General features: G+C 38.5%; 1 protein-coding gene across 2 annotated transcripts; it reads left to right on the top strand.

The window, feature by feature from the left end:
* Positions 1 to 11,377: 11,377 nt before the first annotated feature.
* Positions 11,378 to 78,146, top strand: MSR1 (macrophage scavenger receptor 1). Of its 2 annotated transcripts, XM_079779637.1 has the most exons (10): positions 11,378 to 11,491; positions 19,949 to 20,055; positions 23,037 to 23,150; positions 28,166 to 28,578; positions 30,721 to 30,907; positions 40,769 to 40,849; positions 44,073 to 44,162; positions 49,654 to 49,707; positions 68,552 to 68,740; positions 76,950 to 78,146. In XM_079779637.1, the coding sequence occupies exons 1-10, from the start codon at positions 11,388 to 11,390 to the stop codon at positions 77,081 to 77,083; spliced, it is 1,473 nt and encodes a 490-aa protein (XP_079635763.1). In that variant the 5' UTR covers positions 11,378 to 11,387; the 3' UTR covers positions 77,084 to 78,146. The 2 variants fall into 2 exon arrangements, with proteins under 2 accessions (XP_079635763.1, XP_079635764.1); XM_079779638.1 differs by lacking the exons at positions 68,552 to 68,740; positions 76,950 to 78,146 and adding an exon at positions 52,074 to 53,426.
* Positions 78,147 to 144,179: the final 66,033 nt, after the last annotated feature.

The raw sequence follows: 144,179 nt of genomic DNA on the forward strand, positions 1-144,179 counted from the left end.
GGTGGGGGGGGGGTCAGTTAGGGGTGATCAGGCCGGCAGGCAGAGGTGGTTAGGAGTGATCAGGCTGGCAGGGGGGCCATTAAAGGCGATCAGGCAGGCAGGTGAGCAGTTAGGAGCCAGTGGTCTCAGATTGTGAGAGGGATATCCAACTGCTGATTTAGGCCTTGGATTCAGGCCTAAACCGGCAGTCAGACATCCCCCGAGGGGTCCCAGATTGAAGAGGGTGCAGGCTGGGCTGAGGGGACCCCACCCCGTGCACAAATTTCGTGCACTGGGTCTCTAGTCCATGTTTAAACCCTAAGCCCTAGTACCTAAGTGACCAAATTTGGAGACAGGGCCTTGAAAGAGGTGATTAAGGTAAAATGATTAAAGCCTTAATCCTACATGACTGGTGTGGAAAGTTGAATAAGAAGAGGAAAGTTGAATACATAGGAGGCAACAGGAAAGTGAGCACTGAGGGATGACCATGTGAAGAAGAAGCAAGGTGGCAGCTATCTGCAAGTCAAGGAGAGAACTCAGCAGAAATCAGACCTGCTGACACCTTGGTCTTGGACTTCAATCTCCAACTGTGAGAAATAAATTTCTATTGCTTAAACAACCCAGTGTAGTATTTTGAATGACAGCCCTAGGAAATGAATACAGTCCTGTATTAGTTTTTTTTTTCTACGGCTGTAATAACAAATTAACACAAACCTAGTGGCTTAAGAGAACACAAACTTGTTTTCTTATACTAGTAGTTCTGTGGCTCAGATGTCCAAAATGGATCTGACTGGGCTAAAAATCAAGTATTGGCAGGGCTGCACTACTTTGTGGATGCTCTAGGGGGAAATCTGTCCTTGCCTTTTCCAGCTTCTAGCAGGCACCACAGTTTTTAGAAGCCTTCTTCCTTCATTGCCAAGGCCAGCAACCTTACGTTTATTTGGCCATTCTTTGATCACATCACTTATTCTGACTCCCTTCTGCTTTCCTCTTCTATGTTAAAGGATCCTGATGATAACATTGGACCCACTAAGATACTCCAGAATAATGTCCCTATTTTAATTTCAGATGATTAGCAACCTTAATTTCATGAGTAACTTTAATTCTTCTTTGCTCTGCAACATAGCATTGTTCTTGGAATTAGGATGTAGATATCTTCCTGAGCAAGGGCATTATTCTGCTTACCATAAGTCCTATCACTTGTGTGTTGCTCAAGGGTCCCATAGCTCAAAAAGTAGTGGATTTTTTAAAAAACTATTACAGTTCTGGAACTGGGTAAGTTATTGAAATCATCATCATAATGAGAGTGAGGTTTCTGCCTACCAGACCCAGAAATGTTCTGCTTAATTAGGTCAAGTAGCTCCTTAAGAGGCCACCTAACATTCCCAGACAATAAATATCCATTTTATTTCTAGGCAATTAACATGAAGAACGAACCATCCTTCCTTTCACAAATCTGCTGGGCTGCCCATTTGCCAAACCTAATTAGAAGCCAGAGGTCAAGGGAGGCATTTATCTTAGTGCAAAAAGGTTAGCCTGTTGGGTAAAATAGAAGGGTGAAAAGAGGTATAGTTATTGAGTAGTAAATGAGAAAATACCAAGCCTACCATCTGTCACCATTTAACCCATTATCAAGTCCCATTAAAATTTCCATTTAATATCTATCCACTTCTCCCCATTGCCATGACACCACCCAAGTCAGTCAGCTTTCCTAACTTTCTAACTAGCCTACTTGCCCTTAATCTAACTTCCAACCTCTAATTTATTCTCCACATTGCATTGCATTGCAATCGAGTCAACTTTTCCCTTAATCCCACTTCAAAATCATAAAGTCTTGCCACTGCTCTTGAGTGGCAAGACTTTAAAAACGTCTCAATCCATTAGCCTCCTAGTAGCTCTCAGCTTTATCTGGAACCTTGCTTGCCATTTTCCGGGTTTTTGTTTTGTTTTGTTTTGTTTTGTTTTGTTTTTCTCCAGCCACATTGGCCTTCCTTCGGTCTTTGATGCTCTTCATGCTCTTGCCTTCTTCAGGCATTTGGATACACTGCTTCTTCCATCCAGAATTTTCTCTTCCTGTGCAGCAGTTCAACTTCCAGACCTTCTTCGGATAAGTGTCCCTTTCTGAGTTCCCAGACTACGTAAGTATGCAGTATTGCTTTTTGCCTCACTACACAGCACTGCTATTCTGTTTGTAGCATTTTTTTTTCTTTGCCCTCAAGGAGATGCTAGTAACTGCATTGTTCAGAATCACCTTCGCCATATGGTTCCTGGTGAGGGTTCATCAGTGAGTGGTTCACTCAAGAAAAGCAGAAGGCAAAAGAGAAAGATCCCTTTGTTCTCTGAAAGCCATTGCAGGCAGATCGAACAGCAGAAGACAGAGCTGAACTTTGGAAGCACTCCTGAAAATTATCAGCAGTGGCTTCTGAAGATTTTAGGAGAGAAAATGGAGAAGTATAGATAAATAATTATGTCTATTCATGAAAGCTAAGCATCCACGTGGCATGGAAGAGGAAAGGACACTATAGAATACAGACTTAGTTCATGCTCTGTCATTGGCCAAGTGACCCTAGATAGTTTTTTGAGGAGTCTTTAAGTTCCCTCATTTTAAAATGAAGAGGTTTTGCTGTAAGAAGAAAAGGGTAGGAAGTATATAAAATTGCTATAAAGTAAATGATATCCACTTAGCTACAATTCCCTTGGCTATCATACGGAGCTCCTAGGCTGACATCCCATAATGATTCCAGGAAACTTCTGGATAGGAATTTGCTTAATGAAGTTTGCTCAGACTTAAATTAAGTGACACTTTTATCACTTTTAAGCTTATTTAAACTACATGGGTCTGTCACTTTAATTCTGAAACTGCACTTTTCCATACCAAGTGCAATGTGCATTCATGTTTTTAAAAATATCTCTTAGAAATTAGTTCACATTCAATTTTTTCCTTAACTGGTATTTTTCTGTCTTTTTATTAAGACATGAATCACAAGGAAAGGGTAAGTTGTTAATATTGCTTTGGGGAGTCAGCTGAGCTTGCAAGGAAATTAGTCACTAGTATTTTGTGCATACTCTTACCCCATGTACTTCCCCAACTGTCCAAGGAGTGTGACTTTTAGGGGCTGGGATACACTTTCCTGCCATTTGACAAACCTTGTAATTTTGTGTGAAAGCTGGAAATGAGGGAGTGCTGGGCAGGTGGCAGCAGCAGATCCAGTGGAGCGGCCAGGGCTATGGGAGAGGGGGCAGGGGAGGTGCATGCATTTATATCTGGAGTCACTATTCTCTTCTATTGATCAACATATCTATTTTTATACCAATACCATACTATTATGATTACTATAGCCTTGTAGTATAGTTTGATATCAGGTAGAATGGTAATTTCAACTTTGTTCTTCTTTCTCAAGATGCCTGAGACTATTGGGATCTTTATGTAAAATATAAAATTTTGGAATATTTGTTCTAGTTCTGTGAAATGCATCATTGGTATTTTGATAGGAATTGAGTTGAATCTGTAGATTACTTTAGGTAGTATTGAAATTTTAATGATGTTAATTCTTCCTATCCATGAACACGGTATATGCTTTCACTTATTTGAATCTTTCTCAATTTATTTCTTCAGTATCATATACTAGTAATTTCTCAGTGTAAGTCTTTTACCTCCTTGGTTAAATTTATTCCTTATTTTTTATGCAATTATAAATGAGATTGTTTTCTTAGTTTCTTTTTCTGATAGTTCATTATTCATGTATAAAAATACCATCAATTTCTGAACATTAATTTTGTATCCTGCTACTTTACTAAATTTATTTATCAGTTCTTGTAGGTTATTTATTTATTTTTGTTTTTTAGAGAGAAGAAGGGAAAGGAAGAGAGAGATAGAAACATCAATGATGAGAGAGAATCATTGATCGGCTGTTTCCTGCATGCCCCACACTGGGGATCGAGCCTGCAACCTGGGCATTGAGCCTGAAACCTGGGCATGTGCCCTGACCAGGAATCGAACTGTGATGTCCTGGTTCTTTGGTTGACACTCAACCGCTGAGCCATGCCAGCTGGGCTCTAGTAAGTTTTTGGATTTTATATACAGTATCATGTAATCTTTAAATAATGACAATTTTTCTTTCTAATTTGGATGCCTTTTATTTATTTTTATTGACTGATAGCTATGGCTAGAACTTCCAGTACTCTGTTTAAATATGAGTGGTAAAAGTGGATGTCCCTGTCTTATTCCTGATCTTAAGGAAAATGCTTTTAGTGTTTGCCCATTGAGTATGATGTTGGTTGTGGATTTGTCATATATGGTCTTTATTATGTTGAGGTATGTTCCCTCTATTCCTACTTTGCGGAAAGTTTTTATTATAAATGAATATACACCATGCACAAGAATAAATTCAAAATGGGTTAAATACAAATTTAAAACTCAAAATCATAAAAATACTAGAAGAAAACATTAACAGTAAAATCTTGGACATTTCTCATAGCAGTATTTTTTTCTGAGCTATCTGCTCATGCAAGGAAAACAAAATAAACAATAAACAAATGGAACTATATCAAACTAAAAAGTTTTTGCACAGCAAAGGAAACCATCAACAAAATGAAAAGACAATCCACTCAGTGGGAAAACACATTTGCCAATGATACATCTGATAAGAGATTAATATTCAAAATTTATAAAGAACCCAAACAACTCAACACCCACCCCCCCAAGAAAAAGACAACCCAAACAATCCAATTAAAAAATGGGCAAAGGACCTCAATGGACACTTCTCAAAAAAAGAACATACAAATGGCCAATAGACATATGAAAAGATGCTCAACGTTACTAATGATCAGAGAAATGCAAATTAAAACCACAAAGAGATATCACTTCACACCTATCATCAGAATGGTTATCATCAATAAATATACAAATAACAAATGCTGGTGAAGATGTGGAGAAAGGGAACCCTGGTATATTGTTGGTGGAAAGCAAATTGGTGCAGCCACTGTGGAAAACAGTATGGACTTTCTTAAAAAAATTCAAAATGGAACTGCCTTATGATTCAACAATTCCACTTCTGGAAATATATTCATTGAAGCCTGAAACACTGATTTGAAAGAATATATACATGCCTATGTTCATTGCAGCACTGTTTACAATAGCCAAGATTTGGAAGCAGCCCAAGTGCTCCTAATAGATGACTGGATAAAAAAATATGTTGTACATTTACACCAGTGGTCGGCAAACTGTGGCTCGCGAGCCACATGCGGCTCTTTGGCCTCTTGAGTGTGGCTCTTCCACAAAATACCACGTGCGGGTGCGCACGTACAGTGCGATTGAAACTTTGTGGCCCATGCGCAGAAGTCGGTTTTCGGCCTGGGCGAGTCTATCTTGAAGTGGCGTTAGAACACTAAAGGGGCCAAAGAGCCGCATGTGGCTCGCGAGCCGCGGTTTGCCGACCACTGATTTACACAATGGAATACTACTCAACTGTAAAAAAAATTCTTACCTTTTTTGATAGCACGGATAGACCTACAGGATATTATGCTAAGTGAAATAAGCCAGGCAGAGGAACAAATATCATCTAAGCAAAATAGAAACAAACAAAATAGAAACAAACTCCTAAATATGGAGAACAGATTGACAGCTGTCAGAGGGGAGAGGGTTGTGGGACTGGGTGAAACAAGTGAAGGAATTAAGCAATAAAAACCCACAAAAAAACCTCATAGACATAGTATGAGGATTACCAAAGGGATAGGAGGGTAGGGAAGGTAGAAGGGGATAAATAGACAGATGATATAGTATAGAATTGTACACTTGAAATATATAAAAATGGTTACTTTTCTGCTCCCTATACCAGAGGCACTCAGTGATGTTTTTGTTTTGTTTTGTTTTGTTTTTTTGGCCCTTCACTGTAAAGACCTGGTGCGATTTTTAGAGATAAAGCCCATGAAAGTGTGCGGATGCCCCTAAGACTGCAGCCCTTAGGAGTCTCCCACTTCACACACTAGTCCTCACTCAGCCTCCAGCAATTCAACAAAGTGACCTTTCAAGTGTTCTCGCCAGTTTATGCTCCTGTCCAAGTCTTCTGCTCCAGGTAAGCTGACCTCAGCTCTGGGTCTCTAGCCACCTTTCTGAAATTTGGGTGGCACTTTGCCCTGGGGCCTCAGTTCTCTCTAATGGCTCCAAGAAAAATGATTGATTTTCAGTTTGTTCAGCTAATTTTTCTTGATAGAGACATGAGTGGTGACTTCCAAGCTCTTTAGATGTTGGGGCTGGAACTAGAAGTCCTCCATGCCCTTTCTTCTAAAAGCTGACAACCTGCTTGAAGTGCTTTGATTCTCAAAGAAAAGTAAACAAGTACATTGGTCCTTCCACTACACTGAGTGTTGATATTTTAATGTAATTTTACATTGCAACATAGAAACATAAATTTCGACCTAGATTTTATAGGTCTATAGTTTTTAACCAACTTTTGAAGTACAATGTATGTATAAAGTAAATTTTAAAATCCTATAAGAATACTAAACCCTTAATATCAATTTATGATTTTGTGGGTGAACCAAAGCATTTTTGATAGGCTTAGTGGACGATACTGCTTAGTGCTGATGCTAAGTCTCTTCTGTATTTTAACTTGAATAATATTTGTGTAGAAAACTTCTATTCATAAAAGGTTATGCAAAATGTTATGGATAACATCAAGATTTTTCTCTTTTTCTATTTAGGAGCATCAAACAAAAGCTCTGTTAGGATGCAATTTTTCAATATAAATTTCAATGAGGTATGTTTTGAGAGTTATATAAGTGCTTTATATTCATATAGAGATGTGTCTGTTGCAACATTATTAAAATGTTTCAATCTCTAATTATTGATTTGAGTTCAGAATATGAAAAAATATTATCTTTGCAAATGTATCACATAAATATGTGGTATCATATACCTTACTAGAGTCCTGGTGCACGATGCACCAGTGGGGTCCCTCATCCTGGCCTGCGGGATCAGACTGAAACTGGCTCTCCGACATCCCCTGTGGGGTCCCAGATTGAGAGAGGGTTCAGGGAAGGCCAAGGTTATCCCACTGGTGCACCATCAGGGCTGGGGAGGGACACGGGAGGTTGGCCAGCTGGGGAGGGGCCTCGGGAGGCATCCAGGGCATGTCTGGCCCGTCTCACTCAGTTCTGATTGGCTGAACCCCAGCAGCAAGCTAACCTACAGGTTGGAGCTTCTGTCCCCTGGTGGTCAGTGCACATCATAGGGAGTGGTTGAGCGGCCTTAGCATATCATTAGCATATTATGCTTTGATTGGTTGAACGGATGGCCAGATACACAGCATATTAGGCTTTTATTATATAGGTTAACTATATAATGACCTGTTGCATTTTGGGGCATACAAAAGTATCTCTTAATGAGTGTAAAATATATCTTCCTTTGAGTTCAGCACGCATGCATTTACCACAATGAGCTTTATGAGACCCTAGTCAGTTCTTCCAATCCATTTCTCTCTTTGATTGTAAAACTTTATCTGAACACCAGGGATAATGTTATATAGCCTCCACTCTAGACACATATGTCCACAGGCAACAAAAACAAAGTCATTGGAATCCCATGGCAGTAACTGATTGTAAAGCCACTATCCCAATGATCTGGAATATGTCCATGTTTGTAGTTTGTTTTCAATATAACATTTCTGATAGAGACCCTCTAAAAATGCATACACTGATCTTAGATTGAGAAAAATGTATATTTTGCCAAGATTTGAAATCCAACTTAACTGGGTTTGAATACTATGTCCGATGACTCATAACTCTATTCTTGCCAAGTTTGCTTAGTATCTCTAAGCCTCAATATCTTAATCAGATAAATGACCTGGCAAAGTTTATGTGAAATCAAATGAAACCATGAATATAAACTTCCAACTCCTTAGACATTCCCTCTGTTCTTTCAATTAATCATTAGGTTGACTTGAATATATTTTCTACATGGTTCCCTTGTAAGGTATGTTACATATAGAAAAACCTAATGGAAAATAGCATGTAATGTAATACATTATGTATTACTTTTACACATACACACACACACACACACACACACACACACACACACACAAACACACACACACACAAAGAGAGACGGGGCTTTCTAAATGCATAATTTCATTTTTGAAGAATGTGGAAGTAATCAAACAGAAGTGGTTAGCATTGTGAAAAGAAAGATATACACATAACAACATTACGGAGACATGCTAGAAATATAGCCTACTCTGACAAAATTAAACCTCATTAGGCTAGAAGTTTGGAAAGTTGGTGCCTTAGCTTATTATTCCCAATCTGACTTTTCTAATAATGAAGTGTTGACTGGGGTATTCAAATTTAAGGTTTTTCAAATTCCAGATTTTTCAAAGACCACTAAAGGATCATATTTTATATGTACATCTAAAATAAGATTTATACACAAACAATTCTAAAGGAAATAGAGTGAGTTTGATGTTAGTGTAAATTCCTCCTCACTAATAATTTCGTGATAAACTTAGTGTGGTTAAGGAATAGCCCAATAGCCTTCTGCAGGTCTGTCTTGATCCACCTCAGTGACCCTACTTCTTGTCTGAAGCTACCTGGCTAGACCACTCACAGCTTACCTCAGTGTCTCTGTTACTATTAGCCTTTCACTTGAAACCTGTATAATTTTATTAACCAATGTCACCCCATAAATTTAACTTTAAAAAAGAAGAAATAAGTGTATGGGACCTGAAGTCAAATGTTTGGATTTGAATTCTGGCCCAACAATTTACAAGGGCAAACCATTTAAACTCTGAGCCTCATTTTCCTTATTAATAAAATGAGGACGCTAATAGTACCTATCTCAAAAAATTGTTGTAGCGCAGCTGGCATGGCTCAGTGGTTGAGCATTGACCTATTAACCAGAAGGTCACAGTTTAATTTCTGGTCAGGGCACATGCCCAGGTTGTGGCCTCCATCCCTAGTGTGGGGCTTGCAGGAGGCAGGCAATCAGTGATTCTCTCTCATCATTGATGTTTCTCTCTCCCTCTCTGTTCCTCTCTGAAATCAACAAAAATATATTTTTAAAAAATTGTTGTAAATATAAATGAAACTACAGACAAACTTACTATGTGGTTCATGGAAATTTGGCAAATATTTTTTAAAAGAATTAACTATTAAAATGCCAGGTGGATTTGAAAAAAATAAACAAGAGACATGGATACAGGGAACAGACTGACAGCTGTCAGAGGGAAGAGGGTTTGGGGGCTTGGATGAAAGAAGTTTAAGGATTAAGCAAAAAACATATATACATAACACATAATCACACCAGTTTGATGATAGCCAGAGGAAAATGAAGGGTGGGAGTAGGTGGAGGTGGGCAAAGTGAGGGAAATGGGATAAAAAAGAGACTTTGCTTGGGGGGTGCATGATGCAGTATGCAGATGATATTTTATCAAGTTGTGCACTTGAAACCTGTATGGTTTTGTAAACCGATATCACCACAATAAATTCAATTAAAAAAGGCCCTAGCCAGTTTTGCTCAGTGGATAGAGCGTCAGCCTGTGGATGGCAGGTTCCCGCGTTCAATTCCAATCAAAGGCATGTACCTTGGTTGCAGGCTCCTCCCTGGCCTGGGCCTGGCTGGAGTGCATGCAGGAGGCAACCAATCAATGTGTTTCTCTCACATTGATGTTTCTCTCTGTCTTTCCCTCTCTCTTCTCTCTCTCTAAAAGATCAATGGAAAAATATCCTCGGGTAGGGATTAACCAAAAAAATACATAATAAAAAAGGAAGCAATTGAAATATTATCTAATCTTAGAAAAATAAGAATGATTGTGTGATACTGTTACTTTCTCAAGCACAGTGCACTGTTCTTGCATTCTTTCTCGCAGGCATACTGTCTTTGGAGAAGATAGTGTTCTGTGGTACTCGAGGGCATGGCAAGATTATTTTGGCCATTTATGGTAGAAAATATGATCTCTCCTGTTAGAGCACTAAGAAGTGCCTAATATAAACTGAAAACCTTTCCCCAGAAGAATTAGGTCTAAAAATTAGATTCATTAATGTAATGTATGCCTTTTATATTTGTCACACTGGAACTTGTTGAATGTGATCAAGCAAATGAGACGAAAACTGCAAACTTGGACAGGGTGGTAGAAGGTGAAGGACATTTCTTTCCTCTGACTCAATGCTTGAGACCCCCTGTCCTGCTCTCTTCTTCTGGGGAAATAAATAATTGGTTAAGTGCTCAAAAGAGATCTGTAGATAATGCTAACATCAGTATAGACAGAGCTGAAGTGAGCATTGTTATATTATTACTTTTACTTAGTATTTGTTTCCTTTCCTCATGTGTTTTGTATTTGAAGCAAGAGATAAGAATGTAGGGGGAGAAAAGGTTAAGAAAAACAAATCACTTGCCCAGCCGGCATGGCTCAGTGGTTGAGCATCTACCTATGAACCAGGAGTTCATGGTTCGATTCCTGGTCAGGGCACATGCCTGGGTTGTGGGCTCGATCCCCAGTGTGGATGGTGCAGAAGACAGCCAATCAATGACTCTCTCTCTCACTGATATTTCTGTTTTTCTCTCCCTCTCCCTTCCTCTCTGAAATTAATAAAAATACGTAAAATACGTATATTTAAAAAAAAAGAAAAACAAATTACTTAAACATGGAATTTCTCATCAAACTTACATCGTATGAAAAAGGATATGATGAGAACCCTATATAATAAAAGCCTAATATGCTAAGTGTCTGGTGGTCTGGTTGTCCATTCAACCAATCAAAGTGTAATATGCTAATGATATGCTAAGGCCCCTCAACTGCTCACTATGACATACACTGACCACCAGGGGGCAGACAGTCTACCAGTTGCTATGATGTGCACTGACCACTAGGAGACAGACGCTCCGACTGGTAGGTTAGCTTGCTGCTGGGGTCCGGCCAATCGGGACTGAGGGAGATGGGCCGGACACGCCCTGAAGCCCTCCTGTGGTCCCTCCCCAAATGGCCAACCTCCTGTGACCTCCCCAGCCTAGATCATGCACCGGTGGGTCCCTCAGCCTGGCCTGTGCCATCTCGCAATCCAGGACCCTTTGGGGGATGTCAGAGAGCCGGTTTCAGCCCAATCTCACAGGTCAGGCTGAGGGGCCCCACTGGTGCATGAATTTGTGCACCTGGCCTCTAGTAGAAGATAATAGAGAATAGAAATTTATAGAAGGCATACACATCATACAAAGGGAGAATTAACCTGCCATATATTCTGTTCCCTATTATAATAACCCCTGTTTCTTTTTCATCTTACTTCTCTTTTTATTTTGTAATGTCCTAGATGGGAAGACAGATTTAGATTTTGCAAACTTGTGCTTTGGTGAGAGTATGATTGAATTGCATTGTTAAGAAAGATTTTCAACACTCAGTGTGTCATTTCCTTTCTTCATGTATCAGATGCTGAAATACTATGTGATAAAGATTTTACATTTCAATTGTAAAAAGTGGGAAGTGGATAAATCAGTTCAGCCGTCTTTAGGACAAACAGTAAAGTAAGTTTATTTTAATATTTTTCTAAAATTCTATTAATTATATGTGTCTTCTCTGTGTCTGGGTGTGTGTATAGGATATGTGAGATATAGGTGTATATACACAAAATCAATCATTTCTAGATTTTTTATTGTAGCACTAATAATTTGGTTTAGTTGTTTCAAGAATAAAAAAATAGAAATTTGTGCTAGGTGTTCCATGAATGGAAACTATATGTGTGTACATAGATATATACATAAAATATACTAAATACTTTGCAGGTTAAACTGGTAAGAAATTTTGAGCATATAACTGTATATTTTATTGAAAAATATTGGCTTTATTAAAAATATGATTAAACACTTTAATTGGACACATTTCCTTAATTTTCACATTATACTTGTGGCTTTAATATCTTTAATTAGCTTTACATGCTCATGTAGGAACTATTGGTTGTGTATCTATATATGCACTTCACTGGACTAGTCGTAGGAAAATATACATTCCAAATGTAAAATACAGTTACCATCTTCAGGAAGTTTATGATTTAACTTGAGTAATATAATATAATATGATGTGATGTGATGTGATATAATATAATATAATATAATATAATATAATATAATATAATATAATATAACATAACATAATATAATATAATTTGGGTACCTTGACTAGTGTGAAAGTGTACAGACAACTACTATGGGAATATAGGAGAGGCCAAAATTACTTCAAAGAGAGAAAGGACTATTAAAAAATGTTCATGAATTTGTTAGAATTTAGATTCATCTTAAAGAATGGGTAAGATTTGCACAGCATAAAATGGGGATTAGTGTTCTCAGATAAAAAAAGATATAGAACTCAGATTACTAATGTTTTATGCAATAGTTAGAAAGCTGATTTTATGGAAGTACACACAAATCTAAGCTTCCTCACTCCTTAGTTCTACAACATTAACTAGTTATTCAAAACTTTTAGGTCTTGGTTTTCTAGCCTTGTAAAATGGAGACAATACTACTCTATACCTCATGGAGCTGCTGTGAGGATAAAATAGAAAAGATAAAATAAAAAGAAATTGTTATTTTAAAATAAAGGTGATTTATTTTTTGATGGTTGTCTATGTACCAGGCAATTTACAAAAATTATTTTAAATCCCCATAATAAATCTTTAAATTATAATCATATTTTACATATATACAGAAACTGCAATAAAATAAAGTATTTGTCAAAGGTCACATAGTTAAGAAATTGCACAACCAATATTGAATCCTAGACTTTATATTTTTTTAAAATGATGCTATTTTTCCTTCACTACCAAGGATGAGCATCAGTAGTACCAGGCACAATATAGTTGTTTCCATTTCTTACCTTAATCCCTTTTATGGACACATTTCTTAGGTATAGAGCTATTGGTTTCTCAAATATGTTAGTTATTTTCATTTTATACACATTTTTTAAACTTTTCATGCAAAATCAAAGTTTTTTATTAATAATAAAAGTTACAAAGTTATTATTTACCCCAAATCTTAGGGATAAAGTTAACCTTAAGCATTTGATGACAAATCTGAATAGAGAACAGTCTTAGAAGGAAGCCTGCATAAAATATATATTGCATATAAAGAGTTTATTCATATCTATATAAAGATCTCCTGAGGATGTATAAGCAATTGATATGAATACACAAAACCCAAGAAGAAAAATAGTTACATGCAAATATCTCCTACAGACTAATAATAAAAAATACAAGTAAAAGCCACTATGAGGTATTAACTCTTATCAAAGTCAAAATGATTCTAAAGTAAATATTATTACTGAATAGTGGTGAATTTGTTTTAATACTGCTATACTTATATTTGACTGTAATCTTTGTAAATTTGTATGATCTTTATAAAGAACAGTTAGGCAGTAGATACCAAGAAGTTTAAAATAGTTTTTCTGCTAACTGGTAGTTTTAACATACAGTGAATTATCCTAAAATAACATTTCTTTTTTTTTTTAATTTCTTTATTGATTAAGGTGTCACATATTTGTCCTCATCCCCCCATTCCCCTCCCACACCCCTCCCCATGGATGCCCCAACCCCCTGTTGAACTTAACCATTGGTTAGGTTCATATGCGTGCACACAAGACCTTTGGTTGATCTCTCCCCCCTCCCCCCACCCTCCCCTATCCTCCCTCTGAGGCCCGATAGTCCGATCGATGCCTCCTTGTTTCTGGTTCTGTTCTTGTTCATCAGTCTATGTTGTTCATCATTTCCCCTAGATGAGCGAAATCATGTGTCACTAGAGATATACTTATAGGAATTGAATGTGCGACGAGCAATAATAGTTATGCTGACAGGCAAATGAATCAGTCTGTAGTGAGTTTCTTTCTGGACCAACAGTTCTTTTGAGACCCAATATCAATGTCCACCAGTTCCTTATGAGTACATGTCGGTACTGACCCCTCAGCTCTGGATGGTGGACAAATGGTGGTAATGCAGGTCCGACTCCCTCTGGTTTGGTCTCGGCCGGACCCAGGGGCACGGCTTCACCCGGACCCAGGGGCATGTGGCCTCACCCGGACCCAGGGGCGCGTGGCCTCTCCCGGGCCCGGGATCCAGCCTCACCCGGATCCAGGGGCACACGGCCTCGCCCGGACCCGGGATCTAGTTTCCCCCGGACCCAGGGGCACGTGGCCTCACCCGGACCCAGGGGCGCGTGGCCTCACCCGGATCCAGGGTCGCGTGGCCTCACCTAAAATAACATTTCAAAAGAAGACAGATATTATGAAAATATTTACATTATCTATATTAGTAAATATTGTCCTCCAAAGGAGAAGGGAAAAATAAAAAATAATCACATTATAGAAAAATAACTATATGAATAAGATTCATGTATTTAATGAGTTATTATGTAGCCCATAATTATAAATTAAAAATAATTTGAAATATAAAATATTGATACGATTTTAAGGGAAATATATAAGACCAAATGATAATGTCATTATGAATCAACTAAGTAACATGGATATTTAGGTACAAAGACTCAAATTTTATGTAAAAGTATGAAAGTATATTTTTCTTATATTAGGACAAAGGATGATAGAAACTTTCCTTTAGTTTACTTCAAACATTGTTATCATGTTTTTATAATAAATAAACAACAGGAAAAACGTAAAAGGCATGTTTTCAAACAAGTTAACATTGAAATTCTTTCACATGGGTTTTCTGTGGTAGCTTCTGTAAACTTTTCACGCACTTTACTAAAAGCTGATATTGCAGAGATGTGTTTCACTTCCCATGAGAACATGCTTTTAATAGATTATACAAACTCAGAAAATTTCACAGTCCTTTGTCAGTGCGTTGACATTTGGTTGGAATTATAACTTTATGTGAAGTTACTTTTTCTCTTAATCTTGGAAATAACATTTAAAGGCACATTTGGATTGCATAAATTGTAAACTGGCTGCTAACTTCATATGTATATGTTCTTTAAAATTATTTAAAAATCGCAATAATAATGCAGTAAAGAACTGAAGTAATCTAGTAAATCTAATTAATGCGTTTGAGGCAAAGTGGGAACTTTGAGGGTGAAATGTTTTGTTTCAGTTTCCTATTTACACACAATTCAGAGAAAACCTTTTCATTTTCCAATGTATAAAACAACTTTAAAAATTTTCACAATCGTGAAATACAAACTTTGCTTGAGGCATAACCCTATATATGAAACCTAGTCATCTTGCAAAAAATACTGTCTTTCATTTATTTATGAAATTTTTTATAATGTATTTATGTATGTAATTGGAATCTAACAAGTGCAAGGAACTTTCTGGTCATTGAACTAAAGAGATAAACACTCCTGAATCATAGATCTAACTTGTGTGAAAGGAGACAGACAGTAGACATGATGAATAAGAAAAATGTATTTCACATCAGTTAGATAGTGAAACACTTTTTTGAAAAACACACAAAAAATTAAGCCAGGGAGGACTTGAGGAAGTGAAAGAGATATGTTGTAATTTTACACATGAGGCTCAAGAAATGTCAGTCTAAGAGAGTAAGGTTTTAATGGGGAACTGAGTGAGATGGGAAGGTGTTCACAGGTTTTGAGCAGTGGAGTGACATGATCTGACTTGCTTTGTCAGAGGAACACTCTACAGGAGGTATGGAGAATAAATAAGTATATAAATGGAAAGAGTAAGAGTGAAGCTGAGAGACAAGTTGAGAAAGATGATGGGGCTCCAACCAGGATGGCAGAAGGGAAGGTGACAACAGATTGGATGTGGAGTATGAGATAAGGAAGACCCCTAGGTTTGGGCCATAAGGAAATCCAAGTTGTGATGCTGTAAGACCGTTGCATATACTAGTAAGGTCTGGAGTTAAGAGGAGAGTTCTGGGCAACAGACATCGATGTAAGAGTCATCAACCAGCCTTCAAGTTTGTATTTAAAGCAGTGAGGCTAGTGAGAACACCGAGGAGATGAATAATACAGAAAGAGAACAAGAACTGAGACCTGGCACAATCCAATGTTAATAAGTTGGGAGATGAGGAGGAATAAGGAAGGAAAAATAAAACTTCCCTCGATGTACTATCTCAGTGCAATCTTCAATATTTCTTCTCAATATAAGAGCATGAACATGACCAAATTTCTGGTTTACATAATCAAGGCCTATCATTTTTACACATTTACTGTTTCTTGATTTCTCAAGAATCTGCTTCTCTACCATAGAAGCAAAACAGCTCAAATTCCATGTAGCAAGCAGCTTATGGATGTTCTTACATGCCTTGGAATTCTTTGTCCTATTTCATGACCCGGCCTTCTTCTAGTATAGTGTCAAAGGTTCTTCCTTACCTTTAATGCTGATTCTTCTTCCTTTACTTGCTCATTAAATGTATTTGTTCTCAAGTTTATGTTCTCCATATTTTTTTCCTGAAACATATTTTCTGTTTGATATTTTTCTCCTAGTATTTGTTAAAGTGTTATATTTTGATGCTTGCTCATCAAGTTTTTTCATTTCCTTCTCTTTTTAAATATCTCTTGGATTCTCCCCTTTCATTGTCAACTCCATTTCTACTACCCAAGGAGCCTAGCTGGGGTAGAGAAAACTGAGCTGAAATTAAAAAAAAAATTGGAATAGAGTGGAAGGAAGGAATGGAGGAGGAAGTCAGGAGTTGCTATGCAATCAGATATGGATCTCGTGGATGAGAGTGAACTAGAATAGACCCTGGCCTTTGGTTGAAGTGACTATGCTTGGCTAGCATCTCTATTTATCTTTACATCTGACTTTATCATGTGTGTCTCCCTGCATAAAAAATAGAATTAAAGGATTATAATAAACAGATGATATAAATAGACATATGCCAACACCAATAAACCTGGGAAAAATAAAAATTAGGTTGATGTGGAAAACACACCGTTTAGCTAGTTGTATTATTTAAAGAAATGATTCTGAGCTGGATCAGAAATAAGATCACAAGATCACAGCTGGACATATGTATATGTATAAGTATGTATGTGTATCTGTATATATATATATATATATATATATATATATATATATATATATATGTAATTTATCTGGTGATAATTTATATATTTTAGCCTTTTATATTGGTGCATAAGATTTTTGGTGCTTGAAAATGTTCTAAACACATTGATCTTGGCTGTCTAGTGACTTGCACAGTATATGAAGTGATGGTACATAATAGGAATTTGTTGAACTAGCCTACATGAAGGAATAGGTATTTCCATCTTAAAGTTATTGATTGAAAAATATCCCAATACTTACCATCCTATATAATAAAAGTCTAATATTATGCTAAGTGTCCAGTCTACTGGTTGGCTCTTCAACCAATCAAAGCATAATATGCTAATGATATGCTAAGGCAGCTCAACCTCTTGCTATGACATGCACTGACCACCAGGGGGCAGATGCTCTGACCGGTAGGTTAGCTTGCTGCTGGGGTCCTGCTGATCGGGACTGAACGAGAGGGGCTGGACACACCCAGGAGCCCTCCTGCAGTCCCTCCCCGGCTGGCCAACCTCCTGTGTCTCTCCCCGTCCTCGATTGTGCACCTGTGAGGTCCCTTGGCCTGGCCTGCACCCTGTCGCAATCTGGCACTCCTCGGGGGGATATTGGAGAGCTGGTTTTGGCCCGATCCCACAGGATAAGCGCTGCTCAACCAGAAGCTGGGCTCAGGGCTGGCAAGCACAGCGGCGGTGGCAGGAGCCTCTCCCACCTCTGAGGCAGCACTAAGGATGTCCTATTGATGGCTCCCGGACTACGAGAGGGCACAGGCTGGGCTGAGGGACCCTGGACCTCTAGTATATATATATATATATATTTTAAGATGGAGCATCTGGCATTCTAGATCCACCTTTTAAAAAAAAGGAGAAAAAATGGAATTCTTTCTTTCTCCCAAGAAAAGTCCTTTAAACCAAAACAGACCTGTAGGTTCTAAATTGCAAATTTGTGAAAACATACATGTGGGAATTCTGAGCACATATATGGATAAAAAATAACATTCATTTTAACTTATTGAGGCCAAAATCAGATCATTGTATTATCTTTCTGGATTTGCTACTTTCTTTTCCTCTTTAAAATACAACTAAGACTGTTGTTTGCAAAAAAAAAAAAAAAAATTGTCCCAACCAAAATGTTCTCTTGAGAGCTACAGTGGGATATAGCCATTGCAAGATGCCAGGTGGGCCTGACAAGAAGAAAATGATGCTTATTGGGAACAGGTGAGTGGCAGTACCTTAATAGTGCACTACAGTCACCCAGCCCCAACATTTGGTCCATGTTTAAGGAAGCTATACAAAGAATAAGAATGTAAAATAGGAAAAAAATCTGAATTAAGGTCAAAACCTACTTACCAAGAAATTCTCTATCAGCAGAAGCACACTTTTTTGGTCCCCTATCTCCAAACTTCTATCTTGTCCTATCTAATAAAGAGGGAATATGCTAATTGACCCTCATGCTATTGCAAAGATGGTGGTGCCCACAGCTAACAAGGAGGGAATATGCTAATTGACTGCCTCGCCCTCAAAGATGGCAGCACCCACAGCCACAAGATGGCCGTGCCCAGTCCCCTCAGCCCCACCGGGGTGGCAGGCATGTGGCAAGGCTGGGCCCACCCACCTCTAGAGTCTCCCTGTACTCTCAGTCCCCCAGCCGCCCAGGGCTGGCCCGAGGTTCAGGCAAGCCTCGAGGCTTGCGCTGCTGGATGTGGCAGCAGCAGAGGTGTGATGGGGTGTCACCTTCCCCTGATCGCCAGGTTGCCTCCCGCCCCTGAGAGCTCCCAGACTGTGAGAGGCGGCAGGCTGGGCTGAGGGACCCCCCCCCTCCAATGCATGAATTTTCATGCACTGGGCCTCTAGTTTAAAAAATAAAAAAACAAAACAAAACTAATATATGTGACTTGATTTTGGCTGTCTAGTGACTTGCACAGTATATGAGGTGATGGTACATAATAGGAATTTGTCCCAACCAACTGTCCCAACAGTTCAGTTCATTCGATGGATAAATTTACAAAATAAAATATTCTTAATAAATACTTGTTGAATAAATGATCTGATTTGTAATACCTGACCAAACACAAATCAGATCATTTATTCAACAAATATTTATTAAGAATATTTTATTTTATAAATTTATCCATCGAATGAACTGAACTGTTTCCAAGAAAAAGTAGTATAATTTATTTTCATGGAAAATGTTTTTAAAATGTGATCCTCAGATTTCAAGCTGCAGCATTACTAGAGAATTAGTTGGATTTGCAAATTCTTGACTCTTCCACCACAAACATTGGAAACTGAGGGTAAAGCCCATCAATCTGTTTTTAATCAAGCCTTTCAAATGATTCTGATGCATTTTCAAGACACATAGGTATAGATTGTGTCTTAGAATATGGATTGTGCTTTAAAAGGTATAAGGATAGCCCAGCCAGTGTGGCTCAGTAGTTGAGCATAGGCCCATGAACCAGGAGGTCATGGCATCAATGTTTCTGTCTCTCTATCCCTCTCCCTTCCTCTCTCTCTGAAATCAGTAATTTTAGAAAAAAGGTACAAAAACATATTTATGATGCTGCCAGTGTATAATGAGGAGTCCTGAAAAATAAGTAAATAAATACAAGTAAGAAAAAGAAAAACCAAAACTAACTTTTTTCTGTAATTCCTAATCTAGTGATTAGATTTTTTTCTGCCCAAAATGATAAACAGATGCCTTGGCAAAAGAAAAACTGGCTCATAAAGTTCTGATAAAAGACCACAGGAAATATGTACATGTGTATGTAGAAAGATACATGAGTAGGTCCTATGTAAGTCTGTCTTACTGTTAAAATTAAAACTTACTGATATATATATGGTAGATATGTAAATTTAGTTAATTATGTTTTCTTGCTCAAATTGAATTTTAATTCCAAAATTCAGTTGGAAACATTATGCCAAAGGGTCCTAACCATTTTATGTGTAATTAATGTTTTTCCATGTGTTTGATAGAGGTATGGCACAGTGGGATAGCTTTCCTGATCAAGAGGGGGACACTGACAGCTGTTCAGAATCTGTGAAGTTTGATGCTCGATCAGTGACAGCTTTGTTACCTCTGAGTAAGTAGAGGAAGGGTGGGACGCCCGGGGAGGTTGTCCTTAGAGTTATTGACGATAAGTCAAATCAGTCTTGTAGCCTACCCTAAATGTGTATGGATGTTAAAATAAGACTTATTGGATAAGCAGGTCTTTCCTTATCTTGAGAGAGAATACAAAATAAACTGAAATTGAAGTAAGGAAACATTATAATACATTAAATTAATCCATGAGATTGAGTTATCTGATTTCCCAGCCACTGGACTAGGTCCTGGAGATGTCTGTGATTGTAGCACCAGGAGGGAAGGCAGGGTGGGTGGGAAGAGATTAACCAAAGAATTTATATCCCATATGTGCATAACCCATGGACACAGACAATAGGGTGGTGAAGGCCTAGGGGGAGGAGATGGGCTAGAAGGGCCAATGGGGAAAAAAAAGGGTACATCTGTATAACTTTCAACAATAAAGATAAATTAAAAAAGAAACATCTAGGTGGTTGGTGCTTGTATTAGTTTCCTGTGGCTACTGTAACAGATTACCACAAAGTAGGCGCCTTAAAACAACAGACCTTTATTCTCTGACACCTCCAAAGGCCAGAAGTCTAAGTCAAGGTCTCAGCAAGGCCTTACGCCCTTGGAAGGCTCTAGGCTCAGAATAATTTCTTGCCTCTTTCTAGCTTCTAGTGGCTCCAGGTAATATTTAGTACTGCCCCTTTGCTTGTAACTTCATCACTGCAATCTCTGCCTCCATCTGCACATGGTCTTCTCCGAGGGTGTCTCCAAGCCCTCTTATCCTAAAGACATCAATCAGTGGATTAGGCCCCACCCTAATGCAGTATGGCCTCGCTTGAATTTGATCATATCTACAAACACCCTTTTTCCAAATAAGTTCACATTAGTTTTCAACAAATATCTTTTTGGGAAACACAATTCGGCACATAACAGTCCTGAAACAGATGTTTGTGCAGGGTACCAGAAGACTTCAAAATAAGCAGTATTTGATTGTATCTGGATAGGTCCATTTAGTGTGAGGACAGAGGTGCTTTAATTCTGCTAAGCCCTAAGTGCATTTACCAGGTGTTGAGGTGGGTGGGGAAGGAGCCATAGAGATATTTCAGTTAGAGGAAGCAGCAAATGCAAAGTTACAGGATCGTATATGAATTCATACATAGAAAAACCTGAAATACAGATCACAACTGCAAGACATGGATCTTATATGCTGTGTTAACAACAGATGGTGGATGAGGCACCAGTGAGACAAGGAAAAAAGATAACAGTAAAAGCTTTTAAAGGTGGAGATGTTGAGAGATTGAGGAAGGAGCACAGAGTCAATGGGAACAGAAAAAAGGCAAAATAACCAAAACAAAAACAAACACAAAACAAACACACACATTTGAGGGTTTTTAAATGGCAGCCTACAGATAATTTGTGATTATAAATTGGAGGTAAAGGAGATGATGACTCCTGGGTTTCAGGCTTAGTCAATCTGGCGGATGGAATACCCCATCCTGCTTGTATTGTGGGTTGTTCTTTTTCCTTAGATCCCTCCTTATTGTTTCCCTTTATTTTATTTTTCGTATATTTCTTTTGTTTTGTTTTGTTAGTCCTCACTTAAGGAAAATTTTCCATTGATTGTTTTTTTGTTTGTTTGTTTTCATTTAAGTTTATGTTTAAGGTATTACAAATAGTAGTATATTTGTCTCCTTTTTTTCTTTTTCCCCATTGACCCTCCTCCTCCCCTATCCCCTGGCACTTGCCCTCATCCTCCTCCTCTTCCCCCCCCCCCCCCTGCTCCCCAGTGTCTTGTGTCTGTTGGTTGTGCTTATATGCATGCATACAAGTCCTTCAGTTGATCTCCATTGATTGTTTTTTAGAGAGAGTAGAAGAGAGGGGGAAAGACAGAAATATTGATGTGAGAGAAACACATGGATTGGTTGCCTCCTGCACAAGCCCCGACCAGGGCCCAGACCTGGAGGAGCCTGCAGTCAATGTACATGCTCTGACTGGAAGCGAACCTGGGACCCTTTGGTTCACAAGCCGATGCTCCCTCTGCTGAGCCAAACCAGCCAGGGCTTATCTTTACTTCTTAAAATTTTTCTCCTTTTCCTTTCATTTCCTCATAGAACATTATTGAGCACTGTCTGAACTTTTGTTTTTAATTTTGGAGTTTACAACCCGAAAACAAAATTTACTTTTTTTTAAAAAAAAAGAGCAACAAGAGCAATGGCCATAGGAAAAATATTTTAATAAGTGGTTTTATTAACTTAATCTGAGAAATGTCTTCCTCTTCTATTGAGATTCCTTCTACATCAAGTTATCTTTTCCATAATTAGTACCCATTATGTGAATCACTGCTTATTATAAATTAATAATACTGAAATGTTAATATTTTCTAGTATATACAGAGGATGAACTTCATTGATTTATTTCAAAATTTAGTCAAAATGTGAATTTTTTTATTTCTTATTTTACATTTTATTCACATCATAAGAGGTATCCAAATACAAAGTTACAGAGATTGGATTATAAAAAGAAAATTGTACTAGTATAATCATCATAGAAAATAAATGTTTCTCTTATCTGACTTAATATAAGAAAATAAATCATAATTACATAGTTACTTGGGGTTTTTTATTTTCACCCAGAATATATTTTCATATGAAACAATAATAAAATTGTTTGCATATGTTGGTATGAATATTAAAATGTATCAACCAGTGGCCCCAAATGAAACAAGTAGAAACTGTAGAAGATACTCACTTTTTCATGCATGCTTAGTTCATGGGTAAGTAAATCAAATGTCCACAGTGATGCCAATATTGGCTTAGGCTGTGATTGTCCCTTTTTCTTCCTACTGAATAAACAAGGACCTATCTCCCGCCCCGCCACCCCCCCCACCCTTTTTATTTTAGTAGGCTTCGTAGTTACAATATAACTGCAGATCATAAAGATTGTAATTAAGTAAGATTAAGTTTTCTAACAACAGTTTGGGCTTTTGTTTTTTAGATTTTAAAAATGGCCCTGCCTTTCCAAAGAAACTGAAGTCCGTCAAAGCTGCCCTGATTGCCCTTTATCTCCTTGTGTTTATAGTTCTCATACCTATCCTTGGGATAGTGGCAGGTACAGTATTCTAGAGTTCTGAAACCCAGCAGCTCAGCATGTGAATTAGTTACTGTAGAAGCAAAAAAGAAGCACTCAATCTTTTGTATTTGGGAGATTCATAAGGTAAACTTCATATCACAAAGTGTTCCTCAAATTTATTAAATGAAAAAATAGATTCTTCAAAGTTACTAAGTTAAATAGAAACAATGAAATAAAATAGAAAATGAAATATTAAGATAAGAATAGAGCTGTGAAAAGGATTATTTCAAAAATATATTATCCTCTGAAGTCCTATAGACGTCTAGTGGTGGGTCACAAATTTCAAGGTAAGTATTCTAGTTGCCAATGTGAAAATATGAACATGATCATTTACATTAACAAAGCCTAAAATATAAAAGCAAGCCAGTTGTTCAGGTAAAGATCTACTCCTAGTATTGAGAGCAGAAAGAAATATTCCTGTAAGTCTTAAAAAAATAATGGCCTACACTTCAATAATATCTTTACAGTTTATTTGGCCACATATTTCATAAGGTCATTATTTAAAACATCTCTAAAAATTAGAACACTTTACTTGGGCTCAACATAATGTTTTCCAGGTACATAATTCTTTGGAGAGTCTGACTTAAATTGGGGATAAATCTGAGGGTTTCTACAGGGGTGGCTTGCATATAACTCAGTGAAATCTGTAAGTATTATTCCCCTCAGAAGCATTTATTATGTATTTGATTTACATTTGCATTTATATACCCTGTAGCTCTCCTTTCTCTATGACTGAAAACATGTCTGGGTGTATGATCTACTAAGAGATAGGCTGGGAGATTTTTTGTGCACACACTAATCAGCTCAATGAGAAAATGCTCCTAAATACAAGGCCAAACCTCTGCTAAGAAGCAATGTAAAGGAATATTCCAAGACAGAGCCAAAATTATGCTAAGAAAGAAATGATAATAAAACAACAATTGTAACTGTAGCTATCGATTTTAGGCACTCACTATTTTCAGGAACTGGGCTATAAATTTTCCACAGATTGTCTAAATACACCTTCCCAGTTACCCCTGAGTAGACATAAACTCACCCTCATTACCCACAAAAGGAATTTGAGAGTGTTCAGGAGTGGAGCTGCAGTTCCCACCCACAACACTTGACGCCTAACCTCTGTGTCCTACTGTCTTCCAGGGTAATTGGGTTTTTAGCACAAAATATGATTGACCAATAAAAAAACAAAAAAGAGTTGCTGTAATTTTAGCCAGGAAAATATTTTCCCAGATAAAGATCAACTCCCATTTTGGCCATTAGAAACAAAAACCAACAAGAAACGAAACCAATCAGTCACTCAAACCAACCACAACCATCTAAGTAAAAGAACCTGATTATCTCTCATGAAACTAACTTCCTGATGAACTCAGGTTATCTGTATGCTGTTTATGTACATGCTTATCTGAAGTTTGAAAGACATAACTGAAAGGTACTTTATTGTTTGGGATTATTAACAATAAGCCAGTTATGATTAGGTTAATTTAATTGCCTTTATATAAACCATGGTCTGTAGCGCCAACCCAAGAGTGCAACTACTTTCTAATAGGCCAATGCAGAATGTGGACTGAAGTCTGAAAAGAACTCAGGGTTCTCAGCAAGTTCAGGATCTCTGGGCTATTAGAAAATACTATCCAGTCAACACATTTAATTTAGGGTTGACAATGAATGATCTGAAGTGGTTTTGTTTACTAAAACTATAATAGTACCTATTAAGATTGATGAGAAGTTTAAAATGTTCAAATCAAATAAGCTCATGTTAGCACCCAAATTCATAAGAATAGGGAGATCTTGCCATGTCTATCACTCTTGAATAATAAACAATTGATCATCCATTTACAATTTTAATTAAGTTGTAGATCAGAATATATTCCAAAAAAAGGAACTAAAATGCAATACATATCTCTATTGATAACCAAAAATTACAATTATAGATCAAATATATCCCTACTAAAATAATAGTAATCACTTTGTTTTGGCAAATACGAGTTGGTGGGTGAAGTAAAATGTTGTACATAAAAACTCTGCTTAAATTTAAAGTGTCATATTCATGAAAAGATATTCCTTAACTTTAAAATCTATTCTATATGCTATCTTTTCTTAAAGAACCTACTGGATCACTGGCTTAATAGAACAGCATAGTATCTCTGGATAATCAAATATAATTCAGTATTAATGTATATAAATTGTCACTGAAATATTGCATACTCTTTAGCTCAGAATAATATAGGTTTTTGGTAGGAAAAGGTATTACCAACACGAAAGAGTAAATGTGATCCATGGAATCAAATATAATTCTCTCCCTAGGACTTCACACAAGTCCTAAAAGCTTGTTTCCTTTAAATGTGAAATAGAAAAGTAAAAAAAAATGCCATCTCTCCAATGATAGTGAGATAAATGAAGATCTGAAAATAGGAACTCTTGCGTTCTTTACCTAGATTTATGATACAGAATTAAACATTCTTAAAAAACGTAGGGATCAAATTAGTTCTCATTCAGAATTTGGGGAAATAAAAACGGTTTTGTTTTTAAATATATTAGTAAAATGTAACCTTTATTATCAGTCCATGTTGAACTTGATGTCAAATAAAAACATTTGGTCATATGACGTTTTGTTCAATCAGGTGTCTCTCTTATATTGTGAACAAGAGTTGCTTTACCCATATAATATAGAAATTGTTTCCAGTATAAGTAAAATTACATGGTTGAATAATTATGTCCATATGCCTAGTAAAATAAAGCACAGAGATTACTGTACTCATTGCAATATGGAACTTCCTCCAATTTTGTATTACACAATATATATTGCCCCTAATTATCAATGATGTGCATATAGATGCACAAGTCACAAACAGAGAATCCAAAATATTAACAATAACAAAAAAGCTGAAACTTGCCAAAAGCTTATTATGTGCCAGGTTGTATTCTAAAGACTTCACATAAAATAGCTCATTTAATTATTTGAACACTGACTAGTAGTACCCCATTTATATAGAAGTGAAATAAAAGCATTGACACCTTAATTTGCCCAAGGTCACAATTTGTAAAGGAAAGAGCAAGAATTGCTAACCCAGTTCTAATCCAGAACCTGAATTCTTAACTGCTAACTAAAAAAAAAAAAAAAAAAAAAAAAAAAAAAAAAAAAAAAAATACCATAAAGGGAAAATTTTAAGGGACAACTTTGAATTTCAGTCTATCTTATTCCTAGTGTTTTATACTTAGTAGGTGCTTAATAAATAAAGCATAGCATTGACGAATTCATTAATGAGGCTGTCAATCCAAAAATTACTCCCCACACTTAATTTAATAAATGGGATAAAATCTTAGTAAGAAATATACTTTTTTTTTGTCCAACTTGTTGATAAATTAAGAATTATAAAATTATGCACACTTAAAATGGCCTTTGTTGTGGATCAGATAAAAATGTAGTGACATTTACCTTAATTGTAAAGAGAATGTAACTAGGAAAATAGGATATAATGTGTGTTTCTAAAAATTGGGATTTAAGTGCATATACTATATGCCTTATCTCATTCATCCTTAGCACCACTGTTGAGATAGTTACTATTTCTAGATCTTTGTGAGGACTTAAGCAAGGAGAAAATAAGTAACTTGCCCAGAGTAATCCAGCTAATAATGAGGAGTAGAGCTAGATTCCAGAATAAGGCAACTTGACCCTGTGTAAACAACAATGTCTTATTTATATAACAGGTACCCTAAGCTAAGGGTGGAAACTAAATGTTTTTTCATGTGTTATTTCATTTAATTCTCAAAAACCTATAAAGATGATACTATTGCTATATCATCTTTACTCAGAAAACTGACAGATCAGGTATAGCTGATTATGTAGATATATTTTAAACTATGTGAAGTTATTATTTTTATTGCTTAATAATGGTCAGATATGGAAAAATTTATATAATAAAACAAATATAAATAAAGGACATATATATGTAGATAAAAGGTATAAATGATGGAGAAAAATATATAGAGATATGGAAAAACAAGAAAATCTTAACCATCACTGGTTAGTGGTAAAATAATATTTAATGTTTTCTTTATTTTGTATAAATATATATTATTTTATCTGCAAAGTTAATGCTTTTCATTTTTTGAAACTGTAAACATATTATATTGCTTTAGATCATTTCAGAAGGATAATTAGCTTGTTTAGAGAATATATGTCTATTTGGAAGTACATATTCTCAGCTCTGTATGTCCCCAAAATATAATCTTGCTTTTGTAATAATAATATGATAATGAAAACAGAGAGTCATATTTGATATACATACACCAAAATGTTATCATTTAACTTGGAAGAGATTAATGGTAAATAGTTTTTTCTTATTATTCATCTTCTCTAAATTTTTGCTGTGGATATATATTTCATAGTAGACAAAGACTAATCTTAGAAAAATAATACCTTTTAAAGTAAGAATATTATTTGCCCAATTTTTTGTTCTACCAACTATAAATTAGGCCTGTGTAAACTGAAAATGACAATTCTTTGCCAGCTTAATGATAGGATGAGGAAGATGAAACAACAATTTATTATACAGTAAATAACACCAATACTTCTACTTTAGAAACTTTATTGTTATCATCATCATTTATCTTGATAAGAACTAATATATTCAACATGCTAACTTCAGTTACTCTATTATCTCATTTTATCTTAATGACAGACCCAAGGAGTAGGGTACAATGCACTTTATAATCTGTGGAATCTCTCTTACTGGGAAAGCCAAATGCAATGGTTCAGGAGATTTTTATAAGCAGCAATTCAAAAAGAATGGCTTAATCCTGGAATAAATTCTAAAGTAAATTGGGAATAGGAGACTATCACCTTCTCAGCAATATACCTACTGTGGTTCATACAAGCCTATTTAAAATAAATACCTGATTTGGGATAGCATTCAGAATGTTAGAATGGGATGATATACTGGTATGCATCTAAGGAGCCAGGCCATGACTCTGCTTATTTTTACTTAAATACGTAGCTCAACTCCTAAAATGGGAAAGGAAGAATTGCACAGTTGGTTCAATTAATGGCAATGATTCATCTCAGAGTCTCATGGGAAAAGGAAATGACCGAGAAGAGGATATAAAATTTCGAGAAGTTGTCACAGGAAACCTGAGCAGCATGGAGAAAAGAATCCAGTATATTTCAGATACACAAGCCAATCTCATAGATTCAGAGCGTTTCCAAAATGTCAGTGCAATGACTGATGAAAGATTTGATGATGTTCTTCTCCAACTGAGAACCGTGGCTTCCTCAGTCCAGGAACATGGAAGTGAAATAGATGAAATCTCCAAGGCATTAATAAGTCTGAACACCACATTACTTGCTTTGCAGCTCAGTATTGAAACACTGAATGGCAAAGTCCAACAGAATACAGTTAAACAACAAGAGGTAAGAACTTTCCTATTGGAAGGCCACATGCTGACACTGAATTCATTTAGCTCCTATCTCCTCAGAGGAACAGGAGATCATTATAAACATTATAAACCCTGATTGAACATCATCCTACCTACCTAGATTCCATTCAGAATCTTACCAGGTCTCAATCTAGTTCCTTTTCCAGATTCCCAGCAAAAAAGAAAATATTTTTCCATTGGATATAGCCTCTCAAGGTATTTTAGTATAATAAAACCTGGTATAGTATCTCTTGTGGCTGCCTAAACCAATTATGATTTTTAGATTACCTTAGCAGATCTGGAGAGGTGGGCACTCTGTAAATTTTACAATAGACCCCCCATTTTTTTAATCCTCATTCTTTACATGGATAACCTAAAAAATCTAGTTTAAAATAGTTACTTTGTCACTCCCAGGAAGTATACATAACTTTTATGTGTAAATTAACTATAATTTAAAAATGAAAATTTGAATAATATATTACATGTATTATAATAGCATCAAATATACAGGACAAAAGAGCAAGATATATTCTAGACCAATTGTCATCAAAAGTTTCTTTTTAAAGGGTCAGATAAATATTTAGCTTTGGGACTACATGGTCTATGTCAAAACTGCTCAACTCTGTGATAAAAGTAGAACAGAGAAACAAAACATTATCAAAATAGATTAAAAGGTTTGGTACATCAGCAAGAGAAAAGGCCAATGCACAACGGAAAACCAAGAAAATACTTGAAAGGAAAAGTAATAAAGAAAAATATAAAAAAATTTATGATTTGGTATTTAACCTTATCATAGTTTGAAAAGCAAATTAAGTATCAAGAATTTATTGTGTCTACTTTTACTCTGCCAAGTTAAATATATTGATAATGCCAATAATTTAGGTGCAAAAAGTAGGCACTAATGTACAATTAATAAGATTTTTAAATGATATCAAGTGTTTGGATGACAGTGTGAGAGTATTGAACAAAAAATTTAATATTTACACACTTGGATCAGATTCACTTTCAGGAAGCTGTCCTATAGAAACACACACACACACACATATATATAATGATGTTCAGCCCAGACAGTGTGGTGCACTGGTTGAACGTTGACCTATTGACCTATGAACCAGGAAGTCATGGTTCCAATCCCAGTCAGGGCACATGCCCAGGATGCGGGCTTGATCCCCAATAAGGGTCATGCAGGGAGCAGCCGATCAATGATTCTTTCTCATCATTGATGTTTTTATCTCTCCTTCTCCCTCTCTGAAATCAATAAAAAATTTTTAAAAGATGTTCATTATAGCATTATTTAAAGTTGTAAAATATGTACAGCTCAAAACTCTAATAGGAATCAAATAAACTATGAAAAATACATACAGTATACTTACACTAAATTATTAAATATAAGGCAGCCTCTAAGTATTATAATAAGTAAATATATCATTGAGTAAAAAATTAAATATATTATTGAGTAAAAAATTAAAGCATGTCCCAGATCAAACAAGTACTATCTCACTTGTTCACAATCTCTCTATACTAGTATATGCATATATGCATGCAGGTATATAAATGCCATTAAAATAAAAATAATAATGAAATCTCAAATACAGAGGCAATGAAAATTAAAAAGATATTGTTAATATGCTAGTTGAGATTGTATTGAATATGAAAAGCGATCCTGAATTTTCATTTCCACTGGGAAATATGGCATTAAACTCTGTTACTGATATAAAACGATTATATATTCAAATCTGTCAAATTCACAGAATTGGAATACTAAATTTTACTATAAGTACAGTATAAAAAAGCTTTACTTCAGATAAATTAAAAATCATATCACAAGTGTTTTAAAATTATTTGTGTTTTGACATCTATATATTTGGAAATAGAAGAATACCTTAGATATATTCAACTAAGGTGGGAGCAGGGCAGAGGGTGTGAATATTCAGCTGTTCAGTCAAAAGAGGAAATGCTTCAAAACCAAAGAATTAATCTTTTAAAATAGTTCTCTAATTTTTGTAGTGTTATTCCATAATATTCTTGTAATATTATATGTATTTTTTAAAAACCTGGCTTCCAGGGTTTCTTAAGCTTACATATTTTATCAATAATGGTGTAACAAAAATTGTGGATGCTTGCTTATGCTTCACAGGAGATGAGTAAATTAGAGGAGCGTGTGCACAATGCATCAGCAGAAATTATGTCTATGAATGAAAAACAAGCACTTTTGGAACAGGAAATAAAAGGAGAAGTGAAACTATTGAACAACATCACTAATGATCTTAGACTGAAAGATTGGGAACATTCTCAGACACTGAAAAATATCACTTTAATTCAAGGTAAAATAACTTCTCTTTCTTTCAGAAAATTATGTATTGAAATGTAATGATACACATGAGATTTGATCTCCAAAATCCTATGACTTAAAATAGTTTTTGAGCATACATTTACTACAAATATCTATAGAAAGAAATCTTCAGATCATATTAGGACATGGTAAGGTAACAGTATCCTGGTATCCTTTAAATAGAAAGGGATACGTTCTAATGAGTCATTATCCCAAGTTTTCTGTAAGGCACAAAGTTCTCTATCTGTCTATAAATCAAGCTTGTTAATTCTCTTTTTCAAAACTTCCAGATTCTTTCTTATGTTTTACCCTATTGTATTATTAATTAGAAAAGTCTTTGAACTCTCCAAAATAAGTGAATTTGTCCATTTATTTTTAATTGGTTTGTAAAGCAAGGTGAATTTGCAAATTAATATTTTTACACTAGTTGCTAATTAATTAATTGTTAGTATTTTTTATATTTACTTTCAACCTCTTGGTAGTCTTTTGTTTAGGTTCGTCTCTCACAAAGAACAAGTCCCAGAAGACTATATAAAGTACATTTTTGCTTCCAATGCTCACAATTCGGAAAAAGTAAATAATGTATATTTATAGATATATACATATGCAGTAAGAAAGCTTATTTTTAAATGCAGGTTAATGTGACACACGAAGTTCATATTATCTTTTTAAATATTTATCTTTGAAATGGAAGTAGATGAATGAGTCAGGTAGAATGTAGATTAGATACCTATTTCTTGGATTGCAGGGATGTTCTCTTTATTACTCTGCAGTATAGCTTACTTATAGAAAACACGTATGTATTCTTTATTACATTAAAATAGATAATAAAAAATTTCAATTAATCAGCTTTCTAACAATTAGACAACTACACTTTAGATTTCAAATAAAGATCCTAAACTTTACAAATCCAAATCTAAATCATTGATTCTTGAGCACCCCACTCTATCCACCCCCAAATCTGTTGCTTTCCCAGTCTTATCTGTTTGTTGTATCATTGTTCAATTTGTTACTCTCTCAGACATCTTGGAAACTATCTTTGACATTTTCCTCTCACTCCCTACATCCAATCCATCTATGTCCTGTTAACTCACAATATTTCAAATAAAATTCATTTTTACTATCTCCTTTGCTACTATTCTAATTCAAGCAACTATACTCCAGTTTGATGTACTCCATCAGCTTCCCAATTGTTTGGCCTAACTGTGCTCTTAATTCATTCTACATAATTTAGAGCAAAATAGTGCTATCAAAAAATGTCATTATCCTGGCTGGGGTGCTCAGTGGTTGAGAGTTGGCCCATGTACCAGGAAGTCATGGTTTGATTCCAGGTCAGGGCACATTCCAGGTTGCTGGATCAATCCCCAGTAGGGGGAATTGCAGAGGGCAGCTGATCAGTATTTCTCTCATTGATATTTATATCTCTCTATCCCTCTCCCTTCCTTTCTCTCTAAAATTAATAAAAACATATCCTATATAATAAAAGGCTAAGATGCAAATTGACCTAATGGTGGAACGACCAGTTGCTATGATGCGCACTGACCACCAGGGGGCAGATGCTCAATGCAGGAGCTGCCACCTGGTGGTCAGTGCGCTCCCACAGCATCACTCAGCCAGAAGCTGGGCTCAATACTGGTGAGCACAGTGGTGGTGGTGGGAGCCTCTCCTGCCTTTGGGGCAGTGCTATGGATGTCCACCTGCTGGCTTAGGCCCGCTGTCTGAGAGTGCAGGCCGGGCTGAGGGCCCCCCCCCACCCCAAGTGCATGAATTTTGTGCACCAGGCCTCTAGTCTATAATAATAAAAGTGTGATATGCTAATTAGATCAGACCCCCTTCTGGACGACCTTCTGGATGAAGCCAGGGCTGTGAGGGAAGCCCCGGTCCTGGGTGACTGCCTGTGGCTGGAGGGAAGCCCAGGTCCCAGATGCCAGAGGCAACCTGGTGCTGGCAACCGGGGGAAGGAAGGCCTACTCTTGCACAGATTTCGTGCATCAGGCCTCTAGTTTAAAAATATTGCTAGACCTTTCCTCTCTCAAGCTAAGATGCTCCAAAGAAAATCTAAATTTCTACTTGGTCTGGCACCCATCTCCTTATCTGCCCTTATTTTCTAATTTTCCCTCTGTCTAGCTTAGAAATCTGGAAGAATGAAAATGCCATTAAAAGGTGTGAGTTAAGCCCTGACCCAGTGGCTCAGTTGGTTGGAGAGTCCTCCCATACACCAAAAAGGATTCCTAGTCAGGGTACATACTTTAGGTTGCAGATTCGGTCCCCAGTCAGAGTGTGTGTGGGAGGAAATCAATCAATGTTTCTCTCTCACATCCATGTCTGTCTGTCTGTCTGTCTGTCTCTCTCTCTCTCTCTCACACACACACACACACAGCAATAAAAACATATTCTCATGTGAGCATTTTTTAAAAAGTGTAAGTTAGCTGAAACCGGTTTGGCTCAGTGGATAGAGCGTCAGCCTGTGGACTCAAGGGTCCCGGGTTCGATTCCGGTCAAGGGCATGTACTTTGGTTGTGGGCACATCCCCAGTACGGGGTGTGCAGGAGGCAGCTGATCGATGTTTCTCTCTCATCGATGTTTCTGACTCTCTGTCCTTCTCCCTTCCTCTGTGAAAAATCAATAAAATATATGTTTAAAAAAAGTGTAAGTTAATAAGGAGGAAGTGCTAGTTTCACTTGTTGCTATCTAGAATGAGCACTAGACTCTCTCTGTCTTGAAATGTCCTTCTCTTACCTCTCCACTTTTTCTTGGATCCACTCAAAATCACCTTTTTAGAGATAAGTTCCCCCTCATTCTCATGCTTCTCTCCATTTCTATATCTTTACTTACTTTAAGTTGCTCATAGTACTTATTGCTATATGAAATTGTTTTCCACTTTCATTTGCTATTTGTTTATTATATATCTTTCAATAGAATGTGAGCTCCAGGAAGTTGAATCTTGTCTTAACTGTCTTTTCTAGCACGTGTTAGAGCACCTGATATATAGTAGGTGAGCAACTATATATGTATTGAATGAATAAGTGAAACTAGTACTTTTATTTCTTTTCATTTTTAGTACTATCTTGTCAAGTTACACTTTATAATGGCAATAGCATTCTTCCAAGTTTCCAAGATAGAATATTTAATTGTTTTTTATTCTTTCTCCCAAGGCTATTAGTTCTTATGTTCTATCCTTTATATGCTTGTGTAAACTGTTTTTATCACTGCTCTGCCAGACTATTGAAATAGTCTCCCAATTATTTCCTGCCTCAATCTTTCACACTATAATCCTTTCTGCATTCTTGTTAGAATGCAGTGTTCTTGAAGGGAACCTAGATTACAAAAAGCCTTTCACGGCCTCCTCATTAGACATATATGTCTCTTTTTAGCATTGAAGGTATTCTGTAATGTGTTTCTTAACTATTTCTTAATGTCTCATGATCTCCTTTTCTCTTTTTAATCCCAAATATTTCAATTGCTTTTACTGTAATTATAACATACCCAATACTTTCATACATCCTGCCTTGGGTCTTTTCTTTCACTTGAAATAATATCTTTCCTCTTCTATTAGTATCTGAAAATATCTACCATTCCATGTCCATCTAATATGTGAGCTCTTACATGAAGCCTTCTCTAGTTCCACCATAGTAATACTATTGCTGAAATTTATATTTTGCTTAATATTGAACAATAAGTATTTTTTCACAGGAGTGTTCTTAATATGATCCAATATAATAAAGATGTAATATTCAAATGGTTGTTATGCCATGAAGTGTAACAACCGACCGCGTATCGACCAGATCACGGATCAGCAGGAGGGTGGGGCAGCAAGCTACAAGTGGGCGGTGGAGAGCTACAGGAGGGGGCAGGGCAGAAAGCTATGAGGGGAGCTGGGGGCAGAGGGAGCTACAGGAGGGCGGGGCAGCAAGCTAAGAGGGGGTGCGGGGGAGCTACAGGAGGGCAGGGCAGTGGGCAGAGAGCTACTGGAGGGTGGCCACAAGCTACTGGTGCACGGATTCATGCGCAGGGCTACTAGTTGTCATATATAAAAGTATCTCATATTACCTTATAGTGAAATGTTAGGTCTTCTTGGAAACAACAAGTTCCTTAAAATGAAGGACTATTTCTATATCCTTTATAGCATCTAGCCATAAAATACATTTATAAATACATATTTATTAAACTACAACCCAGAGATATATATTGTATCAATTAATGAGTTCTTTATCATTTGTGGGTTGTATCATTACTTTCTGTCCTTTTCTTTATATTAACAATTGCTAAATAATTATATAAAGATAAAAGAAATAAAGATGTTTTAATACATTTCTCAGCTAATTATAGTAAGTAGAGTTTAAAGGACTAAATTATTAAAATGGTAAACAGAGTTTGGTAGAGAGTGGGGGACAACATGACTTAAAGTTGGTGAACACTGAGGCAGGAAGCTAAGAGAAATAAAATATGTCCCAGTATTGAAAAAAGATAACATAATGTTCACTTAGGAAAATTTTAATGTATTTTTCCAGCATCTAAAAGCACCAAATAAATATATTTAATGGTAAGGAAGAAGAATAAGCAATTGATTGCATTTAAATTTGGAGATTTGTGTGCAATTAATAATTGGAATTTAAAAATAGATTGACGTGTCTTTAGCCACTATAAAGGAAAAACTAATCTCAGGAATAATGGAAGAACAGATGTAAAAAATGAAGTCAATTAAATTTGGAATACTCTATCCTAGGTTGTCAGGAAAGAAGGGTTCTAGCTCTGGTTTTACCCAATTAGCTTTAAGATCTTGAATAACTCACTCTCTCTGACCCTCTATAAGTATGTTTGACTAAACAATCTTTAAGGCTTTTCCAGATTAAATATATCTAAGTCAGTGAGTATGAACACTGGAAGAATACAAAAAAGGGGGCAGGTGTAAGTAGTTAGAGCCTACTTAAGATTTGAACTCAATATGAGGCAAGATTGAGAACAAAGTAAATAATTTATTATCATAATAATTAGGACATGAAACATAACTGGAAATTTCGGCAGATATTAGTGCTATATTATCATCTGAGGATTTAAAATAATGATATGCCTGGGTTTGCTCTGCCAATAAACTGCATAATGTTGATCTATAATATTTATGATTACTAAGTGTTCTAAATCAGTGCATTTCTTGGGCTTATGTAGAAATCTCAGTTTTCCTTTTTTTTTTAATTATGGAGAAGGAGCTAAATAGTGGATTTTTATGTGTGTTCTATAAAGGGAATTGTTCATGAAACATTTTTTTCTATAGCATTTAATAATTATTCCTGTAACTTTGCAGTTAGGAGGTATAAAATGAAGAAAAAATAATGTGAATGCTTATGGCTTTTTGAACTAGAGCAAATAATATATTTTGACCTATACCAATCTAGTTTTCTTTGACATATGCTAGCAAGGGAGTTGACAGGTAGCATTATTTCCATTTATATATGCACATATGTGGTTATTGATGTGATTATGGAACAGAATTTTGAGAGACTAAATAGTAACTCAGAACAAAGAAAGTGACTACGATAGACTAAGTCTCCTAACTTGAAGTTCTTCATTCTTTTTTTTCCATAACATGGCAGAGTAGATTGCTACATTTCTTTATGGTTGAGTTGGAGATATATAATAGATAGATAGATAGATAGATAGATAGATAGATAGATAGATAGATAGATATAGAGATACACAGTTTTTAAACTGACTGAAGGAAATCTGAGGGTGAAATATACAAAATACTTTCAGACCAGATTACAAAATATCTAGAATCGTCAGCTGAGGGATGATGGGCATGTGAACTACTAGAGATGGAAAGGAGAGCAGTTTTGGAAAGTAGCATGATACCATTATGTTGACAACGTTTTCAAAAGTTCTATGCACGCCGAAACCGGTTTGGCTCAGTGGATAGAGCGTCGGTCTGTGGACTGGAAGGTCCCAGGTTCGATTCCGGTCAAGGGCATGTACATTGGTTGCGGGCACATCCCCCAGTGGGGGGTGTGCAGGAGGCAGCTGGTCGATGTCTCTCTCTCATCGATGTTTCTAGCTCTCTATCCCTCTCCCTTCCTCTCTGTGAAAAATCAATAACATATATTAAAAAAATAAGTTCTATGCAAGAAGCTAAGAGAAAAGTGGTTTATGATCTGTGTACTTTTATTTGTTCAAACTATTTAAGACACAAAACATTTATTTAAATATTACCTAATATTTAAATGCATGGTGGGAAGTTAAACTCCCTTTGTTGGGAAGAACTGTACACAGGTATTACAATATTACTGACTGTAGTCCCTCTGCTGTACTTTACATATTCATAACTATTTTGTAACTGCCAATTATTATCAGTATTATTACATTAAAATAGAAAGAGGGGGATTTTAACTCAAAATTTTATAAAATAACATGTTTTTTCCAGTATACTTATTTAAGTGTATATGTATATTTTTTCCCCATCACCTTTTATTCCCCCATCCCCCATTTACCTTCACCCACATCCTTCCCCCCATGCAACACTGCACTGTTGTCTGTGTCCATTGAGTTCTTTCTCGTTTTTTCTCTTCTGCTCAATCCCTCCACCCCTCAACCCCCATCTTCCCTGCCAAGCTGTCAGCCTGCTTTCTGTCTATGCGTCTGTCTCTATTTTTCTTGTTAGTTCATGTGAGTGAAATCATATGGAATTTGTGCTTGGCTTATTTCACTTAGCATAATGTTCCTTATGATTGAACTAATGCTCCAACCTTAGAGCTGTATGCAGTTACTATACATAGTTACATGCAAAATAACTGAAAGGATAATTAGTGATTATGAAGTTCATTTCTTACTTACCACAGAAATGGTGAAAACTCTTCATTTCAGAGGCTAAGAGCCTAGATCTAGTCTGTATGTCCTTCGTTTCGTGTCTCACACATTCTAGTTTTCCCTGAAATGTCTGTGTCTTGCTTTAGAGGCTGAATCACTAAATCAAAGTTTTTGCTTGTCCACTTTTTTAAAAACAACAACACCATCCTTGGGTACCATGGATTTCTTCCTTTCAGTTTGATCAGCGAAACTCAGGCTGCAAATTGAGTCTTTCTGTCCTGCTTGCCCCTCCATCATCACGGTGTGGAGAGTGACCTGCTGCTGTGTGCATGGTGGGAAGTTAAACTCCCTTTGTTGGGAAGAACTGCATTTCACATAGATTAGGAGATGCACACAGGTCCCCACTGATATACTAGTAGAATCACATTTCTTGTGGAACATCTAAATATATGTTTCCACCAATAAGCTTAGGAGAATTTGCTAGTTAATTACTTAATGCCCAGTAATATGTAGTTTGCATGACGATTATGTGAAAAAATGTGCAAAAATGGACAACACCTACACAAATACAAGAAAAATGTACAGGGCTGTTCTCTTAAGATGATAGAATTATAAATTATATTTTCTCTCATATCTTTTATAGGCTTTTATATTTTCTAGAATAAATAGAGTTGCTTTTGTAATGAAAATAAAATAAAACATTACTGTTCAATGTTGCATATGAAAAAAAAGGACAATGTACAATTGAGAAGAACAATGATATATGAAAACTGAGTAATCAGGAAAGGAAGGTTCCAAAACACAAGTTATACCTTAAAAAAAATGGAACAGACCAGAAAAATAGAAACAGAAACAAGGACTTCAAAAGAAACAAAGGAAATGGATGAATATACTTACTCATGAAATAATCTGTGGCCACCTCTTAGAATTCTTCCATTGTTACATCTCCAAACCTAATTAGAATTTGTAAACAAACCACTCTAACCAATGATGCTAAATGTAGTTGTGTGTTGTCCTTGGGCTTTGTATGTGGCTGAACCATAGCAATTGAAAATGCCTCTTTTAAAACATCATTTTGTTATTCTACTAGTGGCCTGGTGCAGGGATTCATGCACATTGAAAGAAAATTAATTAGAAGAAATATTTTAAAAATATATATATTTTTTATTGATTTTTTACAGAGAGGAAGGCAGAGGAATAGAGAGTTAGAAACATCAATGAGAGAAACATCGATCAGCTGCCTCCTGCACACCTCCTACTGGAGATGTGCCTGCAACCAAGGTACATACCCTTGACCAGAAGTGAACCTGGGACCTTTTAGTCCGCAGGCCGACGCTCTATCCACTGAGCCAAACTGGTTAGGGCTAGAAGAAATATTTTAATATCGCTATTCGCCCTTTATAATAGAAGTGTCAACCAAATTCACGATCGACAATGACAGATCGAAACACACACATGCAATTGTTGCCAGCGAGAGCTTTATATGTATTGCGCATGCACAAGTCAACGTTTATTTTTAAATTGCCAGTGCCTGTCGTCTGTACTGGCGGTTGGTCGGACAGATGGACAGTCAGGTCACTTAGCCTTTTATATATATATAGACTAGAGGCCCAGTGCATGAAAATTCGTGCACTTGGAGGGGAGGTTGCCCCTCAGCCCAGCCTGTGCCCTCTTGCAGTCTGGGACCCCTTGGGGGATGTCCACCTGCTAGCTTAGGCCTCCCAGGGTGGGGGAGGGATCAGGCCTAAGCTGGCAGTTAGACATCCCTCTGGCAGCCTAGAAGCCCTGGGCCTAAGCCATTAATCCGACATCCTTAGCGCTGCCGCGAAGGCAGGAGAGGGTCCTGCCACCGCCACTGAGCTGGCCAGCCATGAGCCGGCTTCTGGCTGAGCGGTGCTCCCCCTGTGGAAGTGCACTGAATGCCAGGGGGCAGCGCCTGCATTGAGTGTATGCCCCTTGGTGGTCAGTGTGCATCATAGTGACCAGTCGTTCCTGGTCGGTCCACCTTTAGGGTCAATTTGCATATTACCCTTTTATTATATAGGATAAGATGATGCATCTGGTTTGTTTCTTCCTCTTGGAGCTGAAAAGAAAATTGCTAAGTGTTTTGCTTTACAGGTAGGGAATAGTATTTTTGCCCTGTGCACTCTGTATGGAAGAGCGAATACTAGTAGGATACCTTTAGGTTCTAAAGACATGCTCAGTACCATCATTCTAAAGAAGTGATCACCACATATCTTATATCTGTTTTACTGGGCACAGAAAATTCAAATGACTGTATTAGACTTGCTCTAACTCAGTACTCAGGGACATCTTGAAAATTGTGAGGCCAAGTAGTCATTAATATTCCCTGCAACCCCTCCAATTAGATAGATAGATAGATCTATTTCTACCTAAGGATTCTACTTAATATTTTACTTGAAAAACTATTCATTTTCACCTGCCTGCCATTCCCCACATCTCTCCCACTTACCCAGAATTTTCTTTCGTGTCATTCTACTCAGTGTTGAAAATATCCTACAAATCCCACTCCCTCAATAAAGCCTTTTCAAATATTGCTACCCATGCTGATCTGAACCTATCAGATACCGGAGTTTGTCACTTTCAACATTGTTTAGTTTGTCTAGTATGTGTGGTTTTGTTTCCCTTGAGGGTATCTGTCATGAGTTATAAGTCCTTACTTATACATTTCCTACACAATATGGAACGCAATACAGTGAAATATGCCAAGCATGTGCACAATACTACTATGGGTTTGTGCCATCATTGACTCATTGTCTCTTCTCTGCTCCCAGCTTCTGAGAACCTGGAAAAGTTCTAGGCACTCATAAATATTTATAGACAATTAGGTTGTCTAATTTAGGGCTGGCTCATTCTCACCAGTATAGGGCATTGCATGACACAATATGGGTATGCTTCAGTCTTATTTATTCTGCATTATTGTGTAACAAATAACAAACTCTGGATTTACTTATACAATTATCTTAACAAACAACAAGTTCATTTTGCCTATGTTTTAAAACTGCAATCAGTAATTATAATTTATTTTTTAAAGGGCCTCCTGGACCCCCAGGTGAAAAAGGAGATAGAGGCTTCGTTGGAGAACCTGGTCCACCAGGCATTCCAGGTCTAATGGGTATGATAATAGAAACCTCTTAGTCATCTACACGTCAATGTATGTGCGCAGTGTGTGTATGCATTGAAGGGCACATTACCTGTTCCAGCAGCCTAATCACTATAACGTACTGAATGGAAAACACTGATTTGGAAGAAAGTTAAATGCTTTAGCCAGAGCAACCACATGGAGTGGTTCATAACCTCATGAATGCAGAGAGGCTCTCTGTTCCACGGGCTGCAGACAGTATATGGCAGTGATCTAGCTTTAGATCACATGTGAAGGAGAACATGAAATTCATCTTCACTTTGAATATATTTGCAAGTTACCTGGTTTTTAGGATTCAAAAATATTCATTAATGTAAGTCAAAAGCAAGTTCGCTTATATTCCTTTTATAGCCCTTAAGTGGAATACATCTGCATAAACCTACGAAATCCAAATGTAAATATTGACTAGAATGCAGGTGATTTTTTCTGTGCTGTCAGACATTCTCTGTATTTTAGTTAGAGCAAAACTGTTTCAAATGATTTTTCTCTGTCTATGTTGTAATTTTGAAAGCAATATTTTGAAAGAAGATAGTAGACGACAGAAGGCGAAAGAGCATAAACTTTCTTTGCTCTCAAGAAAATAAAGAAGACAGTAACAATAACATGATTGTCATGTTATTCTTGGCTAGAAATCAAATACCCACATGCTTTTTGAAAGTGGGGAGTATATTGTATGGTCTAATTATAACTAGATAGTTTGTGCAGACAAAAGTGTCTAAGTATCATGTATTTCATCTTATTTTCTGTCTTCTGATTATGTGAAATACTCTTTTTTTTTCAATCAATGTATTGACCACCCCAGGTGACATCAGAAAAATAATTTTAAAAAATGAAAAGCATGGATTTTACACCTGCCTGACCTTTACATCACTGTGTTTAAAAAGCCACTATATGAGGTTTATGTGGGAAAAGTTTAAAAAATCATTTAAAAAAATATCTATTATATATCTAATGGGTTGTTTGTGTGCCTTTGAAAGTACTGTCAGGTAAGATTCTTTATTCAGAAAAGTCTTTCTACTTGACTAGCATTAAGCAGATCTTAATAATGGTGCACTAATGGCATAAGCAGGTGAAGTAACCAGTAGTAGTAAGCTGCCAGAGCTGCTATTGTCAGAGGCCTGTCAGCTCCTCCATCACAGAGTACAATTGTCACAGCTTTATAATTCAGCCAGAAAAGTGGAGAATGGGTTACAACTTGCCCTGCAATGCCTCATCGGGGAGCATCTTCTGCAGCTCTTTCTGAACTATGGATGCATGAAACACAAAGAAGGATTTACAAGCCTCAGCTCTAGTTAATACCATAAACAGATGCCATGGCAAAGCTGCTTTGATTCTTGTAGTGAGGGCTTAGTCTATTGCTGTTGGTTCTGCTCATTTACACAAATAGGCATTATCCAGGCCCTCATAACAGAAAGATTTCATTTGTTGGGGTGGACTCTTTTAATATATTTTATTTGTTTTTCACAGAGAGGAAGGGAGAGGGATAGAGAGCTAGAAACATCGATGAGAGAGAAACATCGACCAGCTGCCTCCTGCACGCCCCCTACCGGGGATGTGCCCGCAACCAATGTACATGCCCTCGACCGGAATCGAACCCGGGACCTTCCAGTCCGCAGACCGACGCTCTATCCACTGAGCCAAACCTGTTTCGGCGGGGTGGACTCTTTTAGATGGTTAGGTCACCACTTGGTTTGGTGTACTGTAGCAGAAGTACCCAAGTCATCAGGCATCTATCTCTCTTAATGAATTCCTCCTTCCTTAATTGCTGCATTCTGTTTTGTCCTCTGCCAAATTGCCTAACTGGCCATACTTGGTACTGGAATAAAGAAGTTAAGATTATATAATGGACTGTCAGGATAATTCTACTTCCTGATTTGAGCAAGTTTATTAAAATTCCACCTATACATCTAATGAAACCACTAAACTCAGCTTGACAAAGTCAAAGTCACTTAAACTCACACCAATAATATGAAAATCTGAGAAACTTAAGTGGTTATGTTAGTGGTCTTAAATAATACCATCACAATTTTACTCATGCACAGGGTGGATATTATGCTAAAATATGCTTTACCTCAAAATAATACGATAGAAATTTATTTCAGAGTGTCATTTCCTTGGAGTTATGCCAGGGAGAATGACCTATTATTGCCTTTTACTCGAGATACTATTCTTTCCCTGTGCTGGTGCTTTATAAGCCTTTGTGAATCTCGTGCACAGAAATACAGTTTCTGCCTTCACAGAACTTACAGTATGATAAGTAATTATATAATGGTGATGAATTTCATGACCAGGGATTCCTGATCTCACATGAGATTTTTGGGGGCCACTTTTAGGGAAATTTCACCATGTCGGGAATGCTTGGAAGAACACCTCCGAGTTCCTAAAGAAACCTCTTGGTAGCCATTTAATGGACCGTTTCTTCCCATTGTGGGACCACAAGGGTGCCTGACCTGTATGCACAGGAGGTACGACCTTCATAAGATGCCTTGAGAGGGAACCAAAGATTCCTCGGCTGCAAAATTCTCATCCACTGGGGCTGTTAACTTGTCTTATGTGGTCTGTATTTTCCACCATGGATTATGCCTCTGGAAGAGAAATGAACACTATCCTCATGTTGGATATTGGAGTCCAGGAAGCATATTGTATCAAACTTTATTTCCAGGCATGTCTTTATTCCAGCCCACTCCTACTGCCAGACTGACCTAGAGAGGCCCCGCCTCAGGCTTCCTTAGGACAGTGCTTGCTAAAATATACATGTTGTGCCAATGAATTTAAAAAATGGCACTGCTAACTATGTACATACATTAAATAAAACTAAATTTAGCAACCTAAATAAATTTTATCCTATCTAATAAAGAGTGAATATGCAAATTGACTGTCACACCATCACAAAGATCGTGGCTCCCACGATTAGATAACATAAGCCTTCTGGTTAAAATGCCAAAGACTTTTTCCCCCTGATATGTTTTTATTTGTAATAACAATGTTATTTATTGAAAACCTACAATGTACTAAGTACACTAATGTTACTACCTACTGTTTAGATGTAAAATGGATGTTTATACTTACTGTTTAGATATAGTATATGGAATTTTAGGAAATATACTATTATTTGGAGATTCACCTATATCATATTCATTAATGAAACTATATTGTTTCATTATACTCATTTTCTTTTTATTCATTAACCATGCAGGTCCTCCAGGTCTTAAAGGTGATCGGGGATCGATTGGCTTTCCTGGAAGTCGAGGATTCATAGGACCAGCAGGGAAGACTGGGAGGCCAGGTATTATGATAATTGTATTTTCTTCATAGAATATATAAAATAAATACTGGATCATAGGTATTTTTTCAGATTCTTACATAACAATGGTCATCACAGTATGAATAGTAGCACTCAAATGCAATACATTTAGTGGTCTGAAACATTTTGAAACTGATTATTATTCTCCTGAGGAAAGTTTCTATGTCCCTAAGGGAAATAGTTAAAAAACAACAACAACAGAGGATTTATAAACTCCACACAACCATAAATCACCATGAAGAATGGTATCTATTTTAGAACAAAGAGAGTGGAAAGACTGGCAAAGACAAACAAGCAAAGTACAAATACTGCTTTAACCAAAACCAGCCAAACCCTCTTAAGGTATAGTTAGCAAAATACAAATGAGCCTGAAATTCTATCCTATGCAAGATAAACTGCCTGCTATTACATAGTACTACTTAATAACCAACATTACTCATGTCCTTTAAGATTTACATATATGATGATATTTATTCTATTCCTTACACTAGCCAGTAGCTTAAACTTGAATTATTAACTTTGCACAGACATTTAGACTTGAGCAGGTTTATTTTTTTCTAATTTAAATTATGACTAAGAGAATATGATCTTTATTATTTTAAAAAAATAGTGTGTTTTTTAGAATAGTTTTAGGTTTGTAGAAAAATGTACAGAAAATATATACTTTCCATATACCACCTATCCACGTATTGTTACCATTATTATTTTTATTTTTTAAATATATTTTTGTTCATTTCAGAGAGGAAGGAAAGGGGGAGAGGTAGAAACAAAAATATCACTGATGAGAGAATCATTGATGGGCTGCCTCCTGCACACCAGCTACTGGGGATCGATCCCGCAACCTGGGTATGTGTCCTGACTGGGAATCTAACTGTGACCTCCTGGTTCATAGGTCAAAGCTCAAAAACTGGCCGGGCCAGTTACCACTATTATTCATAATTTGCCTTAGAGTGGTGCATTTGTTACAAATGGTAAACCAATATTGATACATTATTACTAATTAAAGTTCACAGTCTACATTAGGGTTCACTCTTGGTGATGCTCATCCTATGAGTTTAGACAACTGAATAATGGCATGCACCCACCATTAAATATCATACAGAGGAGTTTTACTGTCCTAAACATCCACTATTCCACCTACTCATCTTCACCCAGTTCCTCCTGAACCACTGATCCTTTTGCTACCTCCATACTTTTACCTTTTCCAGAATGCCATATAATTGGAGTCAAACTATATGTAATCTTTTCAGAGTGGCTTATTTCACTTAGCAATTTAAGTGAATGCATTTAAAGTTCTGCATATCTTTTTTGTGGCCTGATAGCTCTTTTTAACGCTCAGTATATTCTATTGTATGCATGTACTATAGTTTATTTATCCACTCACCTATTGAAGGATATCTTACTTTCTGCCCAATCTTGGCAATCATGAAAAAAGATACGTTAAGCACACATATGCACATTTTTGTGTGAACCTAGAAGTGCAATTGCTGGATTGCATGGTAAACTTGTGTGTAGCTTTGTAAAAACTGACAAACTGTCTTCCAAAGTGACTGCACCATTTTGCATTCCCACCAAGTGAATGAGAATTTCTATTACTCCAGATCCTCAGGCATTTGGTGGTGTTAGTGTTTTGGATTTTAGCAATTCTAACAGGTACATTGAGGTATTTTTGTCACTGTCAGTGTTTATGGACTGTCAATGGCATGAGGCTTAGAGGAAAATCAGCGGGCCACAAATAAGCAACCTACACTGTCCCCACCAGAGACCTGAGTACCTGAACTGAATGGTGTATTTAGGTACCAACCATCTCTAAAACCATCCAGCTTTAATCAGGCCTTTTTGTCATCCTGGGAAGAAGTGTTTGTTCATTTGTTCATTTGTTGGAAATTATCTGCATCACTCAGGGATTGTGAATATCCTATATGTCAATTTGGGTTCAGTAGAAAAGTTTTTAAAAATCTTAAATTTGAAAAAAATTCAAAGCTATTTATAGATTCCAAGACAATTCAAAATAATTCTGTGAAGTGAGAAAACATTTTATCTGTGAAACGGAATTTTTGGACTGGAACACGCAGTATTCCCCCTGGGCAGAATGGTTCCGGGTTCTTTGTCTGTGGGAATCGAAGAATGAAAACCATGGACGGAAGGTGGTATAGCAAAGGTGGAAATTTATTGAAGAACAAGTGCAGATTCCCACGTGGGGAAGGGGAAAGATTCTCACAGCACAGACTCCAACATGGGGAGGGGGAAGGAGTCCCACTGAGTTCCTTTTCCTAAAGGCTTATAAAGGCTGCAGATCTTGGTGCCTTGATATCCCCTCTGATTGGTCACTATTTCCTTGGACTGGTTACTATAGTAACTTCTGAGCTCAAAGGTCAACCTCACAGGGGACCTGTGAGGTTCTCTCCCTGCCTCCTTCCTTATTGTTTTCCTATTCCCTTTCAGGTTTCTTCTTCTCCTTCTGGATGAAGGGCTTCCTTCCCTTTATTTTGTAAATATAGACCTTTTGCTGTTCCCAGCTCCCTCATTCTATGGAAATGTACCTGTTGCAGCTTTTCAGCTCCCCTATTCTATGGAAATATGCCTTCTGCTGCTCTGCAGCCCTGTGCTTCTTCCATGGTCCCCTTAATTTCTAAAATCTCCCCAAACCTGTCTTTTTTTACCCCTAAAAATTCCTGTTTCATCTGTATTCTAAGTTTAAAATGAAAATGGTGTATTAGTCTGCGATGTATCTCAAATAGCTGGTCATTTACTATCCTTGGAAAATCATGGTAAGATTTTGTTTGGGACTCTTTCTGGTGCAGTTTATAATGATTAACTTTATGATGAACTAATTTGTCTTTCTAGAAAGCTACACAAAAAGAGGAAATGAGAGAGAAATTTTAGGAATGTTAAGAGAGCTAGACTGTTCTCCCAGCAGTCTGTCAACTTTGCACAACTTTGCTCTGTAAGTGGCCAGGGAAGAAGTTAGGAATAAACCCCAGAATAACTGTAGCACAATTTGCCGGATTTAAGGAGAAATAGCTTACCTCATTAGCTGAGTGCCTACATCGCCTCATATACTGTGCTTGCAGGCAAGGACACAAGACAAGCTAGTTCCCCACACTTGAGGAGTTATCTCCCAGAAATTTCCTCACAATAACTGCTCTTTTAAAGTTTAATCAGCCCTGGCTGATTTGGTTCAGTGGATAGAGTGTCGGCCTGTGGATTAAGAGGTCCCGAGTTTGATTCTAGTCAAGGGCACATGCCCAGGTTGTGGGCTCAATCCCCAGTAGGGGACATGCAGGAGGCAGCCAATCAATGATTCTCTGTCATCATTGATGTTTCTATCTCTCTCCATCTCCCTTTCTCTCTGAAATAAATAAAATAAATATATATATTTTTTAATTAAAATGATAATTCTGTAAAGTTTATGTGAAGTATCTAATCTTAGATTGTTCATTTGGGGGGGTTAAACATTTGTCAAAGTGGCTTGACCTTGAATTTCATGGGGGCACATACTTATTCCATGTATAATATTTTCTTTGCCCTTTTAGAAAAAACAGGGGTAGTATAGTATATATTTGTATCTTACAGAGATAGTACATATTTCAATCCTATATCTGAATCCTACCTCTCCACACAGCCTCTCTGTGCCTCAGTTTTCTTATCTACAAAACAGTGCTAATAAGAGGACCCATGTTTTAGAATTTCTATAAAAAACAAATCATGGTAAGATTTTGTTTGGTTCTCTTTCTAGAACAGTTTATTTGTTACTTCCTATTGACATTAAATCATAATGTTTAATTTTAGAAATGAATATATACTATGAACTATAAGTAATCAATAGATTCCTTAAAGTGCTTCAAACAATTTTTATCATAAAGCAAGCTGTGTATACATGTTGGTTATTAGCTACAGCTTTTACAAGTTTTAGGCATTTTTCTACTTTCAGTGCCCTAGAGTTCAACAAATGCCCACTAGCCAAAGTACTTGGGAGGGCATTCATTCACTCATGCACCCAGTCAGCACAATTTTGTGAGAGTTTACTGTGTGTTGGGGATAAATATAGCATAGTCGCTTCCGTCAAGGATTAGGCCACAGGGAAATGCAGAAGCAGTTAGCTCTGATGCAATGTGCTAAGTCATAAGCCTGTAGGAAGCAGGACAAAATGCTATGGGAGTAGAGAGTAGAGAATGATTGATTCTGTACAGCAAAACATGTTAGGGTTAGCGCAAACCTGAAAGATGCATGGAATTTCTTTGGATTTGTGGTTCTCAAACTTGAGCAGACCCCAGAATCATCTGTAGGGCCTGTTAAAACAACTTGCCGGGCTTGATCTCCAGCATTTCTGATTCAATAGGTCAGGGATTGCACTCCCAGAAATTCATTCACATCCAGTCTTTGGGATGCACCACTCTTAAGGAAATGGAAAAGAAGACAGATAAATTGTAATGGGAATAGAACAACACAGCTTAGATTGAGGTGGAAGACACCAGGATTCCTGGGGTAGGGAGGAAGGCAAAGTCAAGAGAACAACTAAGATGAATAATGACCAGCCAGCGTGGCTCAATGGTTGAGTGTGGACCTATGAACCAGGAGGTCACGGTTCGATTCCCAGTCAGTGCATGTGCCCGGGTTACAGACTCGATTCCCAGTAAGGGGCGTGCAGGAGGTAGCCAATCCATGATTTTCTCTCATCAGTGATGTTTCTGTCTCTCTCTACCTCTTCCTTCCTCTCTGAAATCAATCCTATATAATAAAGGCCTAATATGCAAATCGACCAAATGGCAGAACGACCGGTGGAACGACTGGTCGATATGATGTGCACTGACCACCAGGGGGCAGACGCTCAACACAGGAGCTGCCCCCAGCCTGCAGGCCCCAGGCCAGCCAAGGAGGGTGCCAGTAGCTCCCCTCCCCCCCGAATTGCCCTGCTGGTCGCCCCACAGAGGGAGGCAACCGCGGCAGAGGGGCGATCAGGGAGTGGGGATGGCCCATGAGTGTGCCAGTGCCAACCCCTGATCGCCCCACCGGTAGCCCCACAGATGGGCCCTGATCACCGGCCAGGCCTAGGGACCCTACATATGCATGAATTTTGTGCACTGGGCCTCTAGTAAAAATATATTTTAAAAAAAGAAACAGGAATATTTATTTTACAAAAAGGTGAATAAACCCAAACCCAGTTGATTAACACCTTAGTTTTGCCTACTTTTAGGAAAATGGATATTTAATGCCCTTGTACATTATTTAAGATAATGTGTGTAAAGGATCTACCCAGAACAGTGCCAGGTTTGTAATAGGGCTTCTAGAATAACATAATAATAATTATCATCATCAACATTAGCATTATATTTGAATTCTGTAGGTTGTTATAAAGTGATATTCTAGATTACTCTGGGATGTTCTGTCTCCATTTAAAGCAAGCATTGTGAATTGTCAGAATTTTAAAAAGTGTTTCTTTGTTTGTTTTCTTTTTCTATTTCCCCCCAAGGAAATCCTGGACAAAAAGGCCAGAAAGGGGAAAAAGGGAGTAGAAGCCTGGCATGTAAGTTTATAGTTTCTTGTTTTTTTTGTTTTTTCTGTGCACCTCTGTAATAAACAAGCTTTGATAGTAGAGGTCTGGGCTTGAGGCAACGGCTGAGAAAGAACTTCAGCATTGATCCATAGAGTCTGTGGAAGTCAGCCCCATTTTCCACACACACAGTGTGCTAATTGGAGTAAAACAAATAGATTGAAATTGTACAACACTTTGAATCTCATTACCCACTTGTGTTTTGGTTTTGTGATGAGCACAATTTTCTAAAAATTCCATGTAGAAAATTGTTCAATTTTTAAGCCAATTTCTATCTGTTGAAGGAACAATTACAGCCACCTTACCTGTTACCTGAGCTAACAGAAATATTAATATAGGAATCTGGACAATGTAAGAACCCTGACAGACTAATTCTCAGATGGCTGGGGGTTTTGTGTTTTGTTTTATTTAACTAAAAATGTGAAAAGTGGTATTCTATGTCAGAGACCTTCAAAACTGCAAAAGAAGAGATTTCACAAAAGGAATCTCTGTTCAGCGGAGGCTAATCTCATATTGCAATGTAGAGAATCTGTAAATTGGGCCTTCCAAACTAAATATTAGATGAGATGTCTTCAATATGCCATAGGCAATCACTGTCTTGGCCAAATTTACACAGATATAATGAAAGGATTGTGAAAAGGAATAAGGAACCCCTACTTCTCAGAATTCAAGGGTTGCTCCCCTGTATTCCCAACAGGAGCTACCTGTGATGTGTGTGTGTGTGTCTGTGGGAATAGCTGATACACATACACACAGATCATAATCGTTACCCGTGTCAGTATATATGACTCTACCTTTTTGCTCTCAATGGCTATACATTATTCCATTGTACAGCTATACAATAATTACCATAATATATCATTCAATCCACTAGTCATGAGCACTTGAAGATTTTTGCTTGCTTCGATTTGGGTTTACTAAACTATGCTACATATAGCATTCTCATACATGATCTTGTGGGAATATTTTTAATAGAGAATTTTCCAGAAGTAGAATCAATACAGAAATTATGGCAAATTCTTTAACATACAAACAAATCTAGCAGTTTTCCATAATAATTATCATTTAAAAATACAGTACCAATTTCTCTGCATTAACAAAAGTAATTATTTTGACCTAATGCTGTGTGTGGATGCCACCTTTAGACAATTTACCGTCACCATTGTGAATGCCAGGCATTAAAGTATGTGTAACCACATGACCTTTCCATCAATGTTGCATTGTTGATCTCTTTGCCCTTGAATGAAGTAACACTAGCATTGTGTTTCTCCTCAGAGTGCTTTAGTGTTATTCAATGATTATTAGTGTTGTTATTATATTAAGATAGTAGAATCATTAGTGTATCTTTTTTCCTTTGATCACTTTGATCTACTGTATACTTTTTTCCCCACTTTTTCCCCTTTCTCCTTGTCATCCATTTATTTTCAGTTGAGCCCCTGGCATAACTCACTCTTCCCTATCTTTATGTTTTTCTCTATCATTATCTCTACCTTTGTCTTTGCTTCTTCTTTATCTCCTTTTCTCCTTTTCTTGAGACTTTCTCTGAGCTTCTTAACTATGACTGGTTAATCTTGGCAAATGCAGAACTTCTTTATTTTATAGTCTGTAAGTCAAACATATTCACACACTGTTCTGTTGCCTGAGGTTATAAAATGCTTTTTAGATGTGTTCAGAAATGTTTTCAATTTCAGATACTTTCATGGATGTTTGAAGTTCATGTGCATTCTTTCTTTGACAAAGCATTAAGAGAGATATTTCTGTGTATAAACACATATAGCCTCCAGACTCCAGGGAGAATATATAACTCTATAATGTTTCAAAAACATCTATACAATATGTTCTGCTTTTCACTTAAAGTTAATATGCCAGTCATCTGCCCATGTCAGTACACATGGCTCTACCTTTTTGTTCTCAATGGCTATACATCATTCCAGTGTACAACTATACCATAATTATCATAATATATCATTCAATCCACTAGCCATGAACACTTGAAGATTTTTTTTGCTTTGAATTAGCTTTAATAAACAATGCTACATACAGCATTCTTATACATGATCTTGTGGGAATATTTTTTAGTAGAGAGAATTTTCCAGAAGTAGAATCGATAATTCAAAAATGACATGCATTTTGCAACTTGATGGATTCCTGCAAATGGCTCCTAAAAGATTGTGCCAATTTATTCTATATGAAAGTGCCTGATTCCCCACATCTTCATTTGATTCTGATATATGAAAATTTATATTAAATTATTTTAATATACAGTCTTTTATATTTTTCAGGCATGATTTAAATATAATACAAATAATAATTGATTTCCTCTTTTATATACGTGTCAGGACCGGTATCACTCCCTGATCATATTAGGGCAGGACCCTTTTAAGATCAGGTGGGTTGACGGGACACCTTCTGCTACCATCTCATTAAAAGGCCCTTCACCTCTGGACAAGTCACCAGTACAACTGACTCCGAGATCCCTTTGTGGCTCCTCCAAACAACTTTGGTTCCCGCGTGGTGCCCAGCTTCCTCATGGCTTCCTCTACTGGTCCTGGGTACTGTTTGGGCCTCTGTTCTTATGCTCATACCTCTCCCTACTCTAGTATCCCACCATCCCTAGCATCCCTAACCGGTGTCCTTCCATTGTACTGACTGGCATGTTTTTCCAACCAGCCCTCAGCGCCAAGCAAGGTATCCTCTGCCACCCACTCATCTAGTGCTCGCCAAACCAATTTAGCCCATTGGGTTGTAAGAGAAATCCCATGGGTGCTGACTAAATGTGAGTTCTTTATTTTCAAAAACATGCCTCAACCAGCAATAGGGATAACCTAAAAGAAAATCCATTCATTCATTCATTCAACATATGTTTATCTTATACCTCCTGGAGCTGAACTTCACAGCTAATAAGATTGCTGTTGTATCTGGCCTTACTGAGCTAATTATCCCTGAAAGACATAGACATGTAAATAGGCAATTATAAAATATAGTGGAACTGTATTGGAGGAAGAACAGGGCTCTATAGGTGTTTAGAGGATATCAAAATATTTAATTCCTTAGGATATTAAAAAGATAAATTGATTTTGATTTGCTTAGTTTACCTTCTTGTCTTCTTACCAAATTACAGCATTTTTTCTAAGTTTTATAGTGAGGTAACAGTTCATTCAACACATTTGAATAAAAAACAAAACTTGTTTTCTTAAATTACCTGGCCATTTCAAGTAAGAATTTTTTTTTGTCATTAAAAAGTAATGCTGATAATTTTTTTTAATTCTAAAAAGCTCTTTATATCTTGTGCTATAAATATCGAATATAGATCTTAGAGAAAATAAATATTTTAGTAGAACTGGAAATATTTTGTGTAGGTGAAGAAAGGGCTAAAAATGAGAAAGGATGAAAGATTAGAAAAGGAAGATCACAAAAAAAGAATAGGAAATATGTGGGATTCCATGTCATTCTTGACTATCTCTCTATTAATAGATCACATTTTCACAACTCCTCCTTCCTTCAAGGTTTAACACATAATCCCAGGATTCACAGCATTAGGATCTAGTAGAACTCTGAGTAGTGTGCCTGTATGTATCTCACCACTTCCACTCCTTTTCCTATGAAATGGACGTCTTAACACCTACCTCACAGGGTTGTTGTGAGGATCACATGAGATACTGTGTGTGTGTAGGTGCTCTATATAATCATAAAGTGCTTTAAATACATAAGGTATGGTTCATAGTGTTCTCTTCTGAACTGATTGCTATTCCTCATTGGTATAATGTAGATATTTCAAATCTGTAATACTAAGGAGTGAAAGCAAAATGAAAATTCAAGAAGCCAAAGAAATGTCATGGACAAAAAGAGAGATGCTAGAAAATAAGATAAGATTTCACATTAGATACAGCAATGCAGGTGTGACCAGATCACAAATCAAGGAGTCTGAGCCAAGCAGAAGAGCATAAATTATAAATAAAAACAGCAACTAACCTGAGTGCATGCAAGGGGCCAGAAGCTGTCAGCAGAGGTCAGAAAAAAAAAAATGTCAGGCTCATAAAACAATAGTCCTGGCTCCGAAAGACAAAGCATGAGCCCAAGACACTGCCGATGAGAAAGCTGCTGAAGTGTTGAAATAAATCAGGGTTGTCAGTGGTACTCTGGGTCTGAGCCTGCATGACACCACAGTCTCAGGGGTTAGGAGGGGGAAAAGGAAGATGAGGGGAGAAATTAGCCCATTGTCAGATAGTCCCAAATATTAGCAAGCTGGCAACATTGACTAGCCAGTTAGTACAAACATCGGAAACGAGTTGGATCTCTTTGTCCATGGTTGAATTGGACAGGACCTCCTCCCCTGCTCGGCACTGGGGAGCAGGTGTAAGCCGAGCAGCCCATTCACTAGCCAGCAGGCCTTGGCCCATGTTGGCCACAGGATGGCTCAGATCCCAGAGATCCCTGGAGACAATCCCAGGGGGTTCCATTCATAAGGTATCTGACACCTCAGACTACAAATAGATTCTTAGTGTGTGGAATACTCACCTGAATTTTCCAAGTTAGGGGAGAAGGGCTTCTCTTTTTCAGACAAAAATAGATGCTAAATGCCCAGGTCAAATGCACAAATTATACCAACTTTAACAATGTCTAATGAAAAGAAAGCAAATCTGGACCAAGCTCTAATGCTAGTCACATGGTTTGTCTGCTGTGTTGTCACCGTAACTTGGAAGGCTATGTGTTTCAGGCAACAAAAGAATTACTGCCATAAAATTAAACACTGCATGAGGCTCTGTCCTAAACATCCCTATTACTAATATATGGGCTGTTAGTACCGTATTTTCCGGTGTATAAGACGACTGGGCGTATAAGATTTTCCTGGGTTAAAAAGTCGTTTTATACGCCGGAAAATACAGTCCAATATCTAATCCATTATATCTAATCCCATCAATATAGTCCAATATACTGTATTTTCCGGCGTATAAAATGACTTTTTAACCCAGGAAAATCTTATACGCCCAGTCGTCTTATACGCCAGAAAGTACGGTATGTGTTGCTGTGCTTCACTCATGTCCATGAGACTATAACTAGAATGTGACTTTGGATCATCTTATTTTGAAACCCATACAATGGTATGAATCATCAACTTGTCTTTCACTAGACGTCTACTGAGGACTCAACTCAAACATAAATGAATTCTGGTCTTTCTCAAAGCATTCAACTGACCAAAGTAAACCTTCTTCTCCAATCACTAAATAATTACAATACTGAGCATTTAGAGAACATGTGCTGTGCACCAGGGGCTTTTGTTGTTGTTGTTTTTTAATTTCTTTATTGATTAAGGTATCACATATTTGTCCTAATCCTCCCATTCCCATCCCAAACCCCTTCCCACGCATGCCCCCACCCCCCTGTTGTCCGTGACCACTGGTTAGGCTTATATACATGCATACGAGTCCTTTGGTTGATCTCTCCTCTTACCCCCCCCCCCCCACCTTCCCTTTGAGGTTTGACAGTCTGATCGATGCTTCCCTGTCTCCCAGTCTGTTTTTGTTCATCAGTTTATGTTGTTCATTATTTACCCTAGATGAGTGAGATCATGTGATACTAGAAATACACTTATAAGAACTAAAAATGAGACAAGCAATAATGGTTATTCTGAGAGGCAAATGAATCAGTCTGTAGTGAGTTTCTTTCTGGGCCAACAGCTCTTTTGAGTCCAATTTCAATGTCAAACAGTTCCTTATGTGTACATGTCAGCAACGATATTTCAGTTCTGGATGGTGGACAAATGGTGGTAATACAGGTCCGACCCTCTCTGGTTTGGTCCCCAGGGGCTTTTGATGCATTATATCACTTAACTCTCAGAAGAGTGTTTGAGGTAAGTACTACTATTATTCCCATTTATAGATTAGAAACTGAAGCTTCCACTGCTAATAAGTGGAAGGGCAGAAACTCAAAGCCACGTCTATCCATCTTCAAAGTCCCTGTTTGTAACTACGACTCCATTCAACACTCCCATACCAGTTTTATGTATTCTTTAATGTCAATACCACACATGCGTATTATGGAGGCTATGAAGAGAGGAAGGAGGAAGAGAGACAGGTTTGTCATGAGTGTAGTTTTCCAGAATGGGCTTACTAGTTTGAAGACCTGAAGGAGATACAAATTCATACAGCACGACTTCCATTAGGTCAAATTCCAAAAAGCACTCTCAGAGAATCTTTATTTGTGTATGTTTCCATCTTCAGCTACCCCTCCACCTATTGTCTGCAGTTTCTCCCCCAAGAATATTACTGAGAAATAATAGTCTCCCCGGGATGCGCACAAAGCTTCCATTATCAGCAGTGAGAGTTACCTATGTGCAGGGGAAGGAGCCACCTGTTACTATTCTATCTTTATTTCAGTTACTGGCTCAAATTTAACATTTTTCAATATAGTTTGGCTGCGTTGATGTCCCTGTTTTATTGAGTCTCCTTTTCATCTCCTCACTTTCCTCCATAGCCCCGGTTATGACTTAGCACAGCAGAGTGTACCTGAGTAGCAATGGCTCCAGGTAACTCAGGTGCTGTCTATTCTCCACAGTTATGTAATGTTTAAAGCTTTATATGATTCCACAGATTGTTGCTAAATACACAGAGTGTTCCATTAACACAGTAGACGTGTTCCCGGATGGTGTGTGTAAGTACTATGTTTTGTAAGGTGAAATAGAGATTTCAATCAGTAATGGATCCAGCAGTTAGCACTTGTCCTTAGCCCAGCTAATTCTCACAGCAGCTCTCAACAGAGCCACTTAGAAGGGGGAAATTCATTCCAGCTCCAGCCAGGTCTTCTACACCAGCAAAATCTGAAATTCATCCAGTTATGTGCCAGAATGCAATTGGAGCAGAGAGACCCAGTATGCCACTTCGCATTCCTCCACAACCTCAGAGGACAAGCGGGTTTCCTGCCCTTCAGAGAACTGGGTCCTGCTTCCGGTTCTGCATAAACATGTCTCAGACTAGCACAGGGTCGTTTAGTTCATTCCAAGTAAAGCACAATCTGAATAGAGGTTCACAACCTATCACTTGCCCCCTCAACCTGGCCTGTGGAAACACACTGCCCTACAACGTGAATCTTAAGACCAAATTCCCTAGAGCAGTGGTTCTCAACCTTTCTAATGCCGCGACCCTTTAATACAGTTCCTCGTGTTGTGGTGACCCCCAACCATAAAATTATTTTCGTTGCTACTTCATAACTGTAATTTTGCTACTGTTATGAATTGTAATGTAAATATCTGTGTTTTCCGATGGTCTTAGGCAACCCACAGGTTGAGAACCGCTAGCAGGGTCGCCTAAGACCATCGGAAAACACAGATATTTACATTATGATTCATAACTAGTAAAATTACAGTTATGAAGTAGCAACGAAAATAATTTTATGGTTGGGGTCACCACAACATGAGGAACTGTATTAAAGGGTCACGGCAGTAGAAAGGTTGAGAACCACTGGTCTGGAACAACACGGTTACTTCTTTGCACATGAAGTGTCCAATAAACATCACCCACCTGCAGACTCCTGACCCTTTCCTGGGGTGCTACAGTTATTCCCACTTCCTGGTTCCCCAAAATTCGTAACTTCCGGCTTTATCCCTTGCAAAGTAAAATATGAGCATCCCAGCGACCTTTCAGATGCTCATTCCAGGGAACTATTTAAAGGAATCCTCATCTGAATCTGTAGCAAAAGGAAAAACACCGGCCTTTTTAATGACGTTTTACGTAATTTAAAAAATTTATTTAAAAATAAAAATTGCAATGCTTCTTGCTATGCTTCTTTATTTACACACCTAGCATTGTCTGAGAAATAATGCCACCTCTTTTCCTTCCAAAGGAAATAATGCCACCTCTTTTCCTTCTTGTCTCTGCTTGGATCCTGAGTTTTTCCTACAATTTTAGTGTCTAAAGAATGGCACACTCGTTGTCTTATCAGATGAGGTAAATGCCAAGTGGTAGGTTAGACAGGATCTCCTCTTCTGAATCTCAGGGTGCAGGCAGAAGGGCCCTGAAAACATGGATTAACCTCGTTGTGCTGTCCAATAATATCTAGTAATACTCTTGCTAATTGCTATTGGACAGCAGTAGACGAGGTGAATTTTTCCATAATGTGGAAGACTTAGAACTGAGTAACCATACTATGTTCTAGTATTGTTCTACCAGCTATTCGCAGGCTATGGAGATCATCTACATGGCCTCTACAGCTTTTGTCATATGCAGATGGCTGGAATTACTAGTAACATTCAGAAATTCCGATTTCAAAGATTTAGGTTGTGGTCAGATATACTTAATTTCCAAAAACTCTCCTTAGGATTCTGAAGGGCAAAGTCATTGAAAAACTGTTTTTAATGTATGATTCTTTTGTGCTGCCATCACCCATCCCAATCATTAGGCCAGAAATCTAAATTATGTTATTAATAACAATAATGCTTATAATACAGAGGGTAACCCCTGTGTGCCAGGTACTTTGTACACCTCCTTCACTTAAACTTCACAGAAAATGATCACTTAGTTTCACCCATGAGGATTTAGTCAGTTGAGCAACCTGTGCAAAATCACACAGCCAATATGTATGTGGCGGGTCGGCAGTTTGAATCTTGGTTAATCTGATTTTAAATTATATCACTTGGTTCAATATTATATTTCACCACAACCTAACTTTCCCTCTTAAGGCTCTTCAGAGTACATTTGTGAACTAAAGCAGTTCTCACAAAAGTCCTGAGAGGGAATTATAGGAAATATCATAAGAATGAAAGAAAGAAAGTGAAAAAAGGCAAAATAGTATGTCCAGAGTCATACGGGAAGTTTGTCGATCCGCCGGGACTTGGGCCCTGGCCTCCTGAGTCTAGTCTAGAGAAGCATACCGTTTTCCGATAAGGAGCCTGCCCCTTCTCTGAAGAATAAGCCCTGAGACCCTCCCTTTTGAAATAAAATATATAGTTAGTAGTTCAACCTCACCAAGAACCCACAGGTTGAGAAATACCATATTTTACAGGGTTTTTTTCCCTTCTGTTATTACCCAAACAAGATATGTCATCCATGTTTTCTTTTGTGTTTCCAAGAGTATTTTAAAAAAAAAGTAGTCAAGAGTTAAGCTGAGCAAATGGAAGCAATGTTTGCTGGAGCATTCTTTGCTGAATTTTTGTTGAGTTTTCTAGTGATCTGTCCTTAAATACCTCTGGGCACAGCTGTTAGACACAAGTTATGGCCTTTCCTGTCGAGTGCAGAGTAATAAAGACCACGCACACTTATTGTCTTCTCACAATTCCAATAAGTCAACCTGGTAACAGCTTGCAGAGCTCTGGACAGTTACGAGCATAAACAAAATATAGCATACAGTGCCGAGGAGAACGGATACTGTCTTTTCATTTACTTCCCAATCCAATTCAAGATGCAAACACTCAGTTACTTTGGAAAATTATTTTATCTTCATAAAAAGTCAGAAAATCTGACTGAGTGGTCAGCCCTGCCAAGAACCGGACAGATTAAATGTTAGTGGGCCAAATTTGGGACATTTTCCTCCACAAGCTCCACAGCTCAAATCTTCTACAGTCTATGTTTTCACAGGTTCCTACAATAACTTTCAGAATTAAGCATAATAATTCTATCACTACCATTTTTATAGTACTTTAAAAGTTAAAATATCAGTTTTTTACATATTGTCATATTTGAAACCTCAATCCTAGGAAGTAGGCGTTATGTTTATTTTTATAAATGAGTAAATGAAGCCACAAAGAGTTAGGTCACTTACATCTCAACAGCTTATAAAGAGGGACATGAAAACTTCCATGAGGTCTAGCTGAGGCCTGCATTTTCAGAAATCAGAAAGAATAATAATGTAATTTATGCTTTTTTATGATGTGAGTTTTCTAAATTAGCTTTGTTTCATATATTTATGGATGACTTGATTATTTTTATGCCTTAGAGTTTTAAGTGAAGAGCAAAAATTTAAATATCCTACAAATAAGCGAATAAAATTCCCCTTTATAAAGTTTTAAATATTCTCCTACATAACTCTAGAAACTAAGACTCATTTAGAAATGACATATTAAAAATAGCAAGATTGCTTTAAAATTATGACAAATATCCCAGTAAATGAACTCTATCCCTTGAAGAAAGCAATGTGCTTTTTGAAATGCAGACCTTTTGATTCAATTGGTATTTTGAAAATCCAGTGGTAGGAGCAGTTTATAGCTAATGACACTCTGAGGAGAACTTACACCAAGGACCATGCTCTGCTTTTCTGGACTCCCTCGATTTTTCAGTTTTGTTTGTTTTCCACACATATGCTTATTCTTAAACATCACATTCCTATGAGAATCTGTCCAACTAGAGAGGTCTTCTTAAATACCAAGTTCTTTCATCTTAAATATTTACCACTTTTTTAGTAATATTTTAAGTCCTGTCTGATGATTCCATTCAAAAACTGACAAATTAATATTTAAAATAATAGCCTTCTGCTATTTTTGAACTTGCATACATTGAAGTAATACACTCTTATTCATGATTAAGTTTGATTTACTCGGGATCATGAGTTTAGTACAGTTAATTTGAAGCAACAAGTTCTCAACCTTTAGTTATTCAGCATTTGAACTATGGGTGTTCCGTATAATCATGGCTGACTTTGCTAACTAATTTGCAGTGTCACCAAAATACGTACTACCCAGCTATTCTGCAGTCTCGACTCTTAGGGGTCAGTTTGTGCTTTAATATTGAAATGAAATTATTTGAGCACCAGCCTCATGCTCTAAAGCAATGCGAATGATTCCTGTCTAAAATAGTTTGATGAAAACATAGAAAGCTTATATTCCTCTATATATCCTCATTCAAATCCCTGCCACCTCTGTGGTAATTGGTGTAATCGTGCTTCCAAAAACTCATGGGCACCTAAAACCTCAGAATGTGACCTCCTTTGGAAATAGGGTTTTGCAGATATAATTAAGTTCATATGAAGTCATTTGGATCCAGGTGGGCCCTAAATCTAATGACTGACACCTTTATAAGAGGAGGACACACAGAGACACAGTGATGATCCTGTGAAGACAGGGGCAGAGATTGGAGAGATGCAGTTGCAAGCCGAGAAGCCACTAGAAGCTGGGAAAAGGCAAGGAAGGATATGATTTCAGACTCTGGCCTCCAGAGCTGTGAGAGAATGCATTTCTGTTGTTTTAAGCTGCACAACTGTGACCATTTGTTACCACAGCCCTAGTTTCTCCGCTTTATTCTTTCCTGGGATTTCCAGAATGTTTGTCTCTCTTAACATCCAGAGTCAGATTCAAAATCTGTTACATTCCTTGCTGGAAGCCAATTCCAGCATTTCATAATTGCAAGAGTTTCATCAAAAGGTTGATGGAACTTGGGGACTCAACAAGGGCTGAGTCACATATGTAATCACCTGTTGGAATGGCTAAAGGCATTTCCCCAAACCTGAAAAGGATGATTGTTTGCTGCCAGACAGCTCAGGGCATCTTAATCCACATGTTATTGCCTCCTACTGGCCAAACACCTGAACAGCCATAGGCTATTCTCCAATCTGACAATGCTTCTGTAGAAACACTACCCTTTGAAGTGTATATCTCCACCTTGCCTTAGGACAAATTGTGTTAATAAAAAGCAAGGGGTCCTGAGACAAGGAGAACTTAGCTCCTTTAGCTAGGCTCCTCTGACCCTCCAATGCCTTTCAAAATTATCTTTTGTCTCTGGATTCCTATTTAATCTATGCACAGCCCTTTCTCCAGATTCCAGAACCCTTCTAGATGCAGGATCAAGACCACCGGCGTTAAATGATGCCCAACGTCCGGCATTAATTCCTTTTCCAAGGAAATTTGTTTCTCCAAACATCTGATATCTGGGTTGTGGCTTTCATAGCTAAGTACCTCATTCAGATAATGATCTTAAAAAGAAAAATCAGTTCCCTTCCTGGAGGAATCTTGCCATATTGCAAGAACATCCAGGTTAACCTGCAGCCATTGTTTTAAATGTATGTTACGTTTGGAGCTCAAATATAACAATTACCATTGTAATATATTTAACTCTAAATCCCAATTTAAATAAATTATACAAAAAGGACCACAAGGTTAACAATATCATAATTGAAAATGAATTCCACTCATCAAGTCGTTTTTAACCTCAGTTCTTCACCCAAGCAGCAGTGATAGACACATGCAAAAAGCCCCAGAGTTCACATTCTTACCAACTTCTCTTTTCAAATTAGAATGTTGTCTGTCTAATAGAGAATAGCAGATCCATAATATCCTTTTCCTAACTTTTGAGGAGAGACCGACTTTTATAAATTATTTAGGGTTCATGTATGATATCAACATCTCTGTGAATGTGTTGTTTTCTTTAAATAAAATATATTTCACACATAAAGGAAAGACGGAGGAGCATTCATAACAAATAGCTAATAAATAGTCATGTACCTTGGTTTTAGAGATATTAAAATTTTACCACACAAACTGCAGGTATTTGTTTTTAAAGATATATAATTTTAACTCATATAGTTGAAGCTCTAGTTATGCCTGCCTCCCTTGCTTTTCCAAGATAAACTATTATTTTGGAGTTCATATGTTTCTTTCCATTCAGGTTTTCATACATTTACTGCATATGTAAGTATGCATAAACAATAGATGGTATTGTGTTGTGCGTTATCTTACATAAATAGAATTACCTATCATTTTGGCATTGTTCTTTCTACTCAATTTTATGAATTTCAGCTGTGAGTCATAGACCTGTTACAACAGTAAGCTTGAGTGAATATCCAGCCACTACTTATGTTATTAAATTAATCTTAGTTTTTAAAATAATATTATATACAATTATGAAAAAATTAGATATTCAATTTCTGTCCCAGAATTACTGTCAATATGCTTAGATACTTTCTTCCAGTCTTTTTATATGTAAACTAGAGGGCTGGTGCATGAATTCATGCACAGGTGGGGTCCAGCCAGCCTGCCCCGATGGGGGCAGATCAGGCCAGGCTGGCTGGGGGGGCACTGTGGGAGGCCAGCCGGCCCCACCCCCGATCAGGGTGGGGGGGGGGCGATTGGGGGCGGGGCCAGCAGGGGGGAGAGGCCATGGGCGGTTGGCTGGCCCTGCCCCTAATCGGGGTGGGGAGGCTGGTCGGGGGCAGGGCTGGCTGGAGGCAGGGGCCATTGGAGGGGCCGATTGGCGCCCTGATCGCGCCTGTTGGCCTCCGCAGTACGCATCATAGTGACTGGTTGTTCCAATCACTGCGCTTTTATATATACAGATATTTTGCATAATTGAAATAAATTTTAAATATTAATATAGTCATTTAATATTATATTATCATCTTTCCCCCCATTCTATACGATCTTTTTGACAATTGGGCTTAATGTCTCAAAAACTATCCATCTACTGTATAACTATCTCTCTATTTTGACGTATTTAATATATTTCTGTTTTACTTCCCCCTTTAAAAATAAATCTGCAATAAAAAAATAAAAATAGCCTCTGAACTTGTTAACTTTTATTATATTTGGTGTAATCTCCTCAGATTAAGTTATAAACCATTTTATAGAATACCTGCTCTATTACATATTTTTATTTGGTATCATATGGTCATAGAAATATGAGTGTACTATTTAAATAAATATTTTATATATTGTTTTTATTTTCCATACACACTTTAGAAATTATCATACTACATTCTTCCCTCCAGAACTAGGAAGTAGGAATAATAAGATTGCCTTTAAAAAGTTAAATTGCAATGAATCAGAGCAGAGATAAATGTCAAATCAACTCACCTGATTGAATGTATTAACATATATAAAGAAAAATGTGTTAACCAAAGAGCTTGCTGTCCAGTCCCAGAGGCAAAATCTCACTGCTATGTTTCATTGTAAATTAATAAATTAATTAAATGAAGAATTCACTTACTGTAATTTGACTTCCTATAAAGATTGCCCACGGGGAGAAAATGGCCTTGTCAAGCAGATACAAATATTTCGGTTTTTGAGGCAATCACATTTCTCCTTCTAAATTGAATTGACATTTAGTCCCAAGATTCTGTTTAACATTAGTCTGCCACTAAGAGATAAATCCTCTAACCCTACAAAATCAGGTTTTGGAATATGTAAGGCTTTTGATCAGACATTCCCACCAGACCCTACTGCCTTGGGGACTTTCAGTAGATAGCCATGTCGTTTTTTTCCATAAAAAAACTCATGATTAATTCAGTTAAATCAATCTTTTCCTTCACAATTTCCCTTACTGCTTCTACATATAGAGACTATATTCCCTCTAGAGACTTGTAAAATACTAAATTTTATTACTTCTATTGTTTGATATTTTAAGCATTTACCAATTTAATTCATTCAGTTAATGCAGTTTGCATATCAAGAAGAGCTCACCATTCATTCATTCATTCATTCATTCGTATCACAACTCTTCATCAAGTAACTACTAAGTGAAAATCTAGACTTTGTCAGGTGCTAAAAAGATAACAGCAAGGATTTCTGTCTAGTGGAGAAAATAAACTAGTTTACAGTGTTTTGATAGTTCAGCTGTGCTGTGGGAGTTGGAAGTGGGAATCCTGTCCAAACTGGGGCGGGAGGGAGAGAATTGAGGGTGAAGAAATGGGAGATTTGTGTGTGGGGGAGGGGAAGGTGCAGGGAGGTGGTGAGGGGGAATAGAAGAAACATACCAGAAAGGGACCAAAGCTCCAGAAATTAAGGTTTGTAAGGCTTATTTGGGCACATTGAATAATCTATATATAAAAGCCTAATATGCAAATTATCCCCATGGGAGTTCGACCAGGAGACCGATCACTCGCTATGACATGCACTGACCACCAGGGGGTGGCACGGAATGAAGGAAGGCCCCGGCCAGCAGCTGGCAGCCGGGGAAGGGAGGTCCTGGCTGGCAGCCAGAAGGCCTCAATTGACCCTGATCACCAGCCAGGCCTAAGGACCTTACCACTGTTCAAATTTTGTGCACCGAGCCTCTAGTTATATTATAAAATAAAATAAAAATGCAGGAGTGAGGAGTGTAGAGGTTCTCAAAGGGTTCGATTAGAGAGGGAAGCAGAGATAAATCACGACCTCTGTTATTTCAGAGATCACTTGGCAGGAGTATCCCTACTGAAATCCTTGTCTTTTGTGTTTTTAACTATAAGAGGGATTGCCAAGCTTTTTTATAAAGGGCCAGGTAGCAAATAAGCCAGAAGGTCTCTGTCACAGCTATTCAACTTGCTGTTTCAATCTGAAAGAAGTCCTAAACAACATACAAATGGGTATGGCTGCATTCCAATAAAACTTCATTAGTATAATAGACAACAGGCTGAAATTTGCCCATGGGCCATAATTTATTCTTCACTGGTATAGCAGACTTTCCTCAAAATAATAGATAATCATGTTTTTAAATAACAAAGGTCAAATAAACTTACATCTGAAACCATGGGGTAGGTTTTGTCTCTGTACAGAAGCTTATCCGAGTTGATTAAGAACCCCCCTTTGAGGAGCATAAGCATTAAACAGGGAATTAGTAAAAAAGAAAAATTAATGAATAAGGTGATTAATATCACATATAACATATTTATTCCAATGCTTTCACTAGAAAATGACAACCTCAAAATTTTCAAAACTTGTAAAAATAAAAACTTTGTACTTGTATACCATTTTAAAGAATGCACTATTTCTTCTAACTTTCAAAAATGATCTCAAAAATACATAAATCTTGAAGGCAGGATTCGTATATTATGCAAATTTTTCCAGGAACCCATTAAAATGCCTGGTACAGAAAAGTTATGTGAAGATACATTTAAGAGCAAATATCATTTTCCCTTTTTAGCAGCTGAAAAACTTGGTCTTAGGTTAAATGTTCCAATAAGGCCCATAAACCAACAATGTCAGAGGCAGAACAAGTGCCCAGTAACCTGCCTCCTGGATTTTAATTTCAGTTATACTCTACAGTCACAGATGTGAAAAGGAACACAGGGCTAACCATGTAGGATAATTAATATTTCATAAATACACAAAGATTATTAAAATGACTTTTATGGAATGAGCTATTGTCTTTGCTCAAAACTCCCCTTCAACTAGGAAATGCCTCTGACCCTCACTCCAGAAAATACCATGTAAATGCAAGTGACACTGTCTTTGGCCCAAGCTATTAAGACCGTAGATGGGCAATCTAACTCAAACAAAATCAGAGGAGGACTTCCCTGGATATTTAGAACTGTCACTGAGAAGGAGACTATAAAATAGAAACCCGGGCATTGTTAACACACATGTTTTGTCATGTGGATTGGAAAACAGAGATATCTATATTGCAACAAAAGAAAAGAATGCAGCAATTTACAGAGAGGCTTTTGTGTAAATCTTGGAGAGAGATTACTAAGCAGATTTGAGTTAGTCCAGCTGTTCTAGATGCCTACATATATTCTTACCCCTGGGATCATAGGAAATCCTGTGGTTCTTACATGCATCATCATTTCCATTTTGGTTTGTGTTTCTGTTTTTAGCCAATTACAAAGTAATGACTAATACAAAGAGTCATTAAAGGGACACATGGTCAATGTTTATCTGTGTTTATCTGATTTGAATCTGGAGAAAGTCTACATTGATAAAGTTAAGAGGAGAATTAAGACAGCTACCCAGAAAAACAAACAAGCATTACTCTTTTCTGAAATCTTTAGGTACAAGGTAAATATTCCCCAATGGAGAAAATCTGTCTGACTAAATATGTTAGCTTGATAGCAAAGAAACCATAGCCATTATTCACATCCATATAATGAGCTGGCTAAATTCAGAGGAAATTCTGACCTGCAGTCTGACAGAGAAAATGCTGATTGTGGATGTTCAGAATGGCAAAATGGACTTTTCTCCACCAGCAAAGCAGAGTAGTTGAAAGAGACTGTTGGCCTGCCACTTTTCTCTGTATTAGTGCACAGATGATCAAGGATTGGCAAAATATGGTCACACTTCTGTAATTGATTTATAATTGAAAAATATTTAGTTGACAGATAGGCATAGACATCCCAAACATATTTAGCCCTAAAAAATTCATTAGAAGACTTACTCACCTTCAAAATCACACAAGCATAGGGAATTTGGAAAAAAATATGCAGCCATTCTATTTGGAATAAATACACATTCTAAAGGATTCTATAGAGCTTCAGCAGGTATGTCTGATTAACATGTCTCCTCATTTAAATATATAATGTGATCTTGTAGGTTAGTGGTTCTCAAAGTATGGTCCCAGGAATAACAGCATCAGCATACTCTGGGAACTTGTCCCACTCAAGACCTACTGAATCAGAAACTCTGGCTGTGGGGCCAGCCATCTGTGAATGTAATGCATACTGCTATGGACTGAATTATGTTCATTCATCCTTCTCTCCCTATTAAATTTATATGTTGAAGCCAAAAACACCATTGTGATGGTATTTGGAGGTGGAGTTTTTAGGAGATAATTAGGTTTAGATGCTATTATGAGGATAGGGTCCTCATGATGGAATTAGAGATCAAAGAGCTTATTCTCTCCTTTCAAAAATTGTCTGCTTTGTATCTCATTCAAAGAAAGAAAAACATGTTGGGACACAAAATCCAGTAGCCTTACTAGTATAATAAGAAATATCTTTGCTATCCTATATAATAAAGAGGTAATATGCAAATTGACCATCACTCCAACACATAAGATGACCACCCCCATGTGGTCAAAGATGGCTGCCCCCATGTGGACACAAGATGGCTGCCACAAGATGGCCAGAAGGGGAGAGCAGTTGTGGCCAATCAGGCCTGCAGGGGAGGGAAGTTAGGGGTGACTGGGCCAGGAGAGGAGGACAGTTGGGGGGGACCAGGCCTGCAGGGGAGGACAGTTGGGGGGAACCAGGCCTGCAGGGGAGGGCAGTTGTGGGGGGAACAGGCCTGCAGGGGAGGACAGTTAGGGGCAACCAGAATGGCAAGGGAGGGAAGTTAGGGGTTACCGGGTCAGCAGGGGAAGGTAGCTGGGGACGACCACGCCTACAGGGAAGGACAGTTAGGGGTGACCAGGCCTGCAGGGGAGGGCAGTTGGGGGCGACCAGGCCAGCAAGGGAGTGGAGTTAGGGGCAATCAGGCCAGCTGGGAAGCAGTTAGGTGTTGATCAGGCTGGCAGGGGAGTGGTTAGGGGGTGATCAGGCTGGCAGGCAGAAGTGGTTAGGGGCAATCAGGCAGGCAGGCAGGCGAGCGGTTGGCAGCCAGCAGTCCTGGATTGTGAGAGGGATGTCCCAGATTGGAGAGGGTTCAGGCTGGGCTGAGGAGCACCCCCCACCCCATGCACAAATTTCATGCACCAGGCCTCTAGTTTCTAAATAAATGCCACTATAGTTATCTTGTATCTCTTACTAGAAGATAGGATGTTTGGTCATCTATTTTTGTGTTTATGATATTATAAAATATCTTCTCCTCCACCTCCTATATCATTGAAAGTCACTGTATTGTGTTTTCCAATTTGTGTGTTAACGTGTCAAGAATATAATTAATCATTTTGTTATAAAATTTTCTAAATAGTATGCAAAATCTATATAACATTTAAAAACTTGTAGCTGTTGAGTTTGTAGTCATTGAAATATAATCTTTGAAGTGTTCTCATATACATCACTTACATAAATGTTAAAACAGAGAGAATGGTTTCTAATCTTCAGCTTTGACTAATGCCATGCTTGTAACTAAACTCTTCAGTGGGTGATGCTAGAAAGTTTAAAATATATTCCAATAGTTGACCTTACTGAGAAAAAGTGATAAAATGATTTTTAAAGCATTATGAAACAGTGTTAATATGTAACTAACACCTGCTGACTTTGGTTACAGCTCCACCTCGGACAGTACGACTGGTCGACGGTAGTGGCCCTCATGAAGGCAGAGTGGAGGTTTTCCATGATGACCAGTGGGGCACAGTCTGTGATGACCACTGGGAACTGCGCAGTGGACTGGTCATCTGCAGGAGTCTGGGATTCCGCGGTGTTCTAAATGTGCACAAGGGAGCTAGTTTTGGACAAGGTAATCTTTTAAAAAAATATGTTTTATTGATTTCATAGAGGAAGGGACAGAAAGAGATAGACACATCTATGATGAGAGAAAATCATTGATAGGCTGCCTCCTGCACGCCCCCTACTGTAGATGGAGCCACACCCAGGGACGTGCCCTGACCAGGAATCTAACCCTGACCTCCTGGTTCATAGGTCAATGTTCAACTACTGAACCACACAGGCTGGGCAGACAAGGTATTTTTTTTTTTTAATTTATCATTGTTGAGAATATTACAGATTTTTAAAATGTTTTTTTTTTAAAAAAATGAAGCATAGGCATTCTCTAATATGCAGAAGCAAGTAGAGATAGAAACGTATAGCATAGGAAGAAAAATTGTGTGTAGGATTTTTTAAAATGGCCTTTCCTAGAAAGTAGAAATGAAGAGAAAGGGACATTAAAATCAAGTGACATATGCTCTCAGATAAACTTTAATATGTAAATTTTATTTAGATTCAATTGGTCAGTTGCAGGGCACTAACATAGAGGAAAATAGAGTGATTGGCAAAGCAGGACAAGTGAATTAATAAGGTGACTTAGATTCTATAAAGTGGACAGCTCATTTCTAATAGAAGGCATACAGCTGTCATCCATGCTGATTACTCACCTGGTAGGTGATGACTAAAAACTCGTCAGTTTTGGAAATAACAGCATGTGATGATGATCTGAATTCTTAGGATGTGTCTTTGTTGACAAAATGAAATATAGTTTGCCAGTTGTCCAGATAATTCAATCAATATGGACTAACTGAATAGCTCAACCCAAAAAGAGAAAAATACTCTAAAATAGCTTTTATCAAGATGACTTACACTTTACATTATCCAAAGAGTTGACAACTCTGCATTTAGCTTTGTATCTCTAAGGAACAAGCCTGGTGGTACAATTTATCAATTTCTTATATCCCAGATGGTAAAATCGCCACTGTTTCAACATTGCATTCACCTTAAGGCCTAGTCTCACAAGTAAAATATTCTTTGTCCCACAACTTTTATTCATTCCTGCTTGTATCTCGAGGGAGTTCTGGTCTAATGCACTGGCAAAAAAAAAAAAAAAAAAAAAAAAGTATTATAGAATCCTGGCAAGAAAATATTTTCTATTTAAATAAGTAATGAAACAATAGAGTTTAGTCTCATGTGAAATTAGTTTATTTATTTATTTCTTTGGCTACACGGAGGCAATTTTCTTCAGATAACTGGCCACTTCTCTAAGATGAATATCCATTTTTACTGAGGCTGTGCATTAGGGTAGTCGGTGATGCTATACATTATACTAGAGTTTTATTGATAAAACAGCAAGGTATGCCAGAATTTTGTTTTCTGTTTACATTTTTAAGCACCTGCTGAAATGAATCAGAAAGAACAGGCGTTTGATAACGAAGGAGCTATGAGTTGAAACTTTAGTGCTGATACTTTTGTTTCAGATTTCAATCTCTTATTTCAATAAAATGAGAATAATAATAATAATACCAAGCCAGATTTATTTTGAATCTTAAAAGAGTTGGCGTATAAGAAGTGTCAAGCCCTAGCCGGTTTCGCTCAGTGGATAGAGCATGAGCCCGTGGACTGGAGGGTCCTGGGTTCAATTCCAGTCAAGGGCACACACCTCTGTTGCAGACTTAATCCCTCGCCCTGGTCGGGGCGCAGGAAGCAACCAATCGTTGTTTCTCTCTCTCTGTCTCTTCCCCTCCCTACCACTCTTTCTAAAAGTCAATGGAAAAATATCCTCAGGTGAGGATTAACAACAACAAAAACGTGTCCAGTATAAAGCCTGCCAGGTGGCATTGCACAATAGAGGCAGAGAGCACCATCAACAGGTTACTTTCCATCCTCTGAAGGTTAGGAGAGCCAGATCTGTGTTGCATGGTACAGTGACAGAGTGAAGTCCCAAGGTTCACAGAGTTGAAAGTGACTTCGTACTGAACAGAGAGGAGTGTGACTGCATGTACTAGGAACTCGGATCATCTCCCCTCTCCACCCAAGGAGACCCAGCTCTAGTCTCTGCTCACTGCGTGGAATCCAGTACCAAACAAGTGAGGAATGAATGATTATGAGAAATTTAAAATCGCAAAGCAAGATGAGCTGGAAAAGGTAATAAAACTCAGGTTATTCGTTCTGAAGAAAAAGAGTCTGAGAAATAAATTTCACGATCTGCTTCATTGTGTTTTATTTTAAGAAACAGGCTTACTTTGTAAGCTGATTTGGGATTAGACACAGCAAACAACCTTTTTATGTAAAGCTGCTTATGCTCCCCCTTACGTTTCCACTCCACCTTAAATTTACAGTGTAACTGGGGTGGAGGGGGAGGCGCAGGAAAAGCCATTTTGAACGCAGCATAGAGAGACAGAAAACAGAAATATGAGTGGAAGGGTTGGGGAGAGAAAAGGATGCATTAGAATTTGAATTATTTGTAATTTCTTAGTAAAGCAAGAATAATCAGATTAATACTCTATGTATATATTCATTATACCAAAATTCAAACAAGAAGAGAAAACATTTGCATTTATTTTCTTTGTATAAGTCCCTATTAAAGAAAGAATACCATTTTCTCCGTGCAGTTTCTCTCTCTCTCTCTCTCTCTCTCTCTCTCTCTCTCTCTCTTTCTCTCTCTCTCATCTTTTTCTCTCAGTTTTGAAATAGCAAACCGAGCTTACCAGAGAGAAACCTTGTAGCTTTAAGAAGAATTAGTTTTGCAGCCGCAAGGACAGTGACTGATAGGAATAAAGCTTAAAGCATGCTCCTTTACATAGGTTCCTCCATTTGGATGTGTCTTTTGCTAAAGTGGAATGTTCTTTTTTCCTCCCCCTCAGTAGACCAAAAGGTTAACTTAAGGAAGCACTGAGAAGCCTTTTGCCTGTCACTGCATGGGGCAGGGAAGGGGGGGTGAGTCACTTCTCTCCCTGTGCAGGCTCTCCCATCCCTGTCCCAGTGGTCTCCCTGCAGCAAGCCTGGATGAGCTTGGCCAATGGTGGTACTCCTGGAATGTGTTCCAGCCCGTCTGAGCCCCTGTGCTAATGCAGGAAGCATAAGCTGGGCCAGGAGCAGCTAGCTCTCTCCTCTTCGCCTCGGTTTACAGAAGTTTGTGCTGAAGCCCCAAACCTGAGAGCAGAAACAAAAGACAATTCTAGATATACTAGTAAATGTCATATTCTATTCATCCCTCCTTTCCCGTTTCATAATCAAATTTCTAAGTGGAATTCAAAATAAATACAAGAATAAACCGAAGGAGACCATAGATATAGCTAACTATACCTCTGAATTAAGCTTCAGTAAATGGGAGTAAAAATAATATCAAAGATAAATAAAATATCTCAATGGATAGGAGCTCAAATTCTTGCATACTGTACCTTGCATAGTGGCAGCTTTACAAGATGTCTACATGTTGGATCTTATGGAACCTGATATGGAGCCTATAGAGTTCTCAGCACATCTGTTTTGTTACTATGGTAACAAAGACAGTATGAAGTAGGAATAATATTGTTTAGCAAGTGCTGATTACATGATCTCATTTAATGCACATTGTGCCTGTGAAAAATAGATATTGTAGCCCCAATTTTTCACAGAGAAAGTAAGTAAAGCTGTCACAAAATTTGCCCAAGTTTACATGGCTATTATGATGCGTTTTTGTGTGTTTTTTTTTTGGGGGGGAGGTGTGTTATAGATTATTGTCATAACCTGTCTCTTCACTAGACAGAATGTTCTAAGTTATTTATGCTTAAGAACTTCATGTTGGAAGAGCTTGCTTCTTCAAAATCATAGATTTTAAGAGGTAAATGAAATTTTAGAGGTACTTCAGCCATGTCCCTTTATTTTGCTTGTATAAATACAGTAGGGAAAATGAGTGGCTTCTTTAAAAACCACAAAGCTAGAATCCAGAACTTTAGTCTGTTTCATCATTCTCTATTCTGATTCCCATCCCATTTCAACTTTGATCTGAAAACACAATTATTTTCTTTGAGAGGCTGTTGACAAAGTACTTCCCTACTATAAGTCTTAAAAGGGATGCAAATCCATGTCACTCAGCCATAACTGGATTTAATTCACATTCATGCAGAGAATGTTAACCATGTGGTTTTTACTTCCACAGATATCAACTCAGCAGCTAGTCGAAAAATCTCATCACTTTGCTATATATCTGGCTAATGTATAAAATCTGATTCCCTTTTTCCCCATAAAAGTTTGGGTTAGTGATGATTAGATTAAATAAACTCAGAGTCCCTCAAAGAACACTATCTGCATTCTTTTAAAAGAAGAGATGAAGGGAAAATGGCAGAGTCTGTCAAACATGCTCTCAATCATCACAAACCAAGCTCTTGAACCCCCAGAAGCCACGGACAGCGCCTTCAGTATGTCTGCTTTTGGAACACCAAGTCAGTTTGTCCCGACACAGCCACAAAATGTTAAAGGAATTGAAGCTGTGTAGATGATTAGGTAGATGACAGATAGGCAGATAGATAGATGATAGATAGGATTAGAGAATGAAAACATCGAAACCATACTCATCAATTTTGCATAAGTTCCCACTAAGAAGAAAGAATAGTTTGGAGGCAAAAAATAAAAATGACACCAGCAGCAACAAAATCCTCAAGTAACAGTTACTACCTGAGGAAATAAAAACAAATTTGCTTTTTTATCTTTGAGGTACAGATGAAGATAAAATTGTATTAATTTTATGCCACCTTAGCATTAATTTTTAATGCAGAAACCAATTTGGAAGGATATGGGAAATGTGTATTAAGTAAAATTTTCCCTTAGGCTCAATAGTCCTGAATATATTAATATAAAAATAAAATGACAAATCTTTGAACATTACTTTTATAACTCTTATTTGGGCTCCTGTGTAGTCAATAAATATCACCAAGCTATAAAGGGCATTATGTTCTATTGCTGGCTCTGTTCTCCTTGAGAAAGCCAAACATCCTTTCTGAGTCTGTTTATCTACCCATGAAATGGAGATAATTGCCATTATTTTACAAGATTATTAGAAGAGTAAATTTTTTAAATCATATGTGAAAAGGCTTAGTATGTTCACTGTGTCTGAGTCTTTTCCACATAGAAAAGACCAGATTACCCGATAGCACAATCTGCTTTTCATATTAGTGGGGTCAGAGTTAGTTCTAGATGCAAGGGTCAGCCCTGCCACTAATTACGTGTGTAAGCTCAGTTGCTCCATTTGCCTAAAGCAGAGGTCCTCCCTAGGAAGTCAGTGCAAGAGAAAATGGATTTTGATTTTGTTCACTCGTGTAGATGCTCAAAACATCTGCTGAACCACCCAATGAATAATGGAGAGCATTGCAGTAAATCACTGATTGAAACCTGGCTCTAGGCGGATGCAGGGGAATGCTCCACCATGCATTAGCTTTGTGACCTTATTGTCTCCTATTTTTACTTTCCTCTCCAGTAAAATGGCATATAGAAGCACTTAACTTTTTAAGGTTATTTGAGGATTCAATGAGATAACAGATCAAAAGTACTTTGAGTGTTTCTGCCTACATTGTAAATTCTTCAAAGAGTGGGCTGAGATATTCATTATTATGACCCCAGAATGGTATTCTAACATTCATGGATTCCTCTACTGTGGTTTCTAAAAACAGACAATCCCGGTATGAACATTTCAAGCTCACATGAGCTCTCCAGGTCCTCCTCTTACAATTGACCAGTCCAGGATAGCCTTTGCTTTTCCAATAGATTGTTTGAATCCTAATGATTTAATTTCTGTTATATTAAATGAAAAATACAATGTTCCTAGTTCCCTTGGTAATGTAAACCAAAATATAATTTTGTCTTATATTTGGATCTTTCTAATGAAGGCACAAATTATACAAAAATTAAGCGATTGTACCAATTTATTTTACATGTGGAAATCAAAATTTCTTGTCTAATTCAACAAGTAAATAAAAACATGAGTCATCACAGAAAATGTTTACATCAACATCCTATTAACTTATAGACTCTTCAATTTAACTTGCACATTTCTGCTAGGCACAATTCTAAAATGTAGTTCTGATGATGTCATTTCTTGTTGTGACTCAGTATAAAATTCAAAATATTTTATGGTGTGGTCCCAGCTTCCTATCAGCCTTCCTTCTTCCTCATTAATATACTTTGTGTTTGGATGCCAGGAGACTACTCACTATCCTAATACCTCCAGCATGGTCATGCTGTCCCCACTATATGGAATGACTTCTATTTTATGCATGGAAACCTCTATCTCCACTTTTTAAGATTGGGTCAAATTTTATCTACATTGTGATTACAAAATTCCCAATATCTGCTAATTTATTCTTATATTATACATACATATGACTATATATTATACACATTAATAATCATGCACATATTGTTAACTTATGAAGCTAACAGAATATTTGAAAAATCAAGAAGAATAATGCCATTGTATGTGCTTTACATATGCCTCTGGAAAACAAGGTTTTATTTAACTGTTTTATAGTGACCCAAAAATCTGTTTGCAAGTTGATTTAGTATTTCTAAGTACATTTCATATAGCTCTTGTGACTGAAAGAGGACCTTTTAACATTGATCCGAATGAAAAAGCCCTCCACCAGTTTTGCAAAGGTGCTTGCTGAAATTTAGCTGCTAAATCAACAGTTTCCTGATGGCATGAAATGTTCTTGAAAATTCATTAGGAGGTTTGCCATGTTGTATGTTTAACAAAACCCAATGAGATCATTCATTTAGACGTTTTCAAAGGTTCTGTTTCTAGATGTCATAAGCCTAAAAGAAAGAACTTTAATAAATGAAACACTTAGAAAATTTTTTAGAAAACATTTCCAAACCTTCTTTTTTAAAGTTATTTTTTCTTGCAATGAATTCATTTCAAAAAAGCAGTTTTCTTCTTCATGATTAAAATAACATCCTTATCTTAAAAGTGGCAGTTAAGTGTGTTTATTTAGATGAATATCTTCAAGGCAGCCTACTGCTGACATCCATTGTTTTTTCTTCTAACTTGGCTGAGGAAGAATCAGAAAAGGGTGTGAGCTTTGCCATTTTCTTGTTATTTGCCTGCCCTTGCAAAGAATGCAGACTGGTGCAGCCACTGTGGCGAACAGTATGGCGTTTCCTCAAAAAACTAAAAATGGAACTCCCATTTGACCCAGTGATCCCACTTCTAGGAATACATCCCAAGAAACTAGAAACACCAATCAGAAAGGATATATGCACCCCTATGTTCATAGCAGCACAATTTACCATAGCTAAGATTTGGAAACAGCCTAATTGCCCATCAGTAGATGAGTGGATTAAACAACTGTAGTACATCTACACAATGGAATACTATGCTGTGTAAAAAGGAAGGAACTCCTACCATTTGCAACAGCATGGATGGAACTGCAGAGCATTATGTTAAGCTAAATAAGTCAGTCGGAGAAAGATAACTATCACATGACCTCACTCATTTGTGGAATATAATGAACAACATAAACTGATGAACAAAAACAGATCCAGCGACAGAGAAGCATCGATCAGACTGTCAAACCTCGGAGGGAACATACTAGTCCTTTGGTTGATCTCTTCCCCTTAGGGTGGGGGTAAGGGGAAGAGATCAACCAAAGGACTAGTATGCATGCATATAAGCCTAAACACAGACACCAGAGGGTTATGAATGGGGGAGTTGGGGGGTATGGGAGGGATACTGACACATATATAATACCTTAATCAATCAAAAAAAATAATCCATGGTCTTCTTACAGGACAGTTTGTAAGACCTCCGCTAGTTGTAGTGGTTTTAGGTTAATTAAAAATAGGAAACAAGTCCATGTAAACTAAAATACTAGAGGCTAAGAACTCCAGGATACCTCATGATCCAGGTCTACCCCATACCCATACACTTGAATTGTCAGGTCATTGCATATACCCATTACTACTGAATCTTATTTTTTTCTTATTTTTAAAAATAAAAATAATATGCTAAATGCTTTAATCTGTGACTTTGTAGAACTGTGTACCTTTATTACAGCTCTTACACTTTGGATTTTAGTATTTTACACAATGACAAAATATAAAGTTTTCTGGGGCAGGGGATTGATTTTTGAATCCTAATAAAGAGCACAGATTCAAATGATCAACACATTCTGTTAAATTAGTGAGTAAATAAATGGCTTTGTTCCATTCAAATATAAAAACTAAACTATACTTCCTAATAATGCAATTGTATCTGATTTCTGTAGGTACTGGTCCAATATGGCTGAATGAAGTATTTTGCTTTGGGAGAGAATCATCTATCGAGGACTGTAAAATCCGACAGTGGGGTGTGAGAGCCTGTTCGCATGCCGAAGATGCTGGAGTCACTTGTGCTTTATAACGTATTACATTTCATTCACATTTATGAAATCGCTGCAAAATGGTTTTATTACTTTTCTCCATTAAAATCAGTTTAATGAATATTTAAGAGATTAAGAATATTGCCCCAAAATACGGAATATTTAAAAGTCATTGGATAAACATATTAACAACCTTCATACTTACTATATGTTTGTTTTTGAACCATTTTAACATCTAAGTTGTCAAATGGAATTCTATGATGATTTATACATTGAATTGAATATACTGAAGTTTAAGGCTTCTAGATTACAAATGTCAGTAATATGGAAACAATTTCAATCAATGGTTCTAATTCATATCTTCACCAGGAGATTACAATTTTAATCATTTTTGTCTTCTTTGTAATCTATTTTGTTGATTTTAATTGAATTACTTTCTGAATAATGAGAAGGTTGAGAAAATTTCTTTGGTGCCAAGTTCAAAAAATCTTTAATTCATGCATATTTTTAAAGAAAAAATCTTATCCAACTGTCGAGATGTCTAATGAGCAATAACTTGGCTGTAAATGATAAGTTTCTGTCATGTAAAACTTTTATCAGAAGGTTTTGCAAGATCATGTATTAACATGGTAAACAATAACATGCTTAATAGCATATTTATTAACAATAACGTAGTTGTTTTAATGGTAATGTATTGACAGTTTTTTAAAAAAAGTATATTTTTATTGATTTCAGGGAGAAAAGTAGAGGGAGAGAGAAACAAACATCGATGATGAAAGAGAATCATTGATCTGCTGCCTCCTGCACACCCCCAACTGGGGATAGACCCCCTCCCCCTCAACCCTGGCATGTGTCCTGACCTGGAATTGAACTGTGACCCCATGATTCAAAGGTCGACGCTCAACTACTGAGCCACGCGGGCCGGGCCGTATTGACAGTTTTTACCGAATCATAAAGTTAGTTGAAAGCAAGACTCAGGAGAAAAGGCACAGGCCCACCTTTGCCAGATTGTGTATAAATAATGGATGGATCAAAAGTGTTGTTTTTAACATGCAGCTCAGATTGTTATGCACTTACGTTGAATAATTACCTGTTGCCATTCTAATACACTGTGTTTAAAATGTAAATGCACCTCCTTACTCCATCTGAACTAACAGCATGCTAATGTCTTGAGTGCAGAAAGAAGTGTCAACTATCCTGTGTTTTTCCATGAAGTCCCTGCCTCCCATCACTACGCTAGGTTTATATTGCATCCACATAGCTATGCTAGAGCTAAATTTTCCAAAATTCTCTTTCCTGCATTGTTCTTGTCATGGACCACAGAAGGCATTTTGCATGGGGTTGGGAAAGAGTGTGTAGAAGCAGCCACGGGTATCTTGAGGCTCAGAATGTCAGGCAGGGGCCGCAGAGCACCGAGAGCACACACAGGTTGTCCCCGCTCTGCTGGCTGACCTGGTTCACAGGACAGAAGTGCCTGTAGCTCCCCAAGTCCCCCAGCCATCCCAGTCGGTCGGAGTGTTCCTGACAAGTAGGAGACCAGAAAGAAAGAGAAGAATCCTGGGCCCTTCTTGGGAAGTGGTTATGATCCAAAGAGAAAGAACGCGGTTTGGCACAGAGCGGATTTTTATGTCAGTGCCACAGAAGGATAGTGTCCCATACTCCTAGGCCAGGTGCATATTAGCTCCCTGGTAAATTCACTGCCTTCTCCTGAGGCTACCGGAACCAGCAAAGCTGGAGGCAGTGAGAAACTAATACAGGTTCCAGCGCATCCTCCTGGCTTCCACTTTGTCCTTGCTGTCTCCACGTTCATGTCCATCTTCCTTGCTAAACTGCCACCCTGCTGAACTCAGACGACCCAGCACCAGGCATAAAAACAGCAAACATTTCTTAGAGGCTTAGTCACAATTGCACAAGACATGATATGTTAAAAGGAATAAAGGAAGAGCTGCTCCGGACCGGGAGACAGTGACTGGCCGCAGACAGCAAAGTGGACAAGAGAACATGGGGCATTCAATAACTGCATGAGCCTGACATTTAGAATCTTCTAGTTTGTAAAGAAATGAGATTATTTTTAATTATTTTGGTTGTTTAACTGTGCTTTCTGAGATTGAAACACAGGTTTTTAGAATTACATCAAGTATCAAACTCTTCCACTGTAGGTTTTTCTACAAAAATGTCAAGTACACAAGTGATTTTTAAAAAGGGAATATACTATATTATTGTTAATAACTCTAGAATTGAATGAGACCGTTAAAGCTCTTTGAGGTTCCCTGAATGAAAAACTCTATTACACTCCTAGCTAGAGTAATTTTAGGTAACGGGAGGAAAAGCAAACTGAAATACATGTGTTAATCACCCATTAAGAATCTCCCTAGGGCCAAGTAAGTTCAATCAAACCTGTGAAACATTCCAATTACTTTCAGAAACGTCTTTGATGCTTCATACTTACAGTATTTCCCTAAAAAGACTGATGCAATTAATGACATAAATTGCTCTTATATTTTCTGTTGTTAAATTCATAAAACAGTCCTGTTCTAAAGGTTCAATGAGAATAAAGTGAAAACAGCAACTATTCTGAATTAGGGCTTATAAGGGCAGGCAAGCTGGCTTTCAGAGAACCAGTTTGTCTGATATCCAGATCAGCTGCCAGAGTGATCAGAGGGTGAAAAGGAATAACCTGAGAGAGTTCAGATAAATTAAAAAACGAACAAACCAAAAAACAGGAAGGAGGAGAGAAGGGAGAAGAGGAAGGTGGCAGGAAGGAGGAGAGGAAGAAAGAAGGACTAGAAAACGGAAGAAAGGAGATTCAAGGAATAACAAATTTGCTAATTGTCACTTCATCATGCGTCAAAGTTCTGAATTAAAAGGTAGGCCAGTTTGTGATATTTTTAAACATCTTATACTGAGGAAGTGAGATAGCAAATTAATTGGGGGAAAGTGACTCTTGGGATTGTAGTAGAGTTAGACAATTCTTTCTATGTTAATAATCCAAATTCCAAAGTTGACTTCCTACTCAAAGCCGAGTTTTATTTTGTATCACAGGTAGTAAGGGAATCAAGACATTTAAGAGAAGCAATTTGTCGTTGAGTTCTGACCGGTGGCTCTGTACTCGGATTATAACTGAAGGAGATCACTGCTTGTAGACTTGACTTATGTTTACTTAGAGACAACAGACCAAACACTGCCTATGCTAGAACACCGTCTGCTCTGTTTTTCATTTTCAAATAGAATCACAATATTATCAGCTAATCATTTACATTGAGAAAAGTTATATTAAGATAAAGCAAATGCATAACCTTCTGTCTGTGGATTATGCTTTTCCTGTAGAGATAAAAAAACACACAAAAAAACTTAAGTAATTCATTCTTATTTTCTGAGTTATCTTCTCCGTGAACAGGAGAGCAGCATCATTTCACAAAACGGCTAATATTTGTCAGAGAGCCCTGGGAGTTGGTCAGTGTGCTGCGCAGGCAGCGGGAGACCCGGATTTCTCTCCTGGGTGCGCCTCTTGCTTGCTGCGTGTCCTTTAGGGAAGTCATTTTACCTCGAATCCTCAAACCCTGGCAAACAAAAGAGGAGTGTGTCTTAGTAACTCAGTGTGATGGCGAGGACCAGAGGTGGATGTAAAGAACCAAACAGAAATCATTCGTTTTCTCTTACCCGTAATATTTACTGGCCACCCCCACATTTGATAGTGTTAATCCAAGTCAAGAAACTGAATTATGTTGAAGTTACTTTTGTTTTCTAGACGATGTTCTTTTCATTTTGATGTGACTTTGAGACCCTCACACATTATAGCTTTATTGGGGCTAAAAATGGGATAGTGTTCTCTAAATTACAAGGGAAAGTTAATTGTGTATCTAGAACTTTTGATTGACTCGGGTCCTTAGGCAGGGAGAATGCTGTGCCAATCAGCATAGTCTACGTCAGTGAAGAGATGATTACCTTGTAAGCAAAATACGTTTAAAAAAAAGCCAGTAAGGGGGACATTCCCAAGGCTGTCTGGGGTATGTGGCTTGTCCAGTGCGAACAGCCAGCTCTCGGCCTCCATGGGCATTCGGAGAAAGGAGAGAGGCGGGAGGGAAAGAGGAATGTTCACAGGCAGATCCTAAATGGAGCCGCAGCAGAAATCTCAGGTCAAGAAGCAGAGGCCGCCCCGGTGAATCCGCTTCCCTCGGCCTTCCAAAGCTCCAGTCCTTTCCCGGGTGCTTTCTCTCTCTCTCTCTCTCTCTCTCTCTCTCTCTCTCTCTCTCTCTCTCTCTCTCTCTCTGCATCAGTGCTGTCCTGTCTCCACTGATTTTTGTTTTGTTTTACTTTCCCCTCTCACTTCCCAAAAGGCCTGGGGTTTCATTTAGACACTGTTAGGTAAAACCTGTTAGGTAAAACCTGTTCGGTAAAACCGGCTGGTCCTGGAGAACGCCAGCCAAGACCCCCATCCAAGCCACTTGCTGGTGCAGCCGGTCAGCCATACCTGACACAGCAGCCATCCCAGTCGGTCGGAGTGTTCCTGACAAGCAGGAGACCAGAAAGAAAGAGAAGAATCCTGGGCCCTTCCTGGGAAGTGGTTCTGATCCAAAGAGAAAGAACGCGGTTTGGCACAGAGGGGATTTTTATGTCAGTGCCACAGAAGGATAAAACTTGAGCAGCCTGAGTAGAACACTAAGCTGAGAACACACCAACAGTTTGCTAGAAGAACAGAAACTCCAATTTAGGAGGTTTTAATTGGATTTAAGAGGCACCCTAACACCACAGAAGGGAAAGTAGTATCTAGCAAGGAGGGCGGCTAGAGAAAAGGGGTGATCTGCAGGCTTGAGGGACTGGCGATGCCTAATACCAGGCAGCCATTTAGCTGGATCAAGAGCCTCTTTCAGCCTTCGCTGGTTTGGCTCAATGTATAGAGTGTCGGCCTGTGGACTCAAGGGTCCTGAGTTCGATTCCGGTCAAGGGCACATGCCCAGGTTGCGGGCTTGGTTCCCAGTGGGGGGCGTGCAGGAGGCAGCCAATCAATGATTCTCTCTCATCATTGATGTTTCTATCTCTCCCTTCCTCTCTGAAATCAATAAATATATATGTATATTTTTTAAAAAGAGCCTCTTTCAGCTGAAAGAGATACTTTTCTTGCTCTACAGCAACTTGGAGCAGGTCACAGAATGTGGATTGAAGGTTCAGGATGCCCTTAATGAAACTGAGCAAGCCAAGGACACTTTCTATGCTTAACCATGTCATCTTTAAAAGAAGATATTTACATCTCGACTCTCTTAGTTCTCAGTGTCACTGTTATGATAAAATTAGATTGATCTGAAAATCTGTGTAAACTGCATAATCTAATGTTTAAATTAGCCTTGCTATTATTGCTACCTAGGAAGAAAAGGTGAGAGAGAGGCTGGGGAAATGTTTCTAGCTTATACTCAAGGAATGAGTCTGGCTTAGTATAATTTTGAGTATGGAATTAGACATGTGTAGGATGAATTTTAATATATGATAATATAAGATTCTTAGTAGTTTTGATTAATCATTTTGCCGTAATTGCCTTGCTTTATTGTATAATTCATGTTATGACATTGCCAGGTGCCAGCATAGTTAGTAATGAGTCTTCTGCTTTACTTTCCATGTTTTTCTTAAAAGGTTTATGCAAGGGGCACCTTGGCGTATAAGAGGCACAGTGTTCTGAGGAACATTTTAGGGAAAGAATTTGGGGCACAGGCTTCACTTACCAGTCACTCCTGTTCTCATGGTCAGGTGTGAGTTTGGTGCTGGAAGTTTAAACTCCATAAGCATCAATCGATGAACATCAATTTTCTCATCTGTGTATGTGGGAATAATAAAAGTACTTACAGGTTTGTTACTAAAATTAGTAAAATAATTTAAGGACCATTGGAGGTATGCTGGTGTTATGTAAGATTCATTCGGAAGGGAGGTTTTCTCAACATTGAATGCTAATACCTAGGGGAGCTTTATTATAAGTTTTAGTGATGAGGACAATGGGCAGAGTTCTGTATGTCCACTTTAACTCTTGGGTGTTGAGATTCTAGCTCCCCACCCCTAAAGTCTTAAACATATACTTTTAGCCCTGGCTGGTGTGGTTCAGTGCTTAGAGCATGCCCCCATGCACCGAAGGATCTCGGTTTAATTCCTGGTCAATTCTGGGTTGGAGCACGTGGGGGAAGCAACCAGTAAATGTGTCTCTCTCACATCAATGTTTCTCTCTCTCCTCTCTCTCCCTCCACTCCCTTCCACACTCTCTTAAAAAAAAAAAAAAAAGCAATGGAGAAAATATCCTCTGGTGAGGATTAACAATAAAAACAAACAAAAAACTACTTTTATAACACAGCAGAAGGCTAATTTAAGAAGTTCATCACTTTGAAGGATTATAAATGTATCTTTGTGGTAATCAGAAGTTTTTAAAGATCCAGATATATTTAATGCCAGATCCATACTAAATGGAAAGAGAAGCTGTGTAGAAAATTAGAGAATTGTTTTCCCTTATGGTCTAGAACAGGGAAGTCTTGTAAAATTAACAGATTCCTTAAATTTGCATTAAACAGATTGCTTTCTGTCTCCCCTCCAGCAAAGGAGGCCTAAGTCCCTTTCAGTCTGTCCAGGAACTTCACTGGAGTGAACAGTCAGAACAGAGGGTTTAACGTGTTCAATCTGAAACTCCCGTTCCTCCTCCTCTAAGTTAGTTACATTTAGGGTTCGTACTTGTGTCCCAAGTACGGACCCTAAATGTAAGTTTCTTTTCCTGCACTGCCTCATGGGCACTGCTTAAATTCCATTATGCCCAAAATATCACAGACACAAACCCTGAGAATTCAGAGAATCATGAGATGCCCAATAACATGAGCATCTCAGGACCAAATATTAAATATCTTGTTGTCCACCAATGGAACAATCTCATTGGTTGATTTTACTTCCCCTTTGCTTCTCAGTTCCCTACCTCCCCTCAACCACTTTCCTATCCTCTCAGTCTGTCAATTAGCCACCCAATGCCTAGTAATTGCTTGAGCATCACAGGTCTTCATTTTATGCTTTTCACTATGTCCATGATTAAGGAGTCTCCCTTTCCTCCTCCAAATCTACCAACAGACCTTGACCTAATAGTTATCATTCTCTTTAAGAAGATCTGTTATGAACAACTAAAACACTATTTCCCCCCCCCCCCCATCTTATGGGCTGGATTCAAAAGGAGAGCATTATCATACATTCACTAAGAAGTCATAACAGGCAGGCATATAGCTACATACTGTGGGAAAAACAAAAGCGAATAAGATATAACTGGTAAATAAGACATGAACAGGAAGAATCACCATGGATAAAGAGCTATTGAGTTTATGATTCATAATCTGCAGAAGGCTCTGGCAAATAAATAGTTTCTGTTACTTAAGGACTCATTCTGGCCAGTTCTTGAAATAAGAGTGAACACATGTAAGAGACCCAATCCCACCAAGTGGGTATGATCTCAAATCATGAGCACAGCTGTAGTCCTGGTTATCCATCCTGTTTCATGAGAATGCCATGTCCCTGCGCCTTACAAAGCTGTCTTCTTTACTCCTGCTGCATAGGTAGCCAAAGCACTGGATGTTTGCCTCAGTGACGATCGTCACAGGGCTTCCTGCCTGCCTGGAGGGTTTCCTGGGACTCTGCCCAGCTTGCCCCCAGCAGCTAGGGTCTTATGGTCCCAAGTAGTCCAAGCTAACTGGGTTCTTGGGTCCAGTAAACCCCAATATATCTCTGCTCATATCAAGAGAGACCAGGAAAAACTATGCCCCCTTCTGGTGTTGTGACTTATTATTTTACCCAATGAAAGTAGCAGCCCTGCTTATGTGCCCTAGTCAGCAATCAGAAGGGGTGGAGCTCTCTTTACCGGGTACCTGTCTCTCTTACGCAGCCAACTCATCGATCCCATAGCATCTCTCCAGCTATCATTCCAAAATAGTTCAATTCCTTTATCACTTTATTCCACTGGTAATGTGAGGCATAATATTACAGCCCAGCGCTTCTGAACAATGCTCCGTTTAGAAGGTAATGCGAATAACTACTAGTTCATGCACAGAATTGTCAATAGACCATAAAAAGGTATTTGTTCATATAAAGTATCACTCATTGCTTTCCTATTGTACCTGTTAAGTACCATGTTGATATCCCTGTGCAGTAATAATTACATTTTTGAACTTTAAAATAAGTCTTTAAATGACTTGCGTATCTGCTTAGCTGAGGAGGCATAACCTTCCCTGAGTCTTGATGCCAGGGCACGTCAACCAAGCTCTCTGGACATTTTCTGACTTTTCAAGGCACATTTTAAAAATTAAAGCTAATGGAAAAGAATTTCCAACTTAAATAGTTGAGAGAAAAATATAATAACATAATTATAAAACATTTTCTATAGCTAAGTATTCTCTTAAATAAGAATGATGGCATCCCTGAATCAGTCGCTTTTATAGACTGCAAGTAAAAGAAATTAGAAATTTAAAAAAAAGTTGTAAAATAGAGAAAACTGTTGATTTTCCATCGTTTGTAATATTCGAGGATTTATCAAGAAGGCAGAGTAGGAGAAGGTGAAGGACACCCCTCTCCCCACTCTGGACAGGGCGCAAGGGACATAAAATGGGGCTGGCTGAGAGATTTGTCAATATTTAGTTACACACTGTGCTGAGGCATCTGCAATAATGCAGTAAGGTGACCCAGCTTGCAGACTGAACATAGAAATGAGAATTTAAGTGCGTGCCGTGCCGGGTGAAAAGGCACAATGGAAGGGACACTGCATCTGGGTTCAAATCCTGCCTCTGCATTCAATGAGTTTACTACTTGTAATCTTAGGCAACTCCGTAACCTTCCTTGGACTCATTGGTCTTATCTATCATATTAATGTAATAATTATCAGGAAGAAACATGGCAGTCTTCTAACTCATTGGCCGCCTCGCTACGTGTTGTGCGGAGCAGAACAGTGATCAGCATATGTGCTCATCCATAATAGGGCTGAGGCCTCCAGACCAAAGGGAAAGCAGAGAGGGGACCAGCAAGAGGACAGAGCTGTTGAAACTGATGTTAGCCATGGACTAAAACAGATGACTCTGAGCCACCTTGGATTTGGGCAGAATCCAAGTAGAGTGAGCTAAATCACCCCAAGTGTGGGGAGCCCCCTGGGGTGCTAACCTTTAGCCTTGGGACAGGATGAGTTTACTGGGCTCTGCAGTAAGGGGGACTGGAAGCACAGTGCCCCACAGGAGCCAGGAGCTGGAGCTGCTGCCGTGTCCCAGCTTACCTAACAGAGGCAGCAATCCAATTTTAAGAGATTTTTCTATTCTTCTGCCTGGAGGTTAGACTGGTGCTCAAACTAAAAACTGTTTTGTCAGCAGGAAGAGGAGATTCCCCTCATAGATCGATGAACAAACTCATCCGATAGTTCACCGCATCCTCAGAAAAGGGTCTCCATGCTTAGGGGCCAGTTGTGAGGAGGTGTCTCCTAGACTTACCTGCAGTGGTTTCCTGTTCAGGCAGCTAGGTTTTGCTGAAACTCCACCTCCCGAATTTCAGAGGTGTGATTCAAAGGCTCCGTCTCACTATGAAAACACTCAAAACAAGGGCTAATATGTTGAGAAGCTGAAAGACTAGCTCTCGAACTGTAGTTTTTTAATTCCAGGTTTACTAGATTCATATGCCACCGCTGAGCTCAGTGGTTCTATCCAATTCCTTCCCGAGTCTAGAGTCCTGCTATTTTCCATTTATTATCTCTCCCACCTAAACCTTAGCAATGGAGGGTGATGGAAGGTGTCCAGTGTGGTTCCATATATCCACAGGGAGTCTAACCCAGCATGACCATGATACTTACTCTTTCTGCTGCTTTTCTATGTATACATTACATAGGAAATAGCATGAACAATTAGATCCTGGAGTAGTCCAACACATATATGAAAGCGTGATATATGATAGAAAGTTAGAAAAGATATTCTCTGTTATACTGAGAAAACAGTTTATCCACATGTGGTAAAAAATGAAATCAGTTCCTGGTGTATGCCAAGCACAAAAATCAATTCCTAGTCAATTAAAGGTCCAATGTTTAATGCCAACCTGTAAAACTAGGAGAAAAAAATAACACAGAAGGATATCCTTCTCACTTCCTTATAAGGAAATATTTCTTGAATGGGACAAAATATATAAACTACAATGAAAATATTGATGAATTGGCTACATTAAAAAACTTTATAGGAATCTAAATACATAAAACAGAGAAAATAAGACAAGGCAAAAATTGAGAAAGGATATTTGCAATATATATAATAAAATAATTGGTTTTCATAAAACAGAAGATCAAAATAAAGTAAAAATAGGAAAAATAGACTTAGAAAAATGGGCAAAATATATGACTTAGCAACTGATAGAAAGCAAACCAAGTAGTAACTAAGAAAAGAAAGCTAACCCACAGTAAGGTATTATTTAACTGTTTCCTGGCTTGTAAAGGCTCACCTTAAAATCACCCAGCCCCAGGTAGGAGAGGCGCAGGGGAGGTAAGTGGGGGAAGGAAAAAAAAAAAGGAGCGAGACATATGTACTACCATTTGTAATACCTTAAACAATAAAATTAAAAAACAATTAAAAAATCACACAGCCCCATTTCTACAACTCCATAAATATCCATCCTTGCTTTCTACCTTCTAAAACACTTTGAAACTATGTCAGTGTTGTGTTCTTTTTTACTGCAGTAAGTTAATGACTTGATTATCAAGTTATTCAGGTCATCTATTATGCAGTCAACTAAAGTATATTTCATTTATTTTTTTATATATTTATTTTTCTCTCAAAGTTGACATTTTATTGGTTGTTTTGAGGATAAGTACAGATATTTCAATTTGTACACAATTCTTAAAAAATGAATATACTATATGTAGACTAAAAAGAAATACCTTGTTGCTATACATACCAATATAAAGAAATCTCACAAAAATATTGACTTAAAAACAGTAATACTAAACAAAAACTGCTATAGAGAAATACTGTTTATCTCCATTTATTTAAAATTTAAAGAATGCAAATCAATAGTAGAAGTTATTTAAGAATTTGAAAAATGCAGATTGGGAGAAATGGGGTTGCAATCAGAAAACATAAAGGAAGCTGGAACCATGTTTTTAATGTTTTAATTCGCAAGATAGATGGTGGCCTCATAGGTGTTCATCACATTATTATTTAAACCTTTTTGTAATTTATTTTCTCTGTTTTAAAGATAAAAGTAATACAGGTGTGCACTATTTGAAGACAGTTGTTTCCAGAAAGAGGAGATAATAGTGTCAAATGGTGCAGAGTGTTCAAAATTTAAAAAGTAAAATGTGTCCTTTGCATTTTAGGACCTAGTAAATTTTTGTAGACTTGGAAACAGGAGAGTGGAGTGGTAGGAATGGAGGTTGAGAATAGACCGGAAATCATGGAGGTAGAGACAGGGAATATAGACAATGTTTATGAAAGATATGTTTATGCCAACTGTACACTGTTAAACTGTGCCCAGTTCAAAAGCAACACACCATGAAGAGGTTTATCTTGTACTACAGGCCCGGTGCACGAAATTTATGCACAGTTAGGGTCCCTAGGCCTGGTCGGAGATCAGGGCCAATCAGGTTCCCTGACTTCCCATCTCCCTGCCTCCTCCTTCCCTTGCTCCCTCAGAGCCCCACCGCCACCACTGATCGCTTGCCATGTTCCGCCCCGCCCCCTGGTGGTCAGTGCACGTCATAGTGAGTGATCGAACTCCCAGTCTCCTGGTCAAACTCCTGAGGGGACACTTTACATATTAGCCTTTTATATAAATATAAATATAAATATAAATATAAATATAAATATAAATATAAATATAAATATGCTTTTCTCTGTGTATTCTCCTGTCACACTTTAAGCAACAGACACTGTAATCAGTTCCTCTGCTGAGAAGCAGCAAAAGCACAGGAATCTGTACTCATGCAGTTTGCATTTTTAGAGACTTTAATTGCCTTGACAACAGACCACTTTACATAACTACCAAACAGCCAGAAGGTCAACCGGGAGGGGTACAGTGGAATACATTTACCAAAGAGTTTCCATTTGTTGACTCAGCTTTAGGGATAAGAGGCAAAGGAGACCTGGAGAGAGAAAGATCTAGGAATCAGAAAGAGACAAGAGAAAAACAGGAAATAAAACAGTATGAGAAGAGAGGATTAGGGAAAGCCTTCCTCAATTTGCAAATACTGACTCATGAGAACACATTTTATACTTCCATTGCCTTTAATAAGTACATTCACAATTAAAAATGCTTTATCTGTGAAAAACCCATTGTAAAACTACATGCTCTTCTTGAAGCAGCCAAGCTCTAGTATATAACTAAATGCTGATGTTACTGGCCATGTTGGCTCTCAGTTCTTGAGTTCCTTATATATTTTGGATATCAGTGACAGGTGATTAATAGAATTAGTGGGATGATTGCATTTTAAGGTATAAAAATTTGGCCCTGACTGGTTTGGCTCAGTGGATAGAGGATTGGCCTGCGGACTGAAAGGTCCCAGGTTCGATTCCAGTCAAGGTCATGTACCTTGGTTTCCTGCACATCCCCATTAGGGGGTGTGCAGGAGACAGATGATCAATGTTTCTCTCTCATCGATGTTTCTAACTCTCTATCCCTCTCCCTTCCTCTCTGTAAAAAAACCAATAAAATGTATTAAAAAAAATTGGAACCACTCTATTGTACACCTGAAACTAATGTAACTAATATGATATTCTATACCAATTATACTTAAACTAGAGGCCTGGTGCACGAAATTCATGCACGGGGGGGAAAGGGGCGTCCTCAGCCGGGCAAGCACCTTCTGGCAATCTTGGACCCTCGGGGGATGTCCGACTGCTGGACATCTCTCGTGCAATCCAGGACTTGCTGGCTGCTAACCATTCGCCTGCCTGCCTGATGCCTCTACTGCTCCCCTGCCTGCCTGATCACCCCAGACTGCTCACCTGCCTGCCTTATTGCCCCTACCCACTCACCTGCCTGCCTGATCACCCCTAACTGCCTCTGGCTGCCTGCCTGGTGGTCCCTAACCCCTCTGCCTGCCTGCCTGATGGTCCCTAACCCCTCTGCATGCCTGCCTGATTGCCCCAAAACACTCTGCCTGCCTGATCGCTCCTAACTGCTCGCCTGCCTGCCTGATCACCCCTAACTGCCTCTCCCTTGGCCCCTGCCACGGTGACTTTGTCCAGAAGGACGTCTGGAAGGTCGTTTGTCTGTCCGATCTAATTAGCATAATATGCTTTTATTATAGTTTAAAAAACTAGAAAAAAAAGGAGGAGATAAGATTGAGTGTTCTTCATGAATTTGGCTCATGAGTACTCTATATGAGTTTTATGGAATAACAAATGAAATGTTAGGTATGACATAGGTAATCTATATCCACCACCCCATAAAGACAATAAGAGATCCCTTTTGGCCAGATTCCCTTGGGTGTAAATCTGTATCAAAGGCTGTGTTCTATTTATGTGTGCACTAAGGGAGGATGAGAATCCATATCAGCCAAACCTCCCACCTGCACTCCCAACAGCCCAGGACTAAAGAGTTTCTATACTACTATCTCTCAGGACAATATAAACAACACATCCTCAGTACTTGGGAAGAATATTAAAGTCTGCAGGCTCAATGAAATCTTAAAGCATCACCTTGATATACTCTTCGGATGTCTGATTTGATTAGTGCCAATATTGGCTGCTGCCCCAGATGCAAAAACAATGGTAGGGTCCAATGTCTTATTTCCAGGGAGTCTTGTCAACTTATAAATCTTTGTATACTGGTTGGTTCATGGGAAGAATGCAATCAATGTTTGTCAATTAAATGAAAACCATGAGTGAGAATTAGTTCTGGAATTCAACTTTTAACACAATGTCAATTTATATGAGCGTATAATTTTGGATGCGAATTAGTATCTTTGCTGGCAGTTTCTTAAATTTTAGTAGCCTATTGCTCCCCTAAACTCTATTTTATTCTTTAAGAAAATCAATTTCCCTCCCTTTAGTTATGCTAATATTTTAGCTGGAAATAAGGTCCAGAATAATGGACCATGTTCTGCAAATTTTATAAAGTGTGAGAATACTAGCTATTGAAAGAGCTAAAATTTACCTGACTGGTTTGTATAATATTGAATCACTTCCTTGTTCTTCTGTAACTTGGAAAGCATGTTTTCAACTTTTTACAGTTGAAAATATAGACATTATTTAGAAGAAAATTTTAAAGGTATTTCTCTCAAATAATACCAGTTCCTTTTCAATATATATTCTTAAATATGTTTTTATTGATTTCAGAGGGAGGAGAAAGAGACAGAAACATCAATGAAAGAGAATCATTGATCAGCTGCCTCTTGCACACCCCCTACTGGGGATCAAGCCCACAACCCTGGCTGCTTGTGCGCTGACTGGGAATTCAACCATGACCTCCTGGTTCACGGGTCAATGCTCAACCACTGAGCCATGCAGCCGGGCTCAATATATATTTTTGTCTTACCTATATGCCTTATTTCTCTAGTATCCCTGATTGATTTATAAGATTTTATTTATAATTTATAAGTACTATTTTTTAGTTCTAGAGTTGAGGTAAATTTTTTGTTCTTTAGGAAGAACATATTTGTTGATTTCTATCTCTGCATGATCAAAGCTCACTTTTAGATTTCCTCTAATTTGTTTCTGAACTTACTCCTTTCCTATAAGAGTCAATCCTTGAATTTTTTTAAACTTCTCATCAGAATGGATTGTTTTCCTTTCTCTCCTTCTTCCTTTCTTTGCTCCTTTGCTCCATTTTAATAGCATTCATATCTTCTCTCACCTATGTTTCTGTGTATTTTCCTATATTGCATTATAATGACTATTTGAAATATAGCCCTCTTTGGGGCAGATCACCATTTACATGCTGGAAAATATGATTTATGTTTTAATTTACTTTCCCATTGTTTCAGGGAGCTATTTAGCTCCTCCTATCACACAAAAGTGAAAAGTTTCATAGCAAATGAGAATAGAAATTACAAGAGAAATAAGGAAATAAGATAGGTAAGTTTATAAGAAAATCCACTTTTCTGGGTTATATATTAAAGGAGTAGAAACAAATTTCTTTTCAAAATACTTAGTCTTGAAGGGAAATTTTTAATAAAGAATATGCCAAGTAATATCTGAGGGCTTGGGGAACTAGAAAAGAACAGCATACATTTCATGCTTCCTGAGTGCTTACAGTTTACTTGTGAGAAAACTTACAACACAAATAATTGCACAAGAATATAAGATATAATGCAAGGTCATATTTTATTAAGAGGTAAATAAGTAGAATAAATTATCACAATTCTAAGTCCAGAGGGGAGAATGGAGTTTTATTACAAAGATTAGAGCCTTGATACTATTGCATTCATATATTTTAAAAACTCTCTTAACATAATAGTGCCAACTGACCTATAAGTTAAAAAATTTTATGTAATTTTGGAGCCAATAGCTCTTATTGATTTTTAAAAACAAGTCATCTGATACAAAGGGAGATTGGAATGTTTGCAATAGAAGTTTGAAATGTTTGCAATTTAATCAAAGACAAAATAATCACAAAATATGTGTGTAAAATGGCAGTCTTTTTTTAATTTAAATTTTTTATTGTTGAAAGTATTACATAAGTCTCCTTTTTTCCCCATCAATCTCTCCCTGTCTGCTCCCACCCCCACCCCCAGCACATGTCCCCACTCTCTTACTGTCTGTGTCCTTTGGTTATGCCTATATGCATGCATACAAGTCCTTTGGTTGATCTCTTACCCTCCCTCCCTCCCCCTCCCCCACCTTCCCTCCCAGGTTCAATGGTTTGTTTAGTGCTTCTATGTCTCTGGATCTATTTTAGTTCATAGGTTTATGTTGTTGATTATATTCCACAAATGAGTGAGATCATGTGATATTTATCTTTCACTTAGCATAATGCTCTCCAGGTCCATCCATGCTGTTGTAAATGGTAGGAGTTCTTTCTTTTTGCAGCAGCATAGTATTTCATTGTGTAGATGTACCATAGTTTTTTAATCCACTCATCTGCTGATGGGCACTTAGGCTGTTTCCAAATCTTAGCTATTGTAAATTGTGCTGCTATGAACATAGGGGTGCATATATCCTTTCTGATTGGTGTTTCTAGTTTCTTGAGATATATTCCTAGAAGTGGGGTTACTGGGTCAAATGGGAGTTCCATTTTTAATTTTTTGAGGAAACTCCATGCTGTTTTCCACAGTGGCTGCACCAGTCTTTATTCCCACAAACAGTGCACGAGGGTTCCTTTTTCTCTGCATCCTCGCCAGCACTTATCCTTTGTTGATTTGTTGATGATAGCCATTCTGACAGGTGTGAGATGGTACCTCATTGTCGTTTTGATTTGCATCTCTCTGGTGATTAGTGATTGAGAATTTTTGTTTGTTTGGCTTTAAGTTAATGGGATAGTGAGTGGTAGAGACAAAGTAAAAATTCTGAAAATGATGGACCTGCCATCAATCTGAGGTCTGCTAACCCAGATTTTTTAAGATGAAAAACAAAAACAAAAAACCATTATCAGAACTCCAGCCCCCTTCTCAGTCTTTCCTTATGTACCAGAGTGACACACTTCATAGAGCTTGATTCGCCAGGGTGTGTACATCTTTAATCTTCTGTCTGTGGTTACGCAGTGTCTTAATCCAGCTGCCTGCAATGGGTCTGGTCATGTTTTCCCACTCTACCAAAGTTTAAAGACATTTTTGCTCAATTGTGGTCATATCTAAGAAAGGAAAACAATGAAAGATGAGTGATAATGCTTGTTTTCCTCCTGTTCTTCTCGTTCAGTTCTGCAGCCTTTCAGTAGTTTGGGTTGGGAATAGGCAAGACTGAGCCAGCTGGAAGAAAGAAGTTTGACAGGCAGTCTGAGTTACACAAGTGGGGAGGGAATTACTTCTAAAACACCTTGCTGCAATTTTCTGCCCGGCCAACACAAACTTCTGTTTAGAAGCCTATTTAGGGAACCACATTCTGTTTCCAATATTTTCAAACATCTGCCTTCTTCTTTAAAGAAGCCAATCGCTAACAACCAGTTCTGGAAACTGTAATAGCTTATGACTGTCACTGGAATCACTGTTACTGGACCGTTGATGGCAGGTTTTAGACAATTCCCAGGGACCAAACAAAGCAATACTTTAAGTATTATTTATAACGCTTCTGTGGATATCTCTAAATTCAATATTCTGTTCTTTGTGACAGATGCTGCAAACAGTTTCATCAAATTATACTGTGAGAAACATGTTCCACACCAGCAAGGTCTCCCTGGGAGTTAATTATTTTAACAACAGTCTCATTTTTTAAGTTATATTTTAGAATGAACTTGCAGACTATTTTATTAGAAGCCAGTTATCAGCGGTATGCACTTGTATTTGTTTTAGTTTGATGCCTTCATTTATAGTTTTAAAAAATAATCTACTCATTCAATTCTGATAATGTGTGTGTTTTTTTTTTCCATCTTAAAAAATCTGGGTTAGCAGACCTCAGATTGATGGCAGGTCTATCATTTTCAGAATTTTTACTTTGTCTCTACCACTCACTCAACTTAGCGCCAAACAAACAAACAAACAAACAATGATTTTAACATGGAAACAATTCAATATATTTGAGAAGGCCTTTACAATTTTTAACATAAAAGAATAGAAAAACATAAAATCCAAGGCAAGTTGTCATGTGGCCATGAGTAACCTCCAACTTTATTACCCAGGGCAACAGGGTGGGGGGAGAAGAGAAGTTGGACTGAATGATCATCAAATGATTCAATCACCTCATTGTTCAGTAGGCCAGCTGCTTCTTCACCACTCTTACTCATGAGCTACTAAAAAGTAGAAATATTGAGGGACTTGAGTTTCATCTTTTTAATTTCCCTGTCCTCTCCTTGATGCTGCTGCTAATAATCAGTGAGGTTCTAAGGAACAAACAGGTGGGTTGTACAGGTGAGGGAATCTCATCAAACTACAAAGCTAGGTAATTAGACTCTGAATAAATGGGCTTTCTGGCCTCCCATTGAGGTCTCCAAACCTCTTGGAGCTGAATTTAATGCTTTTATTGTGCGTTTCTTTTTGCCAGTGGCAGTTAAAGGCTGGAGAAGAAAATGCCTTTTGAACACAGCATTAGCAGAAAAAGGACCTCATGGTCTGTGAGCTGCTCAAGGAAAAGACTGCTTCTTGCTAACCAGTGCCTGACTTTTCAGGTACTTGAATGAGTGATAAGTGAAGAAATTATTGACTAGGGCAGTGGTCAGCAAACTCATTAGTCAACAGAGCCAAATATCAACAGTACAACGATTTAAATTTCTTTTGAGAGCCAAATTTTTTAAACTTAATCTATATAGGTAGGCACATTGTTATTAACTTAATTAGGGTACTCCTAAGCTGGCCTTTGCTAAAAACTCAAGGGGCCAAAGAGCCAGATGTGGTTCGCGAGCCGCAGTTTGCCAACCACTGGACTAGGGCAATGAGCAGCACTAAGAATTGTACTTTTTCTGCACGACCATGGATTCGCTCTGTGAACATGAACCTGCCATTTCACTTACTTGATACCAGTCTTCTCATCTAAGAAATAGTAGCAGACATATGAGTTCTATTTTAACAGTTTTTTTTTGAGCATCACGTGACATCATGGATGTATAAGCACTTTTTAACCCAACCATTACTATCAGAATGTAAAAATATATGTACCTTTTTCCTCAGGACCTGCTTACATGATTTACATAAATACTCTTCTCTCCATAATCCTCTCATTTCCCTTGAGCCCAGCAACCAAGCAGGATTGGCTTGGCCCTTATTGAAGACACAGTGAAGTCCTGCAGAGCCAGTCTTGGAACGCCCTCACCTTCTCCTAGTCTGTAGGTCTGTTACAAATGGCCTGATACACCAATTGATCAGCGTTTTGATGCATGTGTCTCATTCCCCTCTGCTCTGATAGTTGCATCCCCAACCTTAATTGGGCCCCAACCTCTGAGCAAATCTCTTGACAAGTAGCTTTGGGGTCCTGTCCTAGAGCTGCTCTAACTGGGGATCTTCCCTCTATCTTTGCCCTCAAACCCGACTCACGTCTCCGACTTCTTTGCATACCTACAATCTTGGGCTGGCCACCACCTAAAGCATTAGTGCCCACAAACGGGGCCTCCAGAACCTGGGTCTCAGAGCCTTCCTATGGCAATCCCACTGTAGTGGGGAAACCTCAGATCCCAGAAGCCATTCCCATTGGATCTGAAGTGGTTGACTTGGAAAGCCCTGGGTTGCCTCTTCTTTTAGAAAAAAACAACTTATTTTTTTGCGTAGGCATCTACAAAGTCAAAACTGCATTAAAATACACACACAAAAATCTCATTTTATGCCTTACACCCACAGTCTTCCTCTGTCCCTTATAAATATTTTTGTTTGTTTACCTTTCCACTGTTTCTGCTCAAATACAAGCAAATCTGAAGATCCAACACATATTCTTGTTTCCCCCACATTCTGACATGAAAGTCGACACATACTCTTAGCTTTTCTTCCCCATGGATTTTCACTCAACAAGGCATTCCTATTAGCATATGGCTACCAATACATAGACAACCTCCCAAACTTTTTTCAACTAAGCCATCAGTTTCTGAAAAGTAGGACTTAAAATCTCAAACTACATTGGGATTTATTTCCTTCTGGAATTTGGTCAGGTGTTCCTTTTTATGTTATCAGACTATATTTTCTGGTGCAAATGTTTATGAGTAATTTCTTCTTCATGGAACATCACTTTTTTTTTTTCGGTATGTAGCTTTCCTTTTTGTTCCTTATGATTTTTTCAGTTAGTTCTATTTCACTGGCTACTAAAACAACTGCTATAGTTAGTTTCTTTTTGTTTATGTTTGCTTTTCATATAAATGTCCACATACATGCACAGGGACTCCAAGGAGTCGGGACAACATCCGCTCTAGCATTAGAACGGATCCTGGTGTCATCTCTGTGTCAGGGGGTCCAAGAGCTTCACAGTGAGACAGCGGTGTAGCTGGGGTAGTAGGAAAAGGTGATTTTCTTTTCTGTTTGCCTTTAAATTATTTGTTTAATATGGTCCTTATACTTCTTTTATGGTCCTTATACTTCTCAGGGACTTTTAGCTATTTAGTCCCCCGAATTCATATTCTGTAATGTGTTATTGGAGGGAGGGAGGTAGAGAGATAGGATGAGGTGAAAACCCAGGTCCTACCTACTGCTCTTTCTGAGTATTTGGAGGTTGCAGTATAGTTTGTTTTAGGGCAGAAATAAGTTTCTAATATTTAATATACTAGAGGCCCGTTGCACGAAATTCGTGCCGGGGAGGTGTGGGGGTGGTGGTGTACCTCAGCCCAGCCTGCACCCTCTCCACTCTGGAACACCGACAGCCTGTTTAGGCCCGATCCCACCGGGATCAAACCTAAATGGGCGGTCGGACATCCCTCTCACAATCCAGGACTGCTGGCTCCTAATCGCTCACCTGCCTCTACCTAATTGCCCCTAACCACTTCTGCCTGCCAGCCTGATCACCCCCTAACCACTCCACTGCCAGCCTGATCGATGCCTAACTGCTCCCCGGCCAGCCCGATTGCCCCTAACTGCCCTCTCCTGCCATCCTGGTCACCCCTAACTGCCCTCCCCTGCCAGTCTGGTCACCCCTGACTGTCCTCCCCTGCAGGCCTGGTCCCCCCAACTGCCCTCCCCTGCAGGCCTGGTCCCCCCAACTGTCCTCCCCTGCAGGCCTGGTCACCTCCAACTGCCCTCCCCTGCAGGCCTGGTCACCTCCAACTGCCCACATCTGCCCTCCCCTGCCATCTTGTGGTGACCATCTTGTGTCCACATGGGGGCAGCCATCTTTGACCACATGGGGGTGGCCATCTTGTGTCTTGGAGTGATGGTCAATTTGCATATTACTCTTTTATTAGATAGGATTCCTAACACTTCCCCCATTACACTTTCTCTTCCACTGACCAATCTCGTCTTTCAGGGCATCTGTTAATATCTCAGTTCTAGGCAATGCTTTTTGCAAAGGGTTGATTCACCTTGGTGTGGCAGATGAAGACAAATTCATAGTCACCCACCTATTAACACCATGTGGAGTTCACTTATAATCCACTCGTTTGTCAGCACGTTTCTGATGCTACCCCAGTGACTCCAGTCAGCACTGAAGTGCTCCTGATGATTTTCTGCCCCCATACAGAGCTGGGACAGTAAACGGTCCAACCAGGCGCAATCAGAGGAGCTGCCACGGGAATCTGTTTGGTGCCCATTCCTTTCTACCCAGACCATTATTTCCTTAACTCACATTCGGACTAGCTGGTCAGCAGTTTCTTGCCATTTAAATGTTAGGTTCTGAGATAAACCAAGTGTTCTCTTGCTTCTAGATACCAGCAGGGTCATGTTTGGGGGTGGTAATCAGCAACTGTTAGTTCACCCTCTTATCATGAAGTGGACTTTTCATCTCCTCTCACCCTTCCTAATAAATGCATATAGCAGTTTGCAATTAACTTCACAGTATCCACCCTGAAATCATGGTAGAACATATTTTTTAAAATCTCAAAGTCTTTACTGCATTTCTATTTTATAAATAATTCAAACACATAGGCCTCTTAAAAATGGAGGTTATATATGATTGATTATTGCATGTTTCCAAATATCTGCCAAAGTGCTTTGAGACCAATAAGTTGACTACAAAAGCTATTTGACTTAATGAGCACTTTCAGTGTAACTGAAATTTGGAAGGATAGCTTTCACACAGAATAAGAGGTAGGAAATGTATGGCATCTTAGATAATTTTGCATAGGAGGATATTGCCCAATATGTGGCTTCTGAATGAAATGTTTCCATGGAGATTACAGCTTGAATTAACTCCATTTTATTAGTTTTAAAAGCCCAAAGCAGAAATGTGGTATAAACATTCTTCACTGCTTAAGAGCTGTATTCTCTGTTTCCTTTGTCATCTAAAACATAACCTAACCCACATATTGAGCCTGGAAAATGCAGGTCATAAACTTGGCCTTTGGAGAGAGGTTATATTACATAATGTTAAAATCGTGAGTTTTAAGACACAGTTATTTTGTGATTGTATTTTTCCTTTAAGAAAAACCAGTGGAGGGAATTTTAATCCAAGATAATGGATTGAAAATGGATTGTGAGAGAAAAAGCAGAGTTCAGGATAATTCAAAAGTTTAGGGCATTTTTAGTATTAAATTTTTAAAAAAATATTGACCACCCCTGTGTCAGTGGGAAACCTCCAGATCATAGGTGAACAGCAAACAGAATTGCTGGTGGAACCCTAACACTTGGCATTACTGGGAAATCAAACCTTTATTGACAAATATGATACTTTCTTGCCAATAATTTCAAGTCCCCCAATACGTAATCCTTTATTCAGATCTGGCCATAACACATCTATAATAATAAAAGTGTAATATGCTAATTAGACCGGACAGCTGAATGACCTTCTGGGCGTCCTTCCAGACAACCTTCCAGATGAAGCTGGGGCTGCGAGGGCCGAGCCCCTTGCACAAATTTCATGCATCAGGAGTAATATTCTAGTATTGTATAAAATCATTGTGTACATCTTGGTCACCAGTGTCTGGGTATCTAAATACAACTAGAAAAAATTATAAGAGATGAACTGATACCACTATAAATGCATAATTATTAGCTCTCAAAACTGCTTACTATGTTTATCTGGTTAATTCAATCTTATGCTGCTTGCTCTGAAAATTAGAAAACTTTTTATAATTTCCTCTAAGTGGGTTACCTACCATTCTGGGCTACCACCAGGTACATTTACAAGCCAGGAAGAGAGCTCTCACCAGCAACAAAATCAGCTAGCATATTTATCTCGTACTCCTCAGCTTCCAGAACTGTGAGAAAATAAATTTCTGTTGTTTGAACTACTCAATCTATGTTATTTTGTTATGGCAACCTGAAGAGTCGTGTGAAGTACTGTGCCTTTAACTTGTGGGGGTCTTAGCTATTTCTGGGTAGTGTCAGAATTTAATTGAACTGTAAGATGTCCAGTTGATATCAGAGAATTGGTGTTGGAATACAGCATCAAAGGTGACAATCTTAAATTTTCTTTTTCTAATAGTTTTGAAGTAAAAAACAATACAATCAATAATATTTGACCTCTAGACTTCCTATCTGCTAAAGTATAAATATCACATGGATAACATTTCAGGCTGCTTTAAATTCCATTGTTTGCATCCGCAGCTATATCCCCGGCACCTAGGACAATGCTGACACGTGGTAGATGCTCAATAAACACTTGTCGAAGAAATGAATGAATAAACTAATAGCCTTTCCCCAGAAAATAAACATCAGTGCTATCAGAGGCTTTAAATATATATATATATTTTTGCCTGAAATTTTTTCTAAAATAGATTGTACACTTGCTAGTTAGGTTTAACCAAGATGTAATATGGGGTCTTCTCAGTTCATTAAATCTAGATAGGATTGCCTCAAACCCCGATTTCACAGTATGGCAAAGCTCTAAACTCATTTTCTCCCTAAATTGTGCTAATTTATAAAAGTATGTCCATAGTTCCCTTCAATTTCTGTCTCATTTTTTTATATCCACCTTTTCTGTTTTTTCTTTTGCTGATCCTTCCACAAAGCTTAGTCCTGTTTATCAGTATGCACCCACACCCATGCCAAGCATTCTGTAGGGTAGAGGACAGAGGCGGTCACATGACACAGCAGGTTATCCTTTGCCTTGTGCTACTGCTCCTCGAGATCCTCCATCTCCGAAGTCCTAATGCCAGGTCATGTCCATGCCTTGCAGACACTCATTTACCCAAGTGCTCTAATCAAGGCTTGCTCCAAACCAAGGCAGCTTGATCCCTAAGTCGTTTTTTCCTACCAGCTATGAAAACTCAATTTTCTCCCTCATTACATTCTCCTGTGAGCAAAACAGTTATAGCTCCTTACAAATGTATTTCATAAATTCTCTCTTCAAACCTGAGGTGAGTAAAAGAAAAGAAGTACAGTGAGAAACAGTCCCACTGTCTTAATCCAGCCTTTCTTGTTTCTTTCTAATCTAGGTTTCTGTAGGGCTCTTCCTTGAGGGCTTGGTAGGGTATTACTCCCAGCATTTTCCTGTTGCTCACTATCTTCCTCTTTGGGCATTAATTACCCACAATGAATCTCCTCTTTATTCAAGTCCAACAACAGCTTCCCCTCTCCCTCTGCAGCAGCCTGGTGGCCTGTAGGCCATGAGGGTGGCTGAGAATTTTTCAGATATCTTTCGTTTAAATAAGAGAGAGAGCCTTTAGATTTAATTTAGAGAGAAAAAAAGATAAATTCCCATAATAGAGTCTTTATTCATAAAACAAGGCCCACACCCCTGTGTCCAACCCCCAGATGTGAAGAAAGTATATCAGGAATGGGATCCTTCAGCTAATAGGAGCAGCAAAGACCAACTTTCCCTGACCCATCTTCTGTCTCCAACCCGGCCATCTAGATCATGATGAAGATTTACCCAGAAGCCCCTCCTCTCTGTAACCAGGGCCCCTGGTCTGTGCTTTTCCTTATATCTGCCCCATACGGACTGTAGCCTGCTGGATGCCAGGGCATGTGTGTCTATTGTTCCTGAAGATTCTGTGCCTTGTGATATTCTCCATAAGGAAGGCTAATCAATGGGCATAATCTCAGACCAGGTCATCGGGCTCATTCTAGAGAGTTCTCTGGTTGGATGTGGAGAGCTCCTTACTTTCGCTACCTGGATCTTGCTGGTTGTCAGTTGAACCTCAAGAGGATGAATGTTCCATCATGTCCAACTCCTGTGTCTGAGTGAAGTCACTGCAGTCCCAGCTCTACTTGGGGTCTTTCCCTGTGTGGAAGTTAATGTTGCTTTTCTTCCTTCTGCCTCCTGAGCTAATTTCACTAATAGTGACTCTGCATATGATTTATTGCAAAAGTTTAATTTAACCATGCATAGAAGAGAGATAGTGGTTAAAACCTAGGTGTCTAAGTCCCTGAGAGCCTTTATAATTAATGCCAGTGGTAGCTGGCCAGACATTCTGCTCAGAAAGACACATTTCTACCGTATTTTCTGGCGTATAAGATGACTGGGCGTATAGAAGATTTTCCTGGGTTAAAAAGTTGTCTTATACGCCAGAAAATATGGTAATTTGTGACCTATCACATAATGACTCTTAAGCATACTTTCTCCAACTCTGAAGCCTGACAATCCTGTAATATTTTAGTGGTATATTCTTCCCAACTCAAAATCTCTCTCTCCAATCTTTGACATGGTGTGAATGTCCCCAGTTTCTCATAGAGAAATGTTGTAAAGGATGCTGAATAAACAAAACCATGATAGGTGACAGTATTCCAGGGGATTCTTTCTTGTCTTTAAAGCTGAAAAGAGACCATTTGAGAATCCTATATAATAAAAGGGTAATATGCAAATTGACCCTAACGGCGGAATGACCAGAATGACTGCTCGACCAGTCACTATGAGGCGCACTGAGCACCTTTTGGTCCTTTTCCCCGACCGGCAGGCTCCCATCACCCAATGGCGAGCAGGGAACTGGGGGTGGGTGGTGGTGGATGTGGGCGGCACCAGGCCAAGGCCTCTGCCCCGCCGGTCACCCCACACACACAGGGCGACTCATGGCAGGGACAGGGCCAGCGAGCAGGCAAGAATGGCTGACCTATTGGTCCCCCTACCCCCCCCCCCCCCCCCCCGCCCAGGCCAGCAGGCTCCAAACGCCCGATGGCAAACGGGGAACAGCAGTGGAGGGTGGGGCCAGCTGCGGGCAGCCATTGAAAATGGCCCTGATCACAGGCCAGGTCTAGGAACCGTTGCGCTGGGCCTCTAGTCTTATATAACAGCTATAGGCCGTCTTTCTTGACCAATAAACACATATTTTCCAAAGAAATAATTATGTATCTCTTGATGCACAATGCTTTTTTACCTGCTTCTTCATGGGAAAACTTCATGAATTTTATCACTCTTGTAAGCTTGTGTAATACTGACCTATATCTATAAATCCATTTCAAAGCCTGCATATCCAATACTTATAGACAGTATTCTCAGAGCCATAATAGCCTATTAAGCACAGATAGTCCACTGTTTTGGAGTCATGTTGACAATGTTCTTCTGCTGGGCTGGTGTGGGGATTTCATCTGATGCAAATCAGGAAAGTGTACTTGAAATCTATATTTCCTGAAAGAGCTTCCAAGCACATGTAGGGATGGCTGAGGCCCTTTCAATCTCGAGCAGAAGAGAGTGCCTCGAATAACTAATTATATTATGTGGGGAGATTCTAATCTTCCCCACCATTCTGCTCGATCCTATGTTCTTGAGGGTCTCCTTCAGCCTTGGCTCCAGAACCCTCATATGTTGCTTCAGGTTCACCCCATGGAAGTCCAAATGCACAACTTTTCCTTCTTCACCAGTTTCTACACACTCGTAAACCCACAAATAATTCTACCAACTTGATAGCGTGTTTCAACTTCTGAGAATTCATAAGGAGCTTTATACTGTCACATATGCTACCTTCTGACACAGTGCAAACCAGTTCCTTCTCTTCCCTCACTCCCACGGCAGCCCTTTTCTACCCTTCCTCCTACTCCTACAAGCAAACAAGTGACTGTCATTTTCTTAAACCAAGTCATTTTGTTCTCTTATGTGACAACCATGATCAACACGTATTTTCAACACAGCATATTCCAAAGTCAATTCATCCCTTAAATTAAAAAAACATTAATCTTCTATTATAGGTAGAAAATACATTTATTTATTATCTGCAGAAAAGCACAATGAAGAAAGTAATTATTAATAAAAATCTCACCAATCAGCATTAGCTAATATGAATATTTTGGCAAATATATTTTGGAATTCTTTGAAAAAATACATCTTTCCACTGTAAATTCCACTATATCTATGTTTCTTAATTTAGTTAACAAATACTCAATTTTTGCACATTTTTTTATTCTAAATTGCTATAAGCAATGATATGGAAAATAATGACCCCATAATTTTAATTTGCACATGCAAAGACACTTTGATGGCTCTCTTTTACATTTAAGCTGAGAAATCAGCCCATTTGGTTTACTATAAGCAAGAACAGATAACTCAAAAAGTATCATTAGAAAAAAATATTTACAAGTTGAATATCTTCAGTATGGACTGAGGGAAAGCCTATGTATTTTTAAGAAGCCTTTTTTTCCTAAGTACATCTGAGAAAGTATCAGAAAACATGATGGACTCACTGACAAATTTTATTTGAAGCATGACAACTAAACCATCTGTAGATATTTACTGCAAACCAGTAGCAGAATTTCGTGATCCTTGTTTTAATAAAACAGGAGACCAGATTCCCAGAAGCAATTCTTTTCTGAACTAAAAAAGGCTCAAGGAAAAGATGATCTTTCTAAAACTACCAGAGAATTCACCCTTTTAGAGAACCTAAACATTAAAATCTTGAAGAATCTAAGGATTGAAAGAAGAGGGCATCCATACTCTCTGTTTATATCCACAAAAATGTCACCACCCTAAACACCCTTACAAAACCACTGAAAAATAGTTCACTAGTTACTTCGGGGATCTTCTTCTATCTTACTATAATTGACTGATATAAAACTACTTTCTTCAGTGTGGGAAGATGAAATACAATATAATGTGTATGTGTGTGTGTGTGTGTGTGTGTGTGTGTGTGTGTGTGTACTGCCCACATTAGAGGCAGATATTCACAGACATAAGTATGATTGCAAAAGAGCAATGTAGAAAACTTGAATTATCAATTCTTATGTAATAGGTTTTCAGACTATAAATTTATGGACAATTGAAAAGTATATTTATAATATAAAATATGTAGAATATTTTTAGAAGCATTATGTACATGATTATGCACAAAATATCTTATTTTTTATATTAAAAGATAGTGAAGATCAATTATATAAATTAAAATTTAAACTATTTAATTTTTACCAAGGAAGAAATAACGTTTTAAAATAATTTTACTCTAGGAAAGTTTAACATTTCTCTAAGGATTTGGTTTGCTTTTTCTCTCCCTAATTGAGAACTTTAAAACAAATCTGGTTTCCCTTTGTGTAATAATTTTGAGGAAGCTCAGAGCCAAATTTAAAATTATGTTGAATTTCATGGCTAGCATTTGTATCCTCATTGTCCTAGGTCCTGATTTTCTATTTCTATTGCATTATTAGTTGTATTTATCTTCTATTATAAGCTATTTAAGAAAACTTTGTAATAAAGAATTGGAATCATATATAATAAAAGCCTAATATGCTAAGTGTCCAGTCAACCGGTTGGCCGTTCAACCAATCAAAGTGTAGTATGCTAATGATATGCTAAGGCCGCTCAACTGCTCACTGTGACGTGCACTGACCACCAGGGGGAAGTTGACCGGTCGACCAGTTGCTATGACATGCACTGACCACCAGGGAGCACATGCTCTGACTGGTAGGTTAGCTTCCTGCTGTGGTCTGGCTGATCGGGACTGGGAGAAATGGGCTGGACATGCCCTGGAACTCTCAGGTGGTCCCTCCCCAGCTGGCCAACCTCCCCTGTCTCTTCAGGGCCTGATTGTGCACCGGTGGGGATCCTTGGCTTGGTTTGTGGCCTCTCACAATCTGGGACCTCTCGGGGGATGTCAGAGAGCCAGTTTCAGCCTGATCCCACAGGCCAGGACGAGGGACCCTATTGGTGCATGGATTCATGCATCGAGCCTCTAGTATAAAAATAATTTCTTTGAACAACTAAAAATGTTGTCATTATGTGAAGATGTATTTATATATATATATCTATAATAATAAAAGTGTAATATGCTAATTAGACCAGACATCCTTCCAGAAGACCTTCTGTATGAAGCTGCCACGGCGGGCAAGGGCTGAGGCAGAGGTAGCTGCCATGGAGGTGGGGGCCGAGTCCCTTGAACAAATTCATGCATTGGGCCTCTATCCTATCTAATAATAGAGTAACATGTAAATTACCATCACTCCACTACGCCCAGGATTGGGCAGCGGGAACCTGGGGGGCGGGACTCGGGGTGGCCTATCCGGCCATTGAGAGGCACGGATCCGCTGCCACTGAGGGGGGCTACCCTGCTGTTGAGAGGCGCAGGGGGCAGGACTCCTGCCCCCTGCACCTCTCAATGGCCAGATCTGCGGCCGCTGAGGGGGCCTGCCGCGGACACCCAGCTGCGCCTCTCAATGGCAGGGTAGCCAGGTGTCCATGGCAGCCCCCCTCAGTGCCTCTCAACAGCAGGATAGCCCCCCTCAGTGGCCGCAGACCATCAAAAGCGGGGGAGCTGGGTGCCTGTCTGCTCCGGCACCAGGCCTTTCAGAAGCCTCCGCTGAGCCGGAGGCTTCTGAAAGGCCTGGTGCACCAGCGGATAGGCACCCAGCTCCACCGCGAAAAGCGAAAGCGTGTAGGGGACCCTACACGTGCATGATCCAATCATGTACTGGGCCTCTAGTTATATATATATAAAACATAAAATTGTAGTCATTCAAATAATATTTATTAATCTTCTATTTTGGAAATGACCCTATGAATAAAATAATTATTAATAAGAGAAAATCTATGCTAGCCCTCCACCTCTTCTCCTTAGCTTTATCATATAATCTAGAATAGAAGCATTTAAATTAGCAAATGGTATTATTTTTCTTCAACCTATTAATATGTCTGAAAATTCTACATGATTTTCACAGAACACTTTTATATATTTTGTATTATGAATATAGGTCTCATCTGTCAATAAATTTATAATCTGAAAACCTACATAAATAAGAATTTACACTTGAAGTTTTCTACGTTGCTCTTACGGCAGTCATGCTCTCTCCTGTGATTATATAATACCTACATCTAGTCTAGCAATGGCAGGAACGGCAACTACCTTGTTCACCATCAGTTTCTATGTTCCTTTAGAGAAGGGGTCAGTGAACATTTTTTTGTATAAGTTTAGATGATAAATATTGTAGGCTTTGTAGGCATAAGGACTCTGTCACAATAATGCAACTCTAGTGTTCCGGTGTGAAAACAGCCACAACAACTCAACTTTAGTGTGAATGAATGGGTGTGACTGTGTTTCAATAAAATATACTTTACAAGTGCTAGTGAATGGCAGGCTGTAGTTTGCAGACCTCTGCAATTGAGTACAATAGGCATTCAATGTTTTTGAAACCAAATGTATGAAAATCAAAATTAACATAAGATCTGGAGAAAGGATAGATTTCATGTTTAATAGTACTAATGGTGGAATATCTTTTTTTTTGCATATTTTTCTTGAGTAGAACACAATATTAAGTATTCCAACAGAAATTAGGGCCAAGGTTAATATGCTCATTGTTAGCTAACTCTGGATGGCAATATAATCTAAAGAAATATTATTTCTGTTATTGGTAATGTGATTTCGGTGGTTTGTCATGCCTTTTTCCTAAAAGACCAGAAAATAAAATTTTGTATTATTAAATATTTTCAAATTTCAAAATTTTGATTTATGTTTGTTTTCAATTATACCCTCAAGCTATAGACATCAAATTTAAAAGCAGATTTAGCAAGCTTTAAATAAATAATACTTCTCTTAACAAATTATCTTTTCTGTCCCAGTATATTTGTCTAAAACAAAATCTATAGTTGCAAAGATATAAAAAACAACAACAAATAGTAGAGCTAACACTGTAACCTCAATAATTTAATCCAAAACAGCACCTTTGCATTTTGTGAGAAAATATTGATTGGCCTGATTTATCAGTGTAATGAAGTAGATGATTATCTTTTTTTCTGCTATATTCAGAGATAGTTATAATAGCCCAATAACAAATGGAAAACATACACATATTGATATACAGGGTTGGGTAAAACTAGGTCGATAGTTGTTTGTATGAAAACTAAGTCAATAATTAATATATAATAATGCAAGAATAAACTCTGTTTTGTGTACTCACAAGGGAAAACCTACTCTGGATCCACCCTGTATGTAAAGAGTGTCATCAAATCAAGAAATCACTGTAGTTAAATGAATTCACAGTGAAACTTCTTGAAGTACTAGCTGTACTACTGAGCTGAGTTTCCAAAGGGGGAAGTAGATTGCCTGAAAGTGTAGCAAAAGACATTTCAGACAAGGCCGAGTGGATAATGGATGCATGGTAGGACAAGCCTTAATTGTCCACTAAATTTTGCTAACTTAGGCCTAGCCCAAATAAAGAAGTATTAAATGAATACTTCCAAGTCATTTAGCTCTTAAAAGTAAGGCTAATTTGTCCTCAGACACACACTTTTCCAATAATTCGCCTAAAAGTAATTTCTGCTCCTCTCCCACAGACCATAACATACTATTGATTTTTGTAAGCTTTGCAATTTCTGTTGTTTCTGTCTACCATCTCTTTCATGCTCTGCTTTGGAACTTATCTCACCTGCTGGGCACACTGCTGGTGGAAACATTTAATCTGAATTTCAGCCATTTTCCATCGAGATCTCAAAGAGGAAACGAGTTTTTTTATTTCTATTTTATTTGTTTACTGGAAAAAATGTTAACTCACTAGAGGTCTGGTGCATGAAATTCGTGCATGGAGGGGGATTCCTCAGCCCAGCCTGCACCCTCTCCAATCTGGGACCCCTTGGGGAATGTCTGACTGCCTGTTTAGGCCTGATCCCACAGGTATTGGGATTAAACCAGTAGTTGGACAGCCCTCTCGTAATCCGGGATGACTGGCTCCTAATCACTTGCCTGCCTACCTGCCTGATCGCCCCTAACCCCTCTGCCTGCTAATCTGACCACCCCTACCTTGCCCTCCTGCTGACATGATCACCCCTACCTTGCCCCCCTGCTGGCCTGACTGCCCCTACTTTGCCCCTCTGCTGGCCTGATCACCCCTAACCTCTCTGCCTGCCTGATCACCCCTAACTGCCCTCCCCTGCAGACCTGATCTCACTCCCAACTTCCCTCCCCTGCCGGCCTGGTTGCCCCCAACTGCCCTCTCTGCCTCTGCCCCCACCACCATGGCTTTGTCTGGAAGGAAGTTGGACATCTGGAAGATGGCTGGTCGACCCAGTCTAATTAGCATATTACCCTTTTATTAGTATAGATAGATTATATAGAATAGGATTGCTTAAATGGGGGGGAAAGCATTTTTCAGCAGGAGGAGATGCTCTTGGCAGACAAAAACACATAATTCCTATATCTGGACTGATAGCCAGCAATATACACTATACTGCCAAACCAGTCATTAAAAAAATTGAACTGCTTTCTTACACCTTACACCAAACAGCTGTTGCCCTTAAAATACCTCCTCAGCCCCCACCTTAGGTTCTGCCTTCGCAGTTCACTCAGAGTAGGTTCTGATTCGTCGGTTTCTATGCCAGTCAGCTTCAAAAGCTCTGCCTCCTAGGCAGCCAATGGCTCCACGTACTTCACCCAGATTTGGTTCTGATTGGTCAGTTTATATGCCAGTCAGTATCAAAAGCTCTGCCTCCTAGGCAGCCATTGGCTCCTCGCAATTCACCCAGATTTGATTCTGATTGATCAGTTTCTATGCCAGTTGGGATCTCTGGGCCTATCTCTGGGCCCGATCATAGAGGCAGGGCTGATCAGCAGCCGCCCCAAGCTGCTGGTGAGTGGGCTGAACTGATGACCTCTGGGAGAGAGAGGCTTGGCTGCTAGCATGGCCTGGAGAGAGAAGCAGGGTCTAATCACCCTGCTTCTCTCTAGGGCCTTGCCAGCAGCCATTGCTGCTGCTGATCAGCCCCATCTCTCTCTCTCTCCGAGAGGTCAGCAGTTCAGCCCACTCGCCTGCTGTACTTGCAGCCTGGTGTTCAGTCGAACCTCTGGTCATTGTGGATGTTACGACCCTGGCTCTTTATATATATAGATTGCAGAAAGAATTAACTTAAACTGGATTATGGTGATATAGCAAAACATCTTGATGAGGTACCTACCATGGTGCTGGCTTCATATGCTTTAAGGACAGTGTGTATAAATTTGTTCCTTTGCAAATAGGTCTGCTGGACTTACAAACTGAAGAAGAAAAATGAGATTTTTGAGTGTTAAAAATTTACTTTGAAAAAAGGAAATTTTAAAGAATTAGAAAATAATTGTGTAAAACAGTTAAAAAATCAGAAAATGAACTTTGATATTGACCTAATTTCTGAAGGTTGTGGTATGAAGCAACAGTTAAAAGAATCACCTAAATTTTTTTCATATCAAAGTAAGCAGACTTCCCTGGCCAGGTAGTTCAGTTGGTTAGAGCATTGTCCCAATATGCTTAGGTTTTGGGTTTGATCCGTGGTCAGGGCATATACAAGAATCAACCAATGAATGCATAAATAAGGGGAACAACAAAACTATGTTTCTCTTTCTCTCAAAAAAAATTGGAAAAGAAGAAACAGACTGGAAAATACCCTTATAGATAAAACAAAAGTAAATGCATGTATTGTGTTATTTTTTTAAAAAAATGTTGGTTATTGAAAGTATTACACACAGTATGTCCCCATTTTCCCCCCATTGACCTCTTCTAGTCCATCCCTGCCTCCTACCCCAGGCATTTATCATGTTCAATGAGAAGTTCTCTGTAGAGGGAGAGAACCAGGTAAGAACCAGTATATAAACAAACAAACAAACAAACAAACAAACAAACAAAAAAGGGAAATAAATGAACAGAAAATGTACAGAAGACAAATAGAACTTGATAGCAAATATAAGGACACATTTCAACACTGGAAAACCAAGAACAAAGATTGCCATGTGGAATCATTTGGACAAACTTGTTTATTCATTTTATGGGCACTCCCTAATATTGGTAAAGGTGGACTGAAGCTGGTTGGGACTGAACATTGCTGGTGGCACATAACCTTTCTGGAAGCAAAAAGATATTTGGTACTGTCAAGAGGAGAAGAGATAAGTTATCTCTCTTCAGGATACTCATGCTAGAAAAATAATCTAAATGGAGTAGGAACTCTAAAGAGTTCCATAACATAGAGCTATAAAGAACCTAATGTGAGTAATGATGGCACACATTTAAAATAGAAATTATCAGTACCATATACTAAAAGAAAATGCTTTTGATAATATTAAATAAAATCTGGATACTAAATTATATGCACACTAGAGACCTGGTGCACGAATCTGTGCACCTGTGGGGTCCATTGGCCTGGCCTATGGGATCGGGCCGAAACTGACTCTCCGACATCCCCTGAGGGGTCCCAGATTATGAGAGGGCACAGGCCAGGCTGAGGGACCCCACCGGTGCATAATCGGGACCAAGGAGGGATGTGGGAGGTTGACCAGCCAAGGAGGGACTGTGGGAGGGCTCCAGGGCATGTCCGGCCCATCTCGCTCAGTCCTGACTGGCTGGACGCCAGCAGCAAGCTAAACTACCAGTCGGAGTGTCAGTGGCACGTCATAGCGAGCGGTTGAGTGGCTTTTGCATATCATTGGCATATTATGCTTTGGTTGGTTGAACAGACGACCAGATGACCCGACAGCATATTAGGCTTTTATTATATAGGATGATTTTACATAATTTATAGCTCAATCAATAATATGCAGTAGCGTGGGAATACGAGTGTTTTAAAAATTTTCTCACTCTATCAATAATAGAAAAATTCAATAAAAATTTAAACTTCAATTAAGATTATGCTACAAAATAGTAATTTTCAATATAATAAAAAAGGCACTTAATTGAAACAAAAATATTGAATATTTTTTTTTCCTAAACCCACATTTTTAAAAGTTGAAAAAGAAAAAAAAAATCTTATTGTTATAATTGCTTTTATTTCTCCAGGGTTTATTTGGAGTTGGCTCATCTGACAAATTCCGAATAAGCCCAGTTTCTGCTTTGGGTTGATGATGGTAACATGGGAAAAGCATTTTGGTGAAATTAGATTCTCTGGGTTTCTATGCCCAAAATGACCTTGATTCCTTTCTGGAGAGCGCTAATGAATGTGGAATGTGTGAAAACATTGAATAAATGTGGTAGCTTGGCCTATTTAATTTGGAGCCTTGGATTACTAATTCATAAAATGGAAATAATAATTTCTATTTTTCAAGATTCTTGTATTAAATGAGATATACTTAGCTCCAGTAACATACATTTATTTCTTTTGCTATTTTAAGTAATAAAGAAAAATATCCTGAAAATATATGATAAAATTCCCTGCCCTGAGAAACAAGAGACTTGGCTATTACTTCAGGTCTGGAGAATAGTCTAAATGTGTGCCTCCTAAGTGTTTAACCAGTTCCAATCTCAGTTGTCTGATATATAAAATGGAGCTGGTTTGGATGATTTATTGAGGTTCTGTATAACTTTATTGCCCTCTAAAACTGAAAGTTATGCAACTACATGCATAATTAGACATTTTCCCCATATTTCATCTTGATGCAAGTTTTACTTTTAGTCACTAAAATATTTGTCTCCATTAGAAATATTCTCAACCTCCAGATTTATACATTTTTAAAGACCCAGATAGCCAGTTAAAAATTAAAAATAGTCCCTGCCTAGATATAGTTTAATTTTCATTTGTTTATTGGACATGAGTTATGAACTATGCTGAGTCAGCTCAGACTAAGCTGAGTCTGCATGGACTCACAGGTAGACATCCATGTGAGGAATCCCGGGCCACTCCTCCAAATTTTCCAACTCCATCAAAATTGGGTTCTTTATTTAAAACCATTAATTTACCATATGTTACAAATTGCATATTTGCATAATTGTTCCCATTATATTAGGAAATCCTCTACATGACCATGTTAGTGCCTTCGAAGTCTCCGTAGCTTTAACCACTCTGCCCCTGGATTTGAAGACAGGCTGTTTTATCTGGCTATAATCATGAGAAAGTTTTAAACTGAAAACAGGAGAAAACAAAAAGGAAAGCAAAACCCATTTTTATAAGAGAGACTCAGCAACTTGGGTAGTAAACACTCCAGCTCCACTTGAACGTCAAGCTTTCTCTCCTCAGTGGGAAAAAACAAAGATCTGAAGAGGGAATGAAATGTAAAGAGAAGGTTGAGGACTCAATCAGATGCCAAGATCATGGAAAGAGAGCGGGGCAGAGAGCACCCTCCCGGCTGACCTGAGCTCTGAGTGACCATGTGATTACGCCCTTAAAACAGAGCCCCGCAAAGAAGGCTGTGTTATAAATGAGGATAAAGATTAAAAACCTATGGAAGCTTTAAGAACACTTTCCATGTTATTGAGAATAAAATTAAAAAGTGGGACTGAAGAAAATGTACAGAGTGGAATGGAAAAAGGGACTAATAATCCATGCTTTTTTTTTTTTTTTTTTAAACACAATCCTCTTTTCTGGTACATCTTCATGGATCAGCAGTCTTGCAACAAGAGACCTATCAGTGCAAGGTCTCCCAGAGTGCACAATATTATGTTTTAATGGTTTTCTTTTTGACAGCAGATATTACCTAATTAGGAAAAGAGATTTTATTTCACTGTAAAAGTCAAATGTATATAGCATTTTCTCAAGGTGCTTGGCTACATGAGAGTCTAAAAAAAAAAAAAAAAAGGCAACTGGCAATATCCTCCCCTTTCCTGTGAATGATTGGTGAAAAGAAAAATAATAGAATCGTCTTCTGGCTGAAAACATCAGTACCTGTTAATGTAGATTAAATCTCTGGTATTAGAAGTTGTGTGTTACAATTATCAACATTGACAAGAAAAGAAGGGCAGATTTGAACTTACACATTCATTCAATCTTGATTATCTGTGATGCACAGCATTGTACTGGATGTGACAGATTCAAGGTGGCTCTACTAATATTACCCCTTACTCCATTTCAGTTCTGAACTCAAGAAATATATTCAAAAAAAGACATATCCCAAGAAACTGATCCATTAAGAAATCCCCTCAAGATTCCTTGCTTGCCCTAACTGGTTTGGCTCAGTAGATAGAGTGTTGGCCTACGGACTGAAAGGTCCCAGGTTCGATTCCAGTCAAGGGCATGTACCTTGGTTGCGGGCACATCCCCAGTAGGAGGTGTGCAGGAGGCAGCTGATTGATGTTTTTAGCTCTCTATCCCTCTTCCTTCCTCTCTGTAAAAAATCAATAAAATATATTTTTAAAAAAAGATTCCTTGCTCAATTCATCGACATCTATCTTCAGGAGACTACCAATGAGAAGTTCTAGTACCGAGTGTAGACCATACTTTTTAAAAATAAAGATACTATAAAACAACAGGAAAGATAAGTGATTATTATAATTAATACAGTAGGAAGGATTACAGAGAAGGGAAAAGAAGAAGATCATGGTAGAAAAAGTCTCACACTTCAGGGCAGCTCTTCAAGAGTTCCTGCTGGGTTGATTAGCATTCTTTCCTGCCCATTAGAAGTCAAAGAAATGGGCTGTATTGGTATGCCCACCATGCTCAGTCACTGGCTTGGATCAGCCTGGGTAGTAGCAAAGCCTCAAGGAAAACAAACAATGTCATCCAGAGGGCACATTGGGGCTGACAGTCAACTGTGACCCCTGTAGCAGGAGATCAGGGTGTTGGATTTTCATGGCCAACATACATAGTTTGATGATGATAATATTTTTTTTCCTGACTATGGCCCAGTGAGTATCCTATATAATAAAAGGCTAATATGCAAATTGACTGAATGGCGGAACGATTGGTGACTATGACTGGTAGAGCCACCTTGAATCTGTCACATCCAGCACAATGCTGTGCATCAATGCAGGAGCTGCCCCCTCGTGGTCAGTGTGCTCCCACAGGGGAAACGCCGCTTAGCCAGAAGCCATGAATGGGGCTTACGGTTGGTGGGCACAGAGGTGGTGGCGGGAGCCTCTCCTATCTCCACGGCAGTAGGTCATCCCCTGAGGGCTCCTGGACTGTGAGAGGGTGCAGGCCAGGCTGAGGGACCCCCACTTCGAGTGCACGAGTTTTGTGTACTGAGCCTCTAGAAGTTATATATTGGTTGAAAACTCTCACAGATTTTTATCTGCAAGTATCTTTGTTTCACCTTCATGCTTTAAGTATATTCACTGTGTAACAAGACTCTATTGACAGATATTACTTCTCGGTCCTTTGAAAATATTATTGCATAGTTTTCTGGCTTTTATTTTGTAGCAAGAAGTGAGCTTTTCATCTAATTCCCTATTTTCAAGTAAATTATTTTCCTTCTGGTTGCTTTTAAGGTTATTGTCTTTGGTATGCTGCAGTTTCACTACAGTGTGCCAAGGTGTTGATTTGATTTATTTTACTAACTGAGGTTTGCTCACATGTCTGAATCTGGGCATTTATTTCTCCTACAAATTCTGGGGATTTTTCTTTTTCCACCTCTACCATCTCTTTCTGCAATTCAAGGTAGACTCATACTCACTCAACCTTCTTCCTTCAATTTTTTGGGAGGTAACTGGGTATAGATTTTGCTTGACCAACAAAGAGCTGATTAAAAATTAGATATTTCTAAAGATATCCTACATTGCCTAAAGGAAATAGTGAGGATTTTGTTTTTAGTACTAGAAATGTATGTGTAGAGTCTGGGTATGCATGAAGAATCTCTTATTGATGATATTTAAATATGATAAGGGTGAATTTTTAAGATGATCTTTAAGTTCTTCTGAATTTTGAAGTTCTGTTATTATTTCAAAGAAATAACATTTAAATAATTTTACATATAATGCCTCAAGGGTTATTAAATGCAATATTTTAACCTAAATCCCATAGTAATTTGTACTAAAGGGTCTAGTTCGCCACTCTTTCCAGAGTCCTGAAATTAACTTAAAATGTTTTAGACAGTTGACCTTGATGTTCAGTCAGCATGGGTTAATGTCAGCATGAGTAATAAGTTACCTGTCAAAATTATTTTAGACTAGAAGCCTGGTGCACTAAATTCATGCACTGGATGCAGGGGAGGGTCTCTCAGCTGGCCTGTGCCCTCTCGCAGTCTGGGAGCCTTTGCTCCCTACAGCCCGCCTGCTTGCTGCTCCTTAGTGCTGCCATGGAGGTGAGAGAGGCTCCCGCCATGGCCACTGCACTTGGCAGCTGTGAGCCTGGCTTCTGGCCGAGCAGCCCTCCCCCTGTGGGAGCACACTGACCACCAGGGGGAAGCTCCTGCATTGAGTGTCTGCACCCCAGTGGTCAGTGCGCATCATAGCGATTGGTCATTCTGGCTGTTCTGCTGTAATGGTCACTTAAACTTTATTATATAGACTACTTTCCCCCATACTACTAAATTGTCTTTCTTATCAATCAAAACAAAGTAAATAAATTAATATATATGTAAAACATTTAAAACAATGTCTGCAGCATAGTAAGAGTTTAAAAAATGTTATTATCCCACTTTAATAGAGCCACAGTGTCACCAGACTCCTGGGGTAGCATGGTAAAAATGGCATCCCCATGGTTACGTAGTACACAGGCCATGGCTGCAATATTGGCTCTGTGCTTTAATGGATCTGGCATAAAGCTATCAATTTTTTTTTGTAGAGATGAAAAACATTCTCATTGTTTTGGTCACAAAGAAACTCAATGCCCATTATGACTGCTCTGAAGCACTTTCTAGGAACACTAATTATTATTATTCATTCATTCAAATCAATATGAGCTTTATTTATATCTGTGTTTATAGCAATCTATAACTTTCAGAAAGTTAAAACTATGAGTCTCGTGCAAATACAGAATAAACAGAAGTCAGCAATTTTATTCAATTCAGAAATTAATGAGCAAACTAACAAGATGCAAAAATTGACTTAAAGAGAATTTGAAGAACATATGTGCACCTGTGTGTATGCTGAAATGAATGTTAATTGATACTAAACAGATTCCTATCCTTTAGGGCAATAAAATTAGATATTTGTGGTTATCTTTTCTCTACAACAGAAATTATTTGTATCTCGCTGAACAAAATTCATGTATATTACATTACCAATTATTCTGTACAAATTAATTTCTAACCCACAAAATTATAAAATAGCCTACAAATAGAAAATCAATTAAATGTGTACTCTCATATACAATGAGATAATTGCTGGAGAGATTCCTAGACAATGTGCTCATTTCCAAGTCCCAACTCAGAGAACTATCAGATATAGTAGGGATATGAAAAATAAAAATATGGTTGAAGGTACATGAATTTTAGTGGCTTGGAGCTATTTTCTCTGAACATATAAATGAAGGCCAACTCTGTTTAATTACTTATTTATATAGTTATATTTATCTTGGAGTTAAGTATAGTATTTATTCTTAAGGCACAATTTTGTTTTCTTACATAATCTTTCTGAGTTAATACTTTGTGGGGTTTTTGTGTGTGTGTTTACTTGTATCTTTAATATATTGCATATAAAAAATTTAAGATGTAAGATCAGTGGCTATAAGTAAAAAGTCTTTTCCATAGAGTGCAATATTATGTTTACTTTTGAAGCATCTCCAAATAAGCTACTTCTCCATTAATCCCATCTGCTGTGATAGCTTATGTAATGATTTCCATGACTATCCTATCTAATAAAAGGATAATATGCAAATTAACCATCACTCCATCACAAAGATGACAGCACTCATAGCCACAAGATGGTGGCACCCAGTTCTCTCATCCCCACCGGAGTTCCCCAGTCCCGGGGTGGCAGCTGCTGAGAACGGGCAGTGTGAGTGGCCTGGCGGAATGCTTGCCTTGTCTCCGTGGCAATGAGGCAAGCATTCCATCCTGGCCGTGGAGGGCCTCTGGGCAGTGGGTATGGAGCGGCCAGGAGGGGGACAGCCTGGGATGTGGAACGCTTGCGTCATCACCCCGGCAACAAGGCAAGCATTCCATGCCCAGCCATGGATGGGCCTCTGGTCAGGCCATGGTGTGGATGGGCCTCTGGGCCACAGAGAGCCTCTGGGCAGCGGGCACAGAGCGGCACGCCCTGCAGAGAGCTATTGGCACACGGATTTGTGCGCAGGGCTACTAGTTATCTCATAATTGGGAATTTTTTTTCAGACATTTAACAAGTAAATTTATTTGGGCATTTTACCCATAGAGTTTAGACATGATTCATACTAGTCTATGTTCTTCCTGCTGATTGAGCTTGAATTCTTTTAAAGCTGTTGTAAAATCTTGATCTTTTTGTAGGGTGAGATATTCTCTGTTCCTTTCTCCTATCACTTTTTTTCATTCCCTGATTATATTCAAAGGCATTGCTTGGCTTGTATTTATTAATGGGCAGAGTCACTGCATGCTGAAGTGCCCACCATTGTTGTACCCTCATTCCAGCTTCCTCTCACCTCCAGGTGAAGTTAGTAAGTCAACCATTTTTCCCTTCATGCACTCTGTACACATAGCTAACGCAGACTGGTTATCACTTTGGATTGTGCAGCCAGGTAGAAAGAAGTAAACCCATAGGACTAGCATTGCTGCTTATGGGAAGACTAGAGGCCCGATGCACGAGAATCATGCAAGAATGGGCCTTCCTTCCCCTGGCTGCCAGCACCCCATTTGTTCTGACTGGAGCTGCATTTCTGCCTTTGCTATGGCCCAGAGCCACCTTTCCTCCTTCCCACACTGCCCAGAGGCCCAGAGCTGCTGGGGCGGTGTGGAACGCCTGCATCGGCGCCATGGCCCCCGGCCACTTGGTGCCGGCGTATGCAAATTTACCCGCCATCTTTGTTGGGTTAATTTGCATACTCACTCCTGATTGGCTGGTGGGCATTGTGAAGGTATGGTCAATTTGCATATTTCTCTTTTATTAGTGTAGATCACCTGTTACCTTCTGAAGTTTGTATACTGCAAGTGTGTTTTATGAGGACTCTGAACTTGAGGTACAGCCACACTAGCCCAGCTAATAATGGGGTGGCTGCTTTTTGCCCAGCAGTGTTGCTGTATTTCTTCAAGTACTTAGCTTCTTTGGGAAGCCTGTGCAGAGAAACAGTGATTGCTAACTTCACTCATACACCAAACAGTTGTCACTATTGATTCTTTCTGCAAAATGTATATATGGGTTAATACTTAGTAAAGGCAGTGTACAGTATGTGACTATGTTTCTGTGCATTGAAAACATTATAAATAAGATTAAAATACAAACATCAAATTGAGAAATATGCCACATGGAAAGACTCTACCTGTTGTTGCTGAATTTGAAGGTACGGGAAGGGAGTACACATCAGCCAAGGATTCCTCTTCAGTTGGAGAGAGAAGGAAAAGGATCCTCTCCTAGAACTCCAGAAGGAATACAGGTCTGTCAACACATGTTTTTAATCCAGTAACGTCCATTCCAAACTCCTGATACAAAGATCTGGAACCTAATAATGTGTGTTGTTTGAAGTCACTACATTTGTAGCAATTTTCAATAGCAGCAATAGAAAACTAATATACCAGCCTAACTAAATGCATTTACTATTTTGATCTCATCCCTAAAAGTAAAAACATATGCTCTAAAGAGAAAAAATACATAACCTTTGAGGTTCTCTGAATACTGGGTTCAGCGGAGGCCACAGAATGCCATCTGAAGGGTGTCCCTCATTAAGACCACTTTAGTTCAAGGAAGAGTTTATCCAGGGGCAGATGGCTATGAGGGAGAAGCAAGAAAAACATCCTTTCTGAATCTCAAAATCATTGGACTTTTATTTCAATACTAAATTTAAGCCTTTATTTCTGTATAGTTATCTTTTAATTGCCCCTTTTGCGATACCTCAGCAGGGGAGATATAATTATAAGGTGTGATGTGAGCATTTTTGTTTTTCTTTTTATTTATTCAGTGACAGAGAATGGTTGAAAATTGGTCTCTTATTTTTCTGGTATAGTTTTCAGATATTTAATCTGATTTGAATAAGACAGCAAAAGGGTTTCTGAGCAATTACTTGCCTCACGTGTTGAAACCACAGTCCTCATTAAAATATAACCATCAAGTTCTATTTTATACAAGAAAGGAAAAACACAACGCATTTGTTGTCAATTTACTCTATAGGAGAGAAAGAAATTCATGGGAAAAAATCTTGCATTTTAAGAACAAATTACTTTTGCCTTATAAATGTATGTATTATAGTACTCTAACAGCTATTGAAGACTGAAAAAGTTTAAATTGACAAAATTACAAATGACTCAGATTTACTTCAAAACATCATACCTTTTTGCCTGCTTAACATTCATAGGCATATACATTCTCAGGAAAGATAATGCTTATGAGCATTATTGATGTGGGTAATATAATAAATATGGCCCATTTTATTTGCTGAAGGTTGCCAATATAGTTCATTGATTGCTTATTTCAGGTAATACGCTAGACAATTCTAAGGACTCTTAGCACTGTGATGAAAGATGTCAAACAAACATGTAAGCGTTACGATATCCTTGCTGTCAAAATCATAGGTTCTCACCAGATTCCTTCAGTTGCTTCAAACAATAGGCATTCATCTATCTATATACACTGAGTGGCCAGATTATTATGGTGGGGTCCGGCTAGTCTGGCTAGTCTGGCCAGGGACATGGGCGGTTGGCCGGCCTGCCTGCTGGTCGAACTCCTGGTTGAGGGGACAATTTACATATTAGCCTTTTATTATATAGGATATACACTGAATGGCCAGATTATTATGCATTTAGAGATCATAATAATCTGGCCACTCAGTGTGTGTGTGTGTGTGTGTGTGTGTGTGTGTGTGTGTCTATACACACATACACACATGTATACACACACACACACACACACACACACACACATATATATATATATATATAATATGCAAATTGTCCCCATGGGAGATCGATCACTTACTATGACATGAGCTGACCACCAGGGGGAGGCGTGGAATGAGGAAGGCCCCGGCCGCCAGCTGGTAGCTGGGGAAGGGAGGCCCTGGCTGGCAGTGGAAGGAAGGCCCCCGCCGGCAGCCAGGAAGGCCTCGATCTGCCCTGATTGCTGGCCAGGCCTAGGGATCCTACCCCTGCACGAATTTTGTGCACTGGGTCTCTAGTAAATATATAACTACATTTAGTCAAATTTAACATTTTGAACTGAAGACTTCACTTTAGTAAAGACCATTGAATATACAAATTTATGTGTTTACATGTGCACATGTATATATATGTATACACACACCACACCACATATACACACAAATTCCTCACTTAAGATGAAATGTGCTCTGAATGGGTTGCTCAGTGGTTGGAGCATCTTTTTTGTACACCAAAAGTTTGAGGAGGGGGCTGTGAGGGAGGGGGAACAGGTACAGGAGGCAACCGATGGATGTTTCTCTTTCTCTCTCTGTGTCTCTCTCTCTTTCCCTTCCTTTCTAAGATCAATAAAAACATATCCTTTAGTGAGGATTAAGAAAAAAAAGATGAAATGTAATTAAAATACTTTTAAGTCAAAATGCATTCTTGTCATTAAAGTTCTATAGTTGGAGGCAATAAGCGCATACTATAGATAACATTCTCATTCTATAAAAGGAAATCTCAGAAACCAAACTGTACAAATCAGGGCTAAAACTCAGGATTCCTCATGCTTATGCCTGCATTTTCCCCCTTTGCTTTATTCTCACTCTACAAATAATATATACTTTGCCTGGATTTTATAAGTATGTACATGTGTTTTTTTTATAGAAAGATATCTGGCTCATAATCTTTCATATCTTATCTGTCACCATTCCTTCTTTACTTTCTTCTTGTTTTCTTCCTTTCTTCCTTCTCTTGCTTTTTCACACTCCTCTTTTTTCTTCATCCACATGTTAAGTAAAATGTAATAAATTTACACAATTGTAGAACTTATGCAAATTAATGTTTAAAATATTCTTTCATCTGTTTAAGTCTTTTAAACAAATCTCATCTAAGGCACATAAAAAATTGGATATTTTCTAGTGTGCTTTAAAAAGCAAGGGAAAACCAATTTTCCCTGATTTTTTTCTTTTTTTTTTTAGAGATAGTACACCATGGTGGATAAGTCCCTGTGCTCCAGAGGGAAAGACACAATATGCTTTTCTGAACCACTTTCAAAACTTTCTTCAGGTCTTTCTGTCTCTTTCATCCTTCTGACTCTGTCCACGTCATGCCCAATCTCTAGAAGCATGTTTTCGTTCCCTAACTACCATAGTAGACGTATATAACTACAGACATGTGCCTCACTAATTTAATGTTCATTGAGATTGTCTATATCTGTCTCAAATGGTTTGAAATTTTCAAAATCAAATCTGTGATTTAATAATGTCACTGTATGAAAGTTTCTTATTAGCACTACTTGATTGCATATATAAATAAAATGTCTTTTTATTTTTACACTTAAAATTATATACAAACCACATAAAACAGTCAAATCAGTTCAATTGTATTGATGGCTTCCTGAAGCAGAAATCCATGAGGAATGTTGTGAGACAAAGAAACAAACAACCTCAAGACATCTCAACATGGTCCAGGAACTTTTTGACTTTTCTTCCTTACGCATTCATTCTCCACAGCAGCAGTCCTTAGTCACTCTTTCCACGTCTGTCTTTTTCTCTCACGCTCCCACAGCTGCTCTGCCCCTTTCTTCCCAAACTCTCCTCATTCCGTAGTTCGTCAAACTTTCCAAAATATTTACGGAACACATACTATCTATGCGCCAAGCACTGGACAGAGAGCCCTGAACCACACAGAGTCTTGGCTCTCGGGGGCCTTTTGTTCTGGAGAGGGGTTAAGATAATATACATATAAATAAGTGACCTAATAAAAATAAAGCAAAATATAAGATTATAGAGCAATTAGTGAGCCAAATAACTTCTGAGGGCTAAGAGAGGTCTAGGTACTTTTGGGGTTTAAATAATGAGAACTCTCTTACCTTTGTAGAGAACTGATCTTCCTCACCCTAAAAGTGCCAAGAAGAAGCTGGAGAGGAGGATTGTTAATTAGGTTGTTCTCAAGGCCTGGAGATACAGGGAAAGCCACATTCACGGTGACTTACCCCCAGGGGCCTTTGCAGGACATGACCGTCATCTGCTTCTGTACTGTCCCTTCTAGGGTAGAGACGGTATGGACTTCTCCTTGTGGGACTGTTCCCATTAGTGTCCCGAATCTCAGCATCCAACAAAAGAAATAACAACCTGTCAGAAAAAGAACAACATTCAAAGAAAGAATGGCCAGAACAAGCAGAATGCGTATTCAGAGAAGTAAAGCTACTGAGAGATAAGATGATAATTTGATGTCAAACAGCAAGAATATGTAAAGGGATTCCAGCATAGCAAGCACCTTATAAAAGGATATTTTATATGTTAACAACATACTACTAATTTATCAACCAAACAATGCAGGAGATGAGTTGAAAGAGAAGATGTTTATTACTCAAATGTGTGTTCTGGAAAATGAAGTGCAAAAAATAGTCCAAAGCACAGAGAAAAACTAACAAAGAAGTAAAAACAAAATCATGAGAAAAATAAAAGAATCTTGGAGGATCTAACAGGAGACTTAATATACGATTAAAAGAAGTACCAGGAAGAGAAAAAAGACAAATGGTGGGGAGTCAATAAAAAGACAGATGGTAGGAATTTTTTTCCCGGGAACTAAAACCTGATGCCACAGATTAAATGGGCTTTCAGAGCTCCAGGCCAGAGTGATGAGAAAAGGCACCTAAAGACATCCTGTAAATTTCTGAACTCTCAGGGAGAAAAAAGGAAAAAAAAATACACAAAAAAAAGTAGGATTCAGGGCAAACAAAAAGGCAAAGGGACAAAGTCAGGATCCTCATCTACAGCAGTGGAAGCCGGAAGAGCAGCTACCAACCACTGAGCGAAAATGGTGCAGTTCAAGAATCCTGTACTGCGTGAGGATTTTATTTCATTTCAGGGTTAAAGAAAAATATTTGAGAAACTACAAGGGAAACTAACATCCAAGTATTCTATCTGAAAAACAAACAAACAAACAAAAACACCCCACAAAGTGTTTTAACTAAACAAATCAGAATAGAAACCTAAAGATGACAGAACAGGAAGTCAGTGGAAAATAATCAGGACACCCTATGTGTAGACATAGACACACACACATACAAATACGTGCACGCGTGAATGATACTAGGTCAAATGTGTGATACAGTTATTTTCCTCTTTTTAATGCTATTTTGTACCTAGTTTTGAGGCCCTAGCTAGTTCCTCTTCTTCAGCAGCTGATTAAGTCTATAAGCCAAACACTTTCCTTATCTGGCTCTCACAGTCTGGACCACTATACACACCTGCCCTAATTTCCCCAGGGCCAGGTACTAGACAACTAGGGACAGGCCCCTATGTCCCAGAGCCCAGATAAATGATTCTAAGTGGTCAGGCTCCGCAGGTTCAGCAAAATCTAGGTAACCACTTGCCATATATAGACTTCTGTGTGTTGCTCCCCTGGCCCTGATGCAACCCCCTGAATGGCACTGCCTCATAGCTTTCTCCCAGTTGGAGCTGCAGGTAACAAAGGGTCCTGCCTGCTTTCTGAGTGTCATGGTGTTGTGTCCTATCACCAAAAGAATCTCTCAATCTTCTAAAGCAAAGGATGAAAGTACAATATATTTCTGAATAAGAAATCCTTAAGTGAAAATGATGCACTGTATGGGAAATCCTAATAATATTCTAGATCTAAAAATCTGAAACTACCTAGAACCTTCAAGTCAAGCATGGTGAAGGATTGGAGATTTTGTTAAGTGACAGTTGCAAAGATGAGGGGAAATCAAGAGTTCTATTTTAGGTATGTCAAATTTAAGCTATTTATTGGACATCCTACTACATATCTATATATATAAAAAGCCTGTGGCCCTAATGCTGTAACGACCAAAGACCGGCATGGGTGGGCAGAGCCCGCACGGGTGGGCGGGGCCATGCGATTTCGCAAGCCGGACTTCTAGTGTCAAATAAGCAGATGGATTTTTTAATCAGGAGCTCACACACTCTAAGTCTGGGGAGTCATCAGTGAATAATTATACATTAAGGAGCTGTAAGACCTGAGATTACCCAAAGGTGTCATGTGGAAGCATGACCCTAAGGCAGTGGTCAGCAAACTGCGGCTCGCGAGAAACATGCGGCTCTTTGGCCCCTTGAGTGTGGCTCTTCTAAATACCACGTGCGGGCGCACACGTACAGTGCGATTGAAACTTCGTGGCCCATGCACAGAAGTCGGTTTTCGGCTCTCAAAAGAAATTTCAATCATTGTACTATTGATATTTGGCTCTGTTGACTAATGAGTTTGCTGACCACTGCCCTAAGGCATGCCAACATTTAAAGATGGAGGAAGGAAGAGAGGGACTATCTAATTAAAATGAGCAATGGGAAGAATACTGGGAGATAGGGAGAAGCTTGGAGAATATGGTCTCTCTGGAGCCAGGTGAAGAAGTATTTAAGGAATGAAAGAGAGATTAACTCTATCAAATGCTGTAGAAAATTGAGTAGGCAAAACACTAAGAATTGAGCAATGCATTTGAAAATATAGAGGTCTTCAGTGACCTTGCAGAAGTAGTTCCAGTATGGTATGGACCAAATCCAATAGGGAAAGTTTCTAGAGAGAACAGACAGTGAAAATGGGAAGTGAAAGAGGCAGTAAACATAGATAATGTTTTCAAAGGGTTTTGCTCTGAGAGAGAGCAATGAAATCAGGCAGCAGCTAGTTGGCAATGTAGGCTCTAGGCAGATGTTCTGTTTTAAGATGAGAAATAGTTCATCATATTCTGATTTAAATGATTCTAGGTGGGGTGTAGGGAGAGATATTGAATGAGAGAGAGGATTTTTGTAGGAAGAAAACCTTGAGTTGAGAGGAAAACAATAGATAGTGTTCTATACATAAATAGAAGAATCAATGTAGACAAACAGAAACAATTCATTATTATAACCAGAGGAAAGACAGACTATCTGTGTCCAGATACAAGTAGGTAGTTTGGTAGAGGAAAAATGAAAAGGTTCCTTTGATTCTTTTTTAAATAAGAAGCATGTTCATCTGTTGAGAGTGAGTCTGTGAAGAGACTGTTGATGGTTTGAAAAAGAGGGGAAGGTGTTAGCACAGGTAGCTAGCTAGTTATTAATAAAGGAAGGGTGCATATGAAATCAGACAGTAAGCCTGATAAAGTAGGGAGCTGAATTGGACATTAAGCCTGATTCCCTAGGGAGTTGCAGCATTTACAGGCTCTTTTGGGAACTGCTGAAGGGACTTATCCTGCAGGAGGAATCAGTCTCCCCAGGGGACAACTGGTCTGGTAGCAAGATTATGGGGAGAGGAATAAAACCGAGGGGGAATTCCTTTGCTGGGCACATGCACAGTAGAAGCCAAGATGGCACCTGGGGAGGCAAGTGGTTATGCAGCAGAAACCAGATGAGGAGGCAAAATATTAGAAGCACACACAGTAGGAGCCAAAAATGGCATCATAAAGGGGTGGAGTGTAGGCAGAGAAAATCTGGGAAGAGGTTCGGGTTGGATAAGGTTCATGGAACCTTAGAAGATCCAGGGGGGAGGACCCAGCACAAGCCCTGGGAGAGTCTGTGTGTGTCCCTGAAATGCTTTCCTCGGTGTAAATCCTATTTCCACCAGCGACATAGATGTGAGTGGATGAGTTTACTGACTAGGGAAATAAGTGGTTGAAGGGCAGTATTGAGGCCCAACTGGAGATTGGTAACCACTGAAAAGGAGATCGGTAATTATGACTATTTTTCTTCAGCACAGATCGGGTTAGTCAGAGTGGGGTGTGGCCAGGACACCACAGTGAGGGAGATTCAGGAGTCTGAGCTGGGGAAGATGAGAACTGAAGGCGCCCCCTAAAACTGCTCTCAGGATCTTTTGTCCTTATATTGCTTCTCCTTTCCCCCAGCTTCTCCAAATTCTATCTCACAAGAGTTTAAAAATCTGCCAACATTTCCCGTGAAAGGTAGAAAACAAAAGGAAACTGCCAGACAAAGCCAGGAGCCTTTTGAACAGACACTTGAGGAAAACGTCTGGAACAGTATATATGGCTTAATAATTTTTCTGATTTGCCTTTTTCTTCTTATTTAAGCTTGAGGAAGGACAGGTTATATGGGTCCAGTTGCAAGTAGGTAGTTTGGTAGAGGAAGAATGAAGTGCTACAAATTATTATTTATAAATACAATATAACTATTTTTGGTAAATAATTAATTAAAATAGGATTTTAATTAGCCAAATATAAAACAAATATTTCCTAGTTTATGACCTGGCACTGTACACCCTGTGGATTTAGAACCCAGGAAGGAGTTGCATGTGAAACTATTGATTTGGCTATAATAACACATAAATATATAGGCAACACTTGTTTTGTTGTTGTTTGTGGGTCAGGGTTTATAAGAAGGTCTGGGCTGGAGGACCTAGATAGATAAACTCAATATGCTCAATGTTACCTTGCTAAAACATACATTTACCTTTTATTTGTTTTAAAGTACTATTTATCAATAGGAGTCTACTGGATAGTCTTAAGTATTACTTTTTTAACATCTAAAATGGGGAAAATTAATAATCATCACTACAGGGCACTGAGTGCTGTTTTAATAACTCAGTAGATGGTATATGAAGACATTTTAGTAGCAGTGTTTTTTTAAATCCTTGTGGCATAAAGAAGTAATATTCAGATTATTTTTATTTAGGTGTGAGATAAACAAGAAATAAGGAATCAAAAAAGTAGCCAGAGCCATTTACAACAGTCACGCCAGGACTTTAAGAAACAAAGGCTCTATATACAAACAAGTAGTTCAACTCTTTTATTTGAATTAGCCTATCTTCTTGATGATAGAGACTCTTCTAAACACTCTTTATTAATATAGGAGACTAGACTATTTGTTTCAACCGTGTTTCAATCCATTGATTGCTTATCATGATTTGGCCAACCTGACTACCTGGCAAAGAGGTTTCCACCTTCTGTTGTGTTCTTTGTCCTGATTTGCCTTTTTCTCCTTCTTTGTCTAAGAAAATGAGTTGTCCGGGAAGATAGGACAGCCTTTGTCAGCAGTGTGCGATAGCTAATGTCCCTTCAGTCATAATCTCCAAACACCCCAAAGTAACCAGCAAACAGTGCAATGAGATTTCAACACTAAAAAAATTCTTACCGGAGAATGAAACTCAGAATTAAATAATAACAACATAAGACATGTAACGAGAGGGAAAGATATACTGAGAGATTGAGATTTAGGTTAATTTAAATTGTTCTGGAGAAGAGAAAGAAAAGCAGGAACCTGTCCAAATCCATTTCTGTGGTCATAAACACAGTATGAAAAATGTTCCACCTTCAAGAAAACATCTTGTGCTGAACTTTTCACCGAAACAGAAATGAGCCTGCGTGTGTGTGCTCCTCCTCTTCTCCAGCACTGTGCGTTCACAGACCATCGCGCTGGGTGTGATTGATGCCTCCATTAAGTGCCTTGTGCTAGCACTGTGTGTTCCCACTCTCACCCAGACACACACCAGATTTCTTTTAATACAGAAAAGCAAGAGGAATAGAGCATGTAAATCGTATAACCTTCCTTAAACCACAGTCCTTCCATTGATAGACTTGCCCTGATTTTGTATGGGTGGGGAAAAGAGAGAAGAGAACAGACAACGCCAAATAGCCCTCCGGAACCATGTCGTAGGTCCTGTGTTTTACAAACGCACGAAGCAATCGAGTTCTTTGCAACCTTCAGAATTCATCCCTCTCAAAGGAGCTGCTTGGGCAGGTATGACTCTGTGACACTCAGACAAGCCCTCGTGTCCTTCCCAGTCTGGGCGCTTCAATGCAACCCCCTCAGGGTCTCCCCATCACCAAATCTCCTCTGACTTTGTACGAGTCCAGCTTACTCACTGAAATCAGTTCCAAAACAACAAAGCCTCTTTAGAAGGTTTCTTCTGGGAAATCTGAACTTTCTCTTTTCTGACAACAAATGCACAAAAAGATGTGTGTGTGTGTGTGTGTGTGTGTGTGTGTGTGTGTGTGTGTGTACTACATAAGTTATTTTTTAAAAATATTTATTGTTGCAAGTATTGCATATGTCCCCTTCCCCCTCCCTCATTCACCTTTCCCAGCCCCCCTCCCCGCCCCCCCCCCACGCCTTCACCCCCTCTACTCTTGGAATTAGAGAGTTTCAAGATGAAGTGTCCTGGGGAAGAAGGGCAAGCCGGGGAGAAGTGGCTTCCTCAAATGAATCGCCCTGTTGCATTCGTATTATGAAATGTGGTCACAGGGTAAACATGAGTCAGAAGTTAAAAACCATTCAGCCCTGTTTGGTTGTTCTTAATGGCCTTCTTCAGAGCTCTGCATTTTAGAAGAAGAGTAGGTTAGGGAAGTTGTTCTTACCCATTGCTGGTTGAATGGGAGTCTCTCACACTGAGTCATGGTCAGGGACCAGCTATGATGTCTGAAACAGGAAGTGTTGGGGTTTAGGTGTCATGGGACCACACACAGTGCAATAGAAACATCTTCCCATTATTCTCAACTCCACACGGATCTGAAGACCAGCTTTATTCTGTGCAGTGTGAGAGATAATCATTATTTGCCATAACAGAACTTGTAGTCAATTAGATGGATAAGAAAAATAAAGGAGCTTTGTTAAGAAAAAGGCAGAGGATGGTGAATACCCTAAGAGAGATAGCATGTGCTTCTGCAGAGAGAATCCCAGCAGTTTGAGAAGAATGAGAAAAGGCAAGATTTGCCCTCCGTTTTAAGTGAATTTCAGACTCTAGGTCTTGACCCTTTTGTGGGAGAGAAATCAATTAATGGAGTATGTGCAGTATTTTAAAGAATCAAATCAAATTGAAAGAATATAAAATGTCAGAGTGTATTACCAATAGGAAGTATATAACCAGATAAAAATGAGGTATTTCAAATAGGTAATGTCTTAAAGCACAGACAGAAAAAAGGTATAGGTTGGGCTACACAGGTCATGAGTTGTCTAATGTATTGAAATTATTGAACAACTGAGAGCAATGAGAGTTAAAAACATAGATATCTTGAGAAAATAAAAATAAGCATCTCAAACTTAAAATGTCCAAATATAGACACTTTTTTCCAGCCCCAAATATTTTCTTCTTTAGTCTTATAATCTTGAATAATCGACACTCCCCACTCATTTGCACAAACTGGAAAACTATGAGTCATTTTTGGGTCTGTGTGGTCTTTCATTCTTCCCCCATTAATTCACCAACAAGTCCTGCCTGCTACTTCCAAACATCCTACAACTATCTACCTCTCTCCAAGGTGCTAATGCCAGGGCCCAGGTCTCCATTGTGTTTTGCCGATACTATGTCAGTCGTTTCCTAAGTGGCATCTCTGTATCCATTTTTGTGCCTTTACCTCTGCCCACAATTTATTCCTCACGTATCAGCCAGAAAGGTCTTTCTGAAGCTCTGCTGCCCAATATGGTAGCAACAAGCCACGTGTGGCTACTTAAATTAAAATACATTAAAATGAAATAAAATAAAAAATTCAATAACTTAGGCACACTGGCCACATAGCTACATATTGTGTCCACGTTGGCGACCACACTGGGCAGTGCAGAGAAGAACATTCTGGTCATGGCGCAGTGTTATTGGATCAGGCCAGATCAGGCCATCCCCCTGCTCAGACACCTCCACTGATTTCTCATTACAGCTAGAATAAATCCACAAATTCATCCATCATTCCCACTGTGGCCCACAAAAAAAAGAGAATGAGAGGCACTTTATTTCTGCAATTAAAGTGTCACAGAATGACCAGAGCCTTATGTAACCGAAACTCAAAGTTCATATCTGAACTCACAGTCTCTGAAGGCAACTAGGAACACGACCAAAAACAAGATGATAAATAACAGGGAGAACAAGCACCCTTGTTTTGTGCTGGTGGCCATAGCAAACGTGTTTGGTGTATTACCTGCATCCGTAACGCTCTCCATCGGTCCCATGGGATCTTCAAGGCGGTTTAGAGACACTTCTGCAGAGCTGGATTTGATAGGCTTGCATCCATACCAGATTTTTAATATACACAGACACCTTTTAGAATTGACTATTCATGTAGGCACTTCAGTCTATCTTGCTTTATGCTTGTAAAAGAGATAAATGAAACCATGTTTTGTTAGTCAAAATACATTTCCAGTGGATTGTTGAGTTACTGTCGAGAGTAAAACTGTTAGAGAAACTGGTAAATGAAGAAAATCCCAGTGAAATGAAGAATCTCTTCTTAATTCCTCTTTTGTGCAAATTTAGATTTGTGTATTTTAAACTTTTTTATGTTCAGTTAGATGAAATTTTGCTGTTCTGTACAGTATAAAGAATCTGTGTTCATGGTCATTATGCCATACTAGAGGCCTGATGCATGAAATTCATTCAAGAGTAGGCCTTCTTTCCCCTGGCTGCTGGGACCAGTTTCCCTCCTGGATCCGGGCTTACCTCCAGCTGCTGGCAGGCACCTGGGACCTGGGCTTCCCTCCAGCCACCAGCAGGCACTTGGGACCTGGGCTTCCCTTGCAGTCCTGGCTTCATCTGGAAGGTCGTCCGGAAGGATATCTGGTCTAATTAGCATATTACACTTTTATTATTATAGACTGAATATTCTTTCTCCTAATATTTTTTAATTTGCTTAGTTCAGAGTGATTAGAAGGCTTTTCTGTTTAGTATAAAAATCATAGTCCCACTGATTGCAACAACCCTAAACTAACCTGTGTTATAAGGAGTGATAGTTCGCAATTGTGTTAGTTAACCACTGCAAGTCTGAATGTGGACGGCTTTAAATTAGTTAAAAGATAATCTCTAAATATTCATCTGAATAAATGACCCACTCCATCTCCTAATTCAATCATGAATGTAATCACTAGACACATACCCATATAGAACACACATGGTTAAATGTAAAGGAAGTCAGAAAGCAAAGCCATGAGAAAATTGCAGTATCTTAATTCTTGGATGAGGTGTTTTTGAAACTAGAGAAGAATTCAAAATTTGAGACAAATTTTTCTGCTTTTGTATATATGAGGGAGGTTATCTGCACCTGCTTAGGTCCAGGGACACCCGAAAGATAACTAGTTACTCAGGCGTAATCTGTCAGCTGTATAGAATGTCAGTGCTGAAAGCACCTGGCCAGTGGAATTCAGAGGTAGACTCACCTAGAGAGACAGCACTCAGACCTCATCATGCCCAGTATTCTGTACCATCACAAAAGTAATGTTCCCTACAAGGATCCCAAGACACCCTTCTATAAGGTATTAACAAGGGTTTTGCAAGAAAAGGAACCATGGACAAATAATCAATTCGGGGAAGGGCCGGGTCAAAGTGAACTAGTTTTCTTTTCTACAGGGACTTGAACTTGCTCCTGTAGACATGCACATTGGCCATGTATGTATTAGAATGAATTGTTTTACAAACTTAATTGACCTCCACAAGTTCAGTGGTTTTTTTTATGTTTGTTTAGTAGTGGTTTGGGGTTGTTTATTATTATTTTTATATCAAAACACAATAATAGTATTTCATGGAAGAGCATACAATGCTATTTGTATCACTTATATTTTTATGTGCTCCACATTAAAGAAAAATAAATAAATAAAAGAGGCTTACACAATATAGGATTTTATTTTTCTCTCGGGCAAAGGAACCTGGAAGATGGCGTCAAAACGGTGAGGTTCCAAAGTCCTCAGGACTCATGCTCCTTCCATCTTGCTGTTCTACTTCCTCACCTGTGGCTTCTGTCCTGAAGGTCAGTTCATAGACCAAATTGGCTGCCACAGTTTATTCCATTTTGGTCCCAGTCCAGGAAGCAATTGAGGCAGCACTTTTTTTTTTTTTTTTTTTCCCCAGCAGCATTTCCAGAAAGCTCACACAACTCATTTGTTAATAATCGGCCAGAACTACTTGAAAATGATTTCTACTCTAGATGAGTACATTATAACACCAAATAAAATTTGGATTGTGCAACTAAGGAAGGAGTGAAAATATATAGGCAGTTAGCAGGCAGTCTTTTCTACACAGTTCTGGGGCAAAGGAGAAAAAGGAAGAGGGAGAGTTGGAGGGGGAGGAGGAAGAGTAGGAAATAGGAAGAAGATGGAGAAGGAAAAGTAGTTGTTATCTTCAGTGATTCTAAAAGTACACATTGTTAATGCAACAAGTATCTGGAGGTAAAGCAGCGCTTTGCTCACGGCAGAGATGGTAAATGGCTGATCATTCCCGACAGAGCTCAGATGTCTGCTTACACAGATCTCAGATTTTGACTGATGTCTTCCAATGGCTAAAATGCAGGACATATCAAATTGTCTTCCTAACAGTCCCTAACCTTGCTTGCTACACTTTGCATACCTTTACCAACTGCATCCATTATCATAATGAATAAAACAAGTAGGTGACAGTTCAATTATGCAATGTAATAGGGCCAAAGAGGGGTAATTTGTAATCACATTGGAAAGTTTGGTTTTTGACAGTTTATAACATCCTGAATCAACATGCTTGCTGATTGCCAACTACTTTTCTAACTTACGCCAGATTACTCTCAATACATAGTAGAGAAAATGAAAATATCAAGGGAGAATTACACTTTGGTTATTGCAAAGGTTTTCTGTCATTTCTCGTAAGCATCCAAAATGGGAAGCAAATTTTAAGCAAACTCTAGTTTTATTGGAGGTAAGACCTGTGCTGTTCAGAACTTTTTAAAGTGCATCTCTTTGGAATAAGTATTTCTGTATAATTTTTAAACATATTAGTATATTTTTCTTTGATAAAAGAGATCAGTTGAGTTAATTGGGGGCAGAAGTCATAGCATTAATCACCACAGTATATTTGGAAGAAGATGATTAATATCAACACCGGTATGGTTTCATAGTTTATGATCAGATACTGGGACGCCCATCTGTCCGTTGTGTTAAAATTACTTGTACATTTTATATTTTGAACTCAATGTAAGTGGTGTGAGGATGGTGGGGAGGTGGGATACTAAAATAAAGGAATAAAACATTGCCTGAGCATGCTATGTGTTAGGTACCATATGAAATGTTCCATGTATATTTGTGTATTTATCTTCCATAACTAATTTATGAGCATGTGTATTAGTCCCATTTCCTGAATGAGAAAAATTGAATGTGAACAGAATAAGGTCTTTCTTAATCAGTGAAGACGCAGGCTGTGCTGCTCAACTCAGCCTATTCCAAAGACTCTTTTCTTCCTGCTCTAACAGACCTGGCATGTCTGTTTAGGGTTTTTACTTCCTTGGGAGTCATGTATTTACTTATTTAGAGCAAAAGCTCTTAAAACCAAACAAGGTAGGGGCTGCGGGAGGAAAGAGGACATTTCTCATTTCTCAGTACGGTTTCAAGAGCCACATTTACTTCCTTATTGAAAGTGAAATTGAAAATGCAGAATTTGGTAGCTTTGGAGCCAACATGATTGAAACTGACCCCAGTGCAGCTCCAGGGACTTGTTGGGGGATATTTGTAAAATAAGATTTCTTCATCCTAAAAAGTAAGTGAGTAGAGCAGAAGCAGAGCGAGAGAGAACTCTTGGTAGACTTGCTCTTGGGGTGGTGGTGATGATGTAGGAACTTCAGGAATTTGGATAGTGGTAGAAAGCTGAGAGAATTCTTGTAGTAGCATAAATAGTAAAAATGACTGAGCAGAAAAACAATGAGAAAGCATTTTGTCACAGGGTGAACTTGCCAGAAAGCCATCGTGAACGAGGCACAACCACGGGGCATAGCTGCTCAGGGTACCCTGAGCCTTGGGCCTTTTGATTAAATATACCTCCTTAGAAGCAGTCTGAGCACTCTGTCTACACTGATGGGCCTGGTGGTACATGGGATGTGGAACAGAAGGCGGTGTGTGAGTCACTCCCACTCTGAACCTCCTCACCCAGTTTAAGTATTTAGATGGGTTCTGAATTCCAGCAAACCCGAGACCTGCGTTAAGGGGCCAAACATTAGAAGGACTGCTTCATTAGTGGGTACACACACACACACACACACACACACACACACACACACACCTCTTCTTTCTCCTATCTGAAAGAAGTTTGCTTTCTAACTTCCAATTTCCTGGAGGAAAGGAAGAGAAAAAAAGAACAGAACCAATCTCTGTTGAAGAAAGAGCATTGCTAATCTCCAATTTGTCCTTGCTGCCCAAGTGGGCTATTTATGAGGAGGTGAGACTCAGGAGGAAAGAGGCCAAACATGGCCAGGTCGCTTTCTTGGGAATTGACTGCTTGTCATTACGCCTTCTGAATTCCAATTCTTCACGAAGCCACTGTATTACTGAAGGCACTAAGTTGGCTAGTGTGACATTTCCTTTCCAGGTAATTCGAAGCGATCTCATTTCTCATGATATCTTTCAGGATTTGTCCCCTGTCTGTCCAGGTTTAAGTTGATACAGGAAACCCAGGAAGAAATAACTGAAACGTGTGTGGAAATGTTTACGGGGCATTGTCTATGCTTCTGTGTGTTCCGTGTTTTGCTGGGGCTGCAGGGGAGGTTAGGGGAGCAGCACTGCTTTCTGAGCTTGGTCACCATCCCGTAAGTAATAATTCTAAAGAAAAGGGAGCAGGACATAATAGAACCAACAGCCACCTCTAGCGACTGCCTCTCCTTCCATCGTATTGGACCCAGAAAACACTGTGTGTGGAACTACAATGCATAATGCCACCAAGAGCAGCGGAACAATACAGTCGAATATTTTTAATTCACAGGAATACAAACTTTTTATTTTCAGAATAAGCTAAGTAAATTTAGTAGTTAAGCTGTTTTCTTCAAGGCGCAATAAGACTCTTATTGTCAGCAGAAACAAAACCGACTCCCAGGAAATCGTAAAGCCCCGCACACATTCTGGAAAAATAAGTGGCAGAGTCATACTTCATCATGCCACCAGCTCCTCCCTGGCACTGCCATTCTGCAGTCGCGACCACTTGCAGATCTACTGTGCAGCGGACGTAAAAGCAAAAGGCAACACACATCTATTCCCATTCCCTGTAACAAAGAAAAGTTGGGTGTCTGATTTGGGAAATAGAAATCTTGTGGGTGGATCTAGAGCTCGGACTTGGTGATCGGCTAGTACTGTACATTTCCATCAATCAAATGAGCTTTCTTCTAAAATAAGAACAACGAAGCAATCAGTCTGTAGACTGAATTTTTATTGAGGTGCTATAAACAGAGTCTAACAGGTGATGATAAATGCTTCATATACAAAGACATCCCCCCAGCCCCCGATATATATCACAACCAGCTAGAAACACATTCTGTAAAGGAATAATTAAAGAACGTGAAGCTGCTATAAGAAGAAAGTATTCCAGTAAACAAAACAGAAAGTCTAGGAACATTCTTTATCATATGAAATATTGTAGGTTAAGGTGAAGGTGACATTTTAAAGCAGTATTTAGAAGGTAAATTATTCAACAAATGTTGCTGTGACATTGTTTATTAGGGGGAAAAGTAGAGTATCACTCTGTATGTAAGTTCACAATATAAAATACAAATAAATTAGATTTAATTTCTATAAAACCATAACTGAATTATAAGAAAACTAGTGACCTGGTGCACAGATTCATGCACATTGAAAGAAAATTAATTAGAAGGTGGCTGGCAGGGCGGGACTGGTTGATATGGGCCAGACACACCCTGGAGCCAATCTCCCACAGTCCCTCCCTGGCTGGCCACACCTGGGGTGATGCTTGAAGGGCATCTGTGGAGTGAGTGGGATCCCTCCGGCAGGTGGGGTCCCTTTGTCTGGCCTGCGGGGATTGGGCCAAACCGGTTCTCCAACATCCCCTGAGGGGTCCCAAAGTTTGAGAGGGCACTCTGCAAAGTTGCTGTCATACAGGGGGTGGAACACAACTTAAGTGTGTAGTAAAGCAGATTTGGGGCCGACAGTGCCCCAGCAACAACATAACCCAGGGTCGAAGGTGAATCACGCTGCCCGTCGAGGAATCAGGCTCCCTCCTCTCTGGTTTTGGGGTGCATCACCTGAGAACTGCCATTGCCAAGTCACTGCAGCTCGGCAGCTTCTGAATTGAGCGTCTGCCCCCTGGTGGTCAGTGCATGTCATAGCGACCGGTTGGATGGTCAGACACAGCATATTAGCCTTTTATATATATTGATAAACATACATATATGATTTCAGAATGAAGTATATTTTCAAGGTAAATGTGTAATACTAGCAACATTAATTGAAAGAATAGACAATATACAAATCAATGAGGATAAAATAACTATCCGGATTAACTTGGAAAAGGACTTAGACAAAACAATCAGGCTTTGCCAGTACAAAACTCCATGAAACCACTTTTGAGAAGTTCGACAATGATGTCTACTTTTCTAAACATTCAGTTTTTACCTTAACTTGAACTACTGCAGTGCAGACCCAGGTGATCTCTTTCTCATTCTTGTTACACTTTCTTCTCTTGGCTTTCAGGATACACTTTCTTCCAAAACTCACCGCCTTCCTATTCTCAGTACCCTTTGCTGATCCCTCCTCCTCTTCCTGCGAGCCCACAGCTCAATTCATCTTCTTCCCAATTCACTTACTCTCACATCCTTGGTGATCTATCAAGTCTTGTAACTTTAAGTAGCGTACACGAGCCCACAGCATGCAAATATATATGTGTATCCTAGACCTCTGTCTTGCACTTCAGAATCACATATCCAACTGTTAAAATCCACACAACTAATTTAGTATCAAAAAGTAACATCTCAAAACAAAAAAATCTAAAACTGGACTCTTGGTGTTATCTCCTCCTAGTCTACTCTTCTCGCATTTTATTCTCATTTATTTGTGTGTGTTTTTTTTCTCACTCTTCACCTCCAGTTCCACAAAATAAACGTAGCTGGCTCTATCCTAAAACACATCCCAAATCCAATGAGTTCTCATCGGATTCACCACCTGCCACCATGTGTTTCCTGAGTTACTGTAATAGCCCAGGAACTAGTCTCACCGACTCCTTCAATGCTTCCCAAGAACCTGTTAGCAACATTGCCGTCGAAGACCTTACTCTTGTGACCCATTTCACGTAGTAAAACTAAAGTCCTCCCAATGCATGCGAGTCCCTGTCTGATCTCTCCATCCCTCATTCTCGCTCCCATTATCTATCTCTTGAGCTTGTCTCTTCTTCCTCTCCCTCTACCTGCAATGCATGCTCCTACGTCAGAGCCTTTGCACTGGCTGCTCCCCTCTGCCTTACACACTCTTTTAGAAACAATCACTAGCTAATTCTCTTTTATTATGGTTTTACTGAAATTTTATCTTGTCAAACCTGAAAGCTCCATTTAAAATCAGGACCTGCTTCCCAACACCAATTCTCTGATCCCTTTTAACCTTTATGAGTCCCCCCTCCCCCCCATAAGTGGGATAGCATGACTGTGCTTAAATCCAGGCAAGAGAGGTCCCTGACCTGGGCTCTATAATCAGAAGATACCACCCTGGCCCTTCTCCAGCTGAGCTTTCCTTATGGGGTGAGGAGGAGTCCATGGGCCCAAGGGCCATGCCACCTAGAAGCACAGGCCTTCCCTTTGAGACCAAGATCCAAATACCAGGAACCCAAACATTTCTTACCCCCCATTCTCTGAGAGCCTCTTCTGTGTGTGTATCCCCAGAATATCCCACATCACTGGTGCCGGCATCCTTGGGAGCAGATGGCCAAGGAGAAGCTGTAGAGGGAGGGATGGGAATGGAGTTAGGAACATGAACACGTAGACTGGATTGTGCATAAAGCTCTCTGTGTGCGATGAAAGGGTGGGGAGATGGGGCTGGGCGAGGACCCAGTCTCTACTTGCTTCCACGGTCTTGCCTTGGAACTCTGAAATGGCTGAGAATCATAAATTGACTTTTCAAAAATAAATGTTATACAGCAAGTCTGAAAGGCGTTCATTCCCTTGAGAAAGCTGTTGTTAGACGATTCTTAGTAAGAAAAAGTAAGCTGACTTATTCCCCAACTCACACCTGTGGTTTGCTTTCATTTAGAGATTTCTTTTTCTTTTGTTCTGAGCTGACAGTAACAGTCAAATACATACAGATACATTTTGACAAGGAAGGAATTGTCATATGCTGTTGTTGAGAATATAAAACTTTTCTGGAAGATAATGCGTCAATATGTATCAAAAGTCTTAAAAGTGAAGATATTTTTTTTATTCTAAAATACCCCTTCTAGAAATGTATCTAAAGAGAAGATGCACAGATGACACTAATAATTTCTAAAAAGGAAACTTGTGCCACTGTGTCTCTCATAGAATATTAAATACCACATAGGTATCAATGATGAAAATTGTTAAATAGTACATGACACATCTATACAATATAAAACCACAGCTCCTAAATGTAATATTGTAGAATAACACTTCATGCCACAGAAGTATATGTATGATATATTTTGAGTGGAAAAGGCTAAGTAAAAACAAATTGAATATAATCCTTTTTCAAAAGAAGATAGTAGTAGAAATACTTGTGCACCTATAGGAGTATTTGTTAAATATATACCTAACAGTTAACAGTGGCTGCCTCTAAGTGTGATAATACAATGCGTATTTTGGTTTCTTTAAACAGATATGTTTTGTTTTAATAAATTGAATTAAAATAGTGAATATTTGTAAAAAAAGCATCTCAGCATTTATCATTTTTAGTCAGATAAATTATATTTTAAGTAATTCATAAGATTTCAGAAGATTCAAGTCTCTTTAGTTGACCTGTGCCTGCTCTAGTGCCTTTAAACAGAATGTTAACAGCGTCTTGTTATTTATCTTTGACCTTGCTTTTGCTTTATAATGTTAGTTTTTATGAAAAAAAATCCATGTTTTTCTCATCTATAAAATATGGGCAATAATAACCTGGTTTTTTGGGCATTTTGATGGTTCTAAAAGGAAATGAAATATCTTAAATATTTCTTTAAATGTCCAATGTCTTGGCATTTAATATTCATGCTATTTTAGTTATTTTGCCACAAACATCATGTTTTTTTAAACTTTGTTTCTTGCCTCAATCTTGAAATAGTCATAGCATTACTAAACATTTTTAGACTCAGTTCATTAAGAAATTGAGTAGGTAATATTTAATCGCCAAGAAAAAAGATACTTCCTTTTAACATATTTTGCAACAAATCAGAATATTTTACTATTTTAGGAACAAGATCTTAAGCCAACAATCACACTCAAATGTTCAGATTCCAAGACAGTTTTCCAGTATAAATAATTTGATTTTTTTAGAGCAAATTTTGCTCTGTGACAATTATACAAATAAATGTCCTAATGTATATGTAAGGATTCTTTATCATTTCATGGGTGGATTAGAACAGTTTGGCTGTGTCTCTTATTCAGTATGGAAGGCTATTCGCTCTCTGTAAGAAATGCTGCCAAGATTGTAGGAGGCACCTATCGAGTGGAATTTAACAATACTGTCTTGACCAGTATCATTTCCCCACAGAACACTAAAAAGCCTTTTCTTACATTGGGTCCTGTGCAATTGGTATTCTCTCTGTCTAGAACTTTCTTTCACCCAATACGTAGCAGTTTGATGAAAAGTCATTGCTCACATATGAACAAGAACAAGATTCACTTGGGTCTCAAAAGTCAATTGGAAAGTCTAGGTTCTGGACACCCTTTCGATTTCCTCCAAACAGTGAAATATATATGTAATTTAATTAAAAAATAGTTCAATTTAGTAACTGACTTTTATAGTTCAGTAAGATTATTAAAATCTCAGCCATTGTGTCTCAAGACACCCTGGCCCTCCTATCTGGAATGATTGCCCATTGCTACCACCACCCCAGCATCCGCTTGTTCTTACCCATGATCCTATACTGTCTTCATGACATTTAGGATTCTCAAACTAATATCATTTATCTGGTTTTGCCTTTTTTTTTTTTCCTGAATGCATCACCTCTCGATCCCCTAAAATAAAAGCAAACAGGTTCTGTGATGAAAAACCTAGTTCTTTGTACCTATGTTTTATTCCTCTGATCAAGATGCATTTTAACTCCAAGTATAGGTCCTAAATATTAATAATGTGATCAGGATTTAAAAGTGATTTACTGCCGAATGCACCAATTTGCAAAGGAAGAGACCCCAACTCTATAAGGATCCCCAAAGTAGAGCACCAAGGATGAAGTGTTTGAATACAGAAAGGTGAGACCATTGTCAGCCTGGTTATTGTTGGGAATTCTGAAATGGCAGCCATTTTTGAGTTCTACCAAACAAGGTTAAAAGACCTAAGAAAATATCGTGATAAAATACCTGGTTAAGGATTAAGAAATGCATGAAAATGTCCTCAAATGGAAAAAAATTTGCATCATTTATATTCCAGACATTATGATAAAAAAACACCTGAAAAAGAAAGTGATTTGATATTTAAAATAAAAATTTAAATGCTATTTAAAAATCAGGGGGAAGGTGGAAAATTTATTTTTGCATAACCAATTTCACACTAGGGCTTTGTAGGGGAAATAAAATTCTTTGTTGTAGGTAGCTTTATTATTTAGATATTTCCACTATAATATGTTTTTCAGTGATTTAATGAACTACCTCAATTTAAATAGCTGCTTTTTTCTCCCTTGAAGACATCCTTCTGGTGTGATTAATGCTTGAAGAACAGTAAAACAATTCCTACACTAATCTATGGAGTGCTAGAGACCAGCAACCAGGAAAGCATGATGCGAATTTTTTAATTAGTTCAAAGTTCAGTTATCCTAGGGACTGTTAGGCAATCAACAAGAGATTATTATGAAACAAAATCAAGAAAGTCTCATAAACTGCTCTTTTTAAAGATCTATTAATGTTCTGTGTTTGTCTGACTGTATAACACAGCATATCATATCAGAGGATGAAGGGGAACAATTCCACAGAGACACAAAATAATATTACTGAGTCTTCATTACATGATTATTAGCTCAATAAAGCCATCAACACCTTATTCTGAAGTAATTGACATGACTGTGTTACTGCTCTGAAGTAAAATGCTGTTTAACTACCCATTTGGCTATAATTACCTCACAAAGTAATGTACCAGAAGGTAATAGAATGCTAAGTGGCATTGGCATCAAAAAGAAAGGACATTTTTGTTTACAAAAGTAATAACACTTTCATCTGAAACCACTACTTACTAATCTGGCAGGCATTCTTCGCCTGTGGAATTTTTTCTGAACTTGCTTGATCACATGATTAAACTGGCAAATTGGTTAACTGACCTTTTCTCACTTTCTTTTTCTTCTGCTCCTACAACTCATTTTTATTTTTTATTTTTATTGATTTCAAAGAGAGGAAGGAAGAGAGAGAAAAAGAAATATCAATGATGAGAGAGAATTATCAACCTGCTGCCTTCTGCATGCTCTACACTGGGGATCGAGCCCACAACTAGGGCATGTGCCCTGATAGGGAAGCGAACTGTGATCTCCTGGTTCATAGGTCCATTGAGCCACGCCAGCTGGGGTACATCTCTTTTTAAATTGGATATATTGTAGTGTTCATGAACGTTTAGTGTTCATGACTGCTCAGGAGGCGGTAGCTCTTTATGAACCCACAGGTACTGATTGGTAACTGGCAGCATTCAGACCGCCCAGGAGATGGGTGCAGTCTGGTCACTCGGTGAGCTATGGGTTTGTCAGTCAAGTTGTTACCAAGGATGGCAATGGGTGTCGGGCAGAAAGAGGTTAATACAACCAAATCTAATAAAATAGCTGACTTTCGTTTAATATGTGTGAATGAATATGACCTCAGGAACATAAATCAAAATTGAGGAACAAATAGATAATTCCATTGTTCAGGTCATATAGTAATAGCAGACACTGTGTGTCACATTGACCTTTTTTTAAAAATATTAAATGTTCATTTCAGTACTGGTAGAGAAAAGGCAAGATCAAGAAAGAAAACAGAATAATAAGTATTTTATTATCTGGGTTAAGTCAACAGTTGGACTTTCTCCATGCCTATTCTTTCTCCATGTTCCTAACTACCATAGGCATATATTTTTTTAGAAACTCAAAATATTAGGAAAACATAATAATCACCAAATGATCAGAACCCGTAGACACCATAATCAATCTGAGAAGATTCTGATTGTAAACAACCAATATGACATTCTGCATATTCGTAACACTCTATGACTTTTCCCCCATGGGCTCTCATTTCATTCGTTCATTTTTGTCAACTCCTCTTTGACTCAGACCTGTCTAACACTTCTCAAATGTCAACTTATTAACATTTTTAAGAGACCAATAATGGAGAGTTCAGAAACGATCATTGGTATAGTGCAGTGGTCGGCAAACTGTGGCTCGCGAGCCACGGTTTGCCGCCCTGTTGACTAATGAGTTTGCCAACCACTGACCTAGACTCTCGATTCCAACAATTACAGGCTGTTGTTCCTTGTGAATAAGCCCCTATCCCTGTGGTCGGCAAACTCATTAGTCAACAGAGCGGCAAACCGCGGCTTGCGAGCCGAAGTTTGCCGACCACTGGTATAGTGTATTGAAAAGACCATAATCTGAAATCAGTAAGACATGAGTTTGCTAGACTAGCTCTACTCATCCTGAATAAATGTCCTTGGAGGAAGTATAGAGCCTCTATGAACATCTCCTTCCCCAGATAGAAATGAAAACAAAATAATATAGGTTGTTAAAAAATAAGATAATTGCTATAGAAAATGTAGTCATCCAATAGAGTGGTTTAGAAATGTTAACGATTTGCTGTACAATCTAATTGAATTCTTTTGTGGATAGCATACACTAATGCTAATGAGTTAAATCTTTGTATCCAATCAAATACTGACTTTTAGTTTGACCACATCAAAACAAGGAGAAGGGGAGTAGAAAGACTGGTCAAAAAATTAGGGGACAGTTGTGTCCCTTCAGTCCTTCAAAGTACCACCTATCACTCCTGTTCAAAGGATCTGCAGTGATTATGACATCTTGGTCAAATTTTTAAAGAAAATTTGTGTTATCATCAGATAATGTATGACATTAATCAGGAAGATAACTCTAGGGCAGCAGGTAATAGATAAATAGGAGATAGGGAAAGTTGGCTTTAGTAGCTATTATAACCTATATAATCAAATGATCAATAATCCCTTGCTAACCTCTAATTTTGAGCTCTAATTTTGCTCTGCTCAAAGGAACAAACTATTCTTTTCTCTCCCACTTGACCTGATTGAGCAAGTGTTTTTGCAGTCAGTTTATGAACTTCCATGGTGATTGTGTGAGATGTTTCATTGGCTTAGACCAAAGCAGATAGTGGCAGAGAAATAGTGCTATCAAAATGTTTTTTGATAAATGCTGCATTGGTGAAAATTACATTATGTAGAATTTATACTGGTGCGGGAAGGCTTTATCTCTAACACTAATACTTAATTTGTATGTTTTCACTGGATTTTC

Source organism: Cnephaeus nilssonii (assembly GCF_951640355.1).
Source record: "Cnephaeus nilssonii genome assembly, chromosome: 8".
Taxonomy (NCBI): Eukaryota; Metazoa; Chordata; class Mammalia; order Chiroptera; family Vespertilionidae; genus Cnephaeus; species Cnephaeus nilssonii.

Coding starts and splice junctions, on each gene's coding strand:
- MSR1 (XM_079779637.1), top strand. CDS start 11,388: ATGTATCAGATGCTGAAATACTATGTGATAAAGATTTTACATTTCAAT. Junction 23,151..28,165: donor TATCCTTGGGATAGTGGCAG/GTACAGTATTCT, acceptor TTAAATACGTAG/CTCAACTCCTAAAATGGGAA. Junction 40,850..44,072: donor AGGCATTCCAGGTCTAATGG/GTATGATAATAG, acceptor TTAACCATGCAG/GTCCTCCAGGTCTTAAAGGT.